Source organism: Lactuca virosa, chromosome 3 (assembly GCF_052849685.1).
Source record: "Lactuca virosa cultivar CGN04683 chromosome 3, Lactuca_virosa_CGN04683_v6, whole genome shotgun sequence".
NCBI classification, from domain to species: Eukaryota; Viridiplantae; Streptophyta; class Magnoliopsida; order Asterales; family Asteraceae; genus Lactuca; species Lactuca virosa.
The window spans coordinates 42,984,929-43,129,107 of record NC_136428.1 but is presented as its reverse complement, the minus strand read 5'-3'; the positions used below and the strand labels follow the sequence as shown (position 1 = coordinate 43,129,107).

General features: G+C 39.0%; 3 protein-coding genes, 2 long non-coding RNA genes and 1 pseudogene across 12 annotated transcripts; 2 read left to right on the top strand and 4 right to left on the bottom strand.

The window, feature by feature from the left end:
- Nucleotides 1–13,607: 13,607 nt before the first annotated feature.
- On the bottom strand, nt 13,608–16,562 carry LOC145165559 (uncharacterized). Of its 3 annotated transcripts, none has more exons than XR_013740119.1 (9): nt 16,303–16,562; nt 15,408–15,541; nt 15,146–15,318; nt 14,981–15,055; nt 14,828–14,887; nt 14,573–14,648; nt 14,306–14,467; nt 13,985–14,057; nt 13,608–13,880 (listed from the first exon to the last, which is right to left on the bottom strand). It is a non-coding gene; the product is annotated as an uncharacterized LOC145165559 (long non-coding RNA). The 3 variants fall into 3 exon arrangements; XR_013740120.1 differs by having other exon boundaries at nt 15,146–15,280; nt 15,461–15,541; nt 16,303–16,561; XR_013740118.1 differs by having other exon boundaries at nt 15,146–15,280; nt 16,303–16,560.
- Nucleotides 16,563–36,436: 19,874 nt separating this feature from the next.
- On the bottom strand, nt 36,437–37,357 carry LOC145165557 (thaumatin-like protein pseudogene; annotated as a pseudogene).
- A 10,190-nt stretch (nt 37,358–47,547) lies between these two features.
- On the bottom strand, nt 47,548–51,740 carry LOC145163446 (uncharacterized). The gene is made up of 11 exons (XM_079082288.1): nt 51,605–51,740; nt 51,419–51,496; nt 51,169–51,318; nt 50,872–51,003; nt 50,537–50,794; nt 49,995–50,430; nt 49,485–49,906; nt 48,991–49,398; nt 47,795–48,874; nt 47,656–47,747; nt 47,548–47,559 (listed from the first exon to the last, which is right to left on the bottom strand). Exons 1-11 carry the CDS (start codon nt 51,738–51,740, stop codon nt 47,548–47,550), a joined length of 3,204 nt encoding a protein of 1,067 aa, XP_078938414.1.
- An 820-nt stretch (nt 51,741–52,560) lies between these two features.
- LOC145165556 (uncharacterized) lies at nt 52,561–96,054 on the top strand. 6 transcript variants are annotated; one of them, XR_013740113.1, is made up of 6 exons: nt 52,561–52,758; nt 52,944–53,088; nt 53,807–53,906; nt 56,534–56,633; nt 58,606–58,694; nt 95,676–96,054. It is a non-coding gene; the product is annotated as an uncharacterized LOC145165556 (long non-coding RNA). The 6 variants fall into 6 exon arrangements; XR_013740116.1 differs by lacking the exon at nt 95,676–96,054 and adding an exon at nt 64,217–64,993; XR_013740115.1 differs by lacking the exon at nt 95,676–96,054 and adding an exon at nt 64,207–64,993.
- Nucleotides 74,538–75,311, top strand: LOC145163445 (uncharacterized). Its single transcript, XM_079082286.1, has one exon. It carries the CDS (start codon nt 74,538–74,540, stop codon nt 75,309–75,311), a length of 774 nt encoding a protein of 257 aa, XP_078938412.1.
- Nucleotides 96,055–98,489: 2,435 nt separating the features above from the next.
- Nucleotides 98,490–99,414, bottom strand: LOC145165555 (thaumatin-like protein). The gene has a single exon (XM_079084300.1). It carries the CDS (start codon nt 99,396–99,398, stop codon nt 98,730–98,732), a length of 669 nt encoding a protein of 222 aa, XP_078940426.1. The 5' UTR covers nt 99,399–99,414; the 3' UTR covers nt 98,490–98,729.
- Between the last annotated feature and the right edge of the window lie 44,765 nt (nt 99,415–144,179).

Genomic DNA, 144,179 nt, shown 5'->3' with positions numbered 1-144,179 from the left:
AGTTAGCACACGATTTTGTTAGTACCATCCAACCGAATCCAATTTAATTGTTTACTTATTCAATTTCAATGAGTTAATTTTCAAGTTCAACCAACCCATTTTCAAAATAAAAAGTAGATGAATAAGAATCTTGAGAAAATCTTTCATTTGTCTATCATTATAGACAATCCCATCTATATTATCTATGGAATTCGAACCTGAACTCTATTTACGATTCAGTATTTCTATATAATCGGCTCTTATTATTTCTATTCATTTAGGTATATCCTGTTGTTCTTTTTTTTTTTTTTTTACCTTCTCATAGAAAAATTCCACATATTTTCACATCTAGGATTTACATATACAACATCACTTACAACATATATCACTGTCAAGAGGGAATTTCTTAGTATTTGGGTGATTTTTAGTTATTTCGATTCAAAAAATAAATAAATAAGAATTGGGTTGCGCCATATATATGAAAGAGTATACAATAATGATGTATTTGCCGAATCAAATACCATGGTCTAATAATCAAGCATTCTGATTAGTTGATAATTTTACTATTAGTTGGGAATTTTGTGAAAGGTTCCTGTAAAAAGTTTCATTAACGCCTAATTCATGTCGAGTAGACCTTGTTGTTGTGAGAATTCTTAATTCATGAGTTGTAGGGAGGGATTTATGTCACCACAAACAGAGACTAAAGCAAGTGTTGGATTCAAAGCTGGTGTTAAAGATTATAAATTGACTTATTATACTCCTGAGTATGAAACCAAGGATACTGATATTTTGGCAGCATTTCGAGTAACTCCTCAACCTGGAGTTCCGCCTGAAGAAGCAGGGGCCGCAGTAGCTGCCGAATCTTCTACTGGTACATGGACAACTGTGTGGACCGATGGACTTACGAGCCTTGATCGTTACAAAGGGCGATGCTATGGAATCGAGCCTGTTCCTGGAGAAGAAAATCAATATATTGCTTATGTAGCTTACCCATTAGACCTTTTTGAAGAAGGTTCTGTTACTAACATGTTTACTTCCATTGTAGGTAATGTATTTGGGTTCAAAGCCCTGCGTGCTCTACGTCTGGAAGATTTGCGAATCCCTACGACATTAGTGATAAAGAATTAGCAGGGGTTCCGTGGAGAGCACTGTCGGACTTAGCACTTAGTGATAAAGAATTAGCAAAAGTTGATACGAGTTCTGGGCCGATGAGCGATATGTAATCCTAGGATTAGAACTATGCTTTACTACTTCCATATAGTAGTTAGATCTTTTCTATTTTTTATATTTTAGGTCTTTTGGCTAGTCTTCATTTCCCTTTCTTCTCTTTTTTCAATATGGATAGCAAGAGGCCTACATGGAAGGAAGGAAAGATGGAAGGAGAGAAGGACTGAACGACAAAAGGAAAGACCTCTTGCGCGAATTCTTTATCAGTATGCTTAGGAAGCAAGGTTTTTAGGGCCTGGAAGGAGGAAGAGATACCCTTTCCGCCTAACCATTGTCTAGACGTCTAAAAACCTTGCTTCCTAAGCATACTGATAAAGATGTAGCAGGGGTTCCGTGGAGAGATTTGTGTCCACACCGAATTCGCGCAATTGTGTCCACACCCCCCAAACTGACTTGACGTCTAGACAATGGTTAGGTGTGGACACACTTGCGCGTTGGTTAAGTATCTCATTCCACAAAAGTTGCACAAATCTCTTAAGACATGAGAATAGGAAGGCGTATACCTTACGTACTTTTTATTAGCCGGTGTGTTGATGATCCTCGTGTTATAATTTCTATCTATTAGTTGATGATCGAGCTCTTTATGATTGAATGAAGTGAAAGATCAAACTCAAAGGGCTCTCCCTTTATCGTCATCGTCGCTATCATAGTTGCTATCATCGTCGCTAAAGCTCCTCCACTTTCCTCCTTCCTTTGCTAACGCTCCTCCCTTTGACCAAAAACACAAAAGACGGTGCATGAGGGAGAGAAAGATGTTGCTCTCATACCAGATGCTTTGAGCAAACTAGCCTATCTCTCGGCAGGATGGTGTGCCCAAACTGTCATTTCATTCGAGGCGGGATCGGAGTAAGGGGCGAAGTCTCGAGCATCGGTACTCGCAGCCTTTAGGTTTAGGTAATCGTCAGATTTCCAAAGCCGACAGGCCTTCACGCCCCGACCCTCAGATGCGGGGTTCACTGAGCAAAGGAGTCGGCAGATGTTACATTTTTTTAGACTCCACCTTCGCGAAACTACTAAAGAGAAGGCTAACAGTCTTTAGCGCAGCTTATTAGGGATTTCCCAACGGAAAGGCTTTGTCGAACCCTCTTACGTTAACCTACCTTCTTGCCAGCGAAATAAAATTTGAGGTCGCGCATTCAATGACTGCTCTAGAGCCGACTTATTCGGGCATTTCCAACGCTGTGAATAGAAAGAGATTTTTCAGTTTCCTATTAGTCAATTATGTCGTAGTACCCGACCAGGGGGATCGATAAGGGGAAGCTCTTCCTCCTTCCAGGCCCTAAAAAACTTGCTTCCTAAGCATACTGATAAAGAATTAGTGATAAAGAATTAGCAGAGTCTGCCGTCTCCACGGCTTTCCTATTAGTCAATCCAGCATAGATATCATGAACTCAAAATTGACTAATGTCTCGCTCGTTATAGGACTTGACCAAACATTTCGCGATCTTGCGAATCCCTACTTACACATACATATGAAGTATTTAATATAAATTACGTGCTATGTGTGCATATTATTTGTGTTCATGATATCTATGCTGGATGAACGATTTATACATGTTTTAAATGATTTAAACTGTATACGTATTTTATATCTACGAATATGTAACATTCTGTTTAAAATAGAATAATTAAATAATAAACCCGGAACCCTGAGACGTAATTTTTATTATTATTTTATATTATTGTAGCTAAAATCAAATAATAATTAGTGGGGTATTGGCTTCGGGGAGCCAAATGACAAGATTTGAATCTTCGGGGGGTTAAAGTGTAATTCCGGGATTTATTTTGTAAAGATTTTTAGAGGTCAGGGGGTGTTTGGTATCATTTGGACTTATTATGAAAGGATTTATGGAAGCAGGGGCTAAAGAGTAATTTTTGGACCTAAGTTGAAAAGGTTTTGTAGATGAGGGGCCATTTGGTAACATTTGGATTTAATTTGAAAGAAAAAGGAGAAGCAGGGACTAAATGTGTCATTATGGATCAATGTTTGAATGGGACGGGACTTATAAACCCGTCACCATGTAACCCTAACCCTAGCTCTAACTTCAGCCACCACCTTTCTTTCTCCATTGTCCAGCCGCCACCACCCGACCCCCCTTGCTGTTCCGATCAACCAAGGTCACCGGCGGACCATTGTTGCCGATGAAGCTAGCCTCACACGTCCCTATTGCCGGTGATAGCAAAGACCGTCGGAGAACCACCGCCACTTGAATGTCGCTATCGCCGCTGTCGTGTTCCGGTGGAGGCGCAACCTCCATTCCCCGCTGCGGCAGCCTTCTCCTCCTACTTCCGCTCCGTCCCACAACCGTTAATTGCATCCGCCCACTGCCGCCGTCGCCCATCGCAACTGTTTCTTTTGCAGGTCATCTCTGGTCGTGGTTTCCATCAATAAGGGTGGTCGCGGACGTCGCTGCCGTTATCCCGGTTGGAGACCGAGAACCTTCCTCTTCTCCACCCCTTTCTGTTGATGCGCTATTGTCGTCGCCGCTCCGTGTGGATGTGGAGTGTTGTTGCCACCGATAGCCGTTGTTACTGCTCGCTACTCCGAGTCGCCGCCGCCGCAGTACGCCACCAGGTGGGTGGCTGAGTTTATTTTGCAAACAGAAAGCATGTGTGTGTAGTCGTTTGTTGGCCGGAAACTGAGAAGATAACCACCATGGCCGCCAGCCATGGTGGCTGCCGCCTTCTGCCGCCACCAGCCACCGTGAGAGGTGGCTGTGTATGTGAAATGGTGCTATATGCGTGTCTATTTTAGTTGAAGTGGTGTTTGGGTGTTTCTTGGCCGGATTTCACGAGAAAAGCCACCACCATCACCACCGTGAGGTGGTGGCTGCCACCTCCAACCACCGTCTGCCGCCACAAGGGTGGCTGGGTGTGTGTGTATGTGTTATTTGTGTGTGTGACTTCCTTTGGATATTTCGTTGTAAAATTGTATTTTGACCGGAATAATTAAGGAAATTCGTCACCACCACCGTAAGCCGCCATTAACCACCACTACCCGAGGTGGTAGTGGGTGGTGCCCAACTTAATTAATAATTAATTAACCTAAAAACCTAACCATTTGACTAATTGGCACACAATTGGGTTGGAAACCCTAACTAGGGTTTAGAAAACCCTAATTTTGGGAATGCGAATTTTGGATTTGTCGGGACCCGCGTTTGGACCATTGGATTTGGAATTTTGAGTTACACCCGACCACATTGTATGTTTGGACTAGTGGAGTGATGGACTTAATGGATTAAGTTCTTAATGGGTTAAGTAGGAACACTTAACCCTAATCGTCATTTTATGTGAAAAACCCTAATTGGGTTTGGGTTCTTGTTGGGCCATTTCTTGGGCTGGGTTGCTATGGGCCTTCGTGGGCCAAATGGAAACATGTTTATGGACTAAGGAAATTATTGGGCTTTAGGATAAGGCCCATTGGAAAGGCTTGGGCCTAATTTGGAAAACTGGGCCATAAGTGGGACATAATTGGGCCCTGATGATTATGAGGTATTGGGCCATCAGAATGCCAATTTTTTGGACTAGAATAAATGGTTGGGCCTTAAGATAAGTCCATGTAGATTTTTGGGACCAATTTGGAAAATTGGGCCATATGTTGGGCCTTGGTTGATTATTGGGATTTTGGGCCTTCAGAGTGTAAGTTTGGGCCTTGGTTTTGAACCAAGCTAGGTTAGGGGTAAAATGGTCCATTTACCCCAAGTGTAGATTTATGGTTATGTATTGAAACCCAATTATTAATTGGGTGTCGTTTTGATGATTAACACTTCGGGAATCTGTCAACCAGCAGCTAGCGATTTATTAGTGGGACTTCAACAGTGCGAGGTGAGTCTCCCCACCATACCAATGGGTCTAAGGCACCAAGGCCGACCCATTTATCTAGTTGTGATGATTATTGCAGATGTGCTATTGATACATTATGTATTTATGTGAAGACCATGCGGGGGTTCCCATGACAATTAGTTATATGTGGTATGCTAGTTGATTGTGTGGTACTTGGTATGCTAGTTGTCTTTGTGATACTTGCATGGAAGACCCCGGGGGGTTCCCGAGGCAGTTGGATATAAGACTATGTGGGGGTTCCCATGGCATCCGGGGTAAGACCGTGGAGGGTTTCCATGGCACCTTTATATGTTTGTATTTATGGCTTATAGGATTTGTATATGCATACTGTTAGTTGATTTTGTGTTATGTTGGTATGAATTTTGTATGGAAGATCCCGGGGGGTTCTCGAGGCAGTTGGATATAAGACCATGTGGGGTTCCTATGGCATTCCAGGCTAAGACCATGTGGGGGTTCCCATGACAGAGGGCTAAGACCATGAGGGGGCTCCTATGGCACCCGTAGTAAGACCTTGGAGGGTTTCCATGGCTTCCTTATATGCTGATATGCATAGCTTATGTTGCTTATGTGATTGATATGACCTATGTGATTGATATGGTTTATGCAGTTATGTGGATTATGTGGGGTATGCTCTAGGGAATTCACTAAGCTTCGTGCTTACAGTTTTGTTTATGGTTTTAGGTATCATTGGTTTGGAAAGGAAGGGACCGGCTTGATCGCAGTGCACACACCCGTGTTTTCCGCTTTATATGATTTTGGGACGTAAATTTGATAAACGTTTTAATTAAGTAATGTTTTGAATGATTGGATGAAGTAACATTTGTGTTTGACTATAATAAAAAAATGAAATATTTACCCTTGATTTTTGGGTCGTTACAAGTTGGTATCAAAGCCTTGGTTTGAGGGATTCAAACATACGTTTGGGTGTGCCTGAACTCAAACTGATGATCTGTAAAGTTTTCAAAAAGAAAAAAATGTTTTCAATGAAAAAGTTTTCTAAGACAAGAAAGGGTGTGGTGCATGCAATCAGTCGAGCTCAAGTAAGTTTCCCCAGAATACCCATATATGTATATGTTATGACTTGATTTATGAATCTGAGAATCGCATGCTAGTTATGGCTAGGGAGATGCCTTTATATGAGCTGGTAGACTTGCATGTTAGTGCTGAGTAGTCAGTGATAGATTAGCATGATATGTGATGCTTGTAGCCTTGGAGATACTGGATGTTATGCTGGAATGTGAATGATTATTGGTATTAGTAACTGCTAAGTGTATGCTTCTAAAATTGTATACAGTTAGGATCTTATAGCCTTAGAATAATTGATTTGGCCTTATTTCCTGTTCCTTGTCCGGTTGTGGTCTTAGGGTAGAGTCTATTATTCGACAGTCTATTAGATATTGTTCTGTGTATAATTTGCATGCATAAGCCAGCCGACAGTGAGGGTGAATGTGGATAGCATGAGTTGTGGTATGAGGGTTAAATGTTCAATGACAGTTTCATGGGTTGGAGAGCCACTACACGAATGTTGTTTGCTTTGTGCTTTGTGGAACTCTTGAGTGATGGGAGTCAACTACTAAGTGGATATGACGATATCAAGGAGGTGGATGGTTGGCATCATGGGGAGTTCTTCAGCAACTGATGGCAGGGTGAGGTTGGGAACCTAGGAAAGCCTAGGATATGTTTTAATGAGTTTAGTGGGGCGATTCTTTGAGGTTGGGAACCTAGGGGGATCCTAGGAGTTGCTTTGGTAGGTATTGTGTTGCTGTTTAGCGGATATTTGGTGCACCATTGGAGTAGGTGACTTAGAGGATTCAGGAGGATTGCTGAGGAAAGTATGGATAGGTGTGGAAGGTAGTATGGGCCCGTACTACTGAAAGCATGGGATCCATACTCAATTCGGTGAGAGTCTTGGAGAATCTAAGAAGCTTATGGGAAGGAGAATTCTTGGTTATGCTTTGATCGTGGGAATAGATGCTTTGCAGAATGAGGATGAGCACGTATGGGAAGGACCAGGGTTTGGTCCCGGCTCCGGTGGTGAGCCAGTTAGTGGAAGGACTGCCAAGATTTTTGAGTTCGCCTTGGATCTCTTGTATCAAGCGGCAAGGATTGATTGTGCGATCTATTGCAATTTCGGGATTGGAGACTATGTCTTGGGAGTATTTTGTAGTCCGGTTTAGGGCAGAGGTTGCTCCAGCTATTACAGTTCAGCCGTTGACGATTGAGATGGTGAGTGGGTCAGGGTGCGAGACCCTAAATGATATGGGTCCCAGAGCCCGAGGGTGGAAGATCGATTAGGAGTACCTCGATAAGAGAGGTTCAGGTCATGTGAATTTAGTGGAGGATCTCGGGAAGAGACCCAAAATTTCGGATCAGCTTTTGAGAGGCCAGCAGGGCCGGATTCAGTGCAACACTTGCGAGAAACTGCACGATGGAGTTTTCGTTCCAAAGGTTTGGGTATGTGTACCTCTGGGTTTGTTTTCCTGCTTGTGTTTGGGTTATACCTTCAAACATTGTCACATGTCATTTGCATACCGTGAGTTACAGGGTGGTTAGTGAAAGGTCGTTTCCCTCTTTGCTGGTTTGGAGCGTACAATGTTATCCAGGTGTATGGTCGAGATCGGTTCAGGGACGTGATGTGGAAGGTATACGGTCAGGATTGGTGACTCAACCATTGTGATTGGGTCGGCTTTTGGAAGCACCAGGGGAAGTGGTCTGCTGCGGAGGCTTTGGTCTGGGCATCAGTTATTTGGACTTCAAGATATAAGTGTGGCATCATTTCATGGAGTCTGAGATTATTAGTTTCGCTAGGATTCGGGAAGTGTTCGTCTAATCTTTAGGAGTTGTGTGGTCTTTGGGGTTTAGGCCAGTAATAGAACACTAGCACGGGTAAGCAACATGTTTTCAACAGTTTTTTTTTTAAGAGTAAAAAGGATTGGGAATCCTTCAAATCTCATGTATTGCGAAGACTTAGTCAAATCTAAGTGGGGGAGAATCGCGCAGGTATTCAGGACATGGGCAGGTATGAGACCGGGATGAGTTTCTCATCCCCATCGAGGAAAATGGCGGCCCTAGTGGCTATTTGGTTTGAGGGTTGTGTGACTTTGGAGTTTGGTAAAACTCCCCAGCACGTGAATCGCGTCTTCTTTGGGCTTGCTAGCAGAATTTGGGGAAGCAGGTTGGGGCTCCAGTCATGAATTGAGTTCAGTTCGGGTGTTCGGTCGAGTGCGTGATCAACTCTGTATGTGTTTCGAATTGATATATTAGGGGTAAGGCATTGAGCTACGGTTGTGTTAGGGCAAAAGTGTTGTAAGTCTACGGGGGAGCCGTAACATTCACTAATGGTCAGTTAGGATGAAAGTGTTGTAAGACTACGGGGGAGCCATAACATTCACTAATGGTCAGTTAGGATGAAAATGTTGTAAGACTACGGGAGAGCCGTATCATTAACTAATGGTCAGTAGGGTGAAAGTGTTGTAAGACTACGGGGGAGCCGTAGCATTCACAATCGGTCAGATAGTATGGGAAGTGCAGAAAGACTACAGGGTAGCCGTGACATTCAAGGATTCGTTCAGATGATTTAGGCCAGGGTGGGCCAATTCGCAAGGTTGTGAGTAGATCACAACACAATTGAAGTCAGGAAACGGTAGGTCGAAGGAGACCAGGTATGATGTAAGACTACATATATTCTGGTAGCATTCACCTTTTTGGAGTCGGATTCAGTGGCGACAGGTTGTCAGGGTAATATGATCGAATGGACCGGAAATATTGATGGAGCCATGATTGGTGATATAGCTAGGGCAGCTATTGCTAGTCGAAGTTTCCTTCGGAGGTCGCGTGGAGCGACTGTAAGATCGCTCGTTGGTTCAGCCACCGGGAAGGAATCCGATATTCCAGATGAGTTTTCTGTCAAGTATAAGTGTACTGCAGGGAAATTTGGTCTGTGAATCTGTCTTCTAGTAGAAACCTCAGGTTATCAGAATTTAAGTAGCCAGTTGGGAGTGAAGTATAATGAATTCGACAATGATTCAGTGTGGGCGGTCTGTCAGGGAGCTAGACCATCTCGAGACTTCAGATTTCGGATTGAGTAAATGTGATTATATTGCAAGGAATTCGTTTATCTTCAGGTTTCATAACCCTGTGAGGGTTGGTTACGGTTGCCTTGGAAAGGCTGGGGTATGCTTGTAGTTGTGGCCGTGTTGCTCAAGTTATTTGGCGTGTCAGGAATGGTAAGGAATGATTTCAAGGACGAAATCCAATTTAAGTGGGGGAGAGTTGTAACATTCCGTTTAAAATAGAGTAATTAAATTATAAACCCGGAACCCCGAGATATAATTATTATTATTATTTTATATTATTGTAGCTAAAATCAAATAATAATTAGCGGGGTGTTGGCTTCGGGGAGCCAAATGACAAGATTTGAATCTTCGGGGGGTTAAAGTGTAATTCCGAGATTTATTTTGTAAAGATTTTCAGAAGTCAGGGGGTGTTTGTTATCATTTGGACTTAATATGAAAGGATTTATGGAAGCAGAGGCTAAAGAGTAATTTCTGGACCTAAGTTGAAAAGGTTTTATAGAGGAGGGGCCATTTAGTAACATTTGGATTTAATTTGAAAGAAAAATGAGAATGAGGGACTAAAAGTGTCATTATGGATCAATGTTTGAATGGGACGGGACTTATAAACCCGTCACCATGTAACCCTAACCTTAACTCTAACTTCAGCCGCCACCTTTCTTTCTCCATTTTCCAGCCGCCACCACACGACCCCTCTTGTTGTTCCGATCAACCAAGGTCACCGACGGACCATTGCTGCCGACGAAGCTAGCCTCACACGTTCCTATTGCCGGTGATAGCTAAGACCTTCGGAGAACCACAACCACTTGAATGTCGCTATCACCGCTGTCGTGTTCCGGTGGAGGCGCAATCTCCAATCCCCGCTGCGGCAGCTTTCTCCTCCCACTTCCACTCCGTCCCGCAGCCGTTAACTCACATCCGCCCACTACCGCCGTCGCCCATCGCGACTGTTTCTTTTGCAGGTCATCTCTGGTCGTGGTTTCCATCAAGAAGTGTGGCCGAGGACGTCGCTGCCGTTATCCCAGTTGGAGACCGAGAACCTTCCTCTTCTCCACCCCTTTCTGTTGATGCGCCAATGTTGCTGCTGCTCCGTGTGGCTGTGGAGTGTTGCTGCCACCGATAGCCGCTGCTGCTGCCCGCCACTCCGAGTCTCTGCCGCCGCCGTACGCCACCAGGTGGGTGGCTGGGTTTATTTTGCAAACATAAATCATGTGTGTGTGGTCGTTTGTTGGCCGAAAACTGAGAAGATAACCACCATGGCCGCCAGCCATGGTGGCTGCCGCCTTCTTCCGCCACCAGCCACCGTGAGAGGTGGCTGTGTGTGTGTGTGAAATGGTGCTATGTGCATGTCTATTTCAGTTGAAGTGGTGTTTGGGTGTTGCTTGAATGGATTCCAAGAGAAAAGCCACCACCACCACCGTAAGGTGGTGGCTGCCATCTCCAACCACCGCCTGTCGCCACAAGGGTGGCTGGCTGTGTGTGTGTATATGTTATTTGTGTGTGTGAGTTCATTTGGATATTGCGTTGTAAAATTGTATTTTGACCGGAACAATTAAGGAAATCTGTCACCACCACCGTGAGCCGCCATTGACCACCACTACCCGAGGTGGTAGTGGGTGGTGCCCAACTTAATTAGTAATTAATTAACCTAAAAACCTAACCATTTGACTAATTGGCACACAATTGGGTTGGAAACCCTAGTTAGGGTTTAGAAAACCCTAATTTTGGGAATGCGAGTTTTGGATTTGTCGGGACCCGCGTTTAGACCATTGGATTTGGAATTGAGTTACACCCGACCACATTGTATGTTTGGACTAGTGGAGCGATGGACTTAATGGGTTAAGTAGGAACACTTAACCCTAATCATCATTTTATGTGAAAAACCCTAATTGGGTTTGGGTTCTTGTTGGGCCATTTCTTGGGCTGGGTTGCTGTGGGCCTTCGTGGGCCAAACGGAAACATGTTTATGGACTAAGGAAATTATTGGGCTTTAGGATAAAGCCCATTGGAAAGTCATGAGCCCAATTTGGAAAACTGGGCCATAAGTGGTCCATAATTGGGCCCTGATGATTATGAGGTATTGGGCCATCAGAATGCCAATTGTTTGGACTAGAATAAATGGTTGGGCCTTAAGATAAGTCCATGTAGAGTTTTGGGCCCAATTTGGAAAATTAGGCCATATGTTGGGCCTTGGTTGATTATTGGGCTTTTGGGCCTTCAGAGTGTGATTTTGGGCCTTGGTTTTTGTCACACCCCCAAACCAGACGGCGGAAACGTCCGGGGGTGGATGACTTTATTTGTAGTATCACAACACATGCATTATAGTAATCAGAGTACAAACAACCACTGTAACCCACTAATGGAGAACTGGTATATGGAAAGGATACTTACGTTTTGAAGCTTGAAGGGGGTGTTCACAGCCTAAAGAACTAGTGTGTGCTCTTGGTGTTCTTGAAGATCTAACCCAAAAGAGATGAATTCACGGATGAAATCAAGGGGTTTTACTAGATCAAGAAGGATATCAACTTAAGAATGGAAGAATCACTTACAAGTTTGGAGAGAATTAGAAGTATTCTTGATGATACTTGAGAGAGAATTTGTGTGTTCTTAAGTTGGAAGTGTGAAAAGTGATGAAAAATGAAGGAAATATATATATATATATGTGCGAGGGTTCACGGTCTGAAGGTTTACGGCCGTGAACCTCGTTTACGGTCTGAAGTCGGTTGGCCGAGAAACGTTTACGGTTGCGAGTTTGCGGCCCGAAGTCTGATCACAGCCGAAGCTTGATCACGGTCCAAAGTTCACGACTCGCCTGTTCACGGCTCGCACGTTCATGGCCTCATTCACGACTGAAGTGTTCCCTGTCCGAGGTTGGTGTACGGTCCGAAGGAAAAGAAGGAAATGCATGCGAGACTTCTCGGTTTTTAAGCATTTCTCTTTCAAATTTAACCACAATTATTTTAAAGATTTTTAATAAACAAAGGTTATTATTTTAACCTTAATAAAACCCCAAAACAATAAAGAAAAACTTTAGTTGACCCAAGTTTGACTTTGGTTGATTAGGGTTGACTTTACAAAGAGAAAATCACGAGGTGTTACATTATCCCCTCGTTAGAGAGAATTTCGTCCCGAAATTTGGATTAAAGAGATACAGAAAGACTAGGGAAAAAGATGTGGATATTTCTGTTGCATTTGATCCTCCCGTTCCCAAGTAAATTCAGGTCCCCGTTTTGCATTCCAGCGAACCTTCACTATCGGGATATGGCTTTGTTTGGTTCTCTTTACTTCCCTGTCTAAAATCTCTACGGGTTCTTCCACGAAGTTGAGATTCTCGTTTATCTCGATTTCATCGAGTGGGATAACAAGAGTCTCATCTAATAAACACTTTTTCAAGTTAGTGACGTGGAAAACAGGATGTATGTTACTTAGTTCTTGAGGTAGTCGGAGTTTGTAAGCTACTGGACCGATTCTAGCAAGAATCTCGAATGGTCCTATGTACCTTGGATTCAGCTTGTCACGCTTTCCAAAGCGTATCATGCCCTTCTAGGGTGAGACCTTCAACATGACGCGGTCACTAACCTGGAATTCCAAAGGTTTTCTTCTTTTGTCAGCGTAGCTTTTCTGTCTATCTCTGGAAGCTTTAAGTCGCTCCCAGATTTGTACGATTTTTATCGTAGTTTCGCGAATGATTTTCGGACCAGTAAGAGTATTGTCAGGAACTTGACCTCTAGCTAGCTACGTGTCACCCACTTCAGCCCATCACAGGGGTGATCTGTACTTGCGGCTATAAATGGATTCGAAAGGAGCAGCCTTTATGCTAGTGTGATAACTGTTGTTGTAAGAGAATTCGACAAGGGGAAAATGAGTATCCCATGCCTTTCCAAAGTCTATCACGCAAGCTCGCAACATATCTTCTAGAGTTTGAATCGTCCTTTCACTTTGTCCGTCAGTTTGTGGATGGTAGGCTGTACTCATGTCCAGCCTAGTTCCCAAAGATTTTTGTAAAGACTGCCAGAAACGAGAAGTGAATCTACTATCTCGGTCTGAAATAATAGATATTGGCACACCATGCAGTCACTACAAATAAAATGACATTTAGTGACACACAAAAAGTGCCACTAAAAACCCCAAAAAATGCCACTAAAGGCTTTTCAAAGAATGAGCGGCACACATAATAAGTGCCACTATAAATGCTCCCACTAAAACCCTTTAGTGGCACTTATTTCTTTTGCTGCTGCAGTTTTTAAGGCTTTTGTGGCATATGTTTATTTGTCACGGTAGAGTATTTTTTTTGTGGCACATATTTTGTGCCGGTAAATACTAATTCAAATTTAGAAGTTATGTTGTTTTAGTGGCACTTTTTAGTTGCCACATACAATAAAAGTTTTTGTGACATATATTTTGTGCCATTAAATACTAATGTGATTCTAGAATTATACTACTAATAGTGACATACTTTTTAGCTATGATATAAAATAAAAAAGCTAATTAAAATATAATCCATAGAAAATAATAAAAATTTCACTGGTTTACATCAATGCCAAATATGTTTAAATGTCGAACCACATAGACATTAAATATATATAAAAAATAAACAAAAACAAAAGTAACAAAAAAAATTTACAATTCATTGCAGTTGAACATCTTCCCCAAACTTCATGTAATCATGTAAACTTTGACCCAAACTTCATGTAATCTTGTAAACTTTGACCCGCTTCCTAATTGTATCAACATTGTGTCTTTACCGAGTTTTCTCCCCTTTATAAAGAATCGAAATGTTAAAATAAAGAAAATAATATATATATATATATATATATATATATATATATATATATAATATGTGGACAAAAGAGTACACTCACAAATGTGAAATGGAAGGATTTATATATCCAACCTAATTGAGACATAACAGGTGTCGTAAGCAAAGTTTTTTTCCTACAACCATATAATAGATACACATGAACTTCAAGTTATTACGGTGATAATTTTTTTTTAAAAAAAAATTGAATTGAAAGTGTGAATATAAGTGGGATGCTATGTAATGTTAGATTAATGGTATGAGTTATGTCATGTGTGAGATTCCTAAGTTTCTAACAGTGGGAGAAACATTTGCAAAGCCATATAAGTAAAATATATTAACAACAAACAAATAACGATTGCTAAAAGGTTGAGGAAATGACTACCTTGTTTGCAGATTCCATAACAGTCCCTGTGAGTCCTTCCTGGTACTTGCACCATTCCAACCTACTAGAAATTATGGATGATTTCTTAGAAAAAAGACCTGAGTTTGCAGCTCCAGTGATCCCAAGATGATTAGCATTGAATCCACCACTCAATAAAGCAACCTGTATAAATTATTCTTTAATAATTAAACGTCATTGACAAAAAGAAGCTATGGAAAGATAAGTATCTTAAAATAAGGCACAGATGAAAAGTCAATGTTAACTTACTTGTGCCTTAGTTTGTTCAGGTTCTTATTCAAGATGAAGCAGATTCAAATGACTAACTTCTACCAAACATATAGGCCTAATAACAAAATGCAAGGTTCATAATAAGTTGTTAAATGAAAGCATGCTAAAAAATGATAATTTTATGCATATTTTTGTATAACTAGATGAGAGTTTAAACTTCATAACCTAAAATAAAAGGCAGTTTTTAGAATTCTAAATTGAAAAGGAAAGTGATTTCTCTTTCATATCCCCTACCTTTTTCCGCAAATGGCTTTTACGAGTTTCTTCACTATTTTGTGCAAGACGTCACTGAACCTGTAAAGTAAACTTTAGTTATTAATTGTAACTAAAAATATAAAATGGTAACTAAAAGTAGAATATCATGACTTCTAATATCGCAAATGGTACCTTATCACATGGTTTACTTGCTTCTTGATCGAAATGATTAGAAGGTCCAATTGTTGTGTGTCAAGCATTCTCCGACTAAAAACACAACAATATACATTTTTTTTTTCAGAAAAGCAATAAAAAATCATGAGGATAACAAGAAAGATAAGCATTTTAAATGATTACATGGTTGTCTAGCTTTGCATCCATCCCTATAATCATGGCAGCATATGCATCCTGATAGATGTTGCCTTTGAAATCTCCCCACATGCTAAAGTGATGTATAAGATCATCTACATCCACCCTCTTTGAGTTGAGATACTGATTAGATGAGGAATTCATGGTGTTTTGTTAGTCCACTGAATATGCAACAATAAGCTTAAACTTCAACATAACATCTTCACCATTAAAGCAAAAACTATGAGAATGAAAGTAAAAATAATCATACATGTTAGTTATTACTATGGACTTATAGAGAGTTCAGGGTTTAAACCATCACACTTTTAGATGGTTTTTATAAAGGCAAATCCCCTTCCTTCAGCTGCTTTTCACTCTGCATTCAATGTTTTTTTGAATATCTCCCTGCAACAGCAACAAACAGGTTAAATTTAATAATAAACTCATTGCATGTGATGCATAATAGAGAATAAATATGCATGAAATATTGTTCCCTGAATGAATAATGGTGAAGCAGTTGGCCCATAACGACCTATGACTCGACCTTATTTATCCACTAGCTATTAGGAACAACTCTTTGCTTTATACTCTCACAGTTAACATCCTTAAATTGAAAATGGAGATACCAACAGTAACAAACATGACTGAAAGAAGCAGGAACACAAATACTATATTATTATTCATCCTGTTTTGCATTCCATCACATGGTAATGACTTAACGACTCATCAAACTAGAAATCAACTCATGCCATATACATAAATCGACCAAATCAACATAATAAATCGACCAATGATCATAAATCGATCAAGAAATACAATTCAAGTAATTTGAATTTAGGTCTGCAAAATCAACCCTCAAAGAAATCACCGCTAAACTCGTCGAATATATGTCGAAGCATGAAATCGAGAAGCAATAGTTGTGAAGAAATCAATTTATAAGGGAGACGAAGATAATCATGGACGAAAAATAGGGAGCACACCCCTGTAAGGTTCGAAGTGAAGACGTGAATCTGGGAATCAATTCTCCGTTTTTTTTTGAACTAATCAAGTGATTGTCTGATTATCTAATATTGATTATTCACTTCACTTTAAAGCCTCGCATCCAAACAACGTTCTCTTCTGGTTGAGATAATCAATTTCGATGGTTAGAGTGAAGAAAAGAGTACCTGATTGAAGTCGAGCGGAGAATAGATGAGGATTCGTTGTTCGGAACCTAAATTTCTAGTGTATAGTTGTGGATAGTGTCACAGTGGTGTAGCATAGCAGCGTCGATATTGTGATATCGGAGATGGAAGCAGTGAGCGACAATGGCGGTATCGAGGTGGTGTTAGGTATGGGAGCGTATGAGAGAGAAAAGAGATTGACGAGATTGGGGTAAAAAACCAATTACAAAGTAAAAGGGGACAGATATAAGAAACAGGGAAATGTTAAAGTTCATATATAGTTTTTAGCTATAAACACCGATTCATTATTGAAAAGGGGATAAGAATAAGTTCAGTCTTTTTAGTGGCACAAAAGCAAATTACTAAAATTGCACAATAAAAGTTTAGTGGCATATAAAAAATATATGACACAAAATATAAAGTTTTTAGTGACATTTTAAATTTTTATGCCATTAATAAACTTTAATATTAGTAACATAAATTTTTAAGTGCCATTAAATATATTAAATTTAAAATGACATATAAAATATGCCACTAAAAGTATATTATAGTGGCATAAAAAAGATATGCCATCAAAAATATATGCCACTAAATGTCATTTTATTTGTAGTGAGTCTAACGATCTCCTTGAGGTAAGTTCTTGTTAATTTCTCCATCTTGTCGGTCCCTTTGATTGGTAAGAAGTGTGCGGACTTGGTTAATCTATCGACGATTACCCAAATAGTATCACAACCACCCGATGTCTTGGGTAACTTAGTTATGAAATCCATTGTAATCCGCTCCCACTTCCATTCAGGGATTTCAGGTTGTTGCAATAAACCTGAAGGTTTTTGGTATTCTACCTTGACTTTAGCACAAGTAAGGCACTTGCCCACAAAGGTAGCGATTTCGGCCTTCATGTTACGCCACCAGTATAGTTTCTTGAGGTCCAGATACATCTTGTCTGAACCTGGATGAATGGAGTATCGGGTTTTGTGGGCTTCATTCATAACCATGTCTCTGTAACCACCGAACTTTGGTGTCCAGATCCGGTTCATGAAACAATAAACTCCATCATCCCTAACTTTGAAGTTTTTATCCATTCCTCTCAAGGTTTCACCTGCCACGTTTTCAGGTTTTAAGGTTTCGAACTGAGCCTCTTTGATCTGTGTGGACAGATGTGAGTGGATTGTCATGGTCAACGACTTTACTCGGCGTCCCGAGTATTCTTTTCTGCTAAGGGCGTCCACTACTACATTAGCTTTACCAGGGTGATAAAGAATCTCATAATCGTAGTCGTTCAGTAGCTCCACCCATCGTCGTTGTCTCATGTTCAACTCTTTCTGATCGAAGATATGCTGGAGACTTTTATGGTCCGTGAATACTGTGCATTTCGTGCCATATAAGTAATGTCTCTAGATCTTCAGAGCAAATACTACTGCTCCTAGTTCAAGGTAATGTGTTGTATAGTTGACTTCATGTGTCTTTAGCTGTCTTGAGGCATAGGATATAACCTTTCCTCTTTGCATAAGAACACATCCAAGCCCTTGATTAGAAGCATCACAGTACACTACGGAATCCTCTGGATCGGTGCACTACACATAGCTCGCTTCAGCGTTTGGAACGCTGTTTCTTGCTTTTCTCCCCAACTAAAGGTTACACCCTTTTGCGTCAGGGTGGTAAGAGGTTTAGCTATTCGAGAGAAATTTTGGATGAATCTGCGATAGTAGCCAGCAAGACCTAAGAATTGACGGATTTCTGTAGGTGTTTTGGGTGCTGACCAGTTTTCAATTGCCTTTATTTTGGAAGGGTCGACATGTATTCCTTCTGAACTGACCACGTGACCTAGGAAATCAACCTTCCTGATCCAAAATTCACACTTTGAAAACTTCGCATAGAGTTTCTCTATTCTAAGAGTTTGCAATATTTGACGAAGATGTTGGCCATGTTCCTCTTCACTTCTTGAGTAGATAAGGATGTCGTCGATGAAGACTATGACGAATTTGTCCAGGAATGGATGACACACTCTATTCATTAGGTCCATGAACACCGCAGGTGCATTCGTCAATCCGAATGGCATCACTACAAACTCATAATGACCATAACGAGTTCTGAACACGGATTTGGGAATGTCATCCTCCAAAATCCGTAACTGGTGATACCCGGATCTTAAGTATATTTTCGAGAAGTAGCTCGCACCTTGAAGTTGGTCGAACAGATCGTCAATGCGAGGCAGAGGATATCGATTCTTGATGGTAAGTTTATTCAGCTTGCGGTAGTCTATGAACATACGGAATGATCCATCCTTCTTCTTTACGAACAAAACCGGTGCTCCCCAGGGTGAGAAGCTTGGCCTTATGAAACCTTTGCTAAGGAGTTCGTTAAGCTGGCTGGATAATTCCTGCATATCAGAAGGTGCAAGACGATAGGGGGATTTGGCTACTGGGGTAGCCCCAGGGATTAAGTCGATTCTGAATTCGACTTTTCGTTCGGGAGGCACTCCTGGAAGATCGTCGGGAAAAATGTCGGGAAAATTGCAGACCTCAGGAATGCTCACGATGTCTTTCACTTCTTGCTTTTTGTCTACCACATGAGCTAAGAAAGCATAATACTCTTTGCGAAGGTACTTCTGTGCCTGGATGCAAGAAATGATCTGGAGGTTCGTTCCAGGTTTGTCGCCGTAAATAACAAGAGTTTCATTAGTTGGCAAGTTCAGACGAATGGGTCTTTCATAACATAGGATGTCAGCGTTATTAGAGCACAACCAATCCAAACCTATTTTGATGTCGAAACTTTTGATAGAGACCGACATAAGGTCTATTGGGAACGAAAAGTTATTCAAGGTAAGAGTACATCCTATGTATATATCGTTGGTGGATTCGGATTTCCCGTTAGCCATTTCGACTATGAAAGTTTCATTTAGTGGTTGGGAGTTTTGATTTAGCAAGTGTTTGAAATTATGGCTCACAAAGCTATTCTCAGCACCACAATCAAATAGAATGCATGCATAAGTGTTGTTGAGAAGAAACGTACCCGTGACCACCGCAGGGTCTGCCACCGCTTCTTCGTGACCCAGTGCTAGAATCCTCCCAACTCCACCAACATTTCCAACTTTTGGACAATCTCTCTTGAAATGCCCGCATCACCGCATTGGTAGCATGCTTGACCTACTCCAGCGGCAGGCACTTGGTTAATTGGTTGAGGTGGTGATCTACAGAATCGGACAGTATGACCTTTTCTGTTGCAGTTACGACACTGCATTTCTCGGCAATTTCCGTTATGGTGAAAATTGCACTTGTTGCACTTAGGGAGATTACCAGCATAAGGCTTAGCTGGTGTAGGGTTAGCAGGAATAGCAGCAGGTACAGTAGCAGCATTGACTGCCACTAGTTGTTGCTTCTTTGAGGATTAATGTGAAGACTTTCCCTTCCTCTTGTTCCAACCTTTCTTCTTGCTGTTGTTGTTGTTGTTGTTGTTGTTGTTGTTGTTGTTGTTGTTGTTGTTGTTGTTGTTGTTTCCCTTCGGTTGTTCTGGTGCAACAACCACTGAGTTTTGACGGGCTCCGTGGTCAATAAGAGATTGTGCCAGCTCTTTGGCACTGTCAAAGGTAACAGGCCTTGAAGCTAAGACACTTGATTGAATCTGGGGCGACAGTCCCGAAATATATCTCTCGATCTTTTTGCTCTCCAGAGCAACCCTTTCTGGACAAAGAATTGCTAAGTCACAGAATCTATTGGTATAGGTTGTTATGTCAGAACCAACCATTGTAAGACCCCAGAGCTCTTGCTCGAGTTTCTGAATTTCCCCTCGCAGACAGTATTCCCGCATCAGCATAGTTTTTAAGTTCTCCCAGCTTACCGAGTTAGCCACTACCAGCGTCAGTGACTTAACATGGCCATTCCACCATGTTAAGGCTCTATCCGAAAAGGTACAAACATCGAACTTAACCTTGCTACCCTCCGGACAGGAGCAGATTTCAAAAATTGCTTCTGTCTTCTCAATCCACTGTCTTAATGCCATAACTCCTCCAGTCCCGTTAAAGGTCGTGCGTTTGGCATTCGAGAAATCTTTATAAGTACACTCTCGCGAGTGTCCATGACTCTCGCCATGGTTAGAAGGATGTGCACCAGCTCCTGACCCACTAGCACCAAGAGTATTGATATTAGACATGGCAGCCGCATCCGCTGCCGTGACCACCGCTTGAAACATAGCAGCGTCGAATTGAGGAGGTGGTGTCGGTGCTTCATTAACAATGTTACGTCTTGGATTTCTCCGAGGATGCATCTTTTACTATAAACGTTAAAAGATAACAAAGATGATAATATATCAGGAATGAAGATGAATTTGATATCTCTGAACTAAAACATTTAGTTCAACATGAATATTGTAATGAATTGGAAATAGAAGTCTACTACAAGTACAACTTGCGACAGGATAATATGAAATTAAGTGGTTATTTTTCAAAAAGGTATGAAAATGCATGTCGATTATATTGGCATATTGAATATATAAAGTCCAGAAAACTTGACCGTAAACAGGTCTACAATACACCAAATTATGGGAAAAACATCGACATCATACTGACCTACCGAAAATGAAATTTCCGCGGTTGTACTGGAAAACATGAAAAATAACGCTTAGAACATATCCACAGACTTAACTATAACCAAAAGAGTAAACAGAGAGCGAGTAGAGTATAATCCATTTCTTAAACTAAAAGAAAGGATAAGTAGAGCATCTCCTACTGGCGATGGGCATCACTCAGACGAACCCTCAACTCAGCCAGCTGACGCTCCACATCAAGCAGATGTCTTTCATACACTGTTTGGCGTGCTCGGAGCTCTATGACTTCAGCTCGAGTTACAACTAACTCTTGCAGCAAGGCCTCATTGTCTCTCATTGCTCTGTTATGAGCAAGTTCAAGATTGCGAATACTATCCGTATTGGCATTTGTGTCAGCATCTAACTCTATGGTTTGCTGAATGGCTGTCACTCCTAGCTCAACATTTCGAGCCACTCGGCGAACCAAAATAGGAAGAACTCTGTCTGCAGATCCTCCCTCACTTATGTTGTAGAAGCTTCGGTCTCCGTTGTAGGGTAAGGGTTGACCTTGCTCTCGGCACCACCTACCTAAATTCTCAGCCCACGAAGGCGTCGAACCTTGGAAATTTTGTCGTGGATTAGGATTCTGGGCAACTGGTGGTGGATTATAGGCTTCTGACAGTGTCTTCAGGAAAATTTTCTGCAAAATCATCATCTAAGGGAATTTCATGATTCTCTTCTGGTTCTCCATCTTGTCCTTGACCGGGAAAGTACGGGTCTCCGGGTAGATGAACTCCAACCATTGTTATCTAAGCGAGAATAGGGGTAAGAGATATAAAATATAGTTAGTAACGATAGATTAAAGATACAAGTTTCTACGAGTGAGACTTACAATTAACAAGTAATGTATTCTGTATGACTTGTTCTAGGTATTACTATAACTATAAAGTGTATACTAATTATATATAGCTTGGGTATAATCGACCTTCGATTAAATGACCTGGCTCTAAATCCACAACCAAACAAGGAACAAGAAATGAAGCTAGATCACATATTCTAAGTCTATATAACTTTAATTATATATAACTGTAATATACCCTTAATATTTATAATTCTACCCTCAATGGTTCTTTTGTTTTCACCTGTTTGTTATTAGTATATAGTGCCTAAAATACCCCTATAGTATTTTAATCTTTATGTTCTGTTCTACAATTCTTCTAAATATGTATGGTTAGTAAGTTTTAGACATGTCGCAACACTACTATCACTCCCAAACACATGTTGGTCATATCTCAAATCAATATAGTTGACCAGACTATATTAATCCCAGATATGATTACATAACTGCCCAGGTTTGACTATAATGTTCAACACTCAAATACTTTTAAGTTCTTATGGCTGTGATACTGTAATTGTAGGTATGAGTGTTAGTATACTTCTTGTAAAAATACTTAAATTTTTAGAAAGTATCCTTGTAGTCAGAGCTCTTAGCCCCAAATGTATTTATAGTTTGTATATCTTTTATGGATTGATAACTGAGTTCACTATAAACAATGCTCTGATACCAATCTGTCACACCCCAAAACCAAACGGCGGAAACGTCCGGGGTGGATGACTTTATTTGTAGTATCACAACACATGCATTATAGTAATTAGAGTACAAACAACCACTGTATTTAAAAAGTATAAGTATTTACATGTGTTTCATCATTGTATACTAAAACCAAATAGTTATACAAAAGAAGAAGACAAGACTCAAACAGCTCCATTTTCTCAAAAGCTCGGGGTGTACCTGTCTACTGGTTCCCTGAGAATACAAGTAATTTGAAAAGAGAGTATCAACATAAAGTTGAGTGAGTGCATAAGTGTTTATGTTTGAAAGAATGTTTTCTGTTTCTTGAATATATAAACTGTTCCACAAAATCCTACATTTTCTGTTGTATATGAAAAGTAGTTTTAATCACATAAAACCGTTCTGTTTGTAAACCAATGTTATATATTTGTATTCCCTTTTGTAATGCTTGTAACTGTGAGTGTGCCTGACTTCATCAACTGTTATTGTAAACTGTAATGTAATACTGTAAATTGTATATTGTAAACTAGTACTTTGAAAATGTACTTATGTTTAGTTAATTATACACTAACGTATTGTTAATATCTTTTATATGAGTTATTATAACCATACTGACTAGATGGCCTGACCCAACGCTATGAATGCGTTGAAAGCTGTTGATAACAACTGTCACTCGTAGGCGTGTATGCCTGACTGTAGCTAGCAGTCTGAGTGCGGGGTTGTCAATACCAATATAGATCTATACACACATTGTTTAGATCCCCGACTAGAGATTCTGGTTATAATGTCAGGACTTTAATTATGTTGTTTAAATGAATTAAACAACCTGTATCAAATGACTCATAAAAATCATATAAACTTTACATGTATATTGATTATGAAAACCAATCATTCTGAAATAAATGATTGACAATATGTTCTTGAATTAGTATTCTTAACATATATGTGAAAGATGTATACTCTTGATTAGTTTTGAATCCAACCTTTGTTCTTGTAAAACAATGTACTTTAGTATACTTGAATCAAGAATTAATGTTCTGTGAATCATAAATTATACCTATTATAATTTATATGTACTTTCTGAATTGTTACTGAGTATTCATGAATGCAACCCCTTGCTCAACATGTTACAAAGGGTATTTGAACTTAATGAAGTAGCTTTTATACTTATATACATATACAAATATATATAAATAAAAGTTAAATGACACTCGGACAAATAACCGATACTTATAATCCCACATCCAAACAAGGAAAAGGAACCAAAGTGGATTATCAGTCCTAAGCCTTTTAAATCTTATATATATATATATATATATATATATATATATATATATATATATATATATATATAAATACGATTTCTGGGGAAAAATATAAGTTTATAAAAACATTTAAAAGAAGTTTAATATTTTGAAATACTTTTGGTGACTTAATGTAATTTTAACACGATCTTTGAAAACCAATTGAATTGATAATAACTGAAATCCATTTTGATAAGATATTTGAAACCATTTGTTTATCACACAAAATCTTTGTGTTAGACTTGTATCCCCCCCACTTTAAAACAATAAAAACTATGAAAATACGGGGGTATGAACTCACCTGTAGTGAGTGATTCAAATGTAAGATTCATATAGGATGCTAAGTGTCTGGTGAAGTCCCGAGCACAAACAGATCCTAATAATCATATAATGACACATATATGTATATAATTAGTGTATATAACAACTAATCATGTATTGAAAACATCCCTAGGAACTAGGAATCACTCACAATGGAGTGGATCAATCACACATGATTGGGTTAAGGGAGTTCACGACCACACTTGAGTGTGTTCACGGCCAAGGTGTTCATGGCCATGGGTGTTTACGGCCATGTAGTTCACGGCCATTGATGATTACGACCTAAGAAGATCATGAGAAGGGTTTACGGCCAAGGGAGATGTCATGGCCGTAAACTCTTGATGCTTAATCTAAAATGGTAAATTCTTGGACGTGTTTCAAGAGCTTCTAATGGATAACTGGTATATGGAAAGGATACTTACGTTTTGAAGCTTGAAGGGGGTGTTCACGGCCTAAAGAACTAGTGTGTGTTCTTGGTGTTCTTGAAGATCTAACCCAAAAGAGATGAATTCACGGATGAAATCAAGGGGTTTTACTAGATCAAGAAGGATATCAACTTAAAAATGGAAGAATCACTTACAAGTTTGGAGAGAATTAGAAGTATTCTTGATGATACTTGGGAGAGAATTTGTGTGTTCTTAAGTTGGAAGTGTGAAAAGTGATGAAAAATGAAGGAAATCTATATATATGTGCGAGGGTTCACGGTCCGAATGTTTACGGCCGTGAACCTCGTTTACGGTCCGAAGTCAGTTGGCCGAGAAAGGTTTACGGTTGCGAGTTTACGGCTCGAAGTCTGATCACGGCCGAAGCCTGATCACGGTCCAAAGTTCACGACTCGCCTGTTCACGGCTCGCACGTTCACGGCCTCGTTCACGGCCGAAGTGTTCCCGGTCCGAGGTTGGTGTACGGTCCGAAGGAAAAGAAGGAAATGCATGCGAGACTTCTCGGTTTTTAAGCATTGCTCTTTCAAATTTAACCACAATTATTTTAAAGATTTTTAATAAACAAAGGTTATTATTTTAACCTTAATAAAACCCCAAAACAATAAAGAAAAACTTTAGTTGACCCAAGTTTGACTTTGGTTGACTAGGGTTGACTTTACAAAGAGAAAATCACGAGGTGTTACAGTTTTGAACCAAGCTAGGTTAGTTGACCCAAGTGCGAGGTGAGTCTCCTCACCATACCAATGGGTCTAAGGCACCAAGGCCGGCCCACTTATCTAGTTGTGAAAATTATTGCGGATGTGTTATTGATACATTATGTATTTATGTGAAGACCATACGGGGGTTCCCATGGCAATTAGTTATGTGTGGTATGCTGATTGATTGTGTGGTACTTGGTATGCTAGTTGTCTTTATGATACTTGCATGGAAGACCCCGGGGGGTTCCCGAGGCAGTTGGATATAAGACCATGTGGGGGTTCCCATGACATCCGGGGTAAGACCATGGAGGATTTCCATGGCACCTTTATATGTTTGTATGTATGGCTTATAGGATTTGTATATACGTACTGTTAGTTGATTTTGTGTTATGTTGGTATGAATTTTGTATGGAAGACACCGGGGGGGTTCCCGAGGCAGTTGGATATAAGACCATGTGGGAGTTCCTATGGCATTCCAGGCTAAGACCATGTGGGGGTTCCCATGACAGAGGTCTAAGACCATGAGGGGGTTCCTATGGCACCCGAAGTAAGACCTTGAATGGTTTCCATGGCTTCCTTATATGCTGATATGTATGGTTTATGTGATTGATATGGTTTATGTGATTGATATGGTTTATGCGGTTATGTGGATTATGTGGGGTATGCTCTGGGGAACTCACTAAGCTTCGTGCTTACAGTTTTGTTTATGGTTTCATGTATCATTGGTTTGGAAAGGAAGGGCCCGGCTTGGTCGCATCGCACACACCCGTATTTTCTGCTTTATATGATTTTGGGACGTAACTCTGATAAACGTTTTAATTAAGTAATGTTTTGAATGATTGGATGCAGTAACATTTGTGTTTGACTATAATAAAAAATGAAATATTTACCCTTGATTTTTGGGTCGTTACAGAATATGTTGGGTAGAACATGGGTAGATGAATGATGATGGGTGAAAGATGATATAGATGGATATCGGCAGCTATGCCACAACCTGTAGATGTTTTTGAACTACGATGTACTCTAAACATCCTAGCAGTTGCGCCTAAAGGATAATATCGACAACTGAGCCTAATAGAGAACATCATAATCCTGGCAGCTGCGCCTAAATGATAATATCAGCAGCTGCGCCTAATAGAGAACGTCATAATCCTGGCAGCTGCGCCTAAATGATAATATTGGCAGCTGTGCCTAATAGATAACATTGGCAGCTGTGCCATATGTCACACCCCCGAACCAGACGGCGGAAACGTCCGAGGGCTCGTGTGACTCAAATTGAATATCATCACAATGATTATACATGAAACACAACATAAACTTCACCATGCATTAATACATTACAACTGACATTGTTCACATCAAGTACATTGTCTAAATATTACATATCCATAACATAAATTGTTTGAGAGTTTTCAAAACATAACATCCTAACATACTTGGTATTACTCTTCAGCTTACATGTTACCTGAGAATACAAGTTATTTTGAAAACGTCAACATATGGAATGTTGGTGAGTTCATAAGCAGGGTTGTTATAAAAATGTTTTGTGTAGTTTATAAAAACCCAGAAAATCCGATATTTTTTTAAAAGACAATTGTTTATACCAAAGTGTGAAGATCCATAAGTTGGTGCATGAATGATTTCAAAACGTGCATGAATGAGAAGTTTTGCATTATAGTTATTGAAAAGTACAAGTGAATAGTATTTATTTCCTCGAAAAACCTGATGTTTTCCGATAAGATAATATAATTGATTCAAATTGTTATACCGCCACAACGAATGATTATGATTTTCCTTGATTACTCGGATAGCATTGGATTTATTTATTTATGTGAGTCGTTATAACCATGCATGATAATGACTAGTTCGTCTGTCTTGGCATTCTAATGGACGCCGGAATTGATCTTAAGATTTTGTCACCCTAGACTGGCCGAGTCTAACTGTAGCGAACAGCTGAGGTGTGGGGGAGTCACCCCCATATAGATCTATACACAAACTCTCGCTCTCCCTCCAGGAGACTTTGATTATAACTACAGACTACGAACGACACTTAGAGGTGTCGCCCGTTATTACTCACTTAATCCAAACGAAATTGATTACCATTGATTAACGACCTGTATTTGTTTACTTGAATTGAAGGTAAGCCTAACAAACGAGGAGAAGAGGATTACAAAGTCCTGCTAATTACGTGTGTTATTTAAGGCTGTTGGTTATACGAAGGACGCATTGACCCATTTCACATTTGATTTAATTGGACCTTACTAGCAATGCTAATGGGCCACTGAGGCCCAATAACACATAGAAGCCATTGAGGGTCCCTTAAACATGTATTGGGTCACAGGAGGCCCAATAGACATATGTTATTATTGTTAGGCCCAAAAGTCATGTCGATGGGCCACGAAGGCCCAATAAGCATGATTAGGATCTTTTAAGCCCAACTATTTGAATATTTACTTGTTTTAGGTATAGTATAATTGTCGGAAGTTTGATTGAACAATTGTTAAATTCGCAACGGCACGAAACTTGTCGATCGTTTATAACGATATTTGAAAATATATGTATATTTTTCATTCTATTTTTATAAGTTGTAATTTGGTATTTTTGACCCAAATATCTTAATAATAAAATAATTGACTCAAAATTTTGGTTTGACCCATTCAGCCCTTTTTCTAATAAAAATGACAATTTTAGTCCCTTATAAACAAAAAAAGACATTTTAGGCCCTTAAACCATTTTCTTGACATTTTTGACCCATAGACTTGTTTAAGTAATGTTTTTAGCTCAAAATTTACTCTTTGGCAGTTTCAGACCCTTCAGTAGGGAGTTTTTTGGTTAAAGTCCAAGTTTTTCGCAACTTTTACAATTTTGGCCCAAATTCCAAAAACTTTACATTTTTGATCCTTTTTGGAAAAAAAATCATTTTAACCCCTGAAATAGTTTTGTTTACCCCTTTTACCCCCTGTTTTGAGAGTTGTACCATTTCAGTCCCTTGAAAATCATATTTTTGCAATTTTTGGGCCTATGGGCCGAAAAGCCCAAAAATTGGCCCATTAAGCTACAAATTACATATCTAGTCCTTTGAAGAGCATAATATTCATAAAAATATTTATTTTAACTGTTTTGACTCTTTTGGTCCTTTGGAAAACCGTGAATGGCAATTTTTAACCCAACTTTTGTTTATTTGACAAATATAGCCCAAAAATGAGTTTTATGTTGCAATATGTTTATTATAACTTTAGAGGGTAATTTTTCTTGACTTGTTTAGTGTAATATATCTTAGATCATGTTTGTTTTCCTTCTTGTGCCATAGATCTCGAGATTTCTTTCCTTTTTGTTACATATTTACCACATAAACACATAAAATCACACATATACACATGAAATCACACATAACATACACATACACATAGATCTACACATTTTACTTGTATTGTCCCCCATAAAACTTGTGAAAACCGAAAATAGAGGGGTATGAACTCACCTTTTCTTGTTGTTTTCGATTTGAAGAAGAAAGGGAAGAGTTTGATGCTATTTTTTCGGCCCTAGCAAGCTTTCTTGTGTTGATTTCGAACTTAAGGAGCTTCTAAGGAGTAGATCATGAAAATTGTGTGAGTTAGGAAGAAGTTTTGATGAAATAAAGAGGCTAGGTTATGGATCTAAACAATAACTTTCCAATGATGATGATTATTGTGGAATAACCTTCTTGAAAAGCTCTAAATCTAGAAAATTTGGAAGGAGAAGTAAAGAAGTTGTTGTGAGTTCTTGAGAGAAGCTTAAGTGAAATAAGTGTGTGTGTGTGTGTGTGTGTTGATACTCTCGGCCGAGAGTAGTAGAAGGAGAAGAGAGAGAGAGGAAAGGATAGTGCATGGAAACATGTGAGATTTGCATGGAGATCCCATAGGTATTAAGAAGGTGGCTAATCCTCCTTAATCCTCTAATTTCCCTTTTTTTTTCTTCTACTTGGGCCGAGAGAGAGAGAAGAGAGAAAAAGATTTGGGCCTTTTGTGCTTAAGTCTCCTAATGTGAAGCCCAAGTTAATGGTTTTCGGCCCAATGGGCCCTTAAGAGGTTTTACGGCCCAACTTGTATAAAAGAATGGGTTTTATGGCCCTTTAGGGCTAATTAGATTTGTTATGGCCCAATAAGGGTATTTTATTTCATTCTAGGCCTATTATGGCCCAAAATGTTAAAATAAATGAAAGTGGGTCCAATTAGAGCCTATTTAAGAGTTCTAAGCCCAAAATAGTCAAAATTGGAAGCATATTGGTCCATTGGGTCCAATAAGAAAATCCCAGTCCAAAATGGACTTAAACCGGGATTTTTAGGGTTTCCAAATTTTTTTGTTGACTATTTGAATGTTTGTATGGGGTATTTGATGGAATTTTGTTGTCATTGAATAAACACCATACATGTTTTCAAGTTTTAACTACAATGTTATCTTTGTTAAGGGTTTTACAAAGCATCAGAATTCCCAGTTGTGACACCGTAGGCAACGATGGACTTCGTGCCTATTCCTTAGGAGAATCCTTAGGAATGAACGAGTGAATAATAGATGATTTTTAGGGTAGATCCTTAAGAAATAAAGAAGATAATGGGGATGGGTAATTGGGTTAATTGTGTGATGATGAAGCATAATAACTTTATTATTGTGGGTTGAAAACCCTATGTACTCACCAGGTTTCCCAACCTGACCCACTCAGTTTATTTGTATCACAGGTGTCGATACGGAGCTACATTATACTGAGAGATTAAAGGAGATGTAGATCACTAGTGTAAATGAATGTAAGGTCTGTTTATGATTATGTTTATGTATTGACGATGACATCCCAAAGTTTTAATATAAACAAAATACATTTCTTCGGAAATGCTTTGATAATGTATTTATCATGTTTTATGGGAACAAATTCTGCAATATTATTCTTTAAAAATGAATACTCTGATTTTCAAATAAGCATAAATAAAATTCTTAAAATGACCGTGAATTTGGGGATGTCACATAGGAGGCTAGGGTTGCCCATATACAACCTCCATCACTCTCAACCCAGAAACCCTAACCCTAATCCTCCTTGGTGCTCTTGTGCTCATTTTAGTGAACTTGTGGTGGTTTTGAAGGAACAAGAAGAAGAACTAGTGCTTGGTTCATCAAGTGATCATTTCCTCCACTGGTGTGCATCTTCTAGACTCCTTGTAAGTCATCAAGCTTCAACCTTTTTGTGTTCTTCTTCATAGATCTAGGTTTTGGAGCATGATTTGTCCTTTTTGGAGTGGTTTGAGAGATATTAAGAGATAAATCTTGCAACTTTATGGTTTCTCTATGTCCCTTGAATGTCATATCTCATAGATCCGGACGTTTGTAGTAAGATGGGAACTATGCATGGATTTTGGGTTATTTTGTTCTCTTTTGACCTAGTTTGAAGAAGGACATGCATGGGTCATGCTTGTCCATAAAGTTTGGTTTTTTATGGACCATTAGGAATCCTAGAAGCATTCTAGAAAAGTTAGACTAAGGACTTTCGGGATTAAGTGCTTAATGGTTTACCCCTTGCCATTTTTAGCCTTTTTGAATCTAAGACTTGAGATCTAGACCTCTTGGTGGGTATCAAGGTATAAAGGTGGAAAATTTATCCATTTGGAAATTTGAAATGATCAGATCTGGACCTTAGAACCTTTGGTATTGGAGGATTCAACTTGATCCATTAAGACATTTTGAACCCACTGCCTACGACGTGGTCTAGGTTGCCACAACGTGGCGACTGGGGAAACGCGACTATCTTGTCGTTTGAAGGCCACAATGTGACAAGGATAGCCACGACGTGGAGGGTTAAATTTGACCGTTTACTTTGACTTTTTGAATGAAATTGACTCTTGGCCACCCCTTAGCTTTGGGAGGTAGACTAAAGGTTTACCTTCTATGATTATCTAGGTGTGGTGTAGCACTTGTCTTATTAGCAGTAGAGCAGCAACAGTTGATCATCATTGTTACGTGAAGACACCAATGACGACCCACTGGATTATGTTTGTAGGATGATATTTGTCATTGTGACACTTATTGTTAAGCCTGTATGTGCTTGTTGTCTTTGTGGCTCTTGCTGGATGATTGTATGCTTAGCTGTAGAGGGTGAAATAGACCAAATACTGGTTGAAAGAGACCGAAGGGGGTGAAATAGACCCAATACCGGTTGAAAGAGACCGAAATGGGTGAAGTAGACCCAATTTAGTTTTGTATAGTTATGTATGTATGGTATGAGGTATTTTGGGTAAACTCACTGTAACGACCTAATTTTCAAAGTAAAATTTTCATTTTTGAATAAGCAAACATATTCTCATACATTAAGAAATCCAGTTATAATTGTTTTCAAAACATAAGTCAATACAACTTTTATTCCAAACATCAGAGTGTCCCATAAAGTGTCTGCGAGAGAGTGCACGCCGCGCCATCACGCCTTGCCCTTGCCTTAGGAATCTGAAGTACCTGAAACCATAAACAAACCTGTAAGCACGAAGCTTAGTGATTTCCCCAGAGCATACCCCACACACAAACCACATAACATGTTAGCTATGAAAGCTACCTCTACCACATAACACATATCCAATAGCTATAAAGCTACCTGGACCACCTATTGCATATCAATTAGCTATAAAGCTATCTCGACCATCAGCCACAAAGGCTTTCTCTACTCTTAGCCATAAAGGCTATCTCTACCATTAGCCCTGAAGTCTATCTCTACCACTAGCCCTGAAGGCTATATCTACCGCTAGCTGTAAAAGCTATCTCTACCACATATCAATGCATAACAAAGCCACACACATCTACACAAAAAGTATACCAACTATCGTAAAATGGACCGGCCTTGGTGCCTTAGACCCATTGGTATGGTGAGAAGACTCACCTCAAATGTAGAAGCTTCCTGAAGAAATCCTTAGCTACTGCCCTGCCCACTTCCTGAACCATCAATATCGATCAATATACCCAATTAACAACTGGGTCCCATACCATAATCCTTAATCCATGCATGGGGTAAAATGACAATTTTACCCCTGGCCCAGTATGATCCAAAACTAAGGCCCAAATCTCAAAACAAAACCCAAAACTAGGTAGGCTTTCCAAGCCCACTAGTGGTCCACTAATGGCCCAATTTTCTCAATTGGGCCCAAACCCTCTAATGGGCCTTACCCTAAGCCCAAACATATTCCTGACCCAAAACATCTGACTCCTGATGGCCCACTAAGGCCCAAAGACCCAAAGTTCACTGCTTGGCCCAACCCAAGGCCCAAAACGTCACAAGCCCATAACTGATGAGTACGCGGGGCATACTCCTATGTACGCTAAGCGTACTGGCTGAAGGTGTTGTACGCTGCGCGTACCTTCATGTACGCCCAGCGTACTCCTCTGTTAAGCTACTTTTTCCATTTAGTGCTTAATACTCGGGATTTCAATATCAAACTTCAGATCTAAGTCCATTAAGACGTCTTAAGGCATAAAGTTGGCAACTTTATGCCTTTGCATGCTCCATATGCTCCCAACAACCCATTAAGACCTTTCCAAGGATCTTGATCCATGCATGAGGTTAGAATACTCATTAAAATTGCATTTTTATGAAGTAAATTGTAACGCCCGGGTTTCGGGGCTAAACATTTTTAGACGATGTAATAGTCTAGGTCAACTATTGTAACTCTTTTTGATGTAATAAAGATGAAATATTTGAGTACTATGTGAATTATGTGTATTTGTGTGCTTATTATTTAATTATAAATGTATAATGAATAAAGAATAAAAATAAGCGTCAAAATTAAAGTGTGAGATAAGCCAGATATCTTTACATAAAGTTGTAGTGGTCGAAACAAGGATTCCGGGGATATAAAGAACGCCGAAATCCGAGTTATAACGAAGAAGTTATGACCCGTCGAAGTTTCGCAATGGAACCGGCACGATACTGGGAAGCGTAAATAGTGAACTTACGATAAAGCGATTTTTAGCCTTAGCGATCTAAACGAAAGTCATAGAAAACGTTAAACCGAGAGCGTCCATAAAAAGAACGCCCAAATCTGACTTCGTATGAGGAAGTTATGATTTTTCGAAGTTTCGGCTTAGTAGTGTACAGCCCGAAGTTCGAATATTAGATCGAGCGGTTTTTAGCCGACACAACCTAAACGAGAATCGAAGATCTCGTTAATAGTAGCATAACGATAAAAAGACAGACGAAAACGGATGTCGGATGAAGAAGTTATGAATTTTTAACGGACCAATCCTGTCCCGGCCTGTTAAAAATATAACTTTTAAAATAAAGTCAAAATTAGCCGACGGAGTCTAAACGAAAGTTGTATAGTACGTTCCCGCCTACGTGTGGATATAAAGAACGTCGAAAACGGAGCTCGTATGCAAAAGTTATGATTTTTAGAAGTTAAGTGTGCAATTTGCGACACTGTGATGACGTGGCAAGATCCTAGCCGTTGCTTGCTCCCCACGGCCTCGCACCAGATGAAGACACGTCGCCTCGCCTTCGCTCTACGCCCCGCGTCCAAGGCTGGTACGCCCAGCGTACGTTCGGACCTGATCCTCTTGCGAGTGTGAGCCAGCTGGATCCGAGCTGGTGACCTTATCCGAAGTTACGCCCCGCGTAACTTGCTGAACGCCCCGCGTAGATCCAAAGTTCGGCCCCTATAAATACCCTGCGAGGGCTGCCGAGGAAATCACACCAAAACTCATTCTTTCTCTCACTACTTTCTCTCTCTAACCCATTTTAACCCCCTAAACCCTAGGAAAAATCCCTAGCACCCTAAGGAAGCCCCGAGGCTCCCGGAGTCCCGAGAAAAAGGGTCTTTCGGTTAAGAAACGCTGCTCCGAGCAAAGCCCGATTTTCTTTAAAATCCGCTGTAAGTGAGCTACGCCTATGCAATTTTTAATATAACTTTTAAATAATTATAGTAATGTTATTAGGTCCTTAAAATAATTATTTGAGCTATTATTATGAGTTATATTGGGTGTTATTTAACGCTTATATAATAATAATAATAGCTAGACTATTAATTAGTCGCAGTTAACGTTAAAACTAAACTCTAGTGGTATTGATACTAGGTTTTGGTCAAGGAAAAATTGTTTTGAGATAACGAAGTGCTGTTCAAGTACCGAGTCACCACCTTTCAGGTGAGTGCATAGTTACTTTCATCTTACACATAAATATGAAGTATTTTATATAAATTACGTGCTATGTGTGCATATTATCTGAATACTTGCTGTCTATGTTGGATGAATGATTTTATACACGTTTTTCATTATTTAAACTGTATATGTATTTTATATCTACAAAAATGTTGGGGGTAAAGCATGGGTAGATGTAATAAGACGATGTGTGATAAAATGATGAGAGGCCTCAATGTTGTTGGTGATCCAGTCATCTAGCGGAGTATAGATGACGACCACGGACTCTTCTAGACAGTCCAGTGGAACGCTAGCAGGCTCGCAACCTGTAGGTGTTTGTGAACGATGTGTTCACCGGTGTACTCCATCCCCCTCATGGTTGCCTTTAGGACATTTATTGCTTACGGTTTTATGTTTATGGTTTCAGGTACTTTTCGAAAGAGAAGGGTCATACATGATCGCACCGCATCCACCAACATTCCACATTTTATGACCTGTACTCTGATAACTATTTTATACATTATCACATTTTGATGGGTTTTGAAATGAGTGAATGATGTTTTGTTGGTTCTTAAAATGAAATTTTTACTTCGTAATTTTTGGGACGTTACACTCTATTTTGACTACCATTACCAACAAATCATTTTAGATTTCATTTAACTTTACTATTCATCTATGTCATTAAAGTTATTTTTCAACTGTTTTAAAATAAATGAATGGTGAAGGTCATGTAAGAGGTATATGATCAATGTATATTTCATTGATTTCAAAATAGTAGACGAATTCAAATTAGTAGACCATTAGATTGCTAAATTTTTAGGATTTAGCATGGAATGTTACTATCTATATTAATATATAATAATTAATACATTATTAAAATTAATTAATATAAGGTGACATTTTATGGATGAAATTTGAATAAAAAGAAAAAAAAACACAAAAATGACAAGTGAATATTGAATAATTCAAAAAAACTTGAAAAATAACAAGATGTGATTGAATGGGAGAATGACATAAGAACATAATAGATCTTTATTTATTAGTATAGATTCTAGGAATAATTCATAGTCATCATCGGGCTTGTCAATAATTTGAGTCTGGATTAGGATCCTATCTAATTAAAATTTGGTTCGAGTCAACAGATCAATAGGGATGTCAATGGGGGTAAACGTGACGAGGAGTGCATCCCTCACACCCACCACCGAAATTCCCTCGTTCCCCCGCCCCCGAATTCCCTTTATTATCCCCGCCCCCGCCCCCGATTGATTTTGACTTGTGTTTTTTAGGGCTAAAATGAGTTGTTGTTTGAGCTAACAAATAATGTTATTTATAGCATAATTTTACATGTTAAAAACAAAAATATTACGACATCTCAAAAACATTATACTAACAACTTAAAAACATTATTTTTGTTGAATTTTGGGAGCTCAAAATAATGCTATTGCTTATTATATTTGTATAATTAATAATACTAAATATGTATAATTTATAAAAGGGGCCCATCAGGGTTTTGGGATGGGCTGCCCACCCTGTCCCCGCCCTTAAAATTGAAACGGAGGTTAACCATGCTCCTGTCTCCGCCCCCATCCCCAATTTTTTAAACAAATACCTTCGTCGAGGAAGGAGCCCCCACACGAACTGGTCCATAAATTTTTTTGACATCTGATAAAAAAAGGCTCAGATATATAGACAAACAATATTTGGAATTTTGGATTATTATAAGATCCATCAATATCGCTTTTAAATACAAAATTAAAATTTCCTTCTTTATAAATTTGTAAAAGTTCACTTTTATATACCGTTCACTTCTTTCTATCAAAATATTCTTTAAAAAAAAACAAAAAATATCTTGTATTAACGTCTTTTGTATGACGATTTTTTATTTTTAAATATGGTTGTTTTAGGAAAGACGAGGTAACGGTCAATGGCGTTTAAGATGGGGCCTGGGGGTGTTAAAGCGTGCTTGACCTGGGAACTGTGGACTTTGAAAGAGCGGTTAGGACTTTGGAGTAGTCAACAAAATCAAAATAATAATTTGATCTCGATGATGATTTTTATTTAGAATTCTATATTTTACTAATATATATATCATACGTTAAATCAAGCTCTATAATTATTAATTAGGGGTAATAGGTGAGATCATGATCTATTTGGTTGATCATAAATTATGGATCACAGATTAGATGATCAGCCAATCTGATACAGCTATAAAATAAGTGTGTTTTAGTTTTTCTGTAAAAAATTGTCTAACATACAAAAACAGAACCAAAGTTGGTTATGGAGGTAAGCACCAAGGTGCGAGAACACATGTCGAGACTTTTATCAGCAATTTGAACAGCATCCGAGGGGCAAAACACAACCCTGTAGTCGGTCCCACCAGGGCATGTAAACGTGCTGGTTTGATCATCCTTGGGGTAGCTATACGCATCAGGACATCGATCCTTGAAAAACCTAGAAAGGGAAGTTGGCCCACAGTTACCTGAGTCGCAACAATATTCATCGGTCTTGAACACTGTGCAAGGGTTATTGCAACCACCGGGAGCCCGTAACTCAGCAGGGCACTGGCCATTGATGTCCGCAGTACATTTGATGCCTTGGGTGCACCCGCCAGAGTTAGGGCTAAATTCAATTGGCACGTTGAATCCATCGACAAGAGAAATGTCGAAGAAATCAAGATTCATATATTGATTCAATGCGTATTCAGCCAATGAGTTAGGTGGTGTACCGAAAACTTGGCACTGGAGGCGGCCGTTGCAGTCACCGGTCTGACACCTGCCTAGACCGGACCCATCAAAGTTGCAGTTTGTACGTGGCCATATACGAGCTCCTTTTGTGTTTGCTGCCACATTTAAAGACCAGGTTTGGCCTGGATTAAGCTGTCGTCCACCGCCGGGCACTGCACCAGCCCAGACAGTGTATGGACAGTTGTTTTGGATAGTAAACACGGCTGCATTGGCCAAGTGAAAAAGAAGAGGTAAGAGAAGGTAAGTGGAAATGGTGGAGAAGATCATTGTGATTGTGAGTTGTGACTGTGTATTACAAAAAGTGATGGGCCCTCGTTTATATAAGGTTTTTTTGTGGATATAAATGGAAGATTTATAAGGTTTTTTTTTTTAGTATATAAATGGAAAATTGGAAGGATTGCATATGAAGAATATTATAATATTCATTACGTCGAATACTCATTATGTGCATTATCATATGCATCATTATTACAAATTCTTTTGTTTATAATTTTCTTTCGCCATGGACACGACTAAATACGATGACATAAAACATATAAATGGGGATACATATAAGAAAAAGACAGTATGTGTTAATTTTTAATAATTCTTATTTCTGGATGAAATGGAGCTAAAAAGGCAGAGAAGGAAACAATCAAATAGGGAATCTGCTTGCAGATCCAGATTGCGCAAACAGGTAAGAAAAGTTTCCCTTTAGCAAGAAATAGCACGTACAATCTAATAGGGAATCTGCTTTTACCTCTCTCACTCTCTGGATTTTGTATCTACTCTACTAAATATGGTTGATAAAATGTGATATCCAATGCTTTATTTTGTCAATAGTTTTTGGATGTTTATGGACTTAAAACTTTTTGATCTCAGCCCTTCAAGTTACACAGGAAAGTATAATCCTTCTCAAACTATGAATTGTGGCCAGGGATTTTTTAACATTTTAGTCATTGCCATCGACATTAGACAGGGATATAAATATATAATCTCTACTAATGGGTCTTCCTCCACAACTTCTTAGTCTTTGCCATTAAATAATCTTTCCAAAGAATATCTTGACATGTACAAGCTCAAAACATAAATATATCAATATGCATTGATGGGATGTGATATGACATGATGATGTTTTTATTTAGATCCGATCTTATCTAATCAATTTTTGTTAGTCAACATTTCAAAACGTTGATCTAAGGGACGAGGGAGTCATTCCCTCCCAACCCACTCAACTCACTTCCACATCAGTTTTTTTTTTCTTTTTTTTTTCATAATCTTTTTCAACCCACAACACATGAAAATCCTATTTTTTCAACACGTTCAACCCAATCAAATAAAAAAAAAATACAAAACAGCTAAAGTACAAGTCTTAAAATACATGGTATAAGAGAAAAGGAGAGAAATGATGAAACGGATTAGTGAAACCAATTAAACAACCCATCACTCCCAACCCTCCCAACCCACTGAAGAGGGTATTGAATTTGAAACTTAGAGAGAGAGAAATATGTTTTGAGAGAGAAAATCTTTTCTTTCATTGATTTGTCTGAATGAAATTTTCATTACATATATACAAGAACTTAAACAAACTTGTAATGGAATAACTAAATAACTGAAACTCAAAACTGCTCTAACAAACAGGACACATGGCAATTAACTCTTAATGATAACACCCCCTTCAAGCTGGAGGATATGGTTGAAGACCTAGCTTGATTGTAGCTTCTTGTTTTGGTCCTGGTAAAGACTTTGTAAGAGCATCTGCGATCTGCTGATTTGTTGAAACATGAGATAAAGAGATAAGGCCACTTTTAAATTTTTCTCTAACAAAATGACAATCTATGTCAATATGTTTAGTTCTCTCGTGAAAAACTGGATTAGAAGCTATATATATAGCTGCTTGATTGTCACATTTGAGGGGTATTGGTGTAATATTGGATACTTGAAATTCTTGAAAAAGTCGACTTAACCAAGCCAATTCAGCAACTAATCTTCTCATGGATCGATATTCAGCCTCTGCTGAAGATAAAGAAACGATAATCTGTTTCTTGGATTTCCAAGCAATAGGACTGTTTCCAAACATGATGAAATACCCACTAACAGATCGCCTGGTGATTGGGCATCCAACCCAATCAGAATCACAATATGCCTCAAGGGTATAATTGTTATTTTGGTGAAAAAACAATCATTGATGTAATGTGTCTTTGAGATATTGAAGTACATGTAGAGCAACTTCATAATGTGCTTGAGATGGTGTTTGATTGAATTGATTGAGGTACTGTACCGAGTAAGACAAATCAGGTCTTGTATGAATTAAAAAATTCAGCTTTCCAATTAACTGTTTATACATGGTAGGATCATCTAAAGGATTCTCCATAGCTGGTAATAGACGAATCTTGTGAGGAAGAGGAGTGGATACAATATTGCAATCATTCATAGATTATGTATCAAGTAATTCTTTAATATATTTTTGCTGATGAACGATCATGCCATTAGGAACCTGATTAAACTCCAATCCAAGAAAGAAATGAATTTGTCCCAAATCTTTTATTATAAAACTGATCATCCAGAAAGCGTTTAAGATCTGCAATTTCAACTTGATTATCTCCTGTAACTAATATGTCATCGACATAAACAACTACAATAACAATGGAATTAAATGTGGTTTTAAGAAACAAAGAGTAATAATTAGGTGAGTGATGATATCCTCTTGTTCTTAATGCTTCGAACAATTTCGAATACCATTGTTTGGATGCTTGTTTTAAACCATATAAGGAATTTTTTAATTTGCAAACATTTGAGGGAGATATTGTAGAGATTCCAGGTGGTATTCTCATATATACTTCTTCATGTAAGTCGCCATGAAGAAAGGCGTTATTTACATCAAGCTGTTGAATTTTCCATTGTCTTTTGACAGCTAAAGCAACTAAACATCTTACTGTGTTGAATTTCACTACAGGTGAAAAGGTCTCATGGTAATCAATACCAGCTTTTTGTGTGAAACCTTTTGCTACCAATCGAGCTTTGTGCCTCTCAACTGAACCATCTGCCCCATATTTGATTTTGATTACCCATTTGCAGGAAATAGGCTTCTTGCCTTTTGGTAGTTTAACAATATCCTAGGTATCATTAGTTTGCAATGCTTGTAACTCTTTGGCCATTGCTTCTTCCCAATTAGGATCGCCTTTTGCTTGATATCATTAGTTTGCAATATCCCAAGTATCATTAGTTTTCTTCTTCCCAATTACGAGGCATGAACTTATCCCTTCATGTTCTTGGAGAACTAACATAGCATAAACACCCAAATGCTTTAAGATGTTGTAAATCTGGTACAACATTATACAAGACTTCAAATGGTGTTTTATGTTGAAGAACTTTCGTAGGCATTCTATTGACTAAGTGAATGGATGTTTTGACACATTCTCCCCAATAGACGTGTCTGAGTCCCGATTGGAAATACAATGCCCTTGCAACTTCTAAAATGTGACGATGTTTTCGTTCAACTAAACCATTTTGTTGAGGACAATATGTGTGTTGATTTTTGGTGAATAATGCCTTTTGTTTGGAAAAATTCAACTCCCTCATTGCTGGAACCCAATTCATATGCATTATCAGATCTGATAATCTTTATGGTCTTGTGAAATTGAGTTTGTATGTGAGAAACAAAAGCTTTAATAAGATTCCATGCTGCCTTTTTATTACTCATTAAACGTATCCATGTATGGCGAGAGTAATCATCAACAATGGTTAGAAAGAATTTAAAACCATCACGAGTAGCATGTTTATAAGTGTAACGCTCGTGTTTCTAGGCTAGGCATTAATATTGATGTGATAGTCTAGGTTAACCTTTGTAACTCATTTTGAAGATATGAAAAGAATTATGTGAATATTATGTGAAAATTATGTGTTTTATGCTTAATTATTAGGGTTTAATTAATTAAGAATAAAAATGAGCGTCGAAATTAAATATTAGATAAAGCCGATATCTATTAAGAAAGTTGTAGTGGTCGTGACAAGGATTACGGATATATAAAGAATACCGAAATCCGAGTTATAACGAAGAAGTTATGAGTTGTCGAAGTTTCACGACAAAACCGGCACGGTGCCGAATGACGTAAAAAGTGAGTTTTTGGTAAACTACTTTTTAGCCTTAGTAATCTAAATGAAAGTCGTAGTGTTCGTTAAACCGAGAGTATGTATAAAAAGAACGCCCAAATCTGACTTCGTATGAGGAAGTTATGATTTTTCGAAGTTTCAGCTTAGCAGTAGACAACTAAAAACTCGAATTTTAGATCGATTGATTTTTAGCCGACACAACCTAAACGAGAATCGAAAGTCTCGTCAATAGTAATACAACGGTAAAAAGACAGACGAAAACGGACGTCAGATGAAGAAGTTATGAATTTTTAACGAATTTCCTGTCCCGCTCTGTTAAAAATAATAATATAAAAATTAAAGTCAAAATTAGCAGACGAAGTCTAAACGAAAGTTGTAGAGCGTAATTTTACCTACGCGTACATATAAAGAACGTCAAAAACGGAGCTCGTATGCGAAAGTTATGGATTTTAGAAGTTTTTGCACAAAAATCGAGAAAAAAATGCCAAATCCGAGGAATTTCGCATGGTGGACTTCGGCCACGTCACCTTCGCTGCATGCGTGCCACGTGTCCGAAATTGCTGTGTCATCAGAAGCGTGTCCGAACCAGAGAGCCATCCGAAGCGCGGTCCAATAGCGATCCGACGCGTGCCCCTTTCTCGCGTGTCCGAGCTTCGCACATAGCGCCACGACTGAACCCTCGGACCTAGACCTCGGTCCAATCAGAAGGTCACACCTAGACCCTCACACGTGCGAGGCACCTGCCTCCTCTTCGGATCTGCTGCCACCTGGAAGCTTCTCAGCCGTCCGATCAGAAGCCTCACCCCTATAAATAGAAGGGTGCGAGACCTCCCGGGGATAATTTGGAAACTTGTCATTTTTAACCCCTCTTGCAATATTTCTTTCATTCCAACTTCCCCCAAAGCCCCGGTATCATACCAAACACCCGAAACACGTCCCGAAGTGCCCGAGAAGCATGAGAAATTTATCTTTTCGGTTTTGAAGCCCAACCCTCGCAAAGCCCGGTTTCTCAATAAAACTCCCGGTTTTATTAGAAACGATCGTTTTAGGAAACGAATTGCTACCCGATTATCATTAAATCAGGTGAGTGTGTAGTTACTTTCACCTTACACATAGATATGAAGTATTTACCTTAAAATACGTGCTATGTGTAAATATATTAATTGTTTATTTGAGGTGACTGTTGAATAGATGTTTTATACAAGTTTTAAACTGTATATATAATTTATCTACAAATATGTTGGGTAAAACATGGGTAGACGAAATAGTCGATGGGTGTTAAAATGATGAGAGACCTCGATGTTGTTGTTGTTGTTGTTGTTGTTGTCGTCTAGCGGAGTTTAGATGACGACCACGGACCTTTCTAGACAGTCCAGTGGAACACTATCAGGTTCGCAACTTGTAGGTGTTGGTGAACTATATGTTCATTGGCGTACTCCATCCCCCTCATGGTTGCCTTTAGGACGTGTATGGCTGAGGAGTCCCCTTAGCAGTAGTGTCCATCCCGATGATATTCCTTAGGCTATGTCCCTTGTGTTAGGTGTTTAGGGACGTAAAGTGAGGATAACGGGAATGGGTAATCAGGGTTATTGTTGATTGGTGAACTTAATAAGTTTATTATTATTGTGGGTTGAAAACCCTATATGCTCACCAGGCTCCCAAGCCTGACCCATTCAACTTTTTATTGTTACAGGTAGTGGACCCCGAGCATAGTCGGAGGATGATGAGAGATTTTTGGATTATAGGCCAATAGTTGTAAATAACTGTTGTAAGGCTTATAATGTCTTGTTTATGTTTTTGATCTGTATCGGAACATGACATCCCAATGTTTTGATATATAAGGAAAATATATACTTTCTTAAAGAAAGGTTTTAACTTTTATCATGTTTTGTTTTGGGGACCAATTCCGCAACATCTTTTAAAAGATTTCTCTGACTTTATTTTAAAAAGCATAAATTAAATCGGTCTTTTCTGGCCGAGAAATTAGGGGATGTCACAATAAGGTCCCCATACATCAATGTGCACTAGATCAAAAGGATGATGAGTATGAGATATGCTTTTAGGAAAAGACAAACGTGGCTGTTTAGCTTGAGAACATGTCAAACAAGAATCAAATACAAACTCATTACAATGTGAAGGAACAAAAGACAATTGTTTGAGTTTACTAAAAGGAAGATGACCTAATCGTTTATGTCATAACAAAGTGTTGGATGGCTTATTGATTACAATGAAACATGTTCTAGAAGGAAATGGACAACAAAATGAAAGATGATCTTTAATGGTTCGATGATCAAAAACATATAGATCATTGATATTCTTCCCAAAACCACCTAGAGCAATCTCATTCTTTGATGAAGGGTCCTGCAGAAGACATTCTTCATCAGTAAAGATGACAAACGTATTTAAATGTTTTGTGAATTTGGGAATAGAAATGAGATTGTATTTGAATGAAGGAACACACAATACTCGATGAAGAATTATAGAATCATGCAATTGAATATCACCAATGAAAGAAACAGTAGCATGATGACCATCAAGAAGCCCAATGAAATGTGGTTGATTAAGTGATGTGATTATTAATGAGTTGAACAAGGTGTTCATACTGTTCCATGGTGATTGAAGGAGAATTAGATATCGAGATAACATTCTGAACACTTGATTTTGGATCATCCTTTTTGTTTTTAGTGAATTTGAATGACGCAGGAAAACCAATTATGCGATAGCAATTGGTTTTGGTATGACCTGTCTTCTTGCAGTGAGTACAAAGAAGTGATTTCTTGGAGTTGGAAACAGATGATTCTGAAGTAACATTCATGGGAATTGCATCATTGTTTATAATTGAAGGAATGGAAATTGTTCGTTGGCGTTCTTCTTGAATAATCAGCGAATAAGTAGTGGAAAGAGGAGGTAACGACTTCATCATAAGAATTTGCCCTTGAACAATTTTGTATGAATCATTTAGCCCCATTAACATTTGAATGATGCGTTGATCCTCAAAAAATGTATGAATCGATGCAACAGCAACACAAGTACAAAGAGGAATAGCTTGAACAATCCGCAATTCATCCCAAATTTTTGTTAATTTGGTGAAATAGGTAGAGAAATCATTTGTACCTTGTGAGAGAGAAAACAATTGTTGCTGAGTGTTGTAAAGAAGAGTACCATCAGATCGTTCAAATCGTTGATGAAGCTCATTCCAAATCTCAGAAGCATTCGGTAAGAAGAGAACACTATCAACAATTGTTTTGTTCAACGAATTGAGAATCCAACCGATGACCATTGAATTAGCTCTGTGCCAATTCGAATATGCAGGAGAATTGATTGCAGGAGGCGTAATAGATCCATCTACAAATCCAAGCTTGTTTTTGGCAGACAAAGAAAGAATCATCAATCGTTTCTAGGATTGAAATCCAATTCCATTAAAAACAGTTGAAACAAGAATGGAATTCGGATTATCAGAAGAGCCAATGTAAAATGAACTGGAAACATTGATTGCAGATGAATCAGATGAGATCGTTTCAGACATGATTCTGATTGAATGAACGAAGAAGAATGAAATGGATCGATTTCAATCTGATACCATATTGAATTTGAAACTTAGAAAGAGAAATATGTTTTGAGAGAGAAAATCTTTTCTTTCATTGATTTGTCTGAATGAAATGTTCATTACATATATACAAGAACTTAAACAAACTTGTAATGGAATAACTAAATAACTGAAACTCAAAACTCTCTAACAAACAGGACATGTGGCAATTAACTCTTAATGATAACAGAGAGAGTGGTATATTGGAGGTACCAGCGGTAGCTCTTTTGCTAATTAAGACTTGTACCTTAGTTTTTTTTGTATTTTTTAATTAAGTGAGTTGAAAAAAATAGAGTTTTCGTGTGTTGTGGGTTGAGAAAGATGAAGAAAAAAAAGATATAAAAACTGATGTGGTAGTGGGTCGAGTGAGTTGGGAGAGAATAACTCCCTCCTCCCTAAGAAAGGATAATATCATAAAATCCCGACTAATAACATAATTTTCTCTGCTTTAATATATAGTCAAAATCCTGAGTTGTTTTATTATTATTATTATTATTATTTACTTTTTTATTTTTAAGTTCTCATTGCACCATTAGTTTTCATTATCATCAAAGTTAAGGATTTAAGGTACGTAAAAAACAGATTTTGTCATAATAGATAACACAATAGACGACACATAGTATCTACCAGTTTATTTGGATAAAATCAACCGAACAAATAATCTTTTGTCTATTAGTGCAAATATATATATATATATATATATATATATATATATATATATATATATATATATATATATATATATAGAGAGAGAGAGAGAGAGAAAAGTTCAATAGAGAACTATTATTAATCAAGGAATCAAGGAACCAATCCAAAGCGTCGGAATTTAAAGCGATCAACGACAAAAGAAAGGATTGTAAACTTTTATAATGAATGCACATGTGTATATATATATATATATATATATATATATATATATATATATATATATATATACTAGGTTTAAACCCGTGGAAATCCACGGGTGATAAATTGAAATTGAAATAGAATTATACTTTTGATTGTGTAATAAAAAAAGATTTCAAAGTTTAGTAGAAATTAAGAATACTGATATTGTAATTAACATGAATAAATCAAATACAATGTTTAGTAGAAATGAAGTGTGATACACAAAAACAAAATAAATAATGGTAGAAAAATAATGTTTATACATTCCCAAAAATTTCCTTATAAACAACATTGGAAGTTTTATTTGTGAGAGTACCATCCTTATCTAAAATTAATAATTTTAATCCGTCTCTGCTTTGAATTCTAGATAAGGCAACATACAATTAACCATGTGAAAACACGGGATTTTTGAGAAACAAACCAACCTTGGATAATGACTGTCCCTGGCTCTTATTAATGGTCATTGCAAAACATACAGCCAATGGAAATTGTCTTCTTCGAAATTTGAAAGGAATTTTCTTTTCTGATGGAGTTAAAGACATTCTTGGAATAAAAGTGCGGTTGCCAATATTAGTTCCAGATATGATACGTGCCTCAATAACACGTTTGCCCAATGATATCACCTGGAGTCTTGTCCCATTACACAAGCCATTTTTCTGATCAATATTTCTCAGCAACATAACCGGAACACCGATTTTTAAAACTAACTTATGGTTTGGTAAACCCGATACTTTCAGACCATTTAAAACATCAGATGAATATAAATTTGCATCAAACTGATCATGGACAAATTCAGATTGGCATATACTATCTGAACTTAAATATTCAACCTCATCTCCTGGAAACTTCGATAGCAAACGGTCATTTATTTTCTGAACCACTTCATTCTTTGGAGCAAGTATTGCTCTTTCTTGAAAATAACTTGTATTTTTGTAATTTTCCAAAATTGAAGGATATACGAACTCGATTAATGAACCTATAGGATCATGTGGATCATTAATGAGAATATCATGTGGAATGTCAATAACCGTCTCTCCATCGTTGATACCACCAAGTTTTCCTTCTCCTATATCCAACAGCCATTGTGCAAAATCTCTAATTTTTTCTATATCAGATTGATCTCTTCCAACAGTTAGCCTCATGTTTTTTGTTAATTTATGTATCTTGCATTGTGGCCATAAATATGAATAACTTAAAGAAGCATTAACAATGTTTTGTCTACTTCCACCCGGAATAACAGGTAGAATCTGTCTGAAATCTCCTCCAAAAACAATAACTTTACCTCCAAACGGAATATCTGAGTTGATAGAATTTTCAGACCTAAATACATCTTTCAAACTTCGATCTAAAGCTTCAAATGCATGCTTATGGACCATAGGAGCTTCATCCCAAATTATCAATGAGGTTTTCCTCAATAAGCCAGCGAGGTCACTATCACGACTTATTTTACAAAAAGAATCCTCTGTTAGTTCAAAAGGAATTATAAATCGAGAGTGTGCTGTTCTACCTCCGGGTAATAATAATGAAGCAATCCCACTTGAAGCAACATTCAAAACAATATTACCATCGCATCTAATAGCTGCAGATATTGTTTTCCATAAAAAAGTCTTACCAGTTCCACCATAACCATAAACAAAGAAGACACCTCCTTTATTTTCTTTAACTGCACTCATGATATCAAGGAAAATGTGACGTTGCTCATCTGTCAATGCAAGAAACATACTATCAAACTCAGTCTTCATAACGTGAATGTCATAATCTAGCTCCTCGGTGATAAGTCGATTGTTTGAAGAAGAAACATAATCAACATCCGGGAAAGGCATGTTTTTATAATTTTTGAGACTGGAGTTGTTCCGAAGTAAAACTTGTTCTATCTCGAACAAAGTTAAGTTTTTAAGCTGATCTTCATTGAGTGATAAGTCTGCACGACTAAAATCAAGTTAATTAGAAATCTAATTAAAAAAATTTATTTATAATTAAAATATTATTTAATGTATGTTTAAAAAATAAATGACTTTTTAAATAAATAATAATAAAAAAATTAATACCTGGAGACTTGAATCTCTGTCGTTGGTTATAAAGAATTCCATCTGCCAAATATTCCCATGTGTTTTCCCAAACAACCTCCGGTTTAGACATACTGTTACACATCAACAATGTAGCAAAATAAGAATCGTAGGTAAAAACCTGATCCAGAATGACTTGCTTCTTTGATTGCATCGATGTATTCTTTGTCATCATCCAATAGACCAAGCGCATAACAAGCATCTCTAAAAGAAGAATACTCTTCACCATTTACTGTGCGAATTTCTTCAAATGATTTCGGACCTTTAACCTTGTTTAACAAAATCCTTAAGAAATAAGCTTCCCCTAGATTAGGTGAAACCGAATGAATTCTACCAATGCACTTTCCTACTTCCCGTGGCTTCCAAATCCTATCACCACGTTTCCAAACAAACTTTGTAGGAAATTCAACATACGTGAGTTTCCGTGCATCACGATTAACTGCATTACACTCCATCCAAGCTGTGAACATTGAAGAAGCAACAGAAGGTTTGTCGAGAACATCGTCAATATCATCGTCTTCCCCATATACAATTTGTTGTTGACCAGGAAGATGAAAAGGAATTCTAACCACAGAAGGATATCTGTAATGAACATCATATTTAAAAATTCTCCATGATGCTTCACATGCAGATAAATATCTACAGTCGTAATACTCATTTATTTCATCGACTGCATCATTAGTATCAGAGTCATTATTGCTTCGTACAACGGTAACTGTAGCTCTATCAGGTCCTTTGTTTATGTATTTGAATAAATACTTTATAGAAGAACCCTGATTGCACCATTCAACGTTAATATGTGCCTGATATCTTTTCAATAGATATTTGTTGTAGGGGACAACATTTCTATTATCCAACTTGACACCTGATTTTTCAACAAAATGACCATCGTTTCTTCTCCTATATAATGGAAAACCATTCTGATCAACAGACGTATGATTACAGAATTGCTTTGGAAAGTTTTTTGAGCACTTTTTGTCGATCATGCATGGACAATTGATATTTTCAGCTCCACATGGACCATGAATCATGAACTCATTCACAAGTGAAAACAATTCTGGATCTTCGTCTATGTTTGGTATCTCAGCGGAAATTATCGGATCGATAAGTTCAACAGTGGGTAGCTTGTAGTCAGAATGCATAAATAAACATATATGACTATGCGGCAAACCTCTTTTTTGAAATTCAATTGTATAAACAACTGCATAATATTTTGCAAAAGAATAAAATATGATTATACCGTAAGAAAAAATATAATAAATATATAATAAAAAGCATAAAATTTTACCAATTATGAAGAAACATAATTTGAAATACCTGCTTGAACTATGCCGAAAATGTGATTCTCCCTTAGATCTTTAATAAATGCATCAAGTTTGATCTTGAACAACCTACATAGTATATCAGGTCTGTCTTCTGGTTGAAGTGAAGTATCCTTAAGAAACCTTCTAACCTCAGGCCATTTGGGATTACACGTAAAGGTTATGAAGAAATCAGGATATCCAAACCATTTACATAGGGACATGGCATCCAAATAGTTTTGCAGCATATAGCGCGCACCACCAGTAAAAGATGAAGGTAATATCACACGTTGGCCGATGTTGGAGATATTTGTAGTTCCTTGAGCTTTTTGGTTACGTAAATTCTCATAAGACTCGCATCTAAGAACATGTTGTTGGCTACGTATGTAATACAATCTTTCACTTTCAATCATCGTATACGCATCTACCAAAAATTGTTGAAAAAGCCTTTTTGAATTAAGAATCAATGAGAACGAATGATCCTAAAAGCAAAAAATTCTCTCATTGTACATTTCGCGCGCTTGCTATTTGTTGTAGATGTAACACCTCTATGAAGAATATCAATGTTGTACCCATCATCACCATATGGAAATAGTAGCGGATATTGGAGAGGAAGGTAAGAAGGATGCAATTCACTGATACGTTGTAGAAATCCCGATTTTGTTTGAACAACGATATCTCTATTTTCAATTGAATCAGAAATGTCACCTACAATTAAAGCGGCAACCTCAGAAGCAGTTGGTAAGTTATATGTCCTTCCATCTCGATCCCTTTTCCCGATAATTCTTAACTTCAAATCAACTTGAGGATTTTTTGTAAAAGTATCTCTTACCATCCTATAAGAGCTAACCAAGACATTATTTGAATCTAACATCACCTTCAAATCTTCAATAATATCATTATCGATTGATGTAGATTGATGCTTTTCCCCACTATAAAAATTGAATATAAACATAATATTAGTAAAAAAGGTAAAAAAAAGATTAATATTAAGTATGAATAAGAATTTTGGAAATATACCCAAAGCATCTTTGTCTATTTGAATTTTCATTCTCGGTATCATAAATGTATAACTGAGAGAATTTTGGTTGCGATCCATTTGGTGGCAAAAGGCTTCCAATACTATGATAATTTTGACCACCAAGTCTGAAAATGTATGGAGCATTCCCTTTATTGATTGAATAATCAATTTTACCACCCATCGACGTAAAAGAAAACATTGAATTGTAACGTCGAATGTTTTTCATGAAGTTTTTGCTTTTAGAATCCATTGCTCGAAACATTCTTTCATAAGTTGGTGGTGCGTTCTTTAAATTTGGTAGTTGAACTTTGCCATAACCACAACATAATGAATAATTTGTGTTCCCTTTTTGTTTTCCTCTAATGGATTCATTTGTCCATAATTTTGCATGACATGTTTGACATACAACAATTTGATCACCATGATCCAAATATTCTGTAATAAAATATAGCGGTATAAGTAAAATATTTAATTTTATAAGTATATATAATACGGTATTTAAGTTGTAAGAAAAAAAGAAAATGGGTATTATATTGATTACCTTTGGAGATACCAACTATTAGGTTTTCAGTAATGACTTCATGTATATTTTCTACATCTGCTGTCAAGTCAATCAATGAAATAGGAGATAAATCTTTCAATTTCTTTTTTAATTTATGACATCCTGGATTTAACTTGATTGATGATGAAGAACCAGTTATTGTAGATGCATTTGTAGACGTCATACCATTAGAAGGTACATAGTAATGTATTTTATTTGGTAATGTTGAAGTGGCGTAGTCATTGAAACTAACATTAGCTGGAAAAAAAATAGTAAGGATATATAAATTTATTAGGAAGTGGTTGAAAGTAAATTTTGAAAACAAAAATTATTACCATTTGAAATGTTAGATAACGGAGTTCTAACATTTATATATGAAGAAGAAAATTGTAGTGGTGTATTTTGGTTTCCACGTGATTTATAGAAATTGACATTTTCATTTTGATGAACAACGCCCTTTGATTGATCTGTAAAAACAACTTGTTATAAACAGTGAAGACATATATTATAAAATAAAATTAGAATAAAAAATTTTATATTAGTACATGGGAATAATATAAAATGATGAGAATGTATGTCCTTTTTATATAGGTAAATGAATTGAAAAAATAAAAATAAAAAAAGAAAATTACATTTATATGTCTTTTTTAAGACATGTGGAGTAGATGGATTGAGAACACTGGATTTTTTGTTCATCTTCTTCGCTCTCTTCTTATCCAAATATAATTTTCTCTGTCTTCTTCTTTCTTTTGCTAGCAAGTAGTACATATTATTGTTTGTTTCTGCATAAGGAATAAAAGTATATGATACAAAATGTATAAGAGTGTAATAATTTTTCATAATATTGCATATGATGAATAATAATAATAATAAGAAATGTACCTTTGTAACCGTTGTTAACAAATATTGCAGATGATGAATCTTCAGCAGTCGATGAAGTAGACAATTTTTTTCCTTTTTCTTCTTATGTAAATATATGGTCATATTTTTTTGTTATTAAAAGATTAATTTACAGGTTAAAAAATTTGTAAAAAAAAACTTTTAAAAAATGTTAAAGAAAAAACTTACCGTTGTAAGGTGAAGTAATAACATTTGTAGCGGTTGACGTTTGTTGGATTGATGTAATAGACAAATTAATGTTATTTATATTATCTAAATAAAAACTATTTAATTTTCTACTCTTTTTAGAATCAAACGACTTCATGATATGTCTAGAATATGAACAAATAAGAACAATTACGTTATAAAATATGATGATAGGCAACAACGAATATTATTAAATTAAAAAATATAACTAACCAAAAGAGTTTGACTCCAGGATGTTCTTCGAAATGATCGTATTTAAGTCAACAAAATCGAAGACTTGTGCTGATCGAAAAAAGTTTTCACAATGTTATACAGTTGTATCGAGGCGATTTTAGTTTTGTTTTAACAACAATTAATTTATAAGATAAGATGATACACAATAAAGAATATGATTAAATCGAAGAAAATAAAATATAAACTAACGTTTTGCCAATATTTGACATATAATTGCAATTTGTTTTATACAAATATATAAGTCGGTTAATTATTGTAATATGATTACATTTAAATATTTTGTATTTTATTATATACCCTAATATAAAAAGTATGTATCCTATAGTTATACCATTGATAAAATAAAATATGAACAAATAATAATTATATTAAACACAATATAATAAATAAAAAATAACATAGAAACAAACGTGATGTTACTGTTTGACATATATTTGAAATATGTTGCACAAAAGTTTTTAAGTATGAGCATCCTCGTAATTTGGGTGCATAATAATATTTTTATATTATAACTAAATAAATATAAAACGTAATTTTACCATTTTTTTTTTCAAAATGTTTTCATAAAACAATACAATACAAATATTTTAAAAATATTATATTTCATTATGAGACATTAAAAATTTTATTTTTGTTTATAAATTTCAATTATAGAAATGTAGCTTTAGTATTGTCGGTATAAACAAATTATAGATATTGTGGTTCTATACGTCTTAATAATATTGGGAAAAGTAATCGACACCCACCGATCAAACCCCTCTCTTAACCTAACTTTACCCATCTAAAATTCAAGGTATGAGAAATGGGAAGAAGGGTATTTTCAAATACCCTATTATTGCCCTAACCAAATCGGTATCGTCCAAGAACGATAGACTAATCGTTATCATCCATCGTGATTAACTGTAAGTAGCCTTAATCTATGTTTCAAATTTGTAAGATTTTGTTTTCCTCCGTCGATTTCTTATATGTAAGCAAGTAACCTAAATCGATTAAATGTATTTGGTGCTCCGTATTCTTTTGTTTTGTTCTTCTATCTGTTTTGTAGTTCTATCTTTTCGGTAATTGTTGTTCCCTTTTTTTTTGACAGAAAATAGATGGAGAACGATGCTACACGAGTATAGAAAGCAAAGAAAAAAAAACGTTGATGTGTTTGGAATAAATTTTGTGCTATTTGGAAGATTCGTCAGCAAGCGCATTTTCAAAATTTGAAATTTGAATATGCGTTTTTTCAGGTGAGTATTCATGGGGCAATATTTATGTCCTTAATTAAAAAAAACAAAAGATAGATTTTTATTTATGTTTCTAATCTGGATAATATTTTTATTTACGATTTGATCACTTAGAATATGTATATTTCTATTATTATAATATCTAATCTTGTGGTTTGATAAAGAGGTCCAACAAACACATTTGTATTCATTGATTCTTCACTTTCTCCCATATCTGTCTTCAATTTTTCTCCTATCCTTTACATATATTTAAATTCTTGTGAAATGATAGTTATGAAGGGATCAGAGGACAAAATAATGTTTCCCAAGGCAGATCCTTCTCATAAATTGTATACACATATGAGATTTTGGAATATTCTGATCAATTAGTTGTGGAGCCTAGTGATGGTTCTTCTGGATCTTGTTTGCGAATGAGTCGTCTTAATGTGGCCAATGAGTCGTCTTAATATGACATTTTGGAATATTCTGTTTGTTTGTTGTTATCTTTACTGTATATTTAATATTATATAATCTAATTCTGTGAGATAAAGAAACAGTCCGACCTTTCCGCTATGTTAAAACTTGCAGAGAAGGCTGCTGACCTTTACTTTTCACATGATGTTAACATAACATTAAGATTCATTTTTTTTTATAAAATATAACATGTGTTTCCTTTTTTTTACACCAAAGAATGAATGTTTTTTTTACTTGTGATTTGATTCTGCAATTTTTATCTTTTCAGTGCAAAACCGTTTAATGAATTGGGTGATGAATCAAAGCTATTTCCTCTTCCAGATGATGAAAGATTAGTTGTTGGTATACTTGGAGCTATTTTTGAAAAGGTATAATTTCATTTGGTTTTAATGAAATTAATGCATAAATTTCAAATAACGTAAGTAATTAAGAATTTAATTTATGCAATTAATAATTTAATTTTCTAAGTAACAATTGAATATAACATTTTTATCCTTTCATATAATCCATATTATGTAGCAAGCGATGCTTTTTGTGTAACTTATAATCAACTGTCAAAATAAAGTGGTATGTCAAAGAAATTTATATGTAAAAGTAAACATATAAGTAACAGCATAATAATAAATAAGAATGTAATTTTTCAATAAGTTGTGAGAATAAAGCAATGTATTCTAAAAAAATTGTTCAAATACCAAAAACAAAATAAAACAGCAAACGACATTATAGGACTTATAAAAAATCCCAATGTACTTTAAAGAAACAAATATGAAAACCATCAAATGACAAGTAAAAAACATTCAAAAACAACAAAGTCAAAAATGTAAACGGCTTAAGAGTCTATGATGCGGAAACCAAAATGATAACGAACAATGATTGTTTGTAGAAGTAAGATCCATTTACTTTTCTTTCTTGGGTACCAAAAGAGGCGTTGGTTGTTCATCTGGTGGTGACAATCGAGCACTTTTAGAAGTAGACAAATTCTCCATTTCATCAAGATCTATGGATGTAGCAAGGTTTCTTTTCAACTCGTTTGGTGTGGAAATCAGCTTTATAGGACTTGTTGCAGTTGACTTGTCTATAGCAGACGGTGTTAAATTTTCACCTGTCTGCGAAAAAGAATCCTATTGTATTTTTTAGTTAGTTGTTACACATTAAAACGAAATATTTGACACATTATAATTTTAAAAGTACAACCTTAAGAACTTTGGTCTCTTGGGAGGCAATATCCGAAGAACCAATCATGAGTGAATCAGAATTGGCAGGCTGCATCATAATATCAAAACAAAATGCTATAGATTAAGATATAGTTGGGTGAATGTGGTAAGAAATAAATATAAGTGTTGAAAAAAACCTGTGGAATAAGATTCTTTTTTTCCAGTTCATCAATTATTTTTGCATTCTCAGTTAATCTTGTTATCCCATAAATGTTACTTTTATTATCCACATTGTAACTTGTGATATCAATTATCATTGCCAACTTTTTGTCCACCACAACTTTCAACTCCATTGGATACAAATCTAAATTGTTGCCAAGCTAAAATATAAATAAATCATCTTAGAAAATTTGTATGTAAAATATATAATGTATAAAATTAATAAGTAATTAACAACTATGAAATAATACCTTCTTGTTTTTATCATACAACTCTTTAGCTGTGTATTTGAATAACTTCTTTGCTTCTTGATCAAATAAGGTTAAAGTCAAGGTTCCGGTGTTGTCTTGAACCCGAAGTGGGATTTTAAATCTAAATAAAATATAAAATTATATTACATTACACAAATATGATAAACATATATCGTTATTATGTGGAATAAATATGTAATACCTTGGAATAACCGAAATTTTGATATTTTTGCATATAGGATTAGTACATTCATAAGTAACGATTTCGGCCACTTCATGAGAACCGTCAACCTTATCGGTAGAAGACGATTTTTCTCTTGCTGACTTTTTGCAGTTGCTACAAGCAAGGTAATACCAACGTATGTTTTGACGTATTCCCTTAACAGTACCAACAATAATCACCGTTTTTTCCTGGAAATTTAAATATTGTTCAATGTTAATAAATGTTATATTGCGAAAGTGTATGTTAGTTTCGTTATAACAATATACTATTTTTTTTTGTTACAATTTTGAAAACTAAAATAAAAGTGTATTAACGTAACAAATATAAAAATAATGTGAAGTACCTCCAAAGGTTCAATGACATCACCAATGTTTGAAAACAAATGATTTTTCAAAAAGTCATCGTGTTCCCTGTCTTGTTTTGATGCAATCATCTTGATTCCACTTGATGAAAGTTGTTGATTGTTTTCAGAAACCAATCTGTTCATTTATAACAAATAAAGGAATTTTATTTATTATAGTATGAAGAAAAAAAATTAGAAAATACAAAGGGAAGCTTAAATAAAAATACTTCTTTTTGTAGCTTTTAATTTCATTGATATCATTGTTTATAAACAACCTACTAACATCAAAGTAGGTGGATGAAAAAGGACGACCTGCAAAAATAAAATTTATTATTTAATTATATATAGAATTTTAGTAAATGGTTGATGAAAATAATTACAAACCATTAATAAACTTCACTCTGGCAAACTGAACAATAACAACAACTGGAGCAAGGCTATTATTGTTAGCAAGAAAATCAGACATGTAGTATGCATTCTGACCCCACAAAGTTACTTTAAGCTTAGTATCCCTGAAACAATAAACAATATTGTAGAAAATATAAAATAATTTGTATTATTTGTTTGTAATAATGTTGAATACTCTATATCTTGAAGATGCAACAACATTTTGTGTTGTGATTTATCTTGTTCAGAGGTATCCATACGACTATATTAAAAAATGTGTCCAATAATATCTACAAGAGCAACAAAGTATAGGATTAAGTTAATAAAAATGATAAATTTGTAGTCCAAAGAAAGAAAGTAGGATGTTATATAATAAAAGTTAATATTAAATGAACTGACCAAAAGACTTTGCCTCCAGGATGTTGTTCGAAATGATAGTATTGAAGTCAACAAAATCAAAGCCGTGTGCAGATCCAGAAAAGTTGTCACAATCTTTTACAGTTGTATCGTGGTTAAAGGTAAGTTTACTTTCCGGATGAGCAAACTTAAATTTTGAAGTATTTGGTGCTACGTTAGGTTTCTTAACATATATTGAACTATCTTCTTTAAGATAGCTTTGGAATTTTGAAAACCATTTCTTGACACAAGATGCATGAATTTTGCTTCCCTAAAAAATAAACAAATAACAAACATCTAAATATAATGGCTTATGAATATGAATAATATTTTACAAAAATAATAATTGAATATATGCATCTTATACCTCCTCATCCATCAGAATCATTTCTATGGAGTATGTGTCGTTTGCATTAAATTTTGACTTTTGAGTCCAAAGACGTATGATCCGAACTTTAATTGTGAAATCGTCCTTGATTGAGTCAATTTCCTTTACAGGAGTTATATGTTCCATTGTACCTTGCAAATTAAAAAAAAATTGTATAATTTAACAAAAAGTTACAAATATAAAAAGAAAAATCGTAAAGCACCAATTGATTTATCTAGTTAATTGTTTTACTTGTAAACATATGTGTCAAAAATTTTTCAAATATACATAGCAGGGAAAAAATAAAAGATAAAACTGATGAAACAGAAAAGTGGTGAAGTATAAGCACATAAACATATTTATAGAAAAAATAAGGCAAATAGTATTTTTAAACAGTAAAATCGTTTTTAGTATAAGCACATTAACAGGTAAATAAATGGAATCAATCAGCACAAATATAAACCTGTTATGTAAAGCACATATTGATTTATATATTTAACTAATTGTTTTACTTGTAAAGATATGTATCAAAAACTTTTCTCTTATACATACAAAAGATAAAACTGATGAAACAGAAAAGTAGTGAAGTATAAGCACATAAACATATTTATAGAAAAAATAAGGAAAAAAGTATTTTTAAACAGAAAAATCGTTTTTAATATAAGCACATAAACAGGTAAATAAATGGAATCAATTAGCACAAATATAAACTTGTTATGTAAAGCGCATATTGATTTATATATCTAACTAATTATTTTACTTGTAAACATATGTATCAAAAACTTTTCTGTTATACATAACAGGGAAAAGACAAAAGATAAAACTGATGAAACAGAAAAGTAGTGAAGTATAAGCACATAAACATATTTACAGAAAAAATAAGGAAAATAGTATTTTTAAACAGAAAAATCGTATTACTTATGTTAAAACTTGCAGAGAAGACTGCTGACCTCTTCTTTTCACATGATGTTAACATAATATTAAGATTCATTTTTTTTTATAAAATATAACATGTGTTTCCTTTTTTTTACTTTAAAGAATCGACGTTTTTTACTTGTGAACATGATTCTGCAATTTTTATCTTTTCGGTGCAAAAATACCAATGTATAAGACTGTTATACATAAGAGGTCAAAAATAGAGTTAAAAGTGATGTTATACATAACATGTAAAAAAATAGAGGGAAAAGTAGTGAAAGTTGGTTGATATTCATCGAAATAGTTAACTTGATAATAAATCAGAAATCAAGAATGTAAAGTGGGTTGAAATCGAAATGGTTAACATGATAATAAATCACAAATCAAGAATGAAAAGTGGGTTGAAATCGAATAAGAATGTGGATGAAAAAAGAACATCTAAAAGGTAAAGAAGAGTGTAGTTTTGCTGACCTGATGATGAATATGTGAACTCTGAAATGTAACCTAACGATGAATATGTGACCTCTGAAATCGTATTGAATAAATCACGTTAACAGGAATCGTATTGACTTCTCAATTTGTATTGAAATATATCATCTATGCGTAAACTGATTGCCTGATTTTTAGGGATTGATACTATATGGAATTTAAATTGATTAGCTGATAATGGAATTTAAATTGATTAGCTGATCTTTTGGGATTCATACTATATGGAATTTTCGACAGAAATAAATCTGAAATTTCCTGATTTACTTCCTGATTTACATATTTACGTATTTACTTATTCATGATTCATGTTTGCTGTTTTACAGGATTTTTTCAAATAGAAGGGCAAAGTGGGAACTTCACTTATAATATATGAGCGGGAAAACGTAAGGTGGAGTGGCTAAGGGACTGCCAGGTGGCGTTTTTAGTACTGTTTTATTAGAAGAGTATATATATATATATATATATATATATATATATATATATATATATATAGAGAGAGAGAGAGAAGTTCAATAAAGAACCATTATTAATCAAGGAACCAAGGAACCAATCCAAAACGTCTGAATTTAAAGCGATCAACGGCAAAAGGAAGGGTTGTAAACTTTTATAATGGACACACATGTACCGGATTATAACAAAACCCACTTTTTTTTTTCATTTAAATTTTTTTTTGGCCAAGTTTGTTATAGAAAAAAAAACCGAATATACCGTTGTTCACGATTTTTCGTCCTCTTTCCATAGAGATCCATGATGATATATAAAAAACGAACTTTTTTTTTCGAAAAAAACCCACTTAATTTTCTTAGTTTTTCAAATATTTAAATTTATTTGAATAAAAAATAACTAATTATACCAAAAATATTAATTTTTTGTACTCTATTAATAAACATCAACACCGATTAAAAAAAAACCTCGAATAGTGTACATTCACACTGTGAATCTAAACTGTAAATATTTCAATTTTTAACATTCACAATATGAAAAATGTCGAACAGTTCAGATTCACATTGTGAATCTGAATTACTATTATGCACACTGTGAATCTGAGAAGGTTCACAAAAAAAAACCTCGATCAGTGTAGATTCACATTGTGAATCTAAACTGTAAATATTTCAAATTTTAACATTCACAATGTGAAAAAGCTCCGATCAGTTCAGATTCACACTGTGAATCTGACTTATTATTATGCACACTATGAATCTGAGGAGGTTCACAATGTGAATCTGAACAGGTTTACAATATGAATCTGAACAGGTTCACAATGTGAATCTGAACTGAAATATTGTTTTTTTTTAACATGATTATGAATTTATGTTTAAAAAGTACAAAAATATGAATTTTGATATATTTATTAATTTTTTTCTATAAAAAATAGACCTTAATTTTTTTCATCAAAGAAAATGAAGTGAGTTTTTTTCAAAAAAAAAGTTTGTTTTTTATATATCATCATGGATCTCTATGAAAAGAGGACGAAAAATCGTGAACAACGGTATATTCGGTTTTTTTTGATAAAAAACATGGTCTAAAAAATTTTTTTAACGAAAAAAAGTGGTGGGTTTTTTTTGTAAATGATGGATTTTTTGTTATAATCCGGTGTGTGTGCGTCCAATGTCAAAGTGTATATCTATTTCCTTGGCCGTTGATCGTTATGATTTCCGACGCTCACGATTGGTTCCTTGGTTAATTATGGTTGTCTATTGAACCTCACCCTATATATATATATATATATATATATATATATATATATATATATATATATATATATATATATATATATATATATATATATGTTCAGGTTCATTTGAGACCATGCTAATTTTGTGAGACCGTGAGACCAAATCTAAAAATAATTTTAAAATGCAAAATAAAAGGAAAAATCCAAATTTTTTTTAATTATAATTTTCGGAACTTTATTTACCTAAAAAAAGTTAAAAAATTAAAAAAATTACCGTTTTTTTTGAAAAATACGTGAAATATTCTAATAGAATATTACACTGTACATATTCTAATGTGATTTTTAGAATGTTAGAATATTCTATTAGATTTGCCAAATATGTAGAATATTCTAATATTCTACTAGAATATGTAAAAAAATGTATTTTTTTTTTATTTTTTTTCGTATTTTTTATTTTTTTTTGGAAAATATATATTTCGAAAATAATATTGGAAAATTTTTTTTCGAAAATTTTCAATTATTTTGCATTTTAAAAATGTTTTTTTTATCTACTAAATGAGTGAGTAGGATTGCGTCTCACGGTCTCACAAAATTAGACCGTCTCACATGAACCTAACCCTATATATATATATATATATATATATATATATATATATATATATATATATATAAAACTCTTAATGGTTGAGCTATAATTTTTTTGTTCTCCAGATAGTTAAACAACAAAACCGGTTTTTACAAATTTAAAAAGTTCAATAAAATTAATATAATAAAGAAATAAAGAATTATAATATGTATTAAAACCAATTGGCTTAAAAATAGTATTTTTGTGGTTTTATACTTTGGTAATTGAAATTTTTATTTTACTTTTTTGCCACAAATGACCTTAACAATAGTATATTATATTTTTGTGGTTTCATAAATTGGCTATAAAACTTTTTTATTTGAGACTTTGACAATACAACTTTATTCTGTTGGTAGATTTGGTCCGTACCTTGGTGATTTCAATCCCCTTACTTTGTAGAATAACACTTTCCATCAATTTACTTTTTAAAATATCATTCCCCCCTCTTAAATTTGAACAATGATAATTTCCACCCCTTCAACTTTCGTATATTGCCATGTTTGCAAGTTTGGTCCCTAAACTTTCATATGTCGGCAGGCCCCTGCAAATTATTGTATATACCTAATTTGAAATAGGAAATGAACAATATAATTTATGTCATTTTGATTCTGCCACATGGTTTTAGAATATTGGCACCTTTGGTATTTTTTATGTAGAATGTTCACTTTAGCCACAACACCTTCTTAGGTTTGTAGGTACCTGTGTAGAAAACAAATTACAAAAATTGTCCTGTGCAATTTTTTTATAGAAACGTTCACTGTTTAAGACTTTCGTACGTTGACAGGTTTGTTACTGTGTATAAAATCATTTACAAAAATTGTTCCTGTAGTTTACAAAAATGGCCTTTATGCAGTTTGTTTTACAAAAACTATCAAAGTGTTTAAAAAATTTCAAAAATAGTCCCTACCTAATAAAAAAAATTACATATTACAACCCCCGCAAAACGGGGATAATGTCACTCAAGTTTACATATAAGAAACAAGGATCGGGGAAGGTGTTAGAAGGTGCTTGACCAAGAGAAGTGACTTGGGAGGAATGGTCAACAAAGTCAAAATAATAATTTGATCCCGTTAATGATTTTTATTTATAACCTTTACCATGACAATTTCATAAAAACTAATGTGCCGTTATTTTATTTCCGGTCTAACCTCTTAAAAAAACGAGAGGAAATTACATTATTCGTCATTGGTTTAGGTGCCAAATTACGCATTTCGTCTCTAATTTCAAAATTTAACTCGGACTGTCCCTTATTTCCAAAGTTGTTGCACGCTTTGTCGCTGCAACATACAAATGACTATATTGCTCTTTTCTTTTTCTTTTACATATATTTTATTTATTTATTTATAATTTATCTTTTATTATTATTATTTATAATTTTAGAAACTAAAATGGCTTATATCATTACCATCTTTTTCTTTTCTGTCCTCTTTCCAACCTATGGGAACCACCTCTTTCAAACCTTCTCTTAGTCATCGGAGTTGGTAACCTAACTGGAGCAGAGAAACCCAAAACATACACACATGCACACACACCTTATGTCTGTACAGATACGATACCGAGAGAGAGGGCAAGATAGACGAAAAACTGTCAATGTCGGAGCAGCAAAAGAGGGTTGCAGATCTGCACTCCAACGAGAGGCTAGCAGAGAAACACCTCTCATCCTCTCCTATTGCTTCTTTGTTTGCCACCATTGCCACCCGCGCACTACCATCTAGGGTTAAAATCTTCTCTCGACAAATCGATGTAATCGTCTATTCGCTCTTCTTCGTTTGTAGATCTATACTCTGACAACAACCCTTTTACTCTCTCATTTTTCTGGTGAGAATTGGAGATCCGAAAACAACCATGTTCGATTTCAAGAAATTAGGTTCTATCATTGATATAGGGAAAGAGGGTGGGTTGTGGTAGGTTTCTTTCGCGAACTTGTAACTAACTAGAGGAAAGAGGGGTGGTCTCGTAGTGATGGTCCGACAATGGAAGTCCGGTGATGGTGGTTTGATAGTGGTGGTGATGCTGATAGTTTTGGGAGCAAATCTTAGATAAAAAGGAGATAGGTATATTAGGTTGGAATTTTAAGGGGAGTGGGTAAAGTGAATGAGGTTTTTTACTTTATTTATTTTATATTATACATAATTTTATGAAAAATAAATAAATAAAAAAAAATAAAAGGGTAGAATAGTCATTTCATATTTCACAAGGGTTGAAGTGTGCAAATTTAAACTAACAATGGATGAGACATGCAACTTTTAAACCAAACGATAAATGATTTTTAAAATAGGGAATAGACTAAACGTTTCTTTTGACACCTACATAAATTCATGTAATTTACTCAAAAAACTATATGTAGAATTTTGAATTCATAAAAACAATAATAGTTTGGAATTTATTCGATTTAACTACCCAATTTTTTTTTTTCAATTTAACCATTACGTTGAAAGTCTAATTTAAAGGAAAATAAAGATCGTTTTTAACCAAAAACTAATAATAATCTTTTGATTGATTTTGATAACTCACTATGGTGGTGTTTTTGAAACAAATAAAACAAATTTTCAATTGTTAAACCAAAAAATCTTTCAATTATTAAAAATAAAAACAAAATACAAAGGTTTATATAAAATTTGGTATAACTTATAAGAAAAAGATAAATTGAAGATAAATTTAACCAATTTTAAATTCTTTGAAAATTTAATTTTTTCACCTATTAGTAGACAATAAGAAATGGCATTGTCAATGGGCATTCGGTCTTTCATATTTAGGGAAAATGACTTGTGAGGATAATTACATTCTCGTGTTGTTTACGTTTAGGCAACTTTTTTTTGTACATACTTAACCATTTAACTTGTTAAATGTGTTCACATATTATAATATAGCAGGTGACACCGGTAATATGTGAACACATTTAACAAGTTAAATGGTTAAATGTGTAAAAAAAGAAAGTTGCCTAAATATGAATATATATATATATATATATATATATATATATATATATATATATATATATTACAAATTTCATAAGACTTTTTATAATTTCTTACAACATTTTTATGATATTTTTTTCCTATAGTTTTTTCTAATACAATGTTTCAAACTTTGCTTTTATATATATATATATATATATATATATATATATATATATATATATATATATATATATATATATATATATATATATATTTATACTTTTATATAATTTTCATACAAGTGCTCTAAACCAAATACTTTCTAAAATTTTAAATCTTGCTTACAAGTTTGTTTGTTTTTTTTTCATTTTCGTACAACTATTTTTTAACTTTTTTTTACAACATTTTTAAAGCGATTCATACATTTTGTGTGGCAATTTAATACTTTTTTTATAACATTTAAAATATTTTCGTTAAATACTAGATTAGAACGTTATATTAAAAATTTAAAGAGTTTATAAACTTCTAATTAAGAAGTATAGAAAAGTAGTAATGAGTTTAAAACATTTACATTATATTGTTTTTTTTGTTTTTTTTTGTGTGTGTTTTTTGTTTGCTACGTAATATTTTCGTTTAATTTGCTTCATGTGAAGACTTAGGATTAGAAACCATGTCAAGCTGAGTTTTCCCATAATCATGCAGTCAACCGAAGTATCAGGTTTAGTCCGTTTCAGGTGGTCTATTTCGCTCAACCACAGGGACCACTTGATTTGATGTCACTTCTTGTTTCCGGCGTTTTTCCAAAGAAAGTGCATGATTTCGTTGAAGGACTACATGATGTTCATAAGGTTGTTCATGAAAACTTGGTTCGAGCCAACTCCAAGTACAAGCTTGATACCGATAAAAAATGCAGGCAAGCTGATTTTGAGGTGGGTGACATTGTTTGGGCTGTTTTGACTAAAGATTGTTTTTCGGTCGGTTAATTTGGTTTTGGTTCGGTTTTTTGGTTAATATGCTCACCCCTATTATTTTTACAACCATCATGTGTGCACGTTATCAAGCAAATCCAAAGGAGTCATCAGTGGCTTTTTCAATCGCTGAATCTAAATATATCGATGCTGGTAGATGTTGTGCTCAAATTCTCTGGATTCAAAACCAACTTCTACATTATGTTTTCAAGCTTTCCAAGACTCGCATCTGCTGTGACAACACCAGTGCTATTCTTTTCACTCAAAATAATATTCAACATTCTAAGACAAAGCATATTGAGATAAGACATCACTTCATCAGGGATAACGTGCAAAAGGAAAAAATTAAGCGGATGTACATTCTAACTGACAATCAACTCGTTGATATCTTCATTAAGCCCCTGGATGAACAAAAGATAGTGTTTTTCACCTGCTCTTTATTTCCTAACGTTCTTTTTCTTTTAAGTTATCTGTATATTTGAATGTTTTAGACCTTATTTCTGACTTTTTCTTTAATCAAAAATCTCAAAAACACAAAAATAAGTTTTTCCTTTGTTTTCTTCTTTGTATATTACATTTATTTTTACAAAAGAAGTATACATTGCATTCTAAAATATCCTGATGCTAAAAAATTGATGTATTCATCTTCTGAGCAGCATGGTTCATGATTCTACCCTACTCATAACCAAACATCGACTCTCCATCATCAAAGCACATCCTTCTACATTAAAATTTGGATGTGATGTTTAAGGAAATCTAAATATGACATATTTACAAATAGACAGGTTGAGAAAGAAAGGGTGGCTCGACTAATTTCCATGGAAGTTCTCTTTACCATCCCTGAGCTCCTTCCCCTTTTTTGTATCTTCATTAAACAAGTCCAAGTGTTCACTAAAAAAATAAAATTTTGTTATTCTCTTTAAGTGTTTTTGTTCATAATATTTTGTCCCTTCGAGTATCTTCATGTTGACCTTCATAACTCGAAGGTACAAAGATTACAAACCTTTAACTCATTGTTAGAGATATTGTTTTTATCTAAAATTTGTAACAACCCAAAAACCCGAATAAAAATTTTCATTTTCGTTTTTCTAAAATAAACAAGTACCATAGATATAAAATTCATCCAAAACCATCACATTGTAAAATTGTTCTGTCATCAGAGTACAATATCAAAAATGCGGAAATAACGGGAGAGTGTGATGTGCCATCATGCCGGTCCTTTCCCCTTAGTACCGGAAGTACCTGAAACCATAAACACAAACTCTAAGCAAATACTTAGTGAGTTTTCCCAAAGTACTAAATACCAACAAACAATTAATTCTATGGGCCAAGTCATAGTCTTACAGTTATTGTCGGGGGCCAAATTTCGGTCTTACATACAGGTGCCAGGGGCAGATCCTCGTCTTCCATACAATTGCTAGGGGGCCACATCTTGGTCTTGCATACATATACCACACAAAATAATTTTCATACTATAACACAAAGGATTGGCCGGTTTTGGTGCCTTCGAACCATTGATATAGTGAGAAAATCACCTCAGTCTACTGGAAACAACAAGATGCTCGACTGCTAAACATGAAGATCCCACACTAACACAAACAAATAGCCCTAATCAGAATTAGGTCACAATCCCAAATCATGGGCCTAAGCCCTAAGTCCAAACTCATAAAATAAGTGCTCAAATGCTTTTTCCCATAATGGGCCTAACCATTCTTGGCCTAAACACAATAATGGACTCCAAGGCCCAAAAGGCCCAACTACGCTAGTTAAGGCCCATAAGCAAAATTTAAAGGCCCACCTACTCTAAACAGATCAAGGCCCAAAACCAAATAAGTCCCAATGACTCAAAAGTCCAACAAAAGTCCAAAAGCCCACTGGGGCGTACACACGACGTAATTCTCTATACGCTTGGCGTACTCGAGCGCCATGTAGTACACGCTGCATACATCCTCGTATGCTCAGCGCACTGAGATGTTCAACACCTTTAGCTATTTGGTGCTTAATCCATGTAACCACTTACTCCAACTTCCAGATCTCGGTCATTAGGGGGGTCTTAGGGCATAAAGCTGACAACTTTATGCCTTAACATGTCTTATAGGAGTCCAATATCCACATTTGTTCATCAAAACTCACATTAAGGACCTAGATTCAGGCATGGATTCATATCATTCACCAAGATAACATTTTTATGTCTCTAACACATCATAGGGACTAAGATCTAGCATTTCTAGCTTCTGGAGTTTCCCAAACTCACAATAGAGAATCAATGGACCTAAAAGAGCTCATAAACAAACCCTAACTCCAACTATCAAAAGGATCAACAAGGTATGAGCTTTTTACCTTCAAAATCTTCCTAAGATGATGCAGATTCATGATCTTGAAGCTCAACCACGTCCAAAGCTTGCTCACCAAGTTCTTCTTCTTGCAAACACACCTAAAAGGCCACTAAAGTTACTTCCTAGCTTAAATATCACACTCAAGGGAAAACTAGGGTTTTAGGGACGTTAAGAGTTGTGGAGGCTGATAAGGGTGAGGGTCCAAAGGTCATAAATGTGCTTAAATAGGGCTCATGACCTAAAATTAGGGTTTTAGCTTTTGGCTACATACTCCCGCGTACGTGGCTTAGGTCCCCAATCCAACATGCCCATGTACGCTAAGCGTGCATATACGTACACCCAGCATACGGAGGGACCTCATTTGAAATTATGTTTTTATTTCAAGGACTTAAAAGGAAATTCCTGGATTTGAGTGTTAAAAAATTGCCATTAATGTTGAACCTGGAGCTTGGAATCCATCAAAATGATGTTTTCTTAAAAAAAGAAATAGCTTTTTTGCTTTTATTTTTAAGTAAAAAGGACGAGAAAAGAATTTGAGACAAGAAAAGAATGCAAACATGTTATGTTTTTATAGACATAATTTATGGGTAGGTGTTTTGAAAATCGAAAATGTTTAATGTGCATTCATTTCAAAAGATTCAAAAAATTTGCATAGTTGAGATCTTACTGAAAAAGTTGCAATTTACTCTCGTTGACTGTTTCCTTTTTAGACTATTTTTATTTATTTATATTTACTTTTTTTTTGTACACGGTCTAAAGAATTGAAAGTGAATTTTTATTCTATAGAATGTAAATACATCTTTGATTAATTTCAATGATAATCTCATTCACTGATGTATTGTACATCTAGGAATTGACGGTGAACTTTAGTGTTCAAGAATGAAACTTTGACTAAGTAATGTCCCTAGAAGCATGCTATTGTATTTTTCTAAATCTCTCTAGTGTATCTCATCAACGAGACCATCTGTTGAGATGTCATCGAGTCATCCACTCACGGTGATTGGTCGTAATGTCTAAACCTTCAATGTGAGACAAACTGTTTCTCATCTAAGAAAATTTAACAGATGGATTGGATGTTTATTGTTAACCAAACTCTGTCCATCAAAAATTTTTTCCATATGTATCAAGTCTCATATTCTATTGAAATACTGAGCATAACCCTGTACTTGATGTCGATACCATTGTCTACAGGCTAAAAGATACTTATCTGGTCCTAATTGGCAAAGGGTTTCTTTTGTGTCCCGAACCCTGTCTATTACAACCATAGATTGGATATGACACATCCTGTACTTGATATCCCTGACCTTGTCCTTTACAACTAAAGACTGGGATATGACATCAACAAATCCTTTACCCTGATGCCTGTGATCTTTACTATTATAACCTTAGTTTATGTGAGGCAATACTCTAAACATCTAGGATCCACTATATTATCCCATACAGTATGTGAGACATGCCAAACAAAACTGATGTATAGGATCCACTGTATTATAAACATATAGCGAGTGAGCATCAAAATGATATATGTCTAAGAACTCCTATATTACACCATAAAGTGAGTGAGACATCAAACATCCCACCTTATTCCGCTACAACATAATATGTTCTTTTCACTGGCTTTTTTTTTTCAAGAATTTTGCTGATCAGCATTATCCGTTAGAGACGCTTGACAACGATAACTTTTTTATAAGAACGAAACCATCAATTAGGGATTCAAGAACTACAACGTTTCTTTCTATCATGATGGTTACAAATCACATCATCTTATAAGGGGATATTTTCTAAAATTATTCAATCTTACAAGTATAAAAGGTTATTGTTGTTTTGTTCAAAGGTTTAAAACTTATCGATCATCAATTTCTCTCTCGAAAAAAATCTTGGGGAACCCTAAAACCTGCAACTATGGATCCTCTCTTCACATACGTTCCAAATGTAGGTGCACGCAAACCTCACAACACTCCATCAACTTCCATTGTGATCAATGCCACCAATGTTGCCTTCTCAGATACTATTCCATCCAAATTCAAAAAAGAGGGTTATAAGCTTTTGTTAAGTTTCCAAAAGGTCATCCTCTACGTTATGCTCATTCTGAATGTGTTGTTTCGTTCTTGCATGCGCATGTTTGTGAGTCCTATTACAGATGCACTTATGATCAACAATAAAATACTATTCAGGTAGCAATTAAAAACAAAAATCTCTTCATCGTGGAAGCCATCAAGGATGCTCTTCGTCTTCCCAATCTGATATAATATTCAAATTTTCCTTCAGAAGATCAATGTAAGAAAGTTTTGGCGAATCTGGGTTATGATCCCTTTAAACAAGGTAATAGCCCTTGTTCTATGTAAATATCTTCCTCCAAGGTGGAAATACCTCACAAGTGTTATTGGTAAGTGCCCATGGCACAAAACTGGAAGTCTGGACTAGTTGAATATGCTCGAGATGGAAAATATGTATGAAATGGTGAAGACTAAACATCTTGACTTTACTCAATTGATTTTTGATCAACTTGTCAGCTCTATCACATTGAAGAAAAGGTCCTCGTATGTCCCTTATCCTCATTGGTTTTCACTTGTTCTTGAAAACATTAACTAGCTCAGGGTATGTCTGAGACATTGATGATACTATTTCCAAGTCCTTCATGTCTACGAAGTTGGTTAATACAACACCCAATCCTACTGGTCCTCCAATTACTCGTTGGATGGATAAGTGATTGTTGAACCCTTATCATGCTGATCAACACCCCTATACTCCATCGGGTTTCCATGCAACTCTATATCCTTCTGATGAGGATATCACTGAAATGGTGACAGTCTTTGAGGATGATGATGACACTGAAGATGAAGAAGAGTCGGATGGATCCCAAGATAAAGATGAGAATATAGAAGTGGCCGACTATGAAGAATACTCTCATCCTTCCTCTGATTCTCTATCCATCACCATCAGGCCAACTGTGCTACATCGCCGTAATCCTGTTGTCGCATCTACTGCTATTCAGTTTCCGCCTCGTCCTAACAAGCATATATACTTTCGATCATCCTCATCATCTGCACTTCAAGGTATCCTTCAACAACCTCCTGTAATCGATCATTATTTTGGGTTTGACAAGTCTCCTTCCCCTGGTCCACACACAATATTTCCATCCCTGCTAAGCCTGAGGGGGAGCATCGACCTATTCAACCAGATATGTAATATCAAATTCTATCTGTTCTTCGAACATTGATTGAGCTTTCAGATGTCTTCGCTCAACGTCTTGGACGCATAGAGAGTGGTATTGATGCTATCAAGATGGTAGTGCTTCCATCAAATACTTCAATGATACCTCCTCTACCTCCACCAAATAATCCAACTCGACCACCCTCCTCCATCAAGTGCTCCTACAGCTCCTAACGCTCCTATAGTTCCTACTGCTCCTACACACCCTTCATCTATTGAATCTCCAGTGGATGAAATAACAAAGGGGGAGAATTATGATAATGTTGATGAGGACCTTGAGACTCCAAATGAACTTGATGAAGAAGGTTTCTTTGACCTTGACTTTTTGGGTGATTCAGTTCCCTCTCATGCTATACCTATGCCTATCTCCACCATTTTCCCAACTGGATCACAACATGAGGGAGGAGTCTCAACCTCATGGGGGTAACATGTTAATAATGACATTGAGTGTGATGATGATCAACCTGTGTCAAGAAAAAGGAAGTCTAATGCTGTTGCTTCAAGTTTTACTACTTATAAACGTCCAAAAGTCATCAAGATTTCTGATGTCATTGCTGAATGGGGATTAACTATTAAAAACTTGTTTAATTAACTCATATTAGAGTTAATGCTAGACACAGAATTAATCCAATACTTGTTACTTTTTACTAATTAATCTAGAAATTACAAATCTAAAAAATCGGATAGAAGAATGATTTACAAACAATTAAACTGGCTAACACAAATTGAAATCAAAATAAAACATTCAATTAAGCATATAATTGATCAAACTAAACAGTAATCACAGTCAAACATCATGACTAATGATTAATCACATGAAAAGGTTACGTCTTGCGAAACTGAAATCTAAGTTTTTAGCGTGACATGGCTAAAAACGAATTACAAGTAGTAGAAATGGAATCTAAACGATAAATCTTACTAAACATTTAAAAGAAATCGAATCGTATCCTTCAGATCTACGTTTTTCACTTGAAAGTCTCTGAAAATCGTCAGGAATCGCCAATTAGGGTGACTGGAAGGTTATGTGGGTATATTTATACGTCCAACAATGAAAATGGCATGCATGCGATCGCATGTACAGAAGTTGCGATCACATCTTTTTAGGAAAACGCATATCGGGCCTTCGAAATGAAGTACGTTGCTGTTTCGATACCTTTTGGCCAACTTGTGATCGCATGAACGTAAGCTGCGATCCCATAAACGCTCTTTTTTTATCTGTCTGAATTTTTGGCACGAAAAATCTCTGAAGTCAAGCTGCAAGCGAAACATGCGATCGCATGAACAAGACATGTGATCACATGCCTTTATTTTTGTATCCTTTTGATCATCATTCCTCCTTCCAAGCTGTTCTTGATCATTCCTCGGCATCCTTACTTAGTTTAAACTCCAATTAAGCTCCAAAGCATCCATTAACGCACCCCGAACTTGCGTATTCATCTGTGTTCTCCAAATTGCCTTGAAAATCATAACAAAATGTGAGAAGTATGGCCATTCTACAAAATTATCATGAAACACATAATACATACGAATAATTGGGAGTTAGTTAGATTTTTATAATAAAATACCGAGAAAATTATGCTAAGAGATGCATATAAAATGCATCTAACAAGATGCATTCATGTATGATTATCAAGTATGGGCTTGATTAATCTTCCTAGATTTAGTTTTACTATAAAGAGTAAGTGAGTTTTCAAGGGAGAAAACATAAATGAATGAAAATATTCTCAGATTTAAGCTAACATCTCAAAGTAAGAATCTTCTTTCTTATAAGATAATTACATAGTGTGATTTGATTATAAATCTAGATGACTCTAGTGTTTTCTACAAAGCTTGTGGGAGCGCAATAACATTTCTAGTCTTATACGTAGTCGACATACTAATACATGGAATAAAGATCCATATAGATAGATCATGGCAACTTAAAGGATTAAGTAAAACTGCATTAATTGTTATGGATCTTAAAGAGCTTAAGATAAAAGACTCTAAGAGAGTTTACCTTGTCAAATACCACATGACATGATTTTGAGCAAAATCCTAGTGTAAATGTTGTTGAACTAGATAATATGATTGTATTCGATATGTTGTTGCAATTGGATTAATCATATATGTCATGATTATTCATGAAGGCCAACTAAATCGTATGCTTAGGGCATGTTGAATGATACCGGTATAATCCGAGAACAAGTCATTGTGTAACTTATAGGAACATTCTAAAGTACTTATGAGAACTAGAGAAATATTCCTAATCTACGGAGTATTTGAAAGAAAGCTATGTTTAAAGTTGTTACACATATGCTAAATTTTCAAATAGATTAAGATAACTCTCAGTCACAATCGGGCGTGTCCTCATTATTAATGAAGAGAAAGTTACATGGATAATGGTTCCATGTAGATTTTAATTACAGTTACACATTAGAGTTATAATACATGTGGTTTAGAGAACCACATACTAAGATGCTTAAAGTATAGTTCTTTATGACTATGAATAATCACATTACGCTAGTATTAGTATCTAAGTCATATTTAAGCATCTAATACATTCTTAATAGTTTTCTTTATATATGAGTTATATATATAAAACTGAATATGTTTGTATTCTCAAAGTTTAACAAATCAAGCTTGTCAGATCTACTTAACAAAGCTTCTTTATTAGCTAAAGCATGAAAGTCAAACTGGTGCTATAGGACCTTGTTGATATAATTAGATGTATCTGATTGAAATTTAGTATTTGGATATTGGAACAGTACAAGCACCATATATTGTAATGAATTGATATATTGGATATGAGTCTTTCATTGAATACTTGTTGTGTTCTATATTAGCATGTTTAAATCCATGAATAACTAGGTTATTCTAAATGTCCATTGTCGTTCATAGTTGCGGGAGCATCTATGAGGTAAGAATAATATGAATGGATTGGTGGGTTCTCATGGAGATGAGAATAGCAAGAGCTGCTACCAACTTCATAGGTACTTGATTAGAAGAATAAGTGTTGGACTGGACCCGCATCAAAATCACTTTATGGATTGTAGTCAAGAGTGATATTTTGATCAAGGTTGTATCTTTGTATTCTTAGACCCGAGATACATATTTAGGAATTAAAGTGTAGGAATTGTTGTGCTTTGACATGGTTTAACGTTGTTCCGTAAAAGGCAGTCATAAGGGCCATCATTGGGTATGATATGAACTACATTGACGTGCGTATGTAGTCGAGATGGGATTTGTCCCTCTTATTCATTGATAGTTAGATATATAAGGCCTTACTAAAAGTTGAACACTAAATGAGATTGATGGTGATCCACATCTCATGTTCGACATGATGTCCGAGACAAAGGAATAATTGATACCACACATTTAGTAACAATTGTAGCTTAGAGCTCCTGGAATTGGTTGTTGATGATATGACACCCTTCATATGTTGTTAGGGGCAGTAGCCCGTTGCTAGACGTCAACTACTGTCTATGTCAGTCTATAATGAATCTTGTGCAAGTGGGAGATTGTTGAGTCTGTATGCCCAAGAATCATTATGGAGTGATATTGCTAATAACATATGATCCTATAGGGTCACACCTTTATCAAGTTGGCACCTTTTGTATATTTATTATTAATATGATTATTAATAAATAATATCAATTCTTGTAATTTAATAAGGGAATAGTTATTGTTTTGTGACAATAATAATTATAAGAGAATATAACTAGTTATTATTTAATATGGTATGAATTAATACGTCACGTACAACCTTTTTGACTAGTTGGATTCTTTTGTCTTTTACCTAAAGACAATTTATATTTTATAAACTTTGAGTTTATAAAATTTGAAGAATCTTTCTTATAAATAAAGGTATGGCCGAAATATATATAAAAGAATGGAGGTTGCTTGTCAACTTTCATGCTTTGTCTCCCCATGTTAGCCTAATAAGATTTTGGGCTTTATTTTGTATTGGGTTTTATGAGTGGGCCTTTTCGCTAGGAAACCCTAATTAGCTAGTCTATATATTATGTCTTTCCCTTTCATTGTATTTGTACTTCTCTTTGATAATAATATGAAAGCCTAGCCGTTATATGTCTTTCACTTTTTAGTTTACATGGTATCAGAGCTCGGTTGATTATCTGTACCTTTCATTTTTTTGGGGGCGAGTTACTCTTCATTGGTACTGTTCACCGATTACTGTTCAGCGACGTTATTGTTCATCGCAAGTACTGTTCATCAACGAGTTACTGTTCATCGGTACTGTTAACCTCTAACACTGTTTGCGTTACTGTTTATCGATATTACTGTTCACATGTGACACTGTTTATCGATGTTACTGTTCACAAGCACTGTTCATTACACTGTTCAACGACACTGTTCACGTGCACTGTTCATTGACTGTTTGCAATTTTGGGTATGGTTTTCTTGCTCGTTTTTGTATTCGGTTTGGTTTGATTTGTTCGTTTTGTCGGTTTTGAGGGTTTCGTTTCATCTAGCTTTGTTGATTTCGAGATCTTGATTGTTTTTGCTGCTACTCGTATTTACTGTTTGACTGATATTGAAATATGGCCCCAAGAGATGATTCTCTTCAGTCCATTAATATTCAACTTGATGACAAAAACTATGCCTATTGGAGTTATGTTATAAAAAATTTCTTGCGGGGCAAGACTATGTGGGGGATTGTTACAGGTGACAAGAAGAAACCAACAGACGAGAAGGCCGCTAATTATGCAACCTTATTGGATTCATGGGAGACTGATAACTCCAAGATCATTACTTGGATTAATAATTCTGTCATCCAGTCTATTGGTACTCAGTTGGCGAAGTATGACACGACAAAGGAGGTTTGGGATCACTTGGCTAGGTTGTATACTCAGTCTAACTTTGCAAAGCAGTATCAATTAGAGTTTGATATTCGAGCCCTCCAACAGAACAATCTCAGTGTTCAGGAATTTTATGCAGCTATGTCGGATTTGTGGGATCAGTTAGCTCTTACAGAACCTGGTGTGTTGAAGGCTTTTAAGCCTTATATTGATAGAAGGGAAGAGCAACGTTTGGTTCAGTTCTTGATGGAATTACATTCATATTTTGAAGGTGTGCATGGATCAATCTTGTATCGTACATTTCTTCCCACTATTGATTCGGTTGTTCACGAGTTGATTACTGAAGAAAATCGTATCAAGTCCCATGCTGACAAAGCTCCCAAGACAGACACTCCTGCTGTCTTTGCTGTTCCACAACGAACTCAATCTTCAAACCAAAACCATCCCAGAGTTGCATTGATGAGTGTGCTTTCTGTAAGAAGAAGAACCATTGGAAGGCATATTGTCCTTTGCTGACAAGCAAGGGAAATCAACAACAACAACAAACAAGATCACCAGCACAGTCTTAGTCTTCACAACAGAACAAGTCTTCTGGACAGTCACGTCCCTCATTTTCATCTTTTAGGCCTCCACAGTACGCTGCTGCTACAGCTTCAGTTGAGAATGAAACAGATTTCACACCACCATCAGCCTTGGATCCACAAATTGTTGAGCAGTTCAGACAATTCTTAGCTACCAATCCAACTGCCATGTCAGCTTCCATGTCTCATTTACGTCTGTCTTCATCCAACACGTCAGATATCCTTCATCCATGTGGATATTGGATTCTAGTGCATCTCATCACATGTCCCACATTTGTCATCTTTTGCTTCATTATCTTCTCGTACACCTGTCTCTGTTATGCCTGCTAGTGCTACACCCATGTCAGTAGAGGGTGTTGGTTCTATTGTCACTCCTTATATATCTTTAATAGATGTGTATTACATTCCTACACTTGCTTTGAATCTTGCATCGGTCAGTCAATTGTGTAAATCTGGTTGTTGGGTCTTCTTTTCTGATTCATTCTGCTGTGTACAGGACATTCGATCTCGGAGGGTGATTAGGATAGGTCGTAGACTTGGGGAGCTTTATGAAAGACCCACACTTTCGTATTTGACAATTGTTACTCCGAAACATGCTACGTGCATATTCATAAAAACAATATTTTATATTGATAAAGTGATTACAAACTACTGGATACAAACCAACTATTTCAAAGTGTTATATATTACATAACTTCCCAGGATTCTATTGGGAGTGCAAAATACAATAGTTTCAAACTATTCAAAAATCTTCTATCAATACAATAGTTTCAAACTATTCAAAAATCTTCTATCAGTATATAACAATACTGGAAGCTTATCTCCTGCAAATTAGTTAAACATTGAGAGGGGTAAGCGGTGACGCTTAGTGAGTTCAATAATAGATATAATATAACGTTATGCCATATATATACTTCAATATGGCAGAAGCAAAGAGGAACAAGGAACAACAAAGGCATAATGCAAAAAGCTTTCCATATCAATCAATGAGACATAAAATACTCAGCAATATCATTTTGCTAGAATATTCAGGCTTTCAGCCTTATCTTAGCATACTGCCGAAGCCAAAGTGATGCCTATGTCATACACTTCATGGTCAACGGTACATACCAATACCCAAGTGATGCCTATGTCATACACTTCGTGGTCAGAGGTACAACTTTGCTATAAAAATAGCAGAAATAATAACACGAGATGATAACATGGAAAAGCACATAGCACATATAACACATAACATACAATTGTTCCTATATATTAAACTCACCGTGAAATAACCGGGGGTTAAAAAAGTAATTTGGGCAGCACTTCGTTACTATAATTAGCTTTCTTCGTTGAAAACCGGGCCCTGCGAAGGTTGGGCTTCGAAACCGAAAAGATAAATTTTTCGGGCTTCTCGGGAATTTCGGGGCGTGTTTCGGGCGTTGGAATTAATACCGGGGCATCGGGGGATGTCAAATTAGTGAAAATGTGGAAAAAGGGTGAAAAAGGACAAATTTCTAAACTTTACCCGGGAGATCTCGCAGCTACTATTTATAGTAACGAGGTCTGGATCCGAAGCGAAGGGAAGAGGGCAGGTGTCTGCGAGGCTCGGACCAGCTGGCTGCTTCGGCGAGGCTCGGATGCGATGGTCGGACAGGTGTGCGCTTCGGATTGGTCGGATGACGCGGCTACTTGCTTTGGATCTGGCCAACATCCTCGGTCGAATCAGGAAACAACACGCGGGTCGGGCACGAGGGATGCATGCGAGAATCACGTGATCGAATTCGGACCCTGTGCGAAACGCGTCGCTTCTAGGACACGCCACGCAGCAGCTTCGATCACGTGGCCAGCTCAGAGCGAGGGTGACGTGGCTGGCACTATTTATGCGAAGATTCTCGAAAACTGTGCCCAATCTTGTAAAATCCATAACTTTATCATACAGGCTCCGTTTTTGACGTTCTTTATATGCACGCGTAGGGAAAATTATGATCTACGATTTTCGTTTAGACTTCGTCGGAAAATTTTGACTTTATGTTTATATATTATTATTTTTAACAGACCGGGACTGGTAAATCCGTTAAAAATTTATAACTTCTTCATCCGACGTCCGTTTTCGTCAGACTTTATACCGTTGTACTGCTAATGACGAGACCTTAGATTTTGGTTTAGGTTGTGTCGGCTAAAAATCACTCGATCTAAAATTCGAGTTTTTAGCTGTCTACTGCTAAGTTGAAACTTAGAAAAATCATAACTTCCTCATACGAAGTCAGATTTTGGCGTTCTTTTTATCAAAATTCTCGGTTTAACGAATACTATGACTTTCATTTAGATCACTAGTGCTAAAAAGTAGTTTATCAAAAACTCACTTTTTACGTCATTCGGCGCCGTGCCGGTTTTGTCGCGGATCTTCAATTGGTCATAACTTCTTCGTTATAACTCGGATTTCGATGAGGTTTTCGCCTAAATGTTTCTAACGAGATTATCTACAACTTTCAATAATAAAATTTTACTTATTTCAAATTTTATATTTTCGCTAAATTTCACTATTTGGCTTTTAATTGGAATCTCATAAGACTTCCAATAATTTATGAGTGATTCTAAACATAGTTTTACCTTACTTCTAGTAAAAACTATCTGTTAGAACGCAATACTCAATATCACATAATATTTCATAATATTATTTACTTAAAACACGATTTCAAAACGTGTATGTTACAAATACCTCCTCCTTTTGAGAATTTCGTCCCCGAAATTACATCGATTAAAATAAATGGGGATATTTCGCTCTTATCTTATTCTTATTCACCCAAGTATAGTTCGGGCCTCGATGGTGTTTCCACTTGACAAGCACCAACTCTACTTCTTTATTACGTAGCTTAGTTGTTCTTTCGTTTACGATTTCTTCAGGCTCTTCTACATAAGTTAACTTATTATCCAGTTTCACCTCGGATAATGGAACTGTCTCATCATAGATGCTCAAGCATTTGCGCAGATAACTCACATGGAAGACATCATGAATACCTGCCAAATCATCAGGCAATTCCAAGCGGTATGCTTGTTTACCAATCCTCTGGAGGATTTTGAAAGGACCAACAAATCTAGGACTTAGTTTTCCTTTCTTTCCAAATCGCATAAGACCTTTCCATGGGGATACCTTCAACATTACGAAATCCCCCACCTGGAATTCTATTGGTCGTCTCCTCTTTTCTGTATAGGACTTTTGTCGATCCTGGGCCGCTTTCATTCTTTCTCGTACAATTTGAATCTTGCCGGTGGTGTCTTGAATCATTTCAGGGCCTCCAAGGATCTTCTGTCCTATGTCACGCCAACATAATGCAGTACGACACTTGCGACCATATAATGCGTCATATGGTGGCATTTTGATTGAAGTGTGGTAACTGTTATTATACAAGAATTCGACAAGAGGTAAGTATTTATCCCAGTTACCACCGAACTCCAAGACACATGCACGAAGCATATATTCTACTGTTTGGATTGTTCTCTCCGTCTGACCATCTGTCTGGGGATGATAAGCTGTGCTGAGGGCAACTCGAGATCCCAATTCACGTTGCATACTCGCCCAAAAGTGAGAAGTGAAGCGAGTATCACGATCAGAAATGATCTTTAGTGGCACACCATGTCTTGCAACAATTTCATCCAAGTATACTTGTGCGTATTTTTCCATTGGAGCCGTTTCACGCATGGCAAGAAAATGAGCGCTTTTAGTCAGGCGGTCGACGATTACTCAAATGCTATCATGCTGTCTAGCAGTCTTTGGGTAATAAAATCCATGGACAGTTCTTCCCATTTCCATACAGGAACACTAAGACTTTCTGGGGTTCTGTAAGGCTTTTGGTGTTCTGCTTTGACTTGTAAGCATACTAAGCATTCCTATACATATCTTCCAATGTCTCTCTTTAATCCAGGCCACCAATAATCAGCTCTTACATCATAGTACATTTTACTTGTACTAGGATGTATTGACAGTTTAGACTTATGGGCTTCATCTAAAATCTTCTTTCTTAATCCACCAATCTTTGGAATCCATAGCCGATTCTTGAATACCTTCAGTCCTCATGGATCATCAAGTAAAACATCGGTAGAATGTACTATCCCTTCTTTCTTCACATTTTCTGGCTTTAGGGCCTCTACTTGCCATTTCTCTAGTTCATCAAGAATAGTGAATTTTACTGTGGTGTGAGTAATAGCATAACACATACTATTTCGATAAACCTTTCTGCTAAGTGCATCGGCAACTACATTAGCCTTTCCAGGATGATATAGGATTTCACAGTCATAGTCTTTGATCAGCCCAATAGCTCGTTGTTGTCTCATATTCAGAGTTTGCTGACTGAATATGTACTTGAGACTCTTATGGTCGGTATACAATTGACATTTTGTACCAAAAAGGTAATGTCTCCAAAGTTTTAGGGCAAATACCACCGCAACGAGTTCGAGATCATGGGTGGGATAATTCTTCTCATAATCTTTCAGTTGTCTTGAGGCATAGGCTATCACTTTATCACGTTGCATCAACACACAACCGCGTCCCAATCTTGAAGCATCGCTATATACGGAGAAATCATCATCACCTTTTGGGATTGATAAGATTGGAGCATGAGTCAAAAGATCTTTTAAAGTCGAGAAAGCTTTTTCTTGGGCTTCACCCCATTCGAACTTCACTTCCTTTCGTGTAAGACTCGTAAGAGGTACGACTATACGAGAAAAGTCTTTAATGAATCTCCGGTAATATCCAGCGAGACCCAAGAAACTACGAATTTCGGAAGCATTATGGGAAACTTCCCAATTTTGAATGGCTTCGATTTTGGTAGGATCTACGGATACACCGTCACTAGAAATCACGTGGCTGAGAAATTGAACTTGACGAAGCCAAAATTCACATTTCGAGAATTTAGCATATAGTTTCTCCTTTCGAAGAAGTTCTAATACCTCACGAATATGAATGGCATGATCAGCTTCAGACTTGTAATAGATTAGAATATCGTCAATGAATACGATGATAGATTTATCGAGCATTGGGCGGCATACCCGATTCATCATATCCATGAATACAGTAGGAGAATTTGTTAAACCAAACGGCATAACAAGGAATTCATAATGCCCATATCGAGTACGAAAAGCAGTCTTCGGTACATCCTGCTCGTGAACTTTCAACTGATGATAGCCAGATCTTAGATCAATCTTTGAGAAATAGCTAACACCCTGAAGTTGATCGAACAAATCGTCGATGCGAGGTAGTGGGTACTTGTTCTTGATAGTCACCTTATTCAGCTCACGATAATCAATGCACATCCGCATCGATCCATCTTTCTTCTTGACAAACAGTACCGGAGCACCCCAGGGAGAGGTACTCGGTCGAATGAAACCTTTGTCAAGTAGTTCCTGTAGTTGGATCATCATTTCTTTCATCTCAGCTGGCGCAAGACGATAAAGAGTCTTTGCAATCGGAGCAGCACCAGGCACAAGGTCAATTCGGAATTCTACTTGCCTGTCCAGAGGAAGTCCAAGCAATTCTTTGGGAAAAACATCTGGATATTCTTTAGCAATGGGAACATCATTCACCATTTTCTTCTCTTCTTTTGAGACATCGACTGTGTAGGCCAGATAGATAGAACACCCTTTCGATATGAATTTACGAGCTTTGAGGAAAGATATTATTTTTAAGGTTCCTTGTTCACCATAGACATAGATAGGATTCTCCCATTCAATGGGAATACGTACTATCTTTTCATAGCACAAGAGTTCTGCGTGGTTCTTTGATAACCAATCCATGCCGAGAATAATATCAAAGTGGGGCAAGGAGATAGGGATCAGGTTAGCAAGAAAGTTATAGCCTTCAATTTCTATAATACAATCCCTATAGACTTTATCAGCAAGAAATGATATACTTCCAGCAGTATCTACGTGAAATGGTTGTGCGAGTACATATCAAGCAATTTGAAAGGAATGCGCAAATTCATAAGACACAAAAGAATCCGAGGCGCCAGAATCAAATAAGATGTGAGCAGGTCTAGAGTTAACAAGAAATGTACCCGTCACAACATTCGGGTCCTCGCGTGCCTCCTCTGAGGTAATCTGGAATGCACGACCCTTAGCTTTTGGCACCTCCTCCTTTTTAGTTGGAGTACCCTTTGATTGTTGAACAGGGGCTTGACTTCTCGCCGGTTGGTGAACAGAAGCTTGACTCCCCGCCCTTTGACTAGTAAGAGTAGGGCAGAAACGCTTCGTGTGGCCAGTAACACCACATGCAAAGCATGTAACACCTTTCATCGGACATACGGGCCTCTTGTGGCCTATTTCTCCACATCCATAACAGACCACAGATCCTTCCTCTATTCTTCATTCGCCCGGATGATTCTTTTCACAATTTCGACAAGCTGGCGACTGAAGAGAAAAAGATTGTGACCTGCCGCGGCCACGAAAAGTACTTTGAGATTGTACTTGCTTGCTAGGTTCAGATCGAACAGATTGAGTTGGTGGAATAGGGGAAGCAGGAACAGTCCTTTCAGTACGTGGATGCTTCGGAACAGTAAGAGTGGCACCACGTAGTTCTAAGTCATGCTCACGTCTTCGAGCATACTCAACGGCTTTATCGAATGACAGTACTTCCCGATTGGCAAAGAAATCGTGAATTTCGTGCCGTAGTCCCTCTAAGAATAATTGAATTTTCTCATCTTCAGTTGGAATATACTTTACAGCAAACTGTGCTTTTTGATTGAACTGAGTTTCATACTCATTCACAGTCATTCCTCCTTGTTTAAGCTCGAGGAATTCCTTCTCCAATCTCCTCCTCATATCTAGTGGACAATACTTCCCTAACAAACGAGTTTTGGACATTTCCCAGGCTAAATTCTCCTGGTCAAACCCGTTTAGAGCTTCATATGTTGCTTCCCACCAGACCAAGGCTTCTCCGATAAGCATTGCGGAAGCGTAATTAGCCTTGTCTTCATTATCCACATGAGAAATACGAAACACTTTCTCTGTGTTCTGGATCCAGGTAAGAACAACAATGGGATTAAGAACACCAGAAAACTCTGTAGCACCACTACTCTTGAAATCTTTGAACGAGGGACGCTTCACCTTCCCTTTTGAAGATTCTCCAGTGGCTTTCTCTTTTCCTTTATCACCATTCTTTTTGTATTCTTCGAGAGTCTGTCGAATAACACCGGTAAGTCTACCCAAGAGTCGCTCCTCACGAGGAGATACTGGAGTATTCACTTCCTCAGGTTGAGGACCTCCACCAACCTCAGGGGTATGGCTACTAACCTGTTCAGCCATTGCTCTACAATATGGAGTAACGTTGTATTTTAGAATATATTAGGGTTTATCCTTACCTAATACTTTTACTTAAATATTTCCTATGGTTTGTATCCCTATACTTACAATGATTAAGTTCATATATTGAACTTCCAATAATTTAAGTCTAAATACCAATCCGTGGAATTTAGTTCACTTAAACCACTGCTCTGATACCATGATTGAAAGACCCACACTTTCGTATTTGACAATTGTTACTCCGAAACATGCTATGTGCATATTCATAAAAACAATATTTTATATTGATAAAGTGATTACAAACTACTGGATACAAACCAACTATTTCAAAGTGTTATATATTACATAACTTCCCAGGATTCTATAGATTTATATATATGGGAGTGCAAAATACAATAGTTTCAAACTATTCGAAAATCTTCTATCAATACAATAGTTTCAAACTATTCAAAAATCTTCTATCAGTATATAACTATACTGGAAGCTTATCTCCTGCAAATTAGTTAAACATTAAGAGGGGTAAGCGGTGACGCTTAGTGAGTTCAATAATAGATACAACATAACGTTATGCCATATATATACTTCAATATGGCATAAGCAAAGAGGAACAAGGAACAACAAAGGCATAATGCGAAAAGCTTTCCATATCAATCAATGAGACATAACAATTTCCATACTTGATATACAATCAATAAAGTTTCAGCACAAGTGGCACAGAAAATACTCAGGAATATCATTTTGCTAGAATATTCAGGCTTTCAGCCTTATCTTAGCATACTGCCGAAGCCAAAGTGATGCCTATGTCATACACTTCATGGTCAACGGTACATACCAATAGCCAAGTGATGCCTATGTCATACACTTCGTGGTCAGAGGTACAGCCTTGCTATAAAAATAGCTGAAATAATAACACGAGATGATAACATGGAAAAACACATAACACATATAACACATAACATACAATTGTTCCTATATATTAAACTCACCGTGAAATAACCGGGGGTTAAAATAGTAATTTGGGCAGCACTTCGTTACTATAATTAGCTTTCTTCGTTGAAAACCGGGCCCTGCGAAGGTTGGGCTTCGAAACCGAAAGATAAATTTTTCGGGCTTCTCGGGAATTTCAGGGCGTGTTTCGGGCGTTGGAATTAATACCGGGGCATCGGGGGATGTCAAATTAGTGAAAATGTGGAAAAAGGGTGAAAAAGGACAAATTTCTAAACTTTACCCGGGAGATCTCGCAGCTACTATTTATAGTAGCGAGGTCCGGATCCGAAGCGAAGGGAAGAGGGCAGGTGTCTGCGAGGCTCGGACCAGCTGGCTGCTTCGGCGAGGCTCGGATGCGATGGTCGGACAGGTGTGCGCTTCGGATTGGTCGGATGACGCGGCTACTTGCTTCGGATCTGGCCAACATCCTCGGTCGAATCAGGAAACAACACGCGGGTCGGGCACGAGGGACGCATGCGAGAATCACGTGATCGACTTCGGACCCTGTGCGAAACGCGTCGCTTCTAGGACGCACCACGCAGCAGCTTCGGACACGTGGCCAGCTCAGAGCGAGGGTGACGTGGCTGGCACTATTTATGCGAAGATTCTCGAAAACTGTGCCCAATCTTGTAAAATCCATAACTTTATCATACGAACTCCGTTTTTGACGTTCTTTATATGCACGCGTAGGGAAAATTATACTCTACGACTTTCGTTTAGACTTCATCAGAAAATTTTGAATTTACTTTTATATATTATTATTTTTAACAGGCCGGGACTGGTAAATCCGTTAAAAATTCATAACTTCTTCATCCGACGTCCGTTTTCGTCAGACTTTTTACCGTTGTACTGCTAATGATGAGACCTTCGATTCTCGTTTAGGTTGTGTCGGCTAAAAATTACTCGATCTAAAATTCGAGTTTTTAGCTGTCTACTGCTAAGCTGAAACTTAGAAACATCATAACTTCCTCATACGAAGTCAGATTTTGGCGTTCTTTTTATCAAAATTCTCGGTTTAACGAATACTAAGACTTTCATTTAGATCACTAAGGCTAAAAAGTAGTTTATCAAAAACTCACTTTTTACGTCATTCGACGCCGTGTAGGTTTTGTCGCGGATCTTCGATTGGTCATAACTTCTTCATTATAAGTCGGATTTCGATGAGGTTTTCGCCTAAATGTTTCTAACGAGATTATCTACAACTTTCAATAATAAAATTTTACTTATTTCAAATTTTATATTTTCGCTAAATTTCACTATTTGGCTTTTAATTGGAATCTCATAAGACTTCCAATAATTTATGAGTGATTCTAAACATAGTTTTACCTTATTTCTAGTAAAAACTATCTGTTAGAACTCAATACTCAATATCACATAATATTTCATAATATTATTTACTTAAAACACGATTTCAAAACGTGTATGTTACACTTTATGTCTTGGAGCAACTACATGTTGCTGATGTTGTTGCATCTAGTGTCGATTTGTCATCTTTTTGTTTAAACCCTTCATCGTCTCTTTTTTAACTTTGGCATTCTCGTTTGGGGCATCTGTCAGCGTCTCGTTTATAGTTTTTGGTTTCCACTGGTGTGTTAGGCTCTTTGAAATTTGATGATATTTCTGATTGTTGTGGTTGTAAACTAGGAAAATTTTCTGCTTTACCGTTTAATAAAAGTGTCACTCGTTCTGTTGCTCCCTTTGATATTGTGCATTCTGATGTGTGGGGTCCCTCTTCGATCAACTCCAAATCAGGAGCTAACTATTATGTTTCATTCATTGATGATTACACTCATTATACATGAATTTATTTTATGAAGCGCAGGTCTGGTTTTTTCACCATATGTAGTGAATTTAGAGCTCTTGTCAAGACTCAACACTCTGCTGTCATAAAATGTTTTCAGTGTGATTTGGGAGGACAATTTACCTCCAATGATTTTAAACAATTATTGGCATCTGATGGCACTATACATCAATCATCTTGTACAGACACTCCTCAGCAGAATGGTGTTGCAGAAAGAAAACATCGAAATCTCCTAGAAACTGCCAGATCCATACTACTCTCTGCTCAAGTTCCCAATATGTTTTGGGGAGAAGCTGTTCATACCGCCACTTATGTTATTAATCGCATTCCTACTGCGTACACTTCGGGGAAGTCTCCTTATGAAATGTTGTTTGGACAACTCCCATATTATTCTTCATTACAAGTGTTTAGGTGTAAATGTTTTGTCTTGAAGCCTCATGTAGAGAGAGATAAGTTGTCTTCAAAATCAGCTCTTTGTGTTTTTCTGGGATATGATATTGGTCAGAAAGGTTATCGGTGCTATGGTCCTTCAAATCAGAAACTGTATGTATCTCGTAATGTCACCTTTTTAGAGCATATTCCATTCTATAGCATTCATGTTCAGTCATATGATGCAACCCGAGAGGAGCTTCGTACTATTGATCCGTTTAGCATTGACATTGATGATCCACCACATGTCATTGATCCACTACTTGCTGCTGATCCACCACATGCGGCTGATCCACCACCTATCGTTGATCCTCTGCCTACAAACCATCAAGACCCCCCTCCATCGAGGCCTTATTGTAATAAGAAGTCCACAAAGCTTCCTGACTTTGTCTATTCCTCTTAGTCACCGGTGTTTGCCTCCTTTATTGCTAATGTACATCGTCTCTCTGAGCCAACATCCTACAAAGAGGCCGTTTCTGATCCCCTTTGGCAGACTGCTATGGCTGAGGAACTTGCAGCTCTTTATCAGACTCATACATGGGACCTGGTTCCGCTTCCACCCGGAAAACACACGATTGGTTGTCGTTGGGTTTATAAAATCAAAACAAAGTCTGATGGATCCGTTGAGCATTATAAAGCCAGACTTGTTGCGAAAGGGTACACGCAAAAGTATGGTGTGGATTATGAGGAGGCGTTTGCTCCTGTTGCAAAAATGATGACTGTTCGCACCTTGATTGTAGTTTATTCCATTCACCAATGGAAGATTTATCAGATGGATGTCAAGAATGCTTTCTTGAATGTTGATCTTCATGAGGAAGTATACATGTCTCCTCCCCCTGGTATTGCTCACCAACCAAGTGAAGTTTGTCGACTTCGGAAGGCACTATATGGCCTCAAACAAGCCCCTCGTGCTTGGTTTGAGAAATTTTCTACAATGATTACTTCTCTTGGTTTTCAAACAAGTAACCATGACTCGGCTCTATTTATTCGATGTACGAATGCAGGTTGGATTATTCTTTCCTTATATGTCGATGACATGATTATTACTGGTGATGATCATGATGGTTTTGGGTCTTTAAAGCGTGATTTGGCTCACCGTTTTGCTATGAAAGACTGGGGATTGCTACGTTATTTCTTTGGGATTGAAGTTGCTCAATCTCCAAAGGGTTATCTTTTCTCTCAAACGAAGTATATTTCAGATTTGTTTGAACGTGCATGAGTCACAGATAATCGAACAGTTGATACGCCTATAGAGAGTAATGCAAAGTACTCTCCAACAGATGGTGTCCCATTATCAGATCCAAGCCTTTATCGTACCATTGTTGGGAGTTTGGTTTACTTGACTGTCACTAGACCGAATATTGCTCATGCAGTTCATGTGGTTAGCCAGTTTGTCACTGTTGCTACTACTGTTCATTGGGGAGCTGTTCTTCGTATTTTGAGATATTTACGTGGTACTCAGTTTCGCACTCTTATGTTTCCATCTACATCCTCTCTTGAGCTGCGTGCCTATAGTGATGCAAATTAGGATAGTGATATTTATGATCGTAAGTCCACTACTGGGTATTGTGTTTTTCTTGCAGATTCATTGGTATCATGGAAAAGCAAGAAACAATATGTTGTTTCTCGATCTTTTACAGAATTTGAGTATCGAGCCATGGCTATTGCCACTTGTGAGATTGTTTGGTTGAGATGGATTCTTGCAGATATGGGCGTTCACATCTCTCAGCCTACCCTGTAACAACCCAAAAATCAAGGGTAAAAATTTCATTTTTTTTAATACAGTCAAAACACATATACATTTAAATCCAAACGTTCCAAAAGCATTTCCAATTCAAAACATTTATCGGAGTTCATCCTAAAATCACGAAATGCGGAAAACACAGGTGTGTGCACTGCGATCAAGCCGAGCCCTTCCTTTCCAAAACCATGATACCTAAAACCATAAACAAAACTGTAAGCACGAAGCTTAGTGACTTCCCCAGAGCATACCCCACACAATCCACATAACCACATAATCCTTATCAGCTATAACAGCTACATAAACTATAACAATCGCATAAGCATGCATATACACATATAAATATGCTATGAAAACCCTCCAAGGTCTTATTCACATACTCACGTAAATCATATCAACTACACCAGCCATGCATATAAACATATAGGGAAGCCCTGGAAACCCTCCAAGGTCTTACACCGGGTGCCCTGGAAACCCTCCAGGGTCTTAGCCCACTGCCATGGGAACCCCCACATGGTCTTCACTAACTACCAATCAAACCATACATACCAACATATAAGCTAAACATGAAAGCAGATAAGGATGCCCTGGAAACCCTCCAGGGTCTTACACTGGATGCCATGGGAACCCCCACATGGTCTTAGCCCAATGCCATGGGAACCCCCACATGGTCTTAACTAAGGATGCCATGGAAACCCTCCAAGGTCTTACACCTTAGTGCCTCGGGAACCCCCCGAGGTCTTTACCTAGGATGCCGTGGAAACCCTCCAAGGTCTTACACCTAAGTGCCCCGGGAACCCCCCGAGGTCTTCCATGCAAGTATCACAAAGACCACTAGCATATCACGTACCACATAATCAATTAGCATACCACATAATCACTAGCATACTCCCTACCACATAACCAGCTAACATGCCACATAATACAACTTCAGCTAGTGTATCACATATCATAAAATGGGCCGGCATTGGTGCCTTAGACCCATTGGTATGGTGGGGAGACTCACCTGACACTGCTGAAGTCCCGTAGATAAAACTCCAATGCTGGTCGACAGGTTCCCGAACTGTCAACATCAAACAATGTTGAATCATAAAAAGTGACCCTCTTGAACTTCAGCTACCGCAGCCGACAAGCACCCGCAGTCAAGCTCCTCCATCAGCAACCGCATCCGGAGTCTCTACCTACCGCAGTCTCTTTACTAGATTACTTTACTTGTCTTTTATTGTAATACTCTCTATTGTCCAGTATGCCTTGCATGGCTACTCTTAGAGATGTAATCTAGTGTACTTCGTGAGTCTCTATAAATAGATCTCATTCTCTTGTATTCATAACGTATCTATCTATTCTGAATACACATATATGAAGTTATCCTTTCTATCTCTCTATCTAATTACTCATCCCTTCTTACTCTCAAATCTTACTAGAATACAACTGATTATAACCTCTCTTCGGAGCAAGTCTTTTGTGACTTAATCACTAAGTTTGATCTTCCTTATTAACTTGGTTTGAATGCATTCCTTGTTATGAATTAACTTATGTGTATACTTGATATAACAATTGTTGTCATTTCTATTTCTTTACTTTTCCGCAACTAACTCTCTAACTATCTAACTCTAACTTATTAATATTATTGTTGAGCTTTTAGATCCTTCGAGATTAACTATTCCGCAATCTACTTGTTCTAACGTTTGTTCAAGTGTGTCTCTAAGTTTTTCTTTCAACAAACAATATCCGATTAATAATTGGGTTCCAAGCCCAAAGTCCCACTCACACTCCTAAGGCCCAAAAGTCAAGTAATGGGCCAAAGCCCAACATATGGCCCAATTTTCCAAATTGGGCCCAACTTTTAAATGGTCTCATTCAAAGGCCTAACCAGTTAGTCCAGTCCAAACATTTGGCACCTCTAATGGCCCAATATCTAATAATCATAAAGGCCCAATTGTGGCCCATCTATGGCCCAATTTTCCAAATTAGGCCCAAACCTTCACATGGGCCTTACCCTAAAGCCCATTAATTTATTATAGTCCATATAATTTCTCTTTGATGGCCCATCAATATCCCAATCACCAAAGCCCAATAGAAAGGCCCAACTCAAAGCCCAAGTGAAATTAGGGTTTCACATAAAATGACAATTAGGGTTCAGTGTTTCTCACTTAACCCATTAAGGACTTAATCCATTAAGTCCTCCACTCTACTAAATAAATCATATGGTGTGATTGGGCTTAATACATAGTCCAATTCTAATGGCCCAAATGTGGGTCCCGATAAGTCCAAAGCCCATAAATCCAATATTAGGGTTTTTTAAACCCTAATTGGGGTTTCCAACCCCATCTTAGCCCAATAGGCCCAATAGCTAGGTCTTTTGATCAATTAAGGTTCATTAGGCCCATTAGGGTTTTACTAGGCCCTTTGTCCAAACACACCAAATGAGTCACAATACAAACGAGGCACACCGCCACCACCTCACGGTGGTGGTTTGAGTTTTCCTTTTCATTATTCCGACATGATTACAGTTTACAACGCGAAATCCAAAAATAAACACACACACTAACTAACATAACACACACACATGGTGGCAGCCACCACCTCACGGTGATGTCGGTGGGTTCTCCGGCCACAAAACACACATATAACCTCATAACAATTAGAAACGACAATAACACATGAACACACACCCATATATACACCCACAGCCACCTCCCACGATGGCTGGTGGCGGCGGAATAAGGCAGAAATGGCAGCCACCATGGTTGGGTGCCATGGTGGTGCACCTAACCTCCGGTCAACCATCTTTATGAGTTGTAGCAATATCCCACGCAAAACATGACATGAAACGCAACCTTCAGCCACCGATCTGACAGCGGACACTGTCGGAAAAGACGAAAACGGTGGCCAAAAGGGCACCGACAGTAGTTCTCCAGCTTCTCCGAGTGACGACGACAGCAGCACATCGGCAACCAAATATGGAGGTGAGGCATATGCATAACCTCCGACTGGGAAACAGCGGCAATAGTGGGCTCTAACGGCCGGAGATGGCGGAAATGATCTGTTTCCCTTCGTTACATACTGAACAACAGCATCACACAATGGTCTCCGTCTTCAGCAGCGACGAAAAGCACAATGGTGGCTCGGTGGTCGGAGGAGCAAGAGAGGATAGGGTGGCGACCGGTGGTGGGAGGCATAAGGGTGGGTGGCGGCTGAACTTGCTCCTTAGGGTTAGGGTTTGATCGGTGGTTACGGGTTATAAACCCTGCCTCAATAAACTTCCGCCCATAATGACATATTTGGCCCCTCCTCCTCAATTTCTTTCAAATTTAATCCATATTTACCCTTTAGCCCTTGATCCCATAATTTCCTATCATAATAAGTCCTGAAATTACCAACCATCCCCCTAGGCCTTCAAATCTTTTCAATTTAAGTCCATTAATTACCAAATGCACCCTGACTTTTGAAATCCTTTTCAACTTAACTCCAGAATTTACACTTTTAACCCCCAACTTCTAAAATTTTAACAATTAACCCTCGAGACCAACACCTTGCTTTATAATTACGGATTTTAGGGCTACTATTAATTTATTAATTTGCTCATTTATTTATTTAATAAACGGGGTGTTACAACTCTCCCCCACTTAAATTAGATTTCGTCCTCGAAATCATTATTTACCATTCCTTACATGCCAAACCACTCAAGTTACCTGGCCACAATCCTGGGAACACACTAGCCTTCCCCAAGGTAACCGTGACCATCCTTCGCAAGGCCCTAAAATCCACGAGTGAACGAATTCCTCGCAACAGGATCACATCTACTCTGTCTGAAATCTGTTGTCTTGAGATGGTCTGAATCCTTGACAGACCGCCCCTATAAAATCATTATAGCTGGATCCCTCTGTGGGTGACTTAGTATCACTCAACAATCTGTTACTCTAACCATGCATGAAATCCTAAAAGACCATTACTGCTTGAGGTCCGAAACTGTCTGAAGCACTGATCTGCCTGAAACACTGTACTGTCTGAAACAGTATGTTGCGCCCTGGCTGCCTTCCAAAATCTACCGAGACCTCGCTGGTCTCAACTCGTTCACCAGACATCTGAAATACCGGGTTCCGACCCGGTTGCAGTGCCAAAGGAACTCCCACACAGTCGATCCCACACGACTTTCAAACACAATCCTCTTCTGTCAACAATTACCACTAGTTATCTTGCCACTGCGGCTCTAACAATTTATGATCTAACTGATCGGGTCCATACGTCGGATCCTGACATCACCCAAATGCAAGGCTAAAAGTGATTGCTACACGACCAATGGTAACCTTATATCACAAAAGACCTTAAACGGTCCATTATTTTCTTGACCCCATGACTGCAATGACGTTGCAACAGTCTTATCCCTGGCTCCACCAGGTCTAATTCATCTGAATGAATCCGTGAATGCCACGACTACCCTACAGTCTTTTGACACTTTCCACAATATCTGATCGCTTGTGAATGCTACGGAACCCCCGTAGTCTTACAACACTTCCCATACCATCTGACTGCTAGAGAATGCTACGGGGGTTCCGTAGTCTTACAACGCTTCCCACACCATCTGGCTGCTAGTGAATGCTACAGAACCCCCGTAGTCTTACAACACTTCCGCCCTAACACAATCACAACCCAATGCCTTACCCCTAATCTATCAATTCAATTCGCATATAGAGTCAATCACACACTCGACCGAGCACCCAAACTAAAATCAATTCATAATTGGAGTCTCGACCTGCTTTTCCAAATTCTGTTATCAAGCCCCCAAGAAGACGCGATTCACACGCTGGGGACTTTTACCGTACTCCAAACTTGAACAACCCTCAAAACAAATAGCCACTTGGGCCGCCATTTTCCCTCGATGAGGACGAGAAGCCCATCCCGGTCTCATACCTGTCCCTGTCCTGAATACCTGTCGATTCTCCCCCACTTAGATTCGACTAAGTCTTCGCAATACATGAGATTTGAAGGATTCTCGATCCTTCTTACTCTTTAATAACCAACTGCTGACAACCTGCTTCTTGTCCGTGCGAGTGTTCTATTACGGGCCCAATCCCCAAGGACCACGCAACTCCTAAAGATCAGACAAACACTTCCCGAATCCCAATGAGACTAATAATCTCAGACGCCTAGAGATGATGCCCCACCTATATCTTGAGGTCCGAATAACCGATGTCCATGCCAAGCCTCAACAGTAACCCACTTTCCCTAGCGCTTCCAAAAGCCGACTCGAGCATAATGGTCGAGTCACCAATCCTGTCCGTAGGCCTTCTGCATCATGTCCTTGAACCGATCTCGACCCCAGACCCAGATAACATTGAACGCTCCAAACCAGCAAATAGGGAAACGACCTTTGCTAACCACTCCGTAACACACGGTATGCAAATGACATATGACCAATGTTTGAATGCATAGTCCAAACACAAACAGGGTTTGTTGGTATCTAGAATGCTCTCGGGTTTGTTGGTTACCGCACAGAGAAGGATCACCTCAACCCATCCCACATAATATGTCAACATATCACATAACCACTGAGCATGCAGATAATCATGTAACAACACAGGTAGTCCTACAGATCTACCTAACTGGCATAACCACTAGCATGCAACACTAACTCATACTCAACATTCTAACACTACTAGGATAACATATCCAATGGGCTGGCCTTGGTGCCTTAGACCCCTTAGTATAGTGAGGATAACTCACCTGGCATTGCTGAAGTCCCGCAGATAAAACTCCAGCTGCTAGTTGACAGGTTTCCGAACTGTCAACATCAAACAATACCTAATTAATAATTGGGTTCCAAGCCCAAGGTCCAACTCACACTACAAAAGCCCAAAAGTCAAATAATGGGCCAAAGCCCAACATATGGCCCAACTTTCCAAATTGGTCCCATACCTCTACATGGCCCAATATCATATAATCTTAAAGGCCCAATTATGGCCCATCAATGGCCCAAATTTCCAAATTGGGCCCAAGTCCTCACATGAGCCTTATCCTAAAGCCCATCTAATTACTTTGGTCCATTAACTTATTCTTGGATGGCCCACCAATAGTCCAATCGCCAAAGCCCAATAGGAAGGCCCAATTCAAGGCCCGAGTGAGATTAGGGCTTTCACATGAAATGATGATTACGGTTAAGTGTTTCTTACTTAACCCATTAAGAACTTAATCCATTAAGGACTTATCCATTAAGTCCATTATTGTCTTAAGTTAGTTTGCCAATGATTATTATTTAATATTTCAAGTCTATTAAATAATTCGCGTGTGTGTGTGTGTCCCGATCAATTTCCACAGGTTAGAGTTTTACGCCCTTAGGGTTTTCCAAACCCTAATTAGGGTTTTCCAACCCAATACTAGTTCATTAGTCTATTGGTTGGGCTTTTAGGTCACATCGGACCTTATTGGCCCATTAGAGTTCCATTGGGCCCACTAGGGTTTCTTTGGGTCCATTAGGGTTTCATTGATCCCACATTGTCCAAACATCCCCCAAACGAGGTCCAAACGCAATCAAAGCACACCACCACCTGACACGGCGGCCGGTGGCTGCAGGATGCGGCAACCACGACCCTACGGTGGTGGTTTAGACTTTTCTTTCCTTGAATTGTTTCCTTTAGTGTTTATTTGAGTTAAGCACTTAAGACACTCAAGAATACAAGAAGGAACTTGCATTCCAAGTGCCTTACTCTTGATGGTGGATATGTTGGATTAGGTGTCTAAGCCCATAACTATTTTGGTATGTACTTGACCCGATTATGAGCATGGTCCCTTTGGGTTGCCTTCACCATAGCAACTGATAGGATGAATTAAGGAGAAAAAGGATTAATTATGATTTATTAATGTATTATGTGAATAATATATTAAAAGAGAAATCATATTGTTTAATTAATATTAATCAAGAATTAATTTAGAATTAATTTTGTGGTCAAAAGAGATTAATTAAATAAAGGGGACTGATACTGTAATTATAAGATAGTTACAATGTTGGGCTTAGGATCCATAAGGAAGCAATGGACGAATTCTATATGAGAGTCCATATAGAAATCGTCCAAAGGGCATTCTGGAAGGATCTTTGGGCTGCTTAAGGACTAAGCAACTGGATTAGGGTTTCCAAGTTGATAACCGTAGAAGCCTCAACTATATAAGGACCCTTAAGGCTCCCAAAAACGTGGCTAAGCATTCTTAGAAGATCTTGGAAGTTTTTGTGCCTCTCCTCTCTCTCTCTCTCTTGTTATCCTTATTGCTAGTGTTGTTTGTGACTCCATTAGAGGTGCAACACTTGGGGCAATAAGCTTTCAAAAGTCAAGATCAAGAAGGTTTGTGATTGTTATTGCTACATAACAATCAAGGTAAGATCTAAACCCTAATTATATGTTAATTTCGATTATAGTATGCTAGATCCAGGGTTTATGAGCTTTGGATGATTATTGCATGTACAATTAGAAAAACTAGATCCAAAGCTTTAGGGTTTGCATGTGCACCATAGGATTGATGTAATGCCCAAAACCCATCAGGATACACATAGAGAAATCATATTATTTTATTTTTGCTATCTTCATCAACACCCCAAAACCAAGTGGGTTCAAAGGCTTCAAAGGTTGTCATTCTAAAAACTCTTTGGTTGTTTTTATTTCATTCTAACCTGTATAAATGAATCCTTGATGGTTTGGTTTTGTTATGAACTAAAAATAAACTTGTTATTTTTTAAAGTCTTCCGTTGCGGTTTTTGCGAAAAACAAACTTATATTTTGTATCAAAACCCCATCAGGAGCTACATCACACCTCCACTTCAATGAAGGTGTACTTAATTTTATTAGTGACAAAACATTTCACCCTCATATGTATTAGTCGGTGATGGTTCTAAAATCCCTATTCAAAATTCCGGTCATTTCATTCTTCCTAACTTAAACCCATATCGTACTCTCACTCTAAAAAAAAAAATTCTAATCACTCCCAATATCATAAAAAATTCAATTTTTGTTAGTCGTTTTACTTGTGATAACAAGTGTAGTATTGAATTTGACGCTTTTGGTTTTTCTGTGAAGGATTATCGCCCCCAAACAAACGCTCCTTAGGTGTGACAGCATAGGTGACCTCTATCCCGTCACCTCCATTCTTCCGCAAGCTCTGGCAACCAATACTCATTCTCTTTGGCATCAACGACTAGGTCCCCCGGGATATCAAGTTTTCAAACATCTAGTTTCCAATAATTTTATTTCTTGTTTGATTCATACAATGAAAAATGAAAAAGTAAAATGTTATAATGTATATGCAATATTGTGTATTATGTAGTTTGGTTATAGTTTGATATGTAGGTATTTTGTAGTTTCATAATTTTTTGGAAAGTAGAATTCTGTAATGGAAAAATGAAAAAAAGTACAATGCTATAATGTATATGCAATATTGTGTATGATGTATGTTTAAGTGTATTTGGAAAGTAGAATGCTCTAATGATATGTTGGTTATGGTTTGATATGTTGGTATTTTGTATTTGGTAATTTTTGGAAAGTACAATGCTATAATGGAAAAATGAAAAAGAAAGTACAATGTTATAATGTATATCAATATTGTGTATCATGTAGTTTGGTTATAGTTTGATATGTTGATATTTTGTAGTTTGGTAATTTTTGGAAAGTACAATGCTATAATGGAAAAATGAAAAAGGTACAATGTTATAATGTATATGCAATATCGTGTATGATATATGTTTAATTTGGAAAGTAGAATGCTATAATGATATGTTGGTTATAGTTTGATATGTTGGATTTTGTATTTTGGTAATTTTTGGAAAGTACAATGCTATTATGATATGTTGGCAATATATTTTGTTTTCTTTTTAGTTGGAAATGCTGCAAACAATGTTAAAAGACCCGACCTGTTGTGCATCACTGGAAGACTGGTTTCGCTCATTGCCGTCACAAAATATAAACGTAGGAAACGAGGGGAGTGATGATGACGAGTAGCTACTTTTTTAGGATTTATGAAATGTTTTGTTTGGTTTAGTATTTTGGATATATTGCATTCTGTTTAGATGAATATTTTGGACCGGATGTCTATGGATTAATATTTTGGATTAAATATAATATTAAATGTGGTTAAAGTTTCGAACTATTTTTCTGCAAAATTAAGTTTCGTAGAAGTTTTTATACATGTTATATTCTTTTTTGTAATTTTAATGTTAAATAAAAAAAGAAAATATTTTAGCGGCGACATGTAAGGATTAGTGGCGACATAGCATTTGCGGCGACTGTAAGCATTAGTGGCGATAGTGGCGATATATGTAACATTTGTAGCGAGACAACAACGACGACCTTTTAGAGGCAACATGTCGACGCTAATGGTCACATTTCTTGTAGTGCGTAAGTATTTTTTTTTATAACAAATTAAGCATTTTATAGCCTGCTAATTTTACCTAGTTTTTTTTATAACAATAAACTACCAATCATATATAAAAGTAATATAAATCTTATATGAAAGGAAAGTGATTAACAACTTTAATCAAAATAACATGGTGGATCGTAGTCATATAAGTTATCAAATTAGATCATTCTTTGCAATCTGGTCAAATCCGACTTGTTGACAAACCTAAATTATAGAATAAGTGCGTTGTTACAGAAGCGAATGTCAACATATGAAAACCGACCCAAATACCTAAAAAATTAACCAAAAAATAAAAAATAAAAAGGTTGTTTGATTTGGTTTGGGTTCATTTGAGACCATATTAATTTTGTAAGACCGTGAGACGCAATCTAAAAATAAATTTAAAATACAAAATAAAATGAAAAATCCGAAAATTCTTTTTTTAATTATTATTTTCGTCATTTTATTTACCTAAAAAAAATAAAACTTACCGTTTTTTTTTTGAAAAATACGTGAAATACTCTAATAAAATATTACACTGTAAATATATTCTAACATGATTTTTAGAATGTTAGAATATTCTAGTATTCTACAGATTTGTCAGATATGTAAAATATTCTAATATTTTACTAGAATATTTCACAATATTTCAAAAAAAGGGTAATTATTATTATTATTATTATTTTGGAAAATATAAATAATATTTAAAAAAAAATTTGGAAAATTTTCAATTATTTTGCTTTTTAAAAATGTTTTTTTTATCTATAAAATAATGGTTAGGATTGTATCTCCTCGTTTTACAAAATATAATGGTCTCCCATGAACCTAATCCTGTTTGATTTTAGTATTTAGTTTATATGAACATTGATGACGTGCCCTTCAGAGCGGGCCAGAGACAGGCGAGCCCTAGCAGGGCACTACCGGCAGGGAATCGATCGGGCGACCCGGACGTCCCAAACGACCCCGACTTCCTATGCGGCGACCACGCAGAAAGCTCTCCCTCGCCAAACATTGTCCTTTAACTACAGTCCAACGATAACGGCTCCAGGCGACAAGACGCCAGGACAGAGCATAATCGCCTGGACCAATCGTTGGACCAGACACGAACGTGGAGCATGGTTCTCCAATAAGAGCATCGGATCCTGTCGGGACCACAGTCCCTGTCCCTCGTACGGTCCGATGAAGATCTTCAGTATAAAAGGCCTATCATCTGGCCTTGACGAGGTAAGCTCTCTTGGCTCCAACCTTCATTCTCTATACACCCATTCTCACTTCACCTACTAACTTGACCGTCGGAGCGTTCTTCCGGGACCTCCTCCCGGACGACGGCTGACGCCTTCCTTTTCTATGTGACCTCTCAGGTTCCAGACGGACACCGTTCATCCATAGCTCAGGTGGTTCTGAACCAGGTCGCATCAAACATCATCATATCGGCGTGGATACACAAAAAGAAATTTAAATTAATTTCATGAAAAAAGGAAACAATCCTTAAAAGAAAATCAGAATAATAATCATATTAGTCCGTCCATTTATGATTGATATTAATACCAAGTAGAGAAAGAAAATCACAAGCCAGACGTACGTCTTATATTATACAACAACAACGAAAACATTATTACATCAAGTAACAAGCCTTATTATAATTCGACCGGGCATCACTATATTTTCATGCATTTATTTTACTTATTGTATATGATTAAAGTTGTTTAACTCATCGTAATCAAACAAGCTAGCTAGGTTCAAGGGCAAAACACAACCCTGTAGTTGGTTCCACCAGGGCATGTAAACGTGCTAGTTTGATCATCTTTCGGGTAGCTATAAGCATCAGGGCATCGGGCCTTGAAAAATCTAGAAAAATCAGTTGGCCCACAGTTACCTGAGTTACAACAATATTGATCGGTCTTGAACACCGTGCAAGGGTTATTGCACCCACCAGGAGCCCGTAACTGATTAGGGCATTGGCCCTTGATGTCCGTAGTACATCTGATGCCTCGGGTACACCCACCAGAGTTAGGGCTAAATTCAATTGGCACATTGAATCCATCCACAAGAGAAATGTCGAAGAAGTCAAGATTATTGTATTGATTCAGAGCATACTCGGCCAATGAGTTAGGTGGTGTGCCATAGTTTTGGCACCGGAGGAGGCCGTTGCAGTCACCAGTCTGACACCTGCCTCGACCGGACGCATCAAAGTTGCAGTTTGTACGTGGCCATATACGAGCTCGTTCTGTGCCTGCTGCCACATTTAAAGTCCAGGTTTGGCCTGGGTTAAGCTGTCGGCCACCGCCCGGCACTGCACCAGCCCAGACAGTGTATGGACAGTTGTTTCGGATATTAAAAACGGCGGCACTGGCGAAGTGAAAAAGAAGAGGTAAGAGAAGGTAAGTGGAAATGGTGGAGAAGGTCATTGTGATTGTAGGTGTCAGGGTGAGTATACGGATTAGTGAGAGCCGGGTTTATATAGGGTTTCCGTAGGGATATAAATGTAAAATCGGAAGGGTGGCCTATGAATAATATTGTTGATGGTGTATAAATAATTTTGGATGGGATGAACTCATTTTCTGCATTATCATTATAGAATTACTAGAACATCTCGGTGGATGAAATCATTTTGGATGGGAAAACTGTTAAAAGGTGTTTTGAGGAAATTTCCGAGATTATGGCATAATCCATATTTGACTATTAATGTGATATTGTTATATATATACTACATAAATTTGAAGACCGTACTCAGCATGACCCAATGAATTTATGTATTATGTGATGTATAGATGAAATTTTTATGGTTAGATTAGACAAAATATAATTATATATATAAGTGAAAAAATATGACTTTATAATGTTTAAACAAGTAAAAAATATGTTGCTAGTTGTCACATGAACGAAGTAATAGAAGTAGAACAGTGAAGAGTGATCTTATGGGGTTGGATAAATTCACGAGGACATTTCATTGAGTATATATACTATAAAGAAAAAGATAATTACAAATACATTCCTAATATAAATGATACTATGAGATATCCTTAATACTCCCTCCCCCTCAAGCGAATTGGTGGATGTCCAACACGAAGCTTAGATCGGAAGTGTTCGAATAAGGATTTTGGGAGACTCTTAGTAAAGAAATCCCCCAATTGCAGCTTGGTAGGCACAAAACTAGTGCGAAGCTTAACAAAGGAAACAAGGTCCGAACAAAATGATTATCAATATTGATGTGTTTAGCCCGCTATGCGAAATAGAGTTTTGAGTAAGAAAGATAGCACTTCGATTATCACACAAAAGGGTTGCTCGATCTGGTGGCAAGACATGAATCTCATGTAGCAAATGGGTGACCCAAACATCTCAACAACAATGTTTGCCTTGGCACGATACTCTGATTCACAACTAGAGCAAGAGACAATAGTCTAATTCTTTGCACTCCATGAAATTAAGTTGCCACAAGAAAAATAGAGTACCAATAAGTTGACCGATATGTCTGAAGACAACGAGCCCAATCAACATCTGAATAATCAAATATAGTTAGAGTTGGGGAATAAGTTGAAACAACCCAAAAATACAGTCTAAAAATTTCGTTTTGAAAATTATTATAAAACCATAAACCATCCATAATCATAGAGAAAACCATGTATCATGTATCTCAAAACATCATATCAAATAATGTGCCAAAAACATATGATAAAATATCAAAGTAATCTCCCTGGCCAGAAAGACTGTGGTGTGTGCCATGCTATCAACCCGAGCCCTTCCCTTTGCTAGATGAAGTACCTGAAACCAAAACTGAAATTGTAAGCACGAAGCTTAGTGAGCTCCCCAAACTACCACATACCATACACATAACATATAACAAATAGCATAACTCTGGGACTACTCCCAACTGCATCGGGACGAACCCGACATCGGCTTACCCGACATCAGACTCCTGTCCGACATCGGGCTTACCCCGGCATCAGACTACGTCTGGCATCGGGCTCACCCTGGCATCGGGCTTGCCCCGACATCGGGCTTACCCGGGCACATACACAACATAACATATATCATAAACACATAACATAACATATAAACTGCATCAGGCTTACCCCGGCAACGGGCCGAAGCCCGGAACACATAACACATAACATGCATGGATCACAAAGACATCAAGCATACATATATTCTTCTCGGGACCGCCCCGACATCAGACCGAAGTCCGGAACTACTAACATCTAAACGGGCCGGCATTGTGGCCTTAGACCCGTTCCTACTTGAGAGAAACTCACCTCTCAATCTGGCTGCTGAAAACTCGTGCAAGGTAACTCTGTCTGCTGCTCCAACTACTCTTCGGCTATTATGACCAAATAACACTTAGTTAAAAACTAAGAATCCCACTAAGGGTAAAATGACAATTTTACCCCTGCTCTAACTGTGGGCCATATCCAAGACCCAATTTCAACTAGTCCTTATAAGTCCACTCATGGCCCACTAAGGCCCACTAATGGCCCAATTGCATAAAGCCCACTGTCTGAGCTTACGCTGAGCGTACCCTTCTGTATGCTGCGCGTACTGCTTGAATGGCTTGTACGCTGCGCGTACTGGCGTGTACGCCCAACGTACTCTCCTGTTAAGCCATTTTCTCCAAAACTGCTTAATCCCTTAAGACACTACGTCCAAACTACAGATCTCAGTCTAATACTTCATCCTGACCCATAAATTCGATCACTTGATGGCTTGCAACCCACCAAATGAACCCAACTCTAAAAATAGCAATAAACCTCCATGGAAATGGCTAGATCTCATGCATGGCTACATCAAAGCTTCAAAGCTTGCAACTTTACTGCTTAAGGGACACTTTGAGCTTCAAGGGTGGCAAGCCTAAGCTCAAAAATGAAGTTGCATGAACAAGATCCATTCTTTGGACCTAAAAAGGTCCAAAGCTTCAAAACCCTAGATCTATACTTCTAAGAGGAAAGGTAGGAGCTTTATACCTCCTTTGGGTGCCAAAAGATGAACTTGTTACAGATCCTTGAGCTCAAGATACTCAAGTGCTTCTCCTCCAACTTCTCTTCACTTCTTCCAAGCCTTTCTTCACAACAATTAACTCAAAAAGGTCAAGCACACACAACAATGGAGTAGAGGCGAATTAGGGTTTTCTGAGGGTGAGGGACTGGTGAGGAGGCTAGAGGGGAGGCTATAATGGGGTATTTATATGTCTTAAACCCTAAAAATTAGGGTTTGGCATCTGCCCGCATACGCTAGGCGTACCTCTTGGTACGCTGCGTGTACGCCCTTGAGTCCCTCGAATCCAATGTGCCACTACGCCCCGCGTACGCCAGGTTACGCCCAACGTACGACTTATGGGCAACCCAACTTCTTGGCCCATTTTTGCTAAGGTCCACCCCTAAAGGCCCAAAGCTAATATTAAGCTACATAATCTAAATAATACCTCGAGAGACGGATGTCTTGAATCAGACTTCGTCCTCGAAGTCTGCTACTGCTGAATCCGGAAACAACTCCGGGGAGTGCTCCCTTATCTCCTCCTCAGACTCCCAAGTCCACTCTAAACCCTTCCGGTGCTGCCACTATACCTTCACTAACTCGACTCTCTTATTTCTCAGCTCCTTCGTCTTGCGATCCAGAATCGCCACTGGCTTCTCAATGTAATTCAGGCTATCATCAACCTGAATGTCCTCCAAGGGTACAACCGCTGTCTCATCTACTAGGCACTTCCGAAGCTGAGAAACATGGAAAGTGTTGTGGATCTGACTAAGCTCGGCTAGAAGATCCAATCGGTATGCCACCTTGCCCACCCGGGCTACGACCCTGAAGGGGCCGATGTAACTGGGGCCCAACTTGCCCTGCTTCCGAAACCGGATAACACACTTCCAGGGTGACACTTTCAGGAGGACCATTTTGCCCACCTGAAACTCCAAGTCCGAACGCCGTCTGTCGGCGTAACTCTTCTGCCGACTCTGGGCAGTCTGAAGCCTGCTTCAGACCTGCTGGATCCTCTCTGTAGTCTTGAGTACTACCTCCGTACTCCCCATGACCCTCTGACCAAACTCACCCCAACAGATTGGGGTCCTACACTTGCTCCCGTAAAGCATCTCGAAAGGAGGCCGGTCTATACTGGAGTGGTAATTGTTGTTATACGAAAATTCCGCTAACGGAAGGTACGTATCCCAACTGCCACCAAATCCAACACGCATGCTCGAAGCATTTCCTCGAGAGTCTGAATCGTCCTCTCGCCCTGTCCGTCCGTCTGAGGGTGGAAAGCGGTGCTGAAGTGGAGACGAGTACCCATCTCGTCGTGAAATCGCTTCCAAAATCTGAAAGTAAAACAGACATCTCGGTCTGACACTACCGAGACAGGCACTCCATGCCATGCCACCACCTCTCGTATGTAAATCTCGGCCAACTTCTCGGTTGAGATGCTCTCTTAGATCGGTATAAAGTGGGTGCTCTTGGTCAACCGATCCACGATGACCCATATTGAGTCGACCCCACGTGCAGTCCTGGGAAGCTTAGTGATAAAGTCCATAGTAATGTCCTCCCACTTCCACACAGGGATGTCTAACGGCCTCTGGTGCTCCGCCTTGACCTTCCTGCAGGCCAGGCATCTCTCCACGTACCAAGCTACGTCCCACTTCATGCAGTTCCACCAGTAATCAGATCGAAGATCTCTGTACATCTTCGTCGCCCCCAGATGGATGGAGAATCTGGACTTGTGGGCCTCATCCATCAATACCTGTCGTACTCCGCCCCAGTACGGTACCCAGACCCTTCCATGCAGGGTCAACAACCCTCGGCTGTCATAATCAAACGAGGCCACCCGACCCACAATCCTTTCGCACTTCTGACGCTCTTCCTTCAGGCCCTCAACCTGCGCCTCTCTAATCTGCTCCAATAATGGAGTAATCACTGTCATCCTCAGACAGATGTCTCGAATCGGGGCCGCTACTGCCTTGCGCCTCAGGGCGTCGGCCACTACGTTAACCTTGCCCGGGTGGTAAAGGATCTCACAATCGTAGTCCTTCACCACATCTAACCACCGACGCTGCCTCATGTTCAAATTTGGCTGATCCATGAGGTACCTCAAACTCTTGTGGTCCGTGTAAATGGTACATCGGACCCCATAGAGGTAATGTCGCCAAATCTTGATGGCGAACACCACTGCCCCCAACTCTAAATCGTGCGTCGGATAGTTAGCCTCGTAAGGATTCAACTGTCTCGAGGCATAAGCTATCACATTTCCTCGCTCCATCAGCACTGCTCCCATGCCTGTGATCGATGCATCACAGTAGACTACGAAGTCATCTACACCTTTTGGCAGGGTGAGAATTGGTGCCTCGTACAATCGCTGTCTGAGCGTCTCAAAGGCTGCCTGCTGCTCAGATCCCCACCGAAAAACCATCGACTTCTTGGTCAGTCGGGTCAACGGAACTGTAATCTTGGAGAAGTCCTGGATAAATCTCCTGTAATACCCTGCCAGACCCAGGAAATTCCGAATCTCAGATGGAGACCTCAGAATCTCGCACTGCATCACGACCTCTATTTTGGCCGGATCGACCAAAATACCCTTCTGGTTGACAAGGTGCCCAAGGAACTGCACCTCGCGCAACCAGAACTCACACTTGGAGAACTTCGCATATAGTGTCTCCCTCCTCAGTGTCTCCAACACCTCCCTCAGGTGCTCCTCATGCTGCTCCTGAGTCTTGGAGTAAACCAAGATGTCATCAATAAATACTATTACAAACCGATCCAGCATCGGCCTGCACACGCGGTTCATGAGGTCCATGAACGTGGATGGGGCATTGGTGAGCCCAAACGACATCACCACAAACTCATAATATCCATAGCGAGTCCTAAAAGCTGTATTCTGCATGTCATCATCCCTGAATCGCATCTGGTGATATCCTGACCGTAGATCAATCTTGGAGAACCAAGATGCTCCCTGCAGCTGATCAAACAAATTATCTATCCTCGCAAGTGGGTAGCGGTTCTTCACTGTTACCTTGTTCAGCTCCCGGTAATCGATACACATGCGATGTGACCCGTCCTTCTTCTTCACAAACAGGATCGGGGCTCCCCATGGTGAACTGCTCGGCCTGATGAGACCCTTGTCTAGCAGCTCCTGCAGCTGCGTAGACAACTCCTGCATCTCGGGAGGAGCCAACCGATATGGTGCTTTGGCTATCGGAGCCGCACCAGGGACCAGGTCAATTCGAAACTCAACCTGTCTCTCCGGAGGTATCCTAGGTAAATGCTCCGGGAATACGTCCGGGTACTCTCACACTACCGGCACATCATCCACCGTCGCCTTACCCTTATCCTGGGTATCCATGACATAAGCGACATATCATGTGCAACCCTGCTGAATGTGGCGCCTCACTCTCGCTGCTGAACAGAAAGTCGGTCCGCGTCGCCATGGACCACTAAATCTCCCCCACTAGGAGTGCGAACCCTAACCAGCTGCTGCTTACAGTCTATCACTGCCCCATTGGGGCTCAACCATACCATAGCTATTATAACCTTATTCCCTCGCAGGGGAATAGGAACCAGATCTACTAAAAACTGCTGATCAAATAACTGAAGTGTACATCCTCTGTAAACCCTCGTGACAATGACGATCCTGTTATCTGCTATCTCTACATCCAGTGGATAACCCAGCTCCCCCGAAGCTCCTACAAACCGTCTGTTGAGCGCGAGAGACACAAAAGATCGGGTGACACCCGAATCGAACAGTACTAAAGCTGATATACCGTTCACAAGGAACGATCGTATAATAAAACATGCAAACATAAGCAACAAACAATATCAATAAAGAGATAATAGAAAGATACATACCCGTCACCACGTCCGGAGCTGCTCGTGCCTCCTCTGCAGTAAGCTGAAAAGCCCTGCTCCGCGTCGTAGTTGCCTCAGCCTGGCCCTGACGGCGATATGTAATCCTCAACGTGGCAGGAGAACGCGCTGCCACCTTCCCTGCTGCTGCTAAACTCGGGCACTGGGACCTCTTATGTCCCCTCTGATTGCACTGGAAGCAAATCAGATCTAATGCTGTCGTGGTGGTGGTAGTGGCTGTGCAATCCCGAATCATATGACTAGTTCGGCCGCACTTGTAGCAGCCCGAACTCCCCGCCTTGCACGTCCCCTTGTGCATCCTGCCGCATTTGCCTCAACGGTCGTGGCTTGCTGGCTCCGAGATCTGTGATCTGATACCTTGGGCTTCTTGCCCGAACCCCCTGATTGAATCCACTCTGGTTTCTTCTTCATCTCCATCTCTAAATCCAACTCCCTCTCTCGAGCCCTATCAATCATGTCCTCCAGCGTCTTGCAACTGGAGCGACTCACAAACTGTCTAATGTCAGTCGTCAGCATCTCATGGTATCTGGCTTGCTTCATCTCCTCGCCCACCACATACTGCGGAACAAGTAGGGCCCTCTCTTTAAACTTGGCGGTAATCTCCGCCACCGTCTCCGTCGAATGCTGGAGATCCTGGAACTCCCTAGCAAGCTGTTGCACCTCAATAATAGGTGCGAACTCGGCCCTGAACCTGGTCGTGAAGTCACCCCAGGTCATCGCATCCAACACTGTGTCATCGCCAATGGATCTCCCAACCTCCTACCACCAATCACGTGCCCTGTCCTTCAGAAGACAGGATGCAAGCCTAACGTTGTCCCCCTCGGGACATCGGCTGGTGCAGAATGCGTTGGTGACATCCGCCAACCATCTGGTACTCGCAATGGGGTCCCGAGCCCTATGGTAGTTGGGAGCTCCACAAGCTCTGAACTCCCTGAAAAAGTCAATGTGCGTGATCCCATCATGGCCGCTATCTCAGTGCGGAAAGCGGTCAACTTCTCATCCAAAAGCTCTAAGATATGCTCCTTGACCGATCCAAAAATCACCGGAGTATGGTCTAGTATGCTGCGCGTAATCTCCGAGGAGATGAACTCCTTAGTCTACTCATCTAGCTGCTCGGCTCCAGAGCCTGAGCCCGATCCCTCTCCGGCACCCAAACTGCCAACCGCTGGTCTAGGCCGCAAAACCACCATTCTGAAAAACACATCATAATAGACGTCAGAATACTATCATAGCTCGAGGGATCACATACACTACAAGTTCCCTGATCTTATCTCAGCCTTCCTTGATTCGAGTACGGATCCTCTGCTTTCAGTAGTACAGGCCCATACTACCTTCCACATCTATCCGTACTTTCCTCAAGAACTACCTCGACTCCACCAAGTCCCTTTTACCACTACTACTGCTGATCTCATACTAAACTCTTCCTAGGCTTGTCCTAGAGTAATCACCAACCCACTTTCCGCTATCAGATGCATAAGAAGTCCCTGCTACCTCCCCCTAACTAGCTTGTGAATATTATTACTTATTACTAAGACTAGATAATTCTTCGAATGAGATATCCTACCCTACAACAGTTGGACTCAAAAAAGAGCTGCGCAATAAAGTTAGACGTAACCTTCTAAAATTATTTAATCCTTGCAATATGTAACGTAACATATTCACTTACTATTTAGTAAAAGATAACTAGAAATCCTAAAAGCACAAAGCAAGCATCATTCGAGCATCGAGTAAACATAATCAAGCATATCTCTCTCAGGCTACCCCTGACTAATCTATACTAGTATACAGTTCATAAAGCTGAGATACATATAACAGGCACATCAGACATCCTTTCTAGATCCTTAGTCCTAAACCAGCATGCAATCATAATGCTGATACACATATAATAGGCACATAAGGCATCCTCCCTAGATCCTTAGTCCTAATTCTAGCATGCTGTTCGCATAAAGCTGATAAACATCACATAACAATAACTTGTACGGGTAATTTGGGAGTACTTACTTGAGCTCGGCTGATTGCATGCACCACACCCTTTTCTCTTTTCAAATTTTTTTTTCTTTTTTTCTCGAAGTTCTTTTAATAAAAACGATTTTCTTTTGAAAATTTTCATACCAATTCCTTAGTTTGAGTTCAGACACAGCCGAGAGTGTGCCCAAATCCCTCAAACCGAGGCTCTAATACCAACTTAAAACAACCCAAAAATACAGTTCAAAATTTTCGTTTTGAAAATTATTATAAAACCATAAAACATCCATAATCATAGAGAAAACAATGTATCATGTATCTCAAAACATCATATCAAATACTGTGCCAAAAACATATGATAAAATATCAGAGTAATCTCCCAGGCCAGAAAGACTATGGTGTGTGCCATGCTATCAACTCGAGCCCTTCCCTTTGCTAGCTAAAGTACCTGAAACCAAAACTGAAACTGTAAGCACGAAGCTTAGTGAGTTACCCCAAACTACCACATACCATACACATAACATATAAAAAATAGCATAACTCTAGGACTACTCCCAACTACATTGGGATGAACCCGACATCGGCTTACCCGGCATCGGACTCCTGTCCGGCATCGGGCTTACCCCGGCATCAGACTACGTCTGGCATCGGGCTCACCCCGACATCAGGCTTACCCCGACACATACACATCATAACATATGTCATAAACACATAACATAACGTATAAACTGCATCGGGCTTACCCCGACATCGGGCCGAAGCCCGGAACACATAACACATAACATGCATGAATCACAAAGACATCAAGCATACATATACTCTTCTCGGGACAGCCCCGACATCGGATCGAAGTCCGGAACTACTAACATATAAACGGGTCGGCATTGTGGCCTTAGACCCGTTCCTACTGGAGAGAAACTCACCTCTTAATCTGGCTGCTGAAAACTCGTGCAAGGTAACTCTGTCTACTGCTCCAACTTGTTTCCGGCTATTATGAACAAATAACACTTAGTCAAAAACTGAGAATCCCACTAAGGGTAAAATGACCATTTTACCCCTGCTCTAACTTTGGGCCATATCCAAGACCCAATTTCAACTAGTCCTTATAAGTCCACTCATGGCTCACTAAGGACCACTAATGGCCCAATTGCATAAAGCCCACTATCTAAGCGTACGCTGAGCGTACCCTTCTGTACGTTGCGCGTACTGCTTGAATGGCTTGTATGCTGCACGTACTGGCTTGTACGCCCAACGTACTCTCCTGTTAAGCCATTTTCTCCAAAACTGCTTAATCCCTTAAGACACTACGTCCAAACTACATATCTGAGTCTAATACTTCATCCTAACCCATAAAAGTCGATTACTTGATGGCTTGAAAGCGACCAAATGAACCCAACTCTAAAAATAGCAATAAACCTCCATAGATATGGCTAGATCTCATGCATGGCTACATCAAAGCTTCAAAGCTTGCAACTTTACTGCTTAAGGGACACTTTGAGCTTCAAGGGTGGCAACCTTAAGCTCAAAAACGAAGTTGCATGAACAAGATCCATTCTTTGGACCTAAAAAGGTCCAAAGCTTCAAAACCTTAGATCTATACTTCTAAGAGGAAAGGTAGGAGCTTTATACCTCCTTTGGGTGCCAAAAGATGAACTTGTTCTAGATTCTTGAGCACAAGATACTCAAGTGCTTCTCCTCTAACTTCTCTTCACTTCTTCCAAGCCTACTCCAACGAACCTATGGATCACTGATGGCATCCAGGGCAAGGTGGATGCGCCCGTTGTGAGGCACGTGCTGCACCAGATGTAGTGACAGGTATGTCTCTTATCCTTAACTCTTTATTTATGATGATTTCTCTTCTTATATTTGTGTGTTTTGTTTTAGGATTGTTCCTTGTGAACGACATCTCTTCTTTGATATTATTTGAATTGGGGGCTACCCGATATTTTGTTTCTCTTGCGCTCAGCAAGAGGTTTGTTGGAACTCCGGGTGAGCTGGATCATCCATTAGAGGTTGAGATTGCAGATGAACGATTTGTCCGGGTATCGAGGGTTCATCGTGATTGTTTTCTAGAGATGTTTAGCGATTAGTATCTGATCGAATTGGTTCCCATTCCTTTGCGCGGGAACAAGGTTATAGTGTGGATGGATTGGTTGAGCCCCAATGGGGCGGTGATTGATTGTGAGCATCAGATGGTGCGTGTTCGGACCCTAAGTGAGGGAGAGTTGGTGGTCCAGGGAGAGGGCGCTCAACGCGGGCCGGTCCTATGCTCAACCGCTAGGTCCATACGCTATCTTCATCAGGGTTGTTATGGTTTCGTCGCCTATGTTATGGATTCCTGGGAGAAGGGTAAGGCGTCGATTAATGATGTGCCGATTGTGCAGAAGAACTCGAATGTGTTTCCGGAGGATTTTCCTGGAGTGCCTCCGAAGAGGCAGGTGGAGTTCCGGATTGACTTGGTTCCTGGTGCCGCTCCGATATCCAAGGCACCATATCGTTTAGCTCCACCAGAGATGTAGGAGTTGTCTACACAGCTGTAGGAGCTGTTAGATAGGGGTTCATCCAACCGAGTAGTTCTCCTTGGGGTGTGTCGATCCTGTTTTTGATAAAGAAGGATGCATCGCATCGAATGTGTATTGACTACGGGGAGAGAAATAAGCTAACGGTGAAGAACCGTTATCCACTCCCGAGGATTGATGATTTGTTTGACCAGCTTCAGGGTGCGTCTTGGTTTTCCAAGATTGATCGGGTTATCAGAGAGGACGTTGTCTAGAAGACGACCTTCTGGACTCGTTATGGTCATTACGAGTTCGTGGTGATGCCCTTCGGGCTCACCAATGCTCCAGCCGCATTCATGGGCCTGATGAACCTCGTGTGCAGACCGATGTTGGATCGGTCTGTGATTGTATTCATCGATGACATTCTGGTCTATTCCAAGACCTAGGAGCTGCATGAGGAGAACTTAAGGGAGGTGTTGTAGACCCCGAGGAGGGAGAGACTATATGTGAAGTTCTCCAAGTGTGAGTTATGGTTGTGTGAGGTGCGGTTTCTGGGGCACCTTGTCAACCAAAATGGTATTCTGATCGATCCGGCCAAGGTTGAGGTTGTGATGAGGTGGGAGGTTCCGAAGTCTCCATCTGACGTTCGGAGTTTACTTGGGTTGGTAGGTTATTACCGGAGCTTCATTCAGGATTTCTCCAAGATAGCGGTTCCACTGACTCGGCTGACGAAGAAGACTATCACTTTTCGCTGGGGGCATGGGCATCAAGCACCGTTTGAGACCCTGAGGCAGAGATTGTGCGAGGCACCGATTCTGACCCTGCTGAAGGATGTTGAGGATTTCTTGGTTTAATGTGACGTGTCTATCATGGGATTGGGCGCGGTATTGATGCAAAGGGGTCGTGTTATTGCTTATGCTTTGAGACAGCTGAAGCCCCATGACGCAAATTACCCGACACATGATTTGGAGACGGGGGTTGTGGTTTTCGCCCTCAAGATTTGGCGAAATTGATGGGTTTTAAGCACTATAACACTCCTATGGTGCACATGCAACCCTAGATGATTTGGATCTAAGTTTTCTCTAATTATACATGCAATTTAAATTTTCCAAAGCATACATCCTAACTAGCATACAATAGACGATATATAACTTAAAAACAGTTTAGATGAATACCTCTTGATATAATTAGTAGTTCTTGGCCTTAGAAAGCTTTAGCACCTCAAGTGTGATGCCTCTAATGTGTCACAAACACCAAATGCAAGAGGAGGCTTGAGAGAATAGGCTAGTTAGCTCAAAATCGATTGTCACTCTCTTAGAATGTATGGGCACCGATTTTAGGGGCTAGGGGTTTGCTTTTATAGTGTGGCAAAGACTAGGGTTTCATCCATGCAGACCTTAATGCACCATGACCCTTCATATTTCTTAGGCTCCATGGGTTAAACTTTTTAGCCCATCATAATCTACCATGGATCATTAGCCCACACTACAAGAATCATTGATTTACTTAATCAGTCCTCGTATATTTAATCAGTCTCTTTTGACCACTAAATGAATTCCAAATTAATTCTTGATCAATACTAATTAAATAATATGATTTCTTAATTAATATATTATACTTATAATATATTAATAAATCACAAATAACCTCTTTCTCAAAAGTCCATCCTGTCAAATTGCACTGGTGAAGGCAACCCAAAAGGACCATGCTACTATTGGGTAAGTACATACCGGTTATAGTTATGGGCTTAAATACCTAATCCAACAGTCTCCCACTTGGATAAGTCTAATAACTATAACTGACAATGCAACTTCAAAATCCGATTAGCAATCATAGCTCTCAAAAGCCGCTGTTGAACTCTGACCTAGTCAGTGACGCGTCCTTTAGATAAGGGATCATATCATCCTCTGTTCTACAAGATATCATGTGGACAAATACATGGAACATAGTCATACTTATTGTCCTGCAGTTTTTTCCCGATTTCTCATTTGTCTGACATAGAACATAATTGAACACATCAATTTAGCCCTGACCGGGCCCGACACATAAGTCAAAACAAAATCATCAAGGGGCCCAATATATCGCTTTCAATCCTCTTAGGATAAAAGGAGCAGATAAACTTCGACTTATATGCTTGTACTAACTACTCGTTATCATGCACAACGATAGGTTTTATAACATCAAGTTACTGATGCGTTTTCATATCATCAATGCACAACCAACTCGTAGTCAACAACTCATATATCTTGGTTTGAAGACTATATGATATTATCGTCTCACAATCACTCGTGATAAATTCCATGAAGTGATTCATGTGAGCGTGGGTTTAATCCAATACTCAAATCTTATTTCAGGAGCACTCATGAACGTAATAGCATACTTTTGCTATGTCTAACACCTTAGACAATCTACAATCCAGTTCATGACAATATAACCTCATAACCTACTTCCAAAGTATGATCGACTGTGGATAGTTCGAATAATCTTATTATTCTGGAAGTCAAAACATGCAAGGTGAAACAATAGTAAACAATTGACACAAGATAGTAACTTTACTTATAAATAAAACTCCTTTCATTCAATCATCAAATGTCAATTACATTTTAGCTATTACAAGTTTCTAAATATTTTATCTAATCACTAAAACTAATATCATCCTTCAGCCCGATACTCTTAGCATGCTGCAAGTGCTTAACCCTAATCAGTCCCTTCGTAAGGGGATCTGCTGGTTTATCCTCTGACAATACCCTCCTAACTACGAGGAGCCCTTCTTCTACTCGATGTCTTATGAAGTAGTACTTTCTGTCGATATGCCTGGATCTACCATGATCTCTCGGTTCCTTGGTTGAGGCAATTGCCCCTTCATTATCGCAGAAAATTTCCACAGGCTCCTTTATGGATGGTACAACTCCAAGGTCTCCGATGAAGTTTTTCAACCATATCGCCTCTTTCGATGCTTCGCTCGCTGCTATGTACTCTGATTCACACATTGAATCAGCCATCGTCTCGTGCTTAGAACTATTCCATGTTACTGCTCCTCCATTTAGGGTAAACACCCAGCCCGACTGAGAGTGCCAATTATCTCTGTCGGTCTGAAAACTGGCGTCACAATACCTTGTCAATCTCAAGTCATCACTCCCACCGAGGGTAAGGACCTAATCCTTAGTCCTCCGCAGGTACTTAAGAATGTTCTTTACTGCAATCCAGTGAGCTTTACCAGGATTCCCTTGATATCTGCTGACCATGATTAAAGCAAAGGCCACATCAGGGCGAGTACAAGTCATAGCATACATGATCAATCAAATTTACCAGTGTGCTATCACTGATAAATGTATCACCCTCAGATGTTATATGGAAACCATATAACACAGGTGGAACACTAACTCTACTGGAACGCCTCAGAGGTACAGATTCGTCAATTGGTTCAACAAGAGTTTCCTCCTCAGGTTGGTCGCCAGTGTTTGAATATCCTTCATCACTTAACTCTTGAATCTCTTCAAGGTCAATTTTCTTTCCACTGTCCTCTTGGCATATGTGTCCTCTCTCTTGGAAAACCCTTATCCTCGCAACGAAGACAACATTGTCACTCGTTCTGTACAAGAGATATCTAAAGGATTTCTATGGGTAGCCGATGAAAATACATCACTCACTACGAGGTTCAAGCTTGTTGTGACTCTCTAGTCTTATGAAAGCCTCGCAAACCCAAAACTTGACGTGATCTAACGAGGGAACCTTCCCTGTCCACATCTCGTGAGGTGTTTTGGCAACCTTCTTAGTAGGGACTAAATTAATGATATGAGCGGTAGTCTGTAAGGCATACCCCCAGAATGAAATAGGTAACGAAGCTCGACTCATCATGGAACGAACCATGTCCAATAAGGTTCGATTGCGCATCTCAGCCACACCATTCAACTGTGGTGTCCTAGGTGGCGTCAACTGTGAAACAATTCCACATTCCTTAAGATAGTCGTGAAACTCGATACTAAGATACTCACCCCCTCGATCGGATCAAAGCATCTTTATATTCTTGCCCAATCGATTCTCCACTTCCTGCTTAAATTCTTTGAATTTTTCAAAGGTTTCTGACTTATGCTTGATTAAGTAGATATAACCATATCTGCTGTAATCATTAGTAAAAGTCACATAGAAGCGGTTAGCATCCCTTGTAGCGGATCTAAAGGGTCCACACACATCGGTGTGTATGAGATCCAACAGACCTTCACCCCTTTCACAAGTACTAGTGAAGGGTGACTTGGTCATCTTTCCAAGCAAACAAGATTCGCAAGTGTCATCCGATTTTAAGTCGAATGACTCCAAGACTCCATTCTTTTGGAGTTGGGCTATGCGCTTCTTGTTGACATGTCCAAGACGATAATGCTACATGTATGCCTTGTCCAAACCATTGGACGAATCAATATTCAACACATTATTTCCTAAGTTATCTACAACCATCATAGTTTCATATATACCATTACAAGGCAATGCTTTAAAATAAAATACACCATTATAGAAAGCATTTATAGAACCAATTTCATTATCAAATGAAAATCTAAAACCTTGTTTATACAATCCATGAAAAGAAATAATGTTTCTCGCCATATCCGACGAGTAACAACAATTATTCAAATCTAAATTTAACCCACTACTAAGCAATAAAGAATAAACTCCAATCTTGGTGACAGGCGACACTTTCCTATTCCCCATGATTAAGTTTATCTTCCCGTGCTCCACATCCGTACTTCCTTTTAGTCCCTGCAAATCAGAACAAATGTGTAATCCACAACCTGTATCAAGGACCCAAGAATTAGCATGCGATGAGTTATTAGATAGAATAGTGTAAATACATGCGAAGGTGGGCTTTATCTTCCCATCCTTAATGTCCTGCAAGTATTTGGGGCAGCTTCACTTCCAGTGCCTTTTTTCATGACAATGGAAGCGCTATGCTTCATTTGGATTGGTAGAGGGATTAGCAGAACCAACTTTGGTCCCAATGGAAGAGGATCCATCAAGAGACTTTCCCTTTCAGCTCTTAGAAGGAGCCTTCTTTTTCTTTCCTTTCACATGTCCAATTGCCAAAACAGGGGCAGCAGCAGTAGGAGTAGGTACAACAGCCTTGCCTTTCAAATTGCTTTCTGCAGTTCTTAGATGGCCTTGAAGCTTGCTCAGAGTGACTTCCTATTTGTTCGTATGATAAGTCATTCTGAACTGATCATAACAAGGAGGCAAAGAATGTAGGATGATATCAATAGACAACTCTTCATCGAAGTTCACATTCAACTTCAGCAAGCGGTCCACAAATCTCTGAATCTTTTGCAAGTGGGCCGTGATGGACTCTCCATCCTTCATTTTGGTTGTGATCATGGAGGAAATGATCTCATACCTTTCCTGCCGAGTGCTTTGATGGTACCTTTCCATCAAATCTTGGTGCATCTCGAAGGGCCAGAAGTCCTCATAGGACTTTTGAAGCTCAGCAGTCATGGTAGCAATCATAATGCACGACACCTTTGTCGTGTCTCTATCATGAACCCTATATTCCTCGATTTGCTCGAGAGTATCAGTTTATTCATCAATCTCCTTCAGCTCTTTATCTAGGACATATTCCTTGTCCTCGTAGCGAAGGGCCATACAAATGTTCCGAATCCAATCTTTACAGTTTGACCCATAGAAGATAGTTCTCCCAACCAAGTTCATGAGGGAGAATGAGCTAGAAGGGTTTAATCTTGAATCATTGTTTGGGATAGACATCTGAAAAGAAAAGAACAAATTTAGATTAGATAAGAATCCTTAATACCAAATGAAATATTAAGGCAAGGACCCAACACAATATTTTACAATTCGGAAGAGGGATGCCGTAATCCAATTGCAAAATATTTGAAGGTAGGTAAATGACGATTTACCAATTTCCACCATGAAAAACGAAATTGATTATTAAGTTTTAATTGGATTGAAATTCCTAGATTCTTTGGAGATTCATTGAACTTTTCAATGGATTTTTTAAATCTCAGTTATGCCCTTCAAGTTTGTGACTGGGTTGCCGAGGATCACAAATAAGGTGTGAATAACCATGCAAATGTGCTTGGTACTCTTAATGTTAGAAATCACCTAATCAATATTCCAGTTAACCACATACGCTCCATTGATCTATGATTAACATGAAGTTACCCTTTTCCACCCTTGATAGTCCCAAATTAGTGTGCCGGTTAACCACACACGCTCCACTAACGACTCCAGCAAGGTGCAAAGTGCAATTTCATGGAATAGCACCATTTTCACATTTTTCCTAAAGTAACCAAGATTGGGAATTTAATAAAAACATTTAGTTACTTTTATAATTATCATTATACTTATAACGAGAATTAATGTACTATCCTACCCATTCGGCTAACGACCCTCCACCAGTCAAGGAAGCGATGGGTGAGAGTGGACACCCATTAAACCACCATTTTATAGGCAGTAACCTTATACCCCCCTTATAGACCGACTTCGTGAATGAGGCCTAGTAACGGTAAGACTGACTTGTCTTATACATATATATATATATATATATATATATATATATATAATTATTAAACTTATAATATTATAATAGTATAAGGGTTGAATTTTAAACTTTTAAAATTCTAAGGTTTGGAATTAAATGTTTCATAAGTCAGACTTTACAAATTCCAAAACTTGAGGGCAAGTTTTGTAACTCTTCAAAACATTTAATTTCCATAACTTATGAAAACGCATGAGTTTTAATGTTCATGAATGAGACTTTTCATATAACTTGAGGACAAGTTACAAAACTCACTTCAAGAACAATTTAGATCAATTGTAACTAACAACATTATCATATAATTTACCATTGATCTAATCTAACTCATATAGCAAGACAATTCATATCAAATAATACAAATAATTATCTTATTATCTTAAAATTTAACAATTGTCCTTTAATTTGATGAGGATCATCATTACCAAATCAGAAAATACAATTTTTATGATACAAAATAGTTTGTGGTAATGATCCTAATCTAATTCTGGCCAAAAACTCAAAATTCTGCACACATAAGGCTCTACTCGACGAGTGCATGAACTGGACTTGTCGAGTTACTCTTTTAATGAGTGAACTTGTCGAGTCAGATCATGGACTCGGCGAGTTCATCAGTTAGATGCCAGAAAATCGATTTTTTTCAGCTTTGAAAAATAATCAAGCATCAATATAACAAAAAACAATCCTAGGCTCTAATACCACTGATGGGTTTTAAGCACAATAACACTCCTATGGTGCACATGCAACCCTAGATGCTCTGGATCTAAGTTTACTCTAATTATACATGTAATTTAAATTTTCCAAAGCATACATCCTAACTAGCATACAATAGAGGATATATAACTTAAAAACAGTTTAGATGAATACCTCTTGATGTAGTTAGTAGTTCTTGGCCTTAGAAAGCTTTAGCACCTCAAGTGTGATGCCTCTAATGTGTCACAAACACCAAATGCAAGAGGTGTAATGCCCCGATTCCCAGGTATTGTTTAAATAAGAATTTAATTGGTTTCAAGGCCTACTCGATGAGTTGGTTGCCCTACTCGTCGAGTAGCAACGGGTTTGGTACGCGTGTTTAAGTGACCTACTCGCCGAGTCCATAAAGGGACTCGACGAGTAGGAGCTGGCAGAGGAAACCCTAAATCCCATGGTTTTGTACCCTATTTAAGGAAGCATAAGCCTCATTTGGCCTCTTTGCAGTTCTAGAGAGCTCTTGAGAAACCCTATTTCGTGTGGTGCTCTATTGTGTGTGTATTAAGCTTGGGAGGAAGATCTTTGGAGAAGAGGAACTTGGAAGGCAAGGGAATTGGAGCAAGGGAAGTGTGGAAATCTGAATCTACCTCAGTTAGCATCTTCCAGAGGTATCAAGTCGCCACCTTTACTTCTTTTCCCTTCTAGATCTCTTTTTGGTTGAGTTTGGGGCTTTTATGGATCTTTGAGTTGATAAGGTGGACTATAGGCTAGATCTGAAGTTGTAACTTCATATCTGGACCCTTCTTAAGTCCTAGAGTCATAAAGTTTATGGTTAAGGCGTGAATGAAACCTCTTTGAGTATGAAACCCCCATTGTAAGCTTGGATTTGACATTAAGAGCCTTTGTAACTATGCATGCACGTAAAGTTTGCAACTTTACGTGAAAAGCATGCCTTAGAAGCTTGGATCTGTACTTTGGAGCCGCTGCATGGCTCAAATGAGCCTGTATGGCAAAAAGGACTGAAGGGACTCGGCGAGTCGCATGGTCGACTCGGCGAGTCATATGAAGATAGGCATGAACTCGGCGAGTTGGAAGAACAACTCGGCGAGTCCAATGAAGATTGCCGTAGACTCGACGAGTGTATGAACAACTCGGCGAGTCGGATGAGGTTGCCCCAACTTATGTATGCGCGGGTAACTTTCGAGTTGCAAGAAGGAAGCTCGACGAGTGGTCTTAGGGTCTCGATCGTAAACCAAAGGAACTCGACGAGTCACTCGGGTGACTCGGCGAGTGGGTTAGTACTTCAAGGAACTCGGCGAGTCGAGGTCAACATGGACTGTTGACCTTGACTGATGACTTTGACTTTGACCAGGATTGATTAGTTGGCTTATGGGTATGATTATACTATGGTTATAGGTGGTGGAGTTTGTGGCAGTGATCCGAGGGTTGAAGTTTATCTACCGAGTCGACATCTGCAAGGTGAATTATCCTCACTATATCGATAGGGTCTAAGGCACCAAGGGCGGCCCTTTTAGTTGTTATCGTTATGGTATGCTACATGTGGATATGATCTGTTAGATCAGAATCAGGATAGATAATATGTTATGCTCTTATGATCCGTAGGGATTGATATGTTAGTGACCTGCTAGGTCAATGCTCTAGTTATGAGAGATTGCTATGTTTGGTGCTCAGTGAGATAGATATGTTTGATGGTTGTATATTCCAGTATATGTTAGTTATGCGCACATGGTTATTTGCTTGTTGCTTGGGTTGAGGCGGTCCTGCTTTGTGCTGAAGGCCAACACACCCTATGAGCGGTCCGGGAAGACTGTAGGCCCACGTGGCGGTCCAGTCATGCCGAAGGCTCGGTATAGATTCAGTTGGACTGTAGGCCCTGTAGGGCAGTCCAGTCAGGCCGATGGCCCAGTATTGTAACGCTCGTGTTTCTAGGCTAGACATTAATATTGACATAATGGTCTAGGTTAACCTTTGTAACTCATTTAGAAGAAATGAAAAGGAATTATGTGAATTTTATGTGAATTATGTGTTTTATGCTTAATTATTAGGGTTTAATTAATTAAGAATAAAAATGAGCGTCAAAATTAAATATTAGATAAAGCCGATATCTATTAAGAAACTTGTAGTGGGCGTGACAAGGATTACAGATATATAAAGAATGCCGAAATCCGAGTTATAACGAAGAAGTTATGACCTGTCGAAGTTTCACGATAAACTGGCACGGTGCCGAATGTCGTAAAAAGTGAGTTTTCGATAAACTACTTTTTGGCCTTAGTCATCTAAACGAAACTTGTAGGTGTTAATGGACTTAAGTGTTCATTCGCTGTACTCTAAAACCCCCGTCATTCAGAAGAGTATGGATGACAACCATGGACTGTTTTGATAATCTGTGGAACACTAGCAGGCTCGTAACCTGTAGGTGTTAATGGACTTAAGTGTTCATTCGCTGTACTCTATTCCTCTCATGAGTGCCTTTAGGGCAAGTAAGGCTGGGGAAAACCCCTTAAGTATGTTCATCAGCTGTATGGAAAACCCATTGACATGTATTGCGGGGGAGAACTCCCGTGGGAAATACCGTCGATGAAAAAGAGCTATGGACTTAGTATATGGAAAACCCATTGACATGTATTGCGGGGGAAAACTCCCGTGGGAAATACCGTCGATGAATAAGAGCTATGGACTAGCACATGGCGACGATGTGACTTCGTGCCTATTTGACATAAATTGCTGAAGGAAAGCAATGTTGTCACCTTGTTGGTTGTTTTATGTTAGGATGTCTTGTTTGACATAACTTGCTGAGGGAAAGCAATGTTGTCACCCCGATGTTTGTTTTATTTGACATAACTTGCTGAGGAACCCCCAAAGCAATGTTGTCACCCCTAGTGATAATCCTTAGGGTAGGTCCCTTATGATAGTTGTTTTAGGGACGTAAAGTGAGGATAATGGGAATGGGCAATTAGGGTTATTTTGGTTGATGGAATTAATAAATTTATTGTTGATTGAGAACTTAATAAGTTTATTATTTATTGTGGGTTGAAAACCCTATATGCTCACCAGGCTCCCAAGCCTGACCCACTCAGTTTATTTGTATCACATGTATCGATACGAAGTTGCTTTACACTGAGAGATTAAAAGAGAAGTAGATCACTAGTGTAAATGAATGTAAGTTTTGTTTATGCTTATGTTTTTGTATTGACAATGACATCCCAATGGTTTAAGTGATTAAAATACATTTCTTCGGAAATGATTTGATAACATATTTATTATGTTTTTCTGGGAATAAATTCCGCAACACTTTTAATCAAATGATTACTCTGAAATTATTTCAAAAGCATAAATTAAACCGGTCTTTTCTGGCCGTGAATTTGGGGATGTCACAAGTATGCATGTTGATTGATTGATTATTACGGATATGGTATTATCAGTGTGGTATTGGTATTTTGGGGGATAGCTCACTAAGCCATCGGGCTTACAGTTTTCAGTTTATTGTTTCAGGTACTTCAGGAGTTCATGGCAAGGCGAAGGCGTGACCGTACTACTCCTCATCCTTATGATCTGGCTTTTGGGACACTCTGATTGAATAATGAATTGAAAACATTTTTGTAAACAATACTATTGGGTTTTATTTATGCTTGAAAAGTTTAAATTTGGCGTAAATTTTTTGGATGTTACAAGTTGGTATCAGAGCCTTGGTTTGAGTGAATTTGGGGAAACACACGTGTGAACCCAGTCTCAAATCAAGGAAATTTTCGGAATAAATTCTAAAATGGTTTTCAAAATAAAGGATGGAGGATGCAGAGGGTACGATCAGCCGGAGCCTGTAAGTAAACCCCAAAATACCATACAGTTATTGTGATATGTTAGAACAGCATGCTAGTGTTAGGCTAGGGATCTTCAGGAATCGCATGATAGACTTGCCTGATTATATGATGCCTACTAGCCTAGGGTTTATTGTATATGGAATTGACATCATTACTGTAGTCGTTAGTGTAGGCATCACGGCTACGCGTAATCAAGATCTTATAGCCTGAGAATGTTGATCCAGTCTACGGATAGGATCGGATATTCGAAAGTCTTTTGGGTCCAGTGTTATGTGCGACTAGCCTGCACTAGCACTGCAGGGGTTGATGAAAGTTTCATGGATGTGTGGGTTGTGAGGAGCTGTGAGGTCAGTTGTGGGATAAGTGATGTTTCCCTAGGAGTAAGGGTTGAGCGCATATTATGTTGATGATAGTGTTAGGGTGTTGTGGTGATACTTGAGACAAATATGGGTAAGTGTGGAAGGTAGTATGGGCCCGTACTACTGAAAGCACAGGACCCATACGCGTAGCAAGGAAGTCACAACCCCTACGGTTTGTGGGTTTTGGTCTCCCGATATTATGTTATTTATCTGATGACTTGAATATGTATTTCAGTATGGTGGTGATGGGACGTGTTGCTACTGGATCCGGATTAGGATTAGGATCGGGAGACGGAGGGTCAGAGGTGCCGATAGCACCTGAGCCCATGGTACAGATAGGGACCGAGGAGTTGGATGCCAGGATCCGGGAGATTATGCACGACGAGATTGCTGCAGCGTTCCGAGCGCAGCTGCCAGATATGTTTGGGTTGATTAAGACCGCGATGGTCGAGTACTTTGATGAGCGATATGCAGCTCTAGCAGAGACAGCTGCCGCTGCAGCCACTTCGGCTGTGACTACGGCAGGGGTTGGAGGATTAGCCAGCAGGGCTTTCCAGTACCGGGACTTTGATAATACGAAGCCCCCGACGTTTGATGGTACATAGGATGCGATCAGGGCTATGAGGTGGTTATCTGACATGGAGGGATGTTTCTTCACGTGTTCATGTCCTGCTGACCAGAAGGTCAGGTGTGCCCTGAACCTGCTGAGGCTTGGGGCAAAGGACTGGTGGAGATTGATGACAGGGTCGTACACGGATGATCAGCGAGCTGCTATTACTTGGGAGCAGTTCCGGGATATGTTCCGCACCCGCTACGTTCCACGTGTTGAGTGGGAGCGGCTTGCTCAGGAGTTTTTGACATTGAGACAGGATGGGGAGTCAGTGATGGAGATTACTCGTATGTTCACGGAGAGGGCTATGTTCTGCCCGGAGTTTGCTTCAGACCAGTCTCAGATGACTCGTTATCAGAGTATGCTCAAGACTGATATTCGACAGTTTGTTGCTACGCAACGTTGTGAGACACTTTTGGATCTTCAGGAAGCCGCGAGGCGGCACGAGTTGGAGATAGAGCTGCAGTTGAAGGAGCAGCGTCAGATTCCGGCACAGTCTCAGCCGGCACCTAAGCGGTCCAAGACCGCTGATACTTGGACCGGGGGTCAGCAGAGCCGCACTTGTGGAAAGTGTGGCAGGGGTCATTCAGGGATTTGTCGAGCAGGAGGTGGTTGCCACAAATGTGGCAAGGAGGGGCACTATGCCAGGGACTGTCGCCAGTCCGCCCTTCCAGCAGATATGAGGATTTGTTATCATTATCATCAGGTTGGTCACGTGAAGACCAACTGCCCGCAGCTCGCCGCAAAGCCGGCGTAGGGATCCGCACCGGCTACTTTGCGGATTGGGGATGGGAGGTCAGTCAAGGCGGAGCCTCCGAAGGCTCAGGGGCGCGCCTTCCAGCTCACGGTCGAGGAGGCCAAGGCAGCACCGTATGTGGTTGCTGGTATGTTTCTATTTTCTGTTTCAGTCATTTTATCTATGTTGTGCTTATCGTTGGTGCGTGTGTTTAGGTATGTTTTTAGTAAACTCTTTGCCTGAACTGGTTTTATTTGACTCGGGGGCGAGTCGGTCGTTTGTATCTCAGACTTTCAGTAAAGAGTTCAGTGTGTCGGTAGATGAGCTTGAGTGTCCGTTGCGAGTTTCGATCGCCAACGAGCACGGGATTTCTGCTTCTTCAGTTTACCGGGGATGCGAGCTGGAGATTTTCGGGGTATCATTCCCGATAGATTTGATTCCTATTCCCATGGGGGAAGTATGTGTGATTGTAGGGATGGATTGGCTCAGCCGGTTTGGCGCCATGATCGACTGTGAGGGACATCGAGTAGTAGTTCGAACCCCAAGTGGGGAAGAACTGGTGGTATATGGTGAGGGCACCAGAGTAGGATCAAGTTTTTGTTCGGTCGCCAGGGCTCGACAGTATATTCAGCACGGATGTGCAGGTTATTTAGCGTGTGTGGTGGACACGCGGGTCAGGGATCAGACTTCAGTTTCAGAGGTCCCGGTGGTTAGAGAGTTTGCTGACGTGTTTCCAGAGGAGTTACCTGGAGTGCCTCCGGAGAGGCAGGTGGAGTTCCGGATTGATCTGGTGCTGGGGGCGGCCCCTATCGCTAAGGCGCCGTACCGACTAGCACCGCCAGAGATGCAGGAGTTGTCATCTCAGTTGCAGGAGCTGTTGGGTAAGCAGTTTATTTGTCCGAGTAGTTCCCCATGGGGAGAACCGATCCTCTTCGTCAGGAAGAAGGATGGTTCGCACAGGATGTGCATCGACTACAGGGAGTTGAACAAGCTAACGGTGAAGAACCGTTATCCACTCCCAAGGATAGATGATCTTTTCGATCAGCTGCAGGGTGCATCTTGGTTTTCTAAGATCGACTTGAGATCCGGGTATCACCAGGTCAGGGTGAGGGAGGAAGACGTGGAGAAGACCGCGTTTCGGACTCGTTATGGTCATTACGAGTTCGTGGTGATGCCGTTTGGGCTCACCAACGCACCGACAATATTCATGGATTTGATGAATCGGGTCTGCAGACCGATGCTCGATCGCTCGGTTATTGTGTTCATAGATGATATCTTGGTGTATTCCAAGACCCGATAGCAGCACGAGGAGCACCTCAGGGAGCTGCTGGAGGTTCTGCGACGAGAACGGCTGTATGCCAATTTCTCGAAGTGTGAGTTTTGTTTACGTGAGGTCCAGTTCCTCGGACATCTCGTTAACCAGGAGGGGATTTTGGTCGACCCGGCCAAAGTCGAGGCGGTTATGCAGTGGGAGATTCCGAAATCTCCCTCCGACATCAGGAGTTTCTTGGGATTAGCAGGGTACTACCGGAGATTTATTCGAGATTTTTCCAAGGTTGCAGTACCCCTCACTAGTCTAACGAGGAAGGGGGTGGATTTCCGGTGGGGCCCTGAGTAGCAGAGGGCATTTGAGACCCTCCGACGATGTTTGTGTGAGGCCCCAGTGTTGACGCTCCCCGAGGGAGTCGAGGATTTCGTAGTATTTTGTGATGCGTCCATCACAGGTCTGGGGGTGGTCCTCATGCAGAGGGGACGGGTGATAGCCTATGCATCGCGGCAGCTGAAGCCGCATAAGACGAGATACCCTACGCACGATCTTGAGTTGGGAGCGGTGGTTTTCGCTCTCAAGATTTGGAGGCATTATCTGTACGGGGTCCGATGTACTATATACACAGATCACAAGAGTTTGAGGCACATCATGGATCATCCGAACCTAAATATGAGGCAGCGCAGGTGGCTGGATGTAGTCAAGGACTATGATTGTGAGATCCTTTACCATCCTGGTAAAGCGAATGTGGTTGCGGACGCTTTGAGCCGCAAGTCAGCTGGGTCCTCTACCCCGGCAAGGTGTATGAGGATAGCGGTGGATTCCCCGCTTGTGAGCTTGATTAGGGATGCTCAGGTCGAGGGCATGAGACCAGAGAACTGGAAGATGGAGCGGATTAAGTGCGAGAACGCCCAGTTTGTTCAGGATAGCCGCGAATTATTGACCCGACACGGTCGTGTTTGGGTTCCGATGTCCGGAGGGATCCGGCAGACAGTGATGGAGGAGGCTCATAAGTCTCACTTTTCTATACACCCGGGGGCCACCAAGATGTACCGGGATTTGAGTTTGAGCTACTGGTGGCCGTGCATGAAGCGAGAAATCGCTTGGTACGTCGAGAGGTGCTTGACTTGTAGGATGGTCAAGGCCGAGCATCAGAGGCCGCATGGTAAACTGCAGCCCCTGGAGATTCCCATGTGGAAATGGGAACAGATCACGATGGACTTTATTACCAAGTTGCCGAGAACGGCGAAGGGGCTCGATGCTATATGGGTCATCGTGGATCGATTGACCAAGAGTGCCCATTTTTTGGCCATACGGGAGAGTTCGTTGGCCGAGAGATTGGCCGATATGTACGTCAGCGAGATTGTCTCTCGCCATGGGGTTCCAGTCTCCATTGTCTCCGATCGGGATGTCAGGTTTACTTCCCGTTTTTGGCAGAAGTTCCACGAGGAACTGGGTACGCGGCTGCACTTTACTACATCTTTCCATCCGCAGACCGACGGTCAGAGCGAGCGGACCATTCAGACCCTCGAGGATATGTTGAGGGTGTGTGTTATTGATTTCGATGGCAGCGAGCGGACCATTCAGACCCGTAACTGGAATGCTCCTAGGGTTTGTTGGCTACCACACGAAGCAGTACAACCTCAACCCATCCCATATAACAAACACATAACATAACCACTAAGCATGCAATAATCATATAACATCACAGGTAGTCTTACAGGTCTACCTAACTGGCATAACCCCTATCAAGCAACACTAGCTCATACTCAACATCTAACATTGCTAGGATAACATATCCAATGGGCCGGACTTGGTGCCTTAGACCCCTTAGTATAGTGAGGATAACTCACCTAGCACTGCTGAAGACCCGCAGGTAAAGCTCCCGCTGCTGGTTGACAGATTCCCGAACTGTCAACATCAAACAATACCCAATTAATAATTGGGTTCTAAGCCCAAGTTCCAACTCACACTACAAAAGCCCAAAAGTAAAATAATGGGCCAAAGCCCAACATATGGCCCAGTTTTCTAAATTGAGCCCAGACCTTTACATGGTCTTTCCTTAAGGCCCATTCAATTATTCCAATCCAATTCCCATGGCCCAATATCACATAATCATAAAGGCCTAAATATGGCCCATCTATGGCCCAATTTTCTAAATCGGGCCCAAGTCCTCACATGGGCCTTATACTAAAGCCCATCTAATTACTTTGGTCCATTAACTTGTTCTTGGATGGCCCATCAATAGTCCAATTGCCAAAACCCATTAGGAAGGCCCAATTCAAAGCCCGAGTGAGATTAGGGCTTTCACATGAAATGATGATTAGGGTTAAGTGTTTCTTACTTAACCCCTAAAGGACTTAATCCATTAAGGACTTAATCCATTAAGTCGATTATTGCTAAGTTAGTTTGCCAATGATTATTCATTATTATTTTAGGTTTAATAATTAATTCTCGTGTGTCCCAAACAATTCCCACATTTAGGGTTTTATGCTCTTAGGGTTTTCCAAACCCTAATTAGGGTTTTCCAAACCCTAATTAGGGTTTTCCAACCCAATACTAGCCCATTTATCAATTTGTTGGGCTTTTAGGTCAATTAGGGCTTTATTAGACCCATTAGGGTTTTCACGAAGCCCATTAGGCTTCATTGGGCCCTTTAGGGTTTACAAGGCCCATTAGGGTTTCAAGCACCCCAAACGAATCAAACTCACAAGGCAAGCACACCGCCACCCGACACGGCGGCCGGTGGCGGCAGCCACCACCTAACGGTGGTGGTGACGGATTTTCTTTACTATACTGATTGATTACAATATTACAACACGATATCCAATACACACACACTCACGAGAGCACACACACACTCACCCGACCAGCCTTGTGGCGGCGGGAGGTGGTTGGATGGTGGCAGCCACCATGGCTGGCGGCCATGGTGGTCCCTTACATTTCCGGCCCACAAAATCACCCACACACACAACACACATGCGTATCAGAAGCAGAAACACCCCAGCCACCCCACCTAGTGGCTCATGACAGTGGCAGAAATGGTCCCGAGGGCGACTCACATAATCAGCGTCAACGTGAGACTCATCGCCGTTGACGGCTGAAGAAGGAGAAGAGAAGGGCGGCGGCTTCTTGTGGTCGTTGTCGTCGGCGGAACCGCAACAGCGGTGGCAACCCACCTTCGACAGAAATGGTGAAGTAGCGGAGGAGGTGCGAATCCGGCAGCTCCCCAAAGGTGGCATGCTGTCCGTCATCGATCCCGGGTCTTGGAAGATTCTCCCTAACGGTGCTTGACGATGGCCCTCCAGTGATCTCCGGCGGTGACAAGGGTGACAGATGAAGGCTTCCATGGTGGTGATGGAGGCTGAAAGGGAAGCCTATCGAGCAACAGCGGCAACGTCACATGGTAGCTCGTTTCCCGGCAGCCTTCGAAGTCTCCTGACGCAGAAAACGCCGCTAGCGGCCTTGCTGATCGGGAAAACGGAATGAGATGGAGGTGGCGATAGAGCAGCGGCGGAGGGAGTGGGAGTGAAGAAGGTGACGGCTGCACACATGGTCCCTAGGGTTAGGGTTTCGGAACCCTTAAATACCCACTTCCAATTAAAAGTTTTCCATAATGGCAACTATAGTCCCTCCCCATAATATTCCTTTCAATCATAGCCCATTATTTACCTTTTCAACCCTGCCCTCTGCAATTCTTTTCAAATCAGGTCCGAAACTTACACTTCAGCTCCTGGCTCCATAAAGTCCTTTCAATATAAGTCCCGCACTTACACTTTAACCCTCGGAAATCAAAAGTATCTCATTTGGCACCCAGAAACCAACACCCCACTAATTATTATTGATTTCAGACTATAATAATATAAATAATAATAAAAAATCACTTTTCGGGGTTCCGCGTTTATTATTTAATTATTTTATTTTAGATGGGATGTTACAGTAGTCTTGCAGACTACCGAAAAGATCCAGCAGATCATACAGCGGCTGCAGACCGCTCAGAGTCGGCAAAAGAGTTACGTTGATAGACGCCGATCGGATTTAGAGTTTCAGGTTGGTGACATGGTACTTCTGAAGGTCTCGCCCTGGAAGGGTGTGATCCGCTTCAGGAAGAGGGGAAAATTGGGTCCCCGTTATATTGGGCCATTCAGGATTATTGCCAGGGTTGGCAAGGTGGCTTATAGGCTTGAGCTACCGGAGGAGCTCAGCCGAATTCATAGCACGTTCCATGTTTCGCAATTGCAGAAGTGTATTATGGACCAGGAGGCAGTAGTATCGATGGATGATATTTAGGTCGATGAGCGCCTGAATTATGTGGAGAGACCTGTAGCCATCTTGGAAAGGAAGAAGAAGATTTTGCGGAATAAAGAGATACCTTTGGTAAAAGTGCAATGGGAGCATCGGAGAGGATCCGAGTGGACGTGGGAGCCGGAGGCGGAAATGCGGGAGCATTGCCCGACATTGTTTATTCGAGCAGACTTCGAGGGCGAAGTCTAGTTCAAGTGGGGGAGAATTGTAACGCCCCGATTCCCAGGTATTGTTTAAATAAAAATTTAATTGGTTTCAAGGCCTACTCGATGAGTTGGTTGCCCTACTCGTCGAGTAGCAACGGGTTTGGTACGCGTGTTTAAGTGACCTACTCGCCGAGTCCATAAAGGGACTCGACGAGTAGGAGCTGGCAGAGGAAACCCTAAATCCCGGGGTTTTGCACCCTATTTAAGGAAGCATAAGCCTCCTTTGGCCTCTTTGCAGTTCTAGAGAGCTCTTGAGAAACCCTATTTCGTCTGGTGCTCTATTGTTTGTGTATTAAGCTTGGGAGGAAGATCTTTGGAGAAGAGGAACTTGGAAGGCAAGGGAATTGGAGCAAGGGAAGTGTGGGAATCAGAATCTACCTCAGTTAGCATCTTCCAGAGGTATCAAGTTGCCACCTTTACTTCTTTTCCCTTCTAGATCTCTTTTTGGTTGAGTTTGGGGCTTTTATGGATCTTTGAGTTAATAAGGTGGACTATGGGCTAGATCTGAAGTTGTAACTTCAGATCTGGACCCTTCTTAAGTCCTAGAGTCATAAAGTTTCTGGTTTGGGCGTGAATGAAACCTCTTTGAGTATGAAACCCCCATTGTAAGCTTGGATTTGACATTAAGAGCCTTTGTAGCTATGCATGCACGTAAAGTTTGCAACTTTACGTGAAAAGCATGCCTTAGAAGCTTGGATCTGTAGTTTGGAGCCGCTGCATGGCTCAAATGAGTCTGTATGGAAAAAAGGACTGAAGGGACTCGGCGAGTCGCATAGTCGACTCGGCGAGTCATATGAAGATAGGCATGAACTCGGCGAGTCCAATGAAGATTGCCGTAGACTCGACGAGTGTATGAACAACTCGGCGAGTCGGATGAAGTTGCCCCAACTTATGTATGCGCGGGTAACTGTCGAGTTGCAAGAAGGAAGCTCGACGAGTGGTCTTAGGGTCTCGATCGTAAACCAAAGGAACTCGACGAGTCACTTGGGTGACTCGGCGAGTGGGTTAGTACTTCAAGGAACTCGGCGAGTAGCCGGGGTACTTGGCGAGTCGAGGTCAACATGGACTGTTGACCTTGACTGATGACTTTGACTTTGACCAGGATTGATTAGTTGGCTTATGGGTATGATTATACTATGGTTATAGGTGGTGGAGTTTGTGGCAGTGATCCGAGGGTTGAAGTTTATCTACCGAGTCGACATCTGCAAGGTGAGTTATCCTCACTATATCGATAGGGTCTAAGGCACCAATGGCGGCCCTTTTAGTTGTTATCGTTATGGTATGCTACATGTGGATGTGATCTGTTAGATCAGAATCAGGATAGATAGTATGTTATGCTCTTATGATCCGTAGGGATTGATATGTTAGTGACCTGCTAGGTCAGTGCTCTAGTTATAAGAGATTGCTATGTTTGGATGCTCAGTGAGATAGATATGTTTGATGGTTGTATATGCCAGTATATGTTAGTTATGCGCACATGGTTACTTGCTTGTTGCTTGGATTGAGGCGGTCCTGCTTTGTGCTGAAGGCCAACACACCCTACGAGCGGTCCGGGAAGACTGTAGGCCCACGTGGCGGTCCAGTCATGCCGAAGGCTCGGTATAGATTCAGTTGGACTGTAGGACCTGTATGGCGGTCCAGTCAGGCCGATGGACCAGTATGCATGTTGATTGATTGATTATTACGGATATGGTATTATCAGTGTGGTATTGGTATTTTGGGGGATAGGTCACTAAGCCATCGGGCTTACAGTTTTCAGTTTATTGTTTCAGGTACTTCAGGAGTTCATGGCAAGGCAAAGGCGTGACCGTACCGCTCCTCATCCTTATGATCTGGCTTTTGGGTCACTCTGATTGAATAATGAATTGAAAACATTTTTGTAAACAATACTATTGGGTTTTATTTATGCTTGAAAAGTTTAAATTTGGCGTAACATTTTTGGATGTTACAAGAGGAGGCTTGAGAGAATAGGCTAGTTAGCTCAAAATCGATTGCCACTCTATTAGAATGTATGAGCATCGATTTTAGGGGCTAGGGGTTTGCTTTTATAGTGTGGAAAAGACTAGGGTTTCATCCATGCAAACCTTAATGCACCATGACCCTTTATATTTCTCAGGCTCCATGGGTTAAACCTTTTAGCCCATCCTAATCAACCATGGATCATTAGCCCACACTACAAGAATCATTGATTTACTTAATCATGTAACACTCGTGTTTCTAGCCTAGGCATTAATATTGAGGTGATAGTCTAGGTTAACCTTTGTAACTCATTTTGAAGAAATGAAAAGGAATTATGTGAATATTATGTGTTTTATGCTTAATTACTAGGAGTTAATTAATTAAAAATAAAAATGAGCGTCGAAAATAAATATTAGATAAAGACGATATCTATTAAGAAAGTTGTAGTGGTCATGACAAGTATTACGGATATATAAAGAATACCAAAATCCGAGTTATAACGAAGAAGTTATGACCTGTCGAAGTTTCACGACAAAACCGGCACGGTGCTGAATGTCGTAAAAAGTGAGTTTTTGATAAACTACTTTTTAGCCTTAGTGATCTAAACGAAACTTGTAGTGTTCGTTAAACCGAGAGTAGGTATAAAAAGAACGCCCAAATCTGACTTCGTATGAGGAAGTTATGATTTTTTGAAGTTTCAGCTTAGCAGTAGACAGCTAAAAACTCGAATTTTAGATCGAGTGATTTTTAGCCGACACGACCTAAACGAGAATCGAAGGTCTCGTCATTAGTAGCACAACGGTAAAAAGACAGACGAAAACGAACGTCGGATGAAGAAGTTATGAATTTTTAACGGATTTCCTGTCCCGGTCTGTTAAAAATAATAATTTTAAAATTGAAGTCAACATTAGCCGACGAAGTCTAAACAAAAGTTGTAGAGCGTAATTTCACCTACGCGTGCATATAAAGAACGTCAAAAACGGAGCTCGTATGCGAAAGTTATGGATTTTAGAAGTTTTGGCGCGAAAATCGAGAAAAATCCTCAAAACCGAGGAATTTCGCATAGGTGGACTTCGGCCACCTCACCCTCGGTTAGAATGTGACGTGTGTCCAAAATGCTGCTGAGTCATCCGAGCTGCTGAAGTCATCCGAAGTGGTCCAGTGAGAAGGCGACGCGTGCCCCTTCCCTCGTGCGTCCGAACCTTCGCAGGAGCCACGAGCCTCCCCTCCTTGGATCCGGACTTCGGTCTAATCAGAGGTTGCCAGCAGCCCCTTCGCATGCGCAACCCATGTGCTCTTCATTCCGGATCTCCGCCACCTGGAGGCTTCTCAACCGTCGGATCAGGAGGCTCGCACCTATAAATAGGAGGGTGCGAGACCTCCCGGGTATATTTAGGAAAAGTGTCACTTTTAGCCCATAAACCCATATTTCTGTCATTTTATCATCCCCCAAAGCCCCGGTATCAATTATAACCCCCAGAATACGCCACGAAGTTCCCGAGAAGCCCGAAAAATTTATCTTTTCGGTTTCGAACCCCGACCTTCGCAGAGCCCGGTTTCTCAATAAAACTCTCGGTTTTATTAGAAACGAACGTTTTAGGAAACGAATTGCTGTCCGATTATCATCAAATCATGTGAGTGTGTAGTTACTTTCACTTTACACATAAATATGAAGTATTTACCTTAAAATACGTGTTATGTGTAAATATATTAATTGTTTATTTGTGGTGACTGATGAATAGATGTTTTATACAAGTTTTAAACTGTATATGTATTTTATCTACAAATATGTTGGGTAGAACATGGGTAGACGAAATAGTCAATGGGTGTTAAAATGATGAGAGGCCTCGGTGTTGTTGGTGTTGTTGTTGTTGTAGTCGTCTAGCGGAGTATAGATGACGATCACGGACCTTTGTAGACAGTCGAGTGGTACACTAACAAGTTCGCAACTTGTAGGTGTTGATGAACTATATGTTCATTGGCGTACTCCAATCCCCCTCATGGTTGCCTTTAGGACATGTATGGCTGAGGAGTCCCCTTAGCAGTAGTGGACCCCGAGCATAGTCGGAGGACGATGAAAGATTTTTGATTATAGGCCAGTAGTTGTAAATAACTGTTGTAAGGCTTATAATGTCTTGTTTATGCTTTTGATCTGTATCGGAACATGACATCCCGAGGTTTTGATATGAAATGAAACTATACATTTCTTATAGAAAGGTTTGGATAAACTTTTATCATGTTTTGTTTTGGGGACCTATTCCGCAACATCTTTTGAAAAGATTTCTCTGATTTTATTTTAAAAAGCATAAATTAAATCGGTCTTTTCTGGCCGAGAAATTAGGGGATGTCACAGTTGGTATCAGAGCATTAGTTTAAGCGAACTAAGAAATTGTAGGATTTGTAGACTTAAACTTAGAATGCTAAGTGATGATTGTGAGATGAGTGTCTACCATATTTTAGACACGAGCACTAGTTTATTTTAGGAAAGGTGCCTAAAATGCTTTTATGTGCTAAATGCTATGTGTTTGCCGTATGTGCCATTAATTGTTCGGATCTATGGTCTGTTGCCGACCGGATCTGGAAACCTTATGTGTGTAGGATTCTAAGTGTATGATTACGAGATTAGAACTAACATGTAAACGGTTCGGAGTGATAAGGGAATTGAAATGTCTAAGAAGGATAATGACCTAAATTCGCCTTATTCGGTATATAGATTGTAATGGCAAGAACTTGAAGTGGAGCAGGAAATGCAAACAGAAACCAACAACCTCAACCTCAAGTGGTGGAACAGGTGCCGATAGTAGGAGCTGCATCCGAACCCATCACCATGGCTGGAGTACGAACTATGATTCAGAACATGATGGCTGAACAAAGGGAGGAGTTGAGGCAAATGTTGCTGAACAACAGGGATGAACCTTCAGTTCCTGTTGAACAACGTGAACTAAATGACGATCGATCTGAAGAAGGGAACAACAGCAGATCGGTTGGTCATAGTGAACCGCTCGTGGTTGGGAGGAATAACCACGAGGATAAAGTGGAGAGAAATGGGTGCAAGTATAAGGACTTTATGACTTGCAAGCCATCGACCTTCACTGGAAAAGAAGATCTTGTCGGAGTAATGGACTGGATCTCGGAAATGGAGTTGGCTTTCATGACTTGTGATTGCCAAGGCAAGTTACAAACCACCTTTGCAGTGCGTCAGTTCAGGGGTAGTGCTGCTCGTTGGTGGAACACTTTGGGGAAAACCCTAAGCCCTAATGAGCCACTGCAACTGACTTGGGCAGAGTTCTTGGTGCACTTCAAACGCAAGTACTTCTCGGCCCAAAACGTACTTGAGTTAGAAAACCAATTTCTAACGTTGAAGAAGGAGAGTATGACCGTTGACGAATATACGAATAACTTCACAGACAAAATGGAGTTTGCTTTGCGTATTGTCGCAGATGAGTTGGCGAAAATTGACAGGTACGCAAAGGGACTTCCATGGGAGTATGCGGTGCCAGTACGTCAGGCCCTTACTTTGGAGGCAGCTATCTGGGCTGCCAAGTCTGTTGAAGATATGATAAAGGGGAGAGCCGCCAGCAAGGTTGAAGTTGGCGAAAAGAGAAAGTTTGAAGGAACTTTAGGTTCCAATAAAAAGAACAAATTCTCGAAGTCTGGTTCGAGAAAATTCGGAGGAGGAGCCGAAGCCAAGTGGTGTGACAAGTGCAAGAAGAAACATGCTGGGAAGTGCAGCGTGGAACTCACTTGTTACAAGTGTGGAAAGCCAGGGCATTATGCCAATAATTTCACCTTCACTAATAACGTCTGTCATGGGTGCCATGAAGAAGGGCATATTTTGAGGGATTGCCCGAAGAAGAAGGACGCAGCAAAACCCAATCTTCCACCAAAGCCGAAGGCGAGAGCCTTTCACATGATACTCGAAGCTGCGAAAGAAGAAGCCGATGTCGCTTCAGGTACCTTTCTCGTAAACGAATTGCCTGCCCAAAATTTGTTTGATTCTGGAGCCAATTACTCCTTTATTTCGCATGAATTTGGTAGAAAACTAGATTTGCCTGTAGATAGACTAGTTAATGCTATAATAGTCGAGATTGCTAGTGACAAGTTTGTACCTGTTAGCCATCGTATGAAAAACATCCTCATTGACTTGGATGGGAATAAGTTCCACGAGGAATTATTGCCTATCGAGTTAAATGGATTCGACATAGTTTTAGGAATGGATTGGCTTAGCGCCAATGATGCCGAAATATTGTGTAGGAAGAAGATAGTAAAAGTAAACCCGCCAGGGAAAGAGTCATTTATGGTGTACGGAGACAAACGCAGAGTAAACTCTGGAATCATTTCCCTAATGAAAGCCAGAAAGTGTTTGGCCAAGGGATGTACATCATACCTAGCGTTCGTGATCGATGCTCAGAAGGAAAAGAAGGAGGTGCAGGATATTCCGGTGGTGTGTGATTATCCGAAAGTCTTTCCCGAAGATCTTCCTGGATTGCCCCCTGATCAACAAGTAGAATTCCGTATCGACTTGTTACCAGGAACGACGCCGATAGCAAAAGCACCATATCGATTAGCACCAACAGAGATGAAAGAACTTATGACACAACTTCAGGAGTTATTGGACAAAGGTTTCATTCGACCTAGTTCATCACCCTGGGGAGCCCCTGTGTTATTTGTAACGAAGAAAGACGGGAGCATGAGAATGTGCATCGATTACAGAGAGCTGAATAAAGCGACGATAAAGAACAAGTACCCGTTGCCGAGGATCGATGACATGTTCGACCAGTTGCAAGGTTCGAGCTATTTCTCGAAGATCGACGTTAGGTCCGGATACCATCAACTAAAGGTGAGAGAGCAGGATATCGAGAAGACTGCGTTCAGAACAAGATATGGACACTATGAATTTTTGGTTATGTCGTTCGGATTAACCAATGCCCCAGCAGCTTTCATGGATTTGATGAACAGGGTTTGTAAACCATACCTTGATAAATCCGTGATAGTATTCATAGACGATATCTTGATCTATTCGAAAAGCAAGTAGGAGCATGAAAAGCATATGCGCGAAGTGCTAGAAGTTCTGAAAAAGGAGAAATTGTATGCAAAGTTCTCCAAATGTGAATTTTGGATTCAAGAAGTCCAATTTTTAGGTCATGTGGTTAACCAAGAAGGAATAATGGTTGACCCAGCAAAGATTGAAGCTGTAATGAAGTGGGAACAACCAAAAAGTCCTACAGATATTTGAAGCTTTTTAGGATTAGCCAGATATTATCGCCGATTTATCCAAGGCTTTTCTTCGATCGCTACTCCATTAACAGCTTTGACCCACAAAGGAGCTACTTATGCTTGGAATGAAAAGCATAAGGAAGCCTTTGAAAAATTAAAGAAGAGATTGTGTGAAGCACCGATTCTTTCGTTACCTGAAGGAGTTGATGACTTCGCAGTCTATAGTGATGCCTCTGGAGTTGGGTTAGAATGTGTTCTGACCCAAAGGGATAAAGTGATAGCGTATGCATCGAGGCAATTGAAAGAGCATGAAAAGAACTACCCCGCTCATGATCTGGAGTTGGCAGCGGTAGTATTCGCCTTAAAGATATGGAGGCATTATCTTTATGGTACTAAATGCAAACTTTTCACTGATCATAAGAGTCTTCAATATCTCTTTAATCAGAAGGAATTGAACATGAGGCAACGGCGCTGGCTGGAATTACTCAAGGACTACGACTGTGAGATACTTTACCACCCTGGTAAAGCAAATGTTGTTGCTGATGCTCTCATTCGGTAGGTGAATCTTGAAAAGAAAAGGCCAAGAGTGTTGAAAATTGAAGTTGTCTCTACAATTGTGGAAAGTATAAAGAAAGCTCAGGTGGAAGCTTTTGAAAAAAATGACCGGAAGGAGGAACGTTTGGGTAAAACGTTGGTGTTTGATACAAACGGTCAAGGACTGAAGGTATTCAAAGATAGGATTTGGGTACCTAAGACGGGAGGAGTAAGAGATCTTCTGATGGAAGAAGCTCACAAGACCATGTACTTGATTCATCCCTACAGTACGAAAATGTATAGGGATCTAAAACCCTATTATTGGTGGCCGACGATGAAGCTTGATGTTGCTAAGTATGTGGCCGAGTGTGTAACATGTGCTAGGGTTAAGGCACAAGATCAAAAACCATATGGGAGTTTAGAACCTTTACCTGTACCCATGGGTAAATGGGAGGACATCACCATGGATTTTGTGACTAAACTGCCCAGAACAAGGAACGGTCACGACATGATTTGGGTAGTCGTTGATCGCTTTACTAAGAGTGTGCATTTCATAGCCGCTAATGAGAAATGGTTTATGGATAAAATTGCAAATTCTTATGTGAAGGAAATTGTGAGGCTTCACGGTGTTCCGTTAACGATTGTATCCGATCGTGACAGCCATTTTACCTCAAGGTTTTGGAGGAGTCTACAAGAGGAATTAGGTACCAAGTTGTGTTTGAGTACAGCTTACCATCCTCAAACCGATGGTCAAAGCGAACGAACGATTCAAACATTGGAGGATATGCTGAGAGCATGTGCCCTAGAATTCCAAGGTAACTGGGATGAACACTTACCTCTAGTAGAATTTCCCTATAATAATAGTTTCCACTCAAGCATCAAGATGGCACCTTATCACGCTTTGTATGGAGAAAAGTGTCGAACGCCATCATGTTGGCTGGAAGCTGGGGAAAAGCAGTTTATGGGACCTGAAATAGTCCATCAAACTGCTGAAAAGTTGAAAGTGATAAGGGAAAGGATGTTAGCAGCTCAAGATCGACAAAAGAGTTATGCTGACAAGAAAAGACAACTGATATCCTTCGAAGTTGGAGATTCAGTTTTACTTAAAGTCTCGCCGTGGAAGGGACTTATAAGATTTGGTAAAAGGGGAAAGTTGAGTCCAAGGTTTATTGGACCATTTAAAGTTCTTCAGAGGATCGGGAATCAAGCTTACAAGCTAGAACTACCGGAAGAACTGGAGGGTATTCATAACACCTTTCATGTGTGTTATTTGAGAAAGTTCACGGGAGATGTGCCCGACATAATTCCCATTTCTGAATTAAGGTTGGATGAAAACAAGAGGTTGATTGAAGAACCTGAGGCAATCGTTGACCGTAAGACTAAGAAGTTGCGACGCAAGATGGTCGATTTAGTGCTTGTGCGCTGGAAACATACGAATGGACCAAATCTCACCTGGGAAACGGAGAGTGACATGATGAGTCGCTACCCGCAGTTGTTTGGTGATATGTGATTCCGGGGACGAAATCATCCTAAGGGGGAGAGAATTGTAACACTCGTGTTTCTAGCCTAGGCATTAATATTGAGGTGATAGTCTAGGTTAACCTTTGTAACTCATTTTGAAGAAATGAAAAGGAATTATGTGAATATTATGTGTTTTATGTGTTTTATACTTAATTACTAGGAGTTAATTAATTAAGAATAAAAATGAGCGTCGAAAATAAATATTAGATAAAGCCGATATCTATTAAGAAAGTTGTAGTGGTCGTGACAAGGATTACAGATATATAAAGAATACCAAAATCCGAGTTATAACGAAGAAGTTATGACCTGTCGAAGTTTCACGACAAAACCGGCACGGTGCTGAATGTCGTAAAAAGTGAGTTTTTGATAAACTACTTTTTAGCCTTAGTGATCTAAACGAAACTTGTAGTGTTCGTTAAACCGAGAGTAGGTATAAAAAGAACGCCCAAATCTGACTTCGTATGAGGAAGTTATGATTTTTCGAAGTTTCAGCTTAGCAGTAGACAGCTAAAAACTCGAATTTTAGATCGAGTGATTTTTAGCCGACACGACCTAAACGAGAATCGAAGGTCTCGTCATTAGTAGCACAACGGTAAAAAGACAGACGAAAACGGACGTCGGATGAAGAAGTTATGAATTTTTAACGGATTTCCTGTCTCGGTCTGTTAAAAATAATAATTTAAAAATTGAAGTCAACATTAGCCGACGAAGTCTAAATGAAAGTTGTAGAGCGTAATTTTACCTACGCGTGCATATAAAGAACGTCAAAAACGGAGCTCGTATGCGAAAGTTATGGATTTTAGAAGTTTTGGCGCGAAAATATGTTGGGTAGAACATGGGTAGACGAAATAGTCGATGGGTGTTAAAATGATGAGAGACCTCGGTGTTGTTGGTGTTGTTGTTGTTGTAGTCGTCTAGCGGAGTATAGATGACGATCACGGACCTTTGTAGATAGTCGAGTGGTACACTAACAAGTTCGCAACTTGTAGGTGTTGATGAACTATATGTTCATTGGCGTACTCCAATCCCCCTCATGGTTGCCTTTAGGACATGTATGGCTGAGGAGTCCCCTTAGCAGTAGTGTCCAACTCGATGATATTCCTTAGGTTAGGTCCTTGTGATAGGTGCTTAGGGACGTAAAGTGAGGACAACGGGAATGGGTAATCAGGGTTATTGTTGATTGGTGAACTTAATAAGTTTATTATTATTGTGGGTTGAAAACCCTATATGCTCACCAGGCTCCCAAGCCTGACCCACTCAGCTTTTTATGATTACAGGTAGTGGACCCCGAGCATAGTCGGAGGACGATGAGAGATTTTTGATTATAGGCCAGTAGTTGTAAATAACTGTTGTAAGGCTTATAATGTCTTGTTTATGCTTTTGATCTGTATCGGAACATGACATCCCGAGGTTTTGATATGAAATGAAACTATACATTTCTTATAGAAAGGTTTTGATAAACTTTTATCATGTTTTGTTTTGGGGACCTATTCCGTAACATCTTTTGAAAAGATTTCTCTGATTTTATTTTAAAAAGCATAAATTAAATCGGTCTTTTCTGGCCGAGAAATTAGGGGATGTCACAAATCAGTCCTCGTATATTTAATCAGTCTCTTTTGATCACTAAATTAATTCCAAATTAATTCTTGAACAATACTAATTAAATAATATGATTTCTCAATTAATATATTATACTTATAATATATTAATAAATCACAAATAACCTCTTTCTCAAAAGTCCATCTTGTCAAATTGCACTGGTGAAGGCAACCCAAAAGGACCATGCTATTATCAGGTCAACCACATACCAGTTATACTTATGGGCTTAGACACCTAATCCAACAAAAATTACCTCTATGGGGTCTACTGTACTATTTACACGGATCATAAGATCCTACTTGATGGATTAGCCGAATCTGAATATGAGGCAGCGTCAGTTGTTGGATGTGGTGAAGGATTATGATTGTGAGATCCTTTACCATCCGGGGAAGGACAATGTGGTGTCCGATGCCCCCCGCCGCAAAGCGTTCGCGGCTCCGATCAGGGATATTTGTATGAGGATGATAGTCATTACTCCACTTTTGGAGCAGATTCGGGAGGCGCAGGTCGAGGCTATAAAGGAAGAACATTGGAAGAGTGAGCGCATAGTGGGTCAGGTGGCTTTCTTCGATTATGAAAATCGGGGTTTATTGAATCTCTGTTGGAGAGTGTATGTTCCTTATTGAGGAGGTGCACGTCACATTCTGATCGAGGAGGCGCACAAATCGAGATTCTCTATTCATCCTGGGGCGACGAAGATGTATAGAGATCTTCGTCCTGATTATTGGTGGCCCTATATGAAGCGGGACGTTGCTTGGTATGTGGAGAGGCTCTTAACTTGCAGGAAAGTCAAGGCCGAACATTAGTGGCCTCACGACAAGATGCATCCATTAGACATTCCTGTTTGGAAATAGGAAGAGATTACCATGGATTTTATTACGAAGTTACCCCGGATAGCGCGTAGAGTGGATTCGATTTGGGTCATCGTGGATCGATTGGATAAGAGCGCGCACTTTATTCTGATTCGGGAAAGTATCTACGTAGAGAAGTTAGCTGATATTTATATCAGGGAGGTTGTGGCACACCATGGGGTGTCGGTTTCGGTGGTATCAGACAGGGATGTTAGGTTTACTTCCATGTTTTGAAAGAGGTTTCACGAGGAGTTGGGTACTTGTCTGAATTTCATCATGACCTTTCACCCGTAGACAGATGGTTAGAGCGAGCGGACCATCCAAACATTGGAGGATATGATGCGGGCGTGTGTTCTAGATTTCGGCGGTAGCTGGGATACGTATCTTCCGTTAGCGGGATTTTCATATAAAAATAGCTACCACGCCAGCATTGATCGACCTCCTTTTGAGATGCTCTATGGGAGGAAATGCAGGACCCCGATATGCTGGGGTGAGGTCGGTCAGCGAGTCATGGGGAGAACCGAGCTGGTACTCAAGACTACCGAGTTGATTTAGCAGGTTCGGAGTAGACTTCAGACAACTCAAAGTCGGCATAAGAGCTATGCCGACAAGCGCCGATCAAACTTAGAGTTTCAGGTTGGGGATATGGTTCTCGTGAAGGTGTCACCTTGAAAACGTTTCATTCGATTCAGGAAGCGAGGCAAGTTGGGCCCCAGATATATCGGTCCTTTCAGGTTTATAGCCCGGGTGGGTAGGGTACCGTATAGATTGGATCTTTTGGAGGAACTCAATCAGATTCACAAAACTTTTCATGTCTCACAGTGCGTAAATGTTTAGCTGATGATTCCGCAGTGGTTCTATTGGAGGATGTTCAGGTGGATCCTCCTGAACTACATTGAGAGACCAATAGCGATCCTTAACACGAAGACGAAAACCTTGAGAACCAAGGTTGTTGAGTTGGTTAAGGTGCAGTGGCAACACCATAAGGGTTCAGAATGGATGTGGGAGCCAGAGAACGAGATGAGGGAGCATTACCCAGAGTTATTTCTGGCAGCAGACTTCAAGGACAAAGTCTGATTCAAGTGAGGGAGAATTGTAGCACCCGAGTCGCCATGTATGCAGTTAATGATTTAATCTATTTTAATTCAATTAAAAGGTGATGGAGGGTTTGTAAGTACGCTGGTCATACACTAGGTACGACAACATACTCCTTGTATGTGCGTCATTGGGGTGATCCCGACGTACGTTGGGCGTACCCATGCGTACGCTGGGTGTACTCAAGCCAAGGGAAAACCCCAACTTTTAGAGTTTGCACCCTAATTAAAGACCTTAACTCCCTCAAGTCCATTACCCTCTCAGCCTCCATTGCCCTTTGAGTGTCAATCTCAAACCCTAGCCTTCTTTAGTGCATTTTTGAGCTTTCCTTGCGTGTTCGGGTGTTCTTTGGTTTTTTTTTTTTTGAAGAAGAAGGAAGTTTGGGAAGAAGCGAAGGAGAAGAAGGAGCTTGTAGGTCCAAAGTTTGTGCACCATTTCTAGCTCATTGAAGGTATAAAGTCTGAACCTTAATCATTCTAAGCTTAGATCTAGGTTAGGGTAGATTTTAGAATCTTTTGGTCCCATAACTTGGTTTCTTGGAGTGTGAGCTACTCTAGGTCATTTGAGCCGTCCGTTTGGAGTCTTGGAAGTGTATGGAGTCATAAAAATTGTATCTTGGAGGTTAAGAGTCAACCATGCATGTGTTAGTGACCTCCTAAGTGAGTTAGAGGGCTTAATTCATAGTTTGAGCCCCAAAAAGGCATGCAAAAGCATTAAGTTTGAAAATTTATGGCTTAAGACGCTATTATGAGCTTGGATCTAAGTTTTGGACGTTAAAGTTGAATGGATTAAGACTTGGGAACAAGAATGGCTTGACTGGTCAGTACGCTCAGCGTACTCTAGAGTATGCTGCGCGTATTGAGCCATTGCCCCGACTTCCGTATCATCAGCGTACGCTGGGCGTACGAGCTATGTACACCGCGTATACACTGTCTGTGGGCTTGCAAGAATTTTGGGCTCATGTGTTGGTTGGGTTTTGGACTTGGTTAGGTTGGGCCTCAGGCCCACCTGTTGTAGGAAGACAATTTTTGGGCTTAAGGCCAAGTTGGGTGTTATTGGGCCATATTGGGCCTTAGAGGCCTTATTGTTGGTCTTAGATGCCTTTTTGGACTTTGTATGGATTTGGGCCTTGGAGGGAGGGAGGCCCAATGAGGCAAGGGTAAAGAAGCCCTTTTTTTCCCTAAGCAAGAATTTGGGTTTGAACTTTCGGGTTAGAATGTGGCCTAATTTCTAAGTAGGGTTTTATGCTTGTACGTTAGGGATAGGATTTCACGAGTCGTCCGCTGAGTGAAATTTGATACCTTCAGTTCGAGGTGAGTTTTTCTTCACTGTATCCATGGGTCGAAGGCACCAATCTCAGCCCACTAGTTTATGATGTAGTGTGATGATCGTCTTTGTGATAATTTTCAGTTATGTCTGTATTTGCTTGAAGACTATGTGATTCCTGTTAGGATATTATGTGGTAGTTGTAGGGGTGAAATAGACCCGGTATACGGTTGAAATGGACCGAAGGGGATTGCAAGCACCCATATATTGTAACTCCCCGATCCCCAGGCATTGATTTATGACTATAAATTTTCATGATTTCAAGGTCTACTCGACGAGTTGGTTGCCCTGACTCGTCGAGTAGCAATGGGTTGGTCCACGTGTTTAAGTGACCTACTCGCCGAGTCCAGGAAGGGACTCGACGAGTAGGAGCTGGAGGATGAAACCCTAATTTCTGGGGTTTTCACTACAAGAAAAATGACTTACAGTCACACCAAAAAAGTGTGACTATATGCGTATAGTGACATTTTATTTTTTCACTGAAAGTGTGACGGAAGGTGACGCCATCGTATGGGTCTTATGGTCACTTTAAAATGTAGTGTCTGTATGCTATGAAAACATGTGGCCGTAGTATAAAAGTGTGGCAAATGTGTACGGAATTTTGTTCCTTAAATATCCAATATTGTAGCGTTAAACAGTTATTAGTCACACATATTTATTTAACGTTGTGACTCTATATCACCAAAATGCGACATTCATGATGTTTTAGTGTAGTTGTTTTCTTACATATTGTCACACAATTTAAATTTTATTAAGACTATTGTGTATCTTTTGTAAACTTGTAATTATGGTGAGTGTGACCATGTTTGCTAAATGGCCACAAGTACTTTACTTTCATATGTGACGAATTGCTAATTATTAGTCACAAAAAACAATCAACGTTTGTGACTATAACCTAACGTATAGAGACAAACGAAGAAGTGAATTAAAATCATAAGTATTATAAAGTCACACATTTTGTTAAAATTAAGGATAATTCGGTATCGTATTAAGACAATTGGGTATATTTTAGACACATATAATTTACGGTAAGCATGTCCGTGTTCGGTAAATGGACACATATAGTTAATGATCTATGTGACGATTTCCTAGTATTTACTGTCAACAACAATCAATTATGGTATTTATTTGCCACATAAATTGTTTTCCATGTTGTTATTGTTTAACTTAGTGACAAATTTTTTTTAATAAACATCACTTTAAATCAATTGTAGTCTCATAATTCTTGTATATTATGACTAT

Excerpts from the sequence above, each read along its gene's own strand:
- LOC145165555 (XM_079084300.1), bottom strand. The coding sequence starts at position 99,398 with ATGACCTTCTCCACCATTTCCACTTACCTTCTCTTACCTCTTCTTTTT.
- LOC145163445 (XM_079082286.1), top strand. The coding sequence starts at position 74,538 with ATGGCCCCAAGAGATGATTCTCTTCAGTCCATTAATATTCAACTTGAT.
- LOC145163446 (XM_079082288.1), bottom strand. The coding sequence starts at position 51,740 with ATGAAGTCGTTTGATTCTAAAAAGAGTAGAAAATTAAATAGTTTTTAT. Across the intron at positions 49,907-49,994 it reads AATAGACAAAGATGCTTTGG|TGGGGAAAAGCATCAATCTA; the intron begins GTATATTTCCAA and ends CAATTTTTATAG. Across the intron at positions 47,748-47,794 it reads AGCAAGTCATTCTGGATCAG|TATGTCTAAACCGGAGGTTG; the intron begins GTTTTTACCTAC and ends GATGTGTAACAG.